This window comes from Anomaloglossus baeobatrachus, chromosome 10 (assembly GCF_048569485.1).
Source record: "Anomaloglossus baeobatrachus isolate aAnoBae1 chromosome 10, aAnoBae1.hap1, whole genome shotgun sequence".
Lineage (NCBI taxonomy): Eukaryota > Metazoa > Chordata > Amphibia > Anura > Aromobatidae > Anomaloglossus > Anomaloglossus baeobatrachus.
Genome location: NC_134362.1, coordinates 211,790,919 through 211,935,097, shown reverse-complemented (window position 1 = coordinate 211,935,097; position 144,179 = coordinate 211,790,919). Strand labels below are relative to the sequence as shown.

At 54.2% G+C, this 144,179-nt stretch overlaps 2 protein-coding genes across 5 annotated transcripts; one reads left to right on the top strand and one right to left on the bottom strand.

The window, feature by feature from the left end:
* The first annotated feature begins 37,197 nt into the window (after positions 1 to 37,197).
* Positions 37,198 to 99,523, top strand: LOC142254283 (hepatocyte nuclear factor 4-beta-like). Of its 2 annotated transcripts, none has more exons than XM_075325320.1 (10): positions 37,198 to 37,401; positions 73,442 to 73,595; positions 83,958 to 84,052; positions 84,456 to 84,562; positions 85,880 to 86,035; positions 86,212 to 86,299; positions 96,607 to 96,759; positions 96,860 to 97,096; positions 98,825 to 98,938; positions 99,062 to 99,523. In XM_075325320.1, exons 1-10 carry the CDS (start codon positions 37,287 to 37,289, stop codon positions 99,154 to 99,156), a joined length of 1,314 nt encoding a protein of 437 aa, XP_075181435.1. In that variant the 5' UTR covers positions 37,198 to 37,286; the 3' UTR covers positions 99,157 to 99,523. The 2 variants fall into 2 exon arrangements, with proteins under 2 accessions (XP_075181435.1, XP_075181434.1); XM_075325319.1 differs by having other exon boundaries at positions 73,442 to 73,607.
* Positions 99,524 to 110,834: 11,311 nt separating this feature from the next.
* On the bottom strand, positions 110,835 to 134,156 carry ZDHHC7 (zDHHC palmitoyltransferase 7). Of its 3 annotated transcripts, none has more exons than XM_075325316.1 (8): positions 134,045 to 134,156; positions 128,313 to 128,394; positions 126,284 to 126,607; positions 122,861 to 122,985; positions 121,824 to 121,920; positions 115,823 to 115,904; positions 111,791 to 111,921; positions 110,835 to 111,160 (listed from the first exon to the last, which is right to left on the bottom strand). In XM_075325316.1, the coding sequence occupies exons 3-8, from the start codon at positions 126,587 to 126,589 to the stop codon at positions 110,987 to 110,989; spliced, it is 915 nt and encodes a 304-aa protein (XP_075181431.1). In that variant the 5' UTR covers positions 126,590 to 126,607; positions 128,313 to 128,394; positions 134,045 to 134,156; the 3' UTR covers positions 110,835 to 110,986. The 3 variants fall into 3 exon arrangements, with proteins under 3 accessions (XP_075181431.1, XP_075181432.1, XP_075181433.1); XM_075325317.1 differs by lacking the exon at positions 134,045 to 134,156 and adding an exon at positions 133,905 to 133,990; XM_075325318.1 differs by lacking the exon at positions 134,045 to 134,156 and adding an exon at positions 130,850 to 131,103.
* Positions 134,157 to 144,179: the final 10,023 nt, after the last annotated feature.

Here is a 144,179-nt window from a genome sequence, read left to right as displayed (position 1 = left end):
CTGAGTTACCTCCTGTATTATACTCCAGAGCTGCACTCACTATTCTGCTGGTGCAGTCACTGTGTACATACATTACTGATCCTGAGTTACCTCCTGTATTATACTCCAGAGCTGCACTCACTATTCTGCTGGTGCAGTCACTGTGTACATACATTACTGATCCTGAGTTACCTCCTGTACATCTTTTATTATAAAAGTAAAAAAAAACATAACAATAACAGAAACATAACAAAATATCAATCAGAAAAGCTCCATGTAACTGAGCCCTGGTTCAGCCGCTCGCTCTCTCCACACACACATTATTACATACAACCCTCCTATATACACAATAATAATAAATAACATCACTGACTTCTGGTCCAGCTGCCAAAGAAAATAGCAAACATAAAACAGGAAAGAAAATAAATAGCCTGTCCGGCAAATTTTTTTTTTTTTTTTTTTTCTTTATATACACACGCGTAAACATAAATAAAATCAATACTGACTATATACAAAACTAAATCTATAAACGAACCCCCCACTCCAGACCACCATCCCCACCCCTGCGCCGACCTGAGAGCTGGTCCTGCGTCTCATGCCTCAGTCCATGTCCAACGTCACTGGACCAGATCAGGCAGCGCCAGTGTGTAACCCAAACCTCAATGTCCCAAAGTCCCAAAAGATGAACCCACCTCCCCCCTCCTGCCACCACCCAACCTAACACCTACACCCCTATCTATATACACAATATATACAAACCAACAACAAATCAACAAACAAAAACAACAATCAACAAAGCCCAGGTTCGGCGCCTGCAGCCCTACATCACTGTATACTGATCAAAACAAAAATCTAGGGTGTCAGCAGCAGCCCACCACCAGGAAAGGAGAGGAGTAGACTAAGGCACACTAAAAGAAAAGCCCCTCCAGAGGAGAGCCGCCCTCCGCGCGCCCAGTCTCTCATACTCCAGAGAGCGCACCTTCACCAGGTCACCGACTATGGTCCTAAACACATCATCCACTGGGAGGATTTTCCGTTGCGTCGATACTAAGCACCGTGCGTTCCACGTGTGATACCTAACCACTACGCTAACTAGAAATAAAGTGCAGCGGTCCCGACCACCCAGGTCTCTGAATGCTCCATAGGCCCATTCCGCATAGGAGAGACCGGCCAGCCGAGGCCAGCCAATGGAGGCGCCCACCCTGTTGTATACCTCTGTGTTAAAGGGACAACGAAGCAGGAAATGGTCCATGCTTTCCAGCACAGTACCACACTGCTCTCGAGGACAATTCCTATCCTCAGAGCTCCTACACTTCAGATTGTCCCTCACACACAGTTTCCCATGGAAGCAGCGCCAAGCCAAGTCCCAAAACTTCGAGGGGATTCTGATAGAATTTAAAAGATGCAAACCCACCCCAAAATCCCGACTTGGGCAGTCTCTGAGCGCCAGAGGCCTCTGGAAATGGGTCAACAGAACCCTTTTGTCAAGGAGCTTCCTTGGCAGAGTCCTAATCTCCCACATTCCCAGACCCCACCGGCGAATTACCTTCAGAACCAAGGTAGCATAAGCCGGAAGATGTCCATGCGGTGTGCGAAGATCCTTCACTTGCCCTCCTGTCTCCCATTCCTGGAAGAAAGGCTGAAACCATCCACTACAGGAGAATACCCACGGAGGAGCCCTATCTTTCCAGAGGTTTGCAATATTGATCTTAATGAAGGTATTCACAAGGAATACCACAGGGTTGACCATACACAACCCTCCTAGTCTCCTCGTACGGTAAGTAACCTCCCTCTTGATCAGGTTCAGTCTATTCCCCCATAACATCTGGAAGAACAAACTGTAGATCCGAGTCCAGAGAGGCTCCGGCAAGATGCACACGCTGCCCAGATAGATGAGTAAAGGGAGCAGGTAAGTTTTGATCAGGTTTACCCTTTCCCTTAGGGTCAAAGACCAACCCTTCCATTGGTTGACCTTCCGAGTGGCGATCTCTAGCCTGCTTTCCCAATTTTGTTTGGGGTAATCCCCCTGGCCAAATTCGATGCCAAGAACTTTTGCAGAGACTTTGGGTCCTGGAAGGGTGTCCGGGAGATCAAAACCAGGATCTCCTCCTCCCAGCCAGAGACTCTCACACTTATCCCGGTTGATCTTGGACCCAGATGCCTCAGAGTAGCGATTTACCTCTGACATCAGCCACTCCGTCTCCCCATCCGAGGAAACAAAAATGGTGACGTCATCAGCATACGCCACCACCCTTAGAGTGGATTCCGGTGCCGTCCGGTCCATCTCGACCCCCGCCAACGGTCCACTCTCCACCCTCCGAAGGAAAGGATCAATCGCAAACACGTACAGCAGGGGGCTTAAGGGACAACCCTGGCGAACACCAGAACCAACCTCAAAAGAGCTGCCAATCCAACCGTTCACAAGCGGGAAACTCTCTGCCCCAGCGTACAAGGTCTTAAGCCAATCAACAAACCTCCCCGGCAGGCCATACCTCAGAAGGACAGACCAAAGGTACTCATGATTAACCCGATCAAACGCTTTTGCCTGATCCAGGGACAGCATGTACCCCTTCCAGTGGTCAGCCCTACCCTGCTCCACTGCCTCTCGGACACAGAGCACAGCACTAAATGTACTGCGGCCCGGAACAGAGCAATGCTGGGCCCCTGAAAGGAGCTGGGGTGCAAACTTCACCAGCCGATTAAACAGCACCTTTGCCAAAACCTTCCTGTCTGCATTGAGAAGCGCTATGGGACGCCAATTCTCAATGCAAGACGGATCCTTACCCTTTGACAAGATGATCAGGGCAGACCTCCTCATTGACTTCGGCAGAGTGCCCAAGGAAAGACACTCATTGAATACCTCAGTCAAGAGGGGAACCAAGGCGTCCTTAAAGGTCTTGTAGAACTCAGATGTTAAGCCATCTGGACCTGGCGATTTCTTTAGGGCTAGCCCTTCAATCGCCAACCTAACTTCCTCTTCCGTGATCATCTCCGTCAAAACATCAAGAGAAGGGTCTACCCCTGGTTCGGGGACAGCTTCAGCCAGGAAAGCCGACATCTCATCCCAGTCTAGATCCCTCTTCCCCAAGAGGTGCGAGTAGAAGGATCTGACGACCTCCAGGATCCCTGATCTGGATCTCCTCAGGGACCCTGTACTGTCAATCAGTCCTGTGACAACTTTACTATTCACTGACATCTTGCAGTTCCTGTAAGGGTCGGGCGAGCGGTACTTCCCATAATCCCTCTCAAAAACCAAAGATGCGTGCCTATCATACTGACACCTCTTCAGCAAAGATTTCACTCTGGAGATCTCCTCACGGCTATCTCCAGCTGAGACAAGATGCTCGAGTTTCCTCCTCAGGCCCTGGTACAGGCGGTACCTGTCCAGACTCCTGAGGCTTGAGAGCTGGCGGAAGAATCTCGCCACCCTTTCCTTGAACATCTCCCACCACTCTGACTTACTACTACAAAGATCCAGTAAGGGTACCTGGCTCTGAAGAAAATCCTCAAAGGACTGTCTTATCTCCGCTTCTTCCAAGAGAGACGAATTCAGCCTCCAAAAGCCTCTTCCCATCCGGGGGGTCTCTGTAACATTCAGAGAAAACAAAATTAAACAGTGGTCGGAGAACTCCACCTCAACAACAGATACTGCTGAAGAGACGGCTTCCTCCTTTAAATAAAACCTGTCTATTCTGGACCTACAATTACCTCTATGATAGGTGAACCCCTCGTGGCCCGGGGTGTGCCGGATGTGGACATCCACCAGGCGAGCCTCACTAGCTATACTATTAAGAGCGACGCTATCATAAGTCAGCTTGCCTCTGGCACCTCCTCTATCTCGGGGTCTCGTGACAGTGTTGAAATCCCCTCCAAAGACAACCTGCCGACTCGTAAAAAGGTAGGGCTTGATCCTCATAAAGAGACACTTCCGGTCCCACTTAGATTGGGGACCATAGATATTAATGAGCCGGAGCTCCTGTCCCTTCAGGAGGACATCTAAGATCAGGCACCTCCCCATTTCTAACTCAATAACCCGTCGGCATTCTACCGGTGCGGTAAAGAGGACCGCCACTCCGCTATACGGCTCGGCTGCAAGAGACCAATAAGAGGGCCCGAGTCTCCACTCCCTTTTGGCTTTAAACACCTCCGCTGTGTTTGACAGCCTGGTCTCTTGCAAAAAGAAAATGTCAGCTTCAACCCGGCTGAAAAAATCAAAGGCCGCAAATCTAGCCGTATTTGACTTAATGCTGGCGACATTAATGGACGCCAGCGTCAACGGAGTGGGTACCGCCATCATTGGTGATTGAGTTAGACGGCTTTCTTTTTCCCGCTCCCCTTCCTATCTTCTGCCTCCGAGGAGGAATCCTTCCCCCTCTTGAGGGACACAGATACGTCCATTCCCACACTCTTGCTTCTATTATCGTCCTCGTCTCCGGACTCTGGGCCAGTCCCTCCCCCCGTGGACCTGGCATCCCCAGGAGAAGGAGACTCGGCGCCTCCTGTAAGCACCGCCGAGGCCGGAACCTCACCCTCGTCTTCCTCTTCAGAGGAAGAGGTGTCCTCAAGGGCTTGGAACTGGTTAGAGAGACCCACCAGAGGGGAGTCGGCTTTACCTTCCTTGGGTACCTTAGTCAGAGCAGGAGAAGATGTTACGTCTCCCTTGTTTTTCTTTTTCCTGGTGCTGCGCTTACGCTTTTCCTGTAGCCACTGCCTATTATCCTCATCCATACTTTCATAATGGGAGGATTCTGAGGAAGTGGCATTTTCCTCCCTGTGGATCCTCCTGGCCTCCTCATCCAACTCATTGTCCCTCGGGGCCTCAGCAGCAGGCCTGGCATCCAGGACAGGGGTCACCCTAGTTGGCCAGGGCTCGCCCACCTGCCTCTCCTGTCTGCGCTTATCTAGACGCCTCAGCTGGGCAGGCGTCTTTTGCCTGCTTTTCCTCCCTGGCCCCTCAGCTCCTTCACCTCTGCCAGTCCCTTCCCCAGCGGAATCTGCCTCTCGACTTTCTCCCACCGGGGTCCTGACTGTATTAGCAAAGGAGCGAGGACAACGGCTGAACGGATGACCTAACTCACCACACAGGTGGCACCTAATCTCCTTACAAGATGCGGCGAGATGGCCGACATCCCCACACAATGCACATTTCTGCACAGTGCAATTTGCACTAAAGTGCGTGGGGTCGCCACACTTGTGACAGAGCTTCGGTTGCCCCTGGTAGTGGACCAGGATACGATCCCTACCCAGGAAGGCAGATGATGGGATGTGGGCAACCGTACCACCTGAACGCTTAAGTTTTACCAAAAACGTCCAGGCCCCTGACCAGATACCAAACTCGTCTCGGTTTTTCTTCGGCATTTCCACCACCTCCCCGTACCGACTAAGCCACGTCATGATGTCAAAACAAGAGAGCGACTCGTTACAAGTCATCACGGTCACTCTCTTGACCTGGTTTTGGCGAGACACTGCCTGAACGTCAAAGTCTCGCCAGCCAGGCTCGTTCTTTACCAGCTCATAATTCGATCAGAAGAGCTCAAGCCCCTCCGGCCGAACAAAGCTGATATCAAACTCGGTCGTGCCATAGAAATGTAAGAAAGCGTAGATGTCATTCGCCTTGAAGCCCATCCCCAGCAGGAGCTCCACAACTTTTTTCCGTGGAAGACACGCATCACTGCCCCTCCACTGAAGATGGACCACATTCCTACGCACACGGGCCGGCCCGGCTGTCGGGAGGGACCACACAGTATCCCCCTCTCTTTGCTCTCGGAAGGCCCCGAGGCCATGCCTCTCTATCCAAAAGGATAGATCAACCTCTCGACCCTCTACATTTAGTGATCTCTCACCCCTCTTTAGAGCCTCCAGGAGGCGCCGTTGCAATATGCCGTCCACAGAGGCCGGAGACGAGGAGGACGCCCTGGTTCCCCCAGCGGTGACACTGGCATAACTCCTGACAGGTGCTGCCACCACCGGGGGGACAACTGGACCAGTAATTACCTCAACATCATTACCCACCTCCATCTCACCATCCATCATACCAGCACCCTCACCAATATTCACACCCTCAGGCTTTTCCTCACTTGCCCCCACCACCACATTCACACCTGCTGAACCAGTACCTTGAGTGGGTGACATGTTAACCTCAGCATCATCGGGCACAAGGGGCTCAGCCACCTCCATAGAACTGGAGGCGCCCTCACCCCTGGTCTTATGAGTGCCCTCCGCGTCATCAGTTAGTGACTTCTGAGCAGGGCGCCGCTGATCCTTAGCTGTTGTGAGGTGCCGCTGATCCTTAGCATCAGTATCCGGTTGACCAGCGGCACCAACACAGAACAGAGGCTTCGTGGGAGGACTGGGATTCTCAGCCCCAGCAGCCCCCTCACACTGCCGCCGCTTCTCAACTGAGTGATCAGCGGCAACAGTATTTAGAGGCGCCGAGGCTCCCGCAGCTGCCCCCGACACTGGGCTGCTCCCCCCTCCCACAGGGGAGCGCACCACAGTATCGTGGCCTGACCGAATGCCCGCCGCCGGGCCGCCCTCACTGTCCAGCCTCTCGGCTGATGCATCCCCTGCTACGTCCCCACTACTACAAGCAGAAACGCAGCTCTGTGCCTCGCTACCTCGCTTTGTGATCTCCCCGCGCCTTTGCACCGAATCCACAGCAGGACCCGGGCTGGGCTGGGCAACGGGGCTTATACAGCAAGCTGACCCTGCGGCCGGCTCTGGGGGTACAGGGAGGGGGGCATACACGTAGCTTACCGTTTCTTGCGGCTTTGGCTTGTTCTTTTTCGCCTTGCTCTTGCCCCCAGGTGCCTCCTCTGGTAGATCATCACCAAGGTAGAAGTTCTGGAGGCACACTGGGGACTCCAGCAGCTTGATCTCCGCCATTAGCGCCCCTCCCTGGCTGCTGTGGTCACTGTCCTCCCCAGAGCCAGCAGGACCGCGACTAGATGGCACAGCCGCCTGTCCCGCAGGAAGCTCGCTGCATGTGGCCTGCGGGTGGCTCTGCAGGCTGCCAGGTGGGGCTTTCTGCTGGTCATCATCATCATCATCATCTACCTGGCTCTCAGGCTGCAGACCCATCAGCCTCTGCTCTCTGTTATCAGCCATCTGCCGGAACCGGTCCTCACTCATTAGTTTTTCTTTAAACGGTCCACTTTTTTCTCTAATAAATGCTTTTCTCACCTCCAATTCATTAATTTCCTGCTTTAAGCTGTTAATTTCTGCCAGTAGTTTTGTCTTCCGGGCCCTGGAGGCTGTGGCAGCTTTGGCGCTTGTGCAGCGCAGCTCCTCCCGGAGTCTCCTGATGGTCTTGCTAGCCTCTTCATACTCATGGAGATGATTCATGACCCGGGAGCCAAAGGTGGACACAGACTCCCGGGGTCGCTGCGAACCCCATCCCTCCTCAGCGAGGTCGGCCTCACCTCCGTGAGTACTCGGCTCTCCTCCGGAAGGACGGCTATCATGCACACTTGCTGCCATTTCCTCCATGCTGGAAGCCTTGCGGCTTCTCGGGGTCTCCACAGACCCGGGGGGAGTAGGAGCCACATTACTGCGACTCCTGGTGAAGGGCCTCACCCCTGACTCCTCAGATGAGCAGGCCGGTTGCTGGCTTTTCTTGATCCCCGCCGGCCTGGTTCGGGGAACAGAAGCAGGGGTCTTGGCTCCATCGCCCATGCCCAGCAACCCGCTCCCTCCCTGGGGAGGAGAGAGCAGGTCCCTGGTGGAGAGGTCTTCCTTCTCAGGAGCTCAGGAGCACACACCAGGATCAGAAGCGACCACACCCTCAATCACCACAGTGACCAGCAGCTGAGCAGAGCTGCACTCACTATTCTGCTGTGCAGTCACTATGTACATACATTACATTACTGATCCTGAGTTACCTCCTGTATTATACTCCAGAGCTGCACTCACTATTCTGCTGGTGCAGTCACTGTGTACATACATTACTGATCCTGAGTTACCTCCTGTATTATACTCCAGAGCTGCACTCACTATTCTGCTGGTGCAGTCACTGTGTACATACAGTACATTACTGATCCTGAGTTACCTCCTGTATTATACTCCAGAGCTGCACTCACTATTCTGCTGGTGCAGTTGTGGCGCCCCTGACCTGGTCAGGCACCACTGAGTACTGCACCCATGCTGGGGACAGTACAATACAGGTAATCCAGAAGGCTGACCGAGGTGTGACTACACAGGCGCATAGTGATCAGGTCTCACACATGTACCCATGAGAGGACCCCTGGGGATCCCAGGAGGGGGAAAAGCCTTGACCTTCACTGGAATAGTGGAGGGGGCCAAAAGCCTCCATCTCCTCTCAAGGGGTGTGGTAAGAGAGTCTGGTTGCTAGGTGGCGTAGGCAGGCACAAAAAGGGAAAAGAGAAGGAGGAGTAAACAGTCTGCAGCAGAGTGTGGAGGAGTGAGGAGCAGGAAAGTGAAGCTCTGACAGGAGCAGCAGTGAAGGTCCCAGATGTGAGCCGGTTCAGAGCAGAGTCCAGGGAGCTCCGAGGAGAGCTGACCCCTTCCCCTGGGCTGCTGTAGTCTGACAGCGTCCGCGCAGTGGCTACCGACGGGGGAGAACGGTCACCTAGGAGGGCTACCCGAAACCCATCTCCAGCTAGAGAGAGAGCACAGAGTGGGAAGTAAGGAGACTGCTAGGGAGTACCAGGCCCAAACGGGCGGCAGATCCCGGAGCGGGGATAGATCCATCTTTCCTTGCTAAACCTGCCGGTGTGGGGCCCTCAAAGCCCACACCACAACACCACAAAAGCCGCAGCCACGTAGCCACAGTTAGGGCCCATAGCTCACAGGAGGCAAGCAGCTGGAGTGAGCTGGTCCAGGCCACAAGAAAACGGCAAACGAAGGGGAGTGAGGCTTCAGCAACTTCCCTGGGTGACCCTCATAGGGACTAAAAGTCGGGGTCACCCCAAACCACCAAGGGCTAAGGAAGGCGAGTTGGTAGTCACCATCAGAAGTCAGCCTGAGGGATACCTGGTTCCAGCCTGGTTCATCCCAGCTACGCCCGGGTTACTCACCCTGCCACCTGAAGTGAGTAAAAACCCTGAAAGACATTCTGCCTGTGTGGAGTTATTCTGCGCCTTGTGGTTCTACACATCTACACAGGGCCCTGGGGCTTGCCTCACTCTCAGGAGGCTATTCCAACTAACTGCACATACCATCAGCCCCAGGCGACCCTCAACCTGCAGTGGCGGTCCCTACTGGCCGCAATACTGAGAGTGGCGTCACGACAAGAAGAAGATCTCCTACCTGTGACAAGATCCAGCCGAGTGGAGTCCCTGAAGGTAATGCACCGACACTACACCTGTGGGGCTTCACATCTGGCGTCACGAACAGGATAAGGACTAGACCTGTTCAGACAGGTGACCATGTGCCTGGGCGGTCCGCTTGAAAAATTGGAAGCGCCGCCATATTGCCACCATGAAAAGCGCGCTGAAAAACAACAGCAGCCCGCGCTGGGAGAAGTTACCGCCCACGAAGAGGTGTGGCTACCCAGAGATCCCCTGCAGAGTTCTGACCTCGCTTGTGAAGAGAGCGGAAGCGTTCAGAGACGGCGGGACAGAAAGGGAGCCAGAAGCCTGCTGCTGGGAGAGGAGCTGCTGAAAGAGGCAGAGCGGAAACTGAACAGCTTGCTACTAGAGGCAACGACGAGTCCACAGCTGGGAAATCGTACAGAAGAGGGCGCAGAAGAAATGGCGTCTGACCGCAGAAACCCAGAACCGGGCTCCGCTGCCTGGTGGTATCGGGAGCTGGCCCAGTTCTGCGACCGACTGGAGACCCGGGTCGTGGAGCAGATCAGAGAAGAACGCATGGAGCTTCTGGAGATGGCTGCAGCGGTTCAGGCCTATGAAGGGAGAGCCGCGCGCCGAGCGCCAGACCGAGTGGCAACGACTCAGACCCCGATGCTGCCACCGATGGGTGAGTCCAGTATTACCCCTGCCGGCCCGGATGCCCCGACCCCTGCTGCCACGCCCGCGGTCCCTGAAGAGGCGCCCGGCGCGGCGACGCTGAGCCAGGCCGCAGCCACGCCAGGTGCGGCCCGCCAAGCCCAGGCCGCCGCAGCGATGCCCTGCTCGGCCCACCAAGACCCGGTCCCTGCAGCGATGCCCTGCCCGGCCCGCAAAGAACCGGCTGCCACCGCGACCCTCATCCACGCCGCAGGTGTGACGCTGACCCAGGCCGCCGCCTTGCTAGGCCCGGCCCGCCGAGACCCCACCGCAGCAGCAACGCTCGTCCGCGCCGCAAGTGAGGTGCTGAACCAGGCCGCAGCCCTGCCAGGTGCGGCCCGCCAAGCTCCGATCGAGGCAGCGACGCCCAGCCCAGCCTGCAAAGACCCCACCGCAGCTGCGACGTCGATCCAAGCTGCGCCAGAAACGCCCATCCAGGCCGCCGCCATGCCAGGCGCGGCCCGCCAAGACCAGGCCGCCGCCATGCCAGGCGCGGCCCGCCGAGACAAGATTGCATCACCATTTTCCCCGGCCTGCAAGGCCAGAGCAGACACCGCTCCCCAGTCCAAAGAGGTCCCTGCTGGAAAGCCCACGCTGGGGGAGGACCCCGCATACTGGCAGCTGAAGGCTGATATGGAGGCCAAGTTTCCACAATGGTTGGTGGACCAGTACATACTCCCTCCGCATACCCCCAAGACGACTCCTGCAGCAATCATGCCAAAAAGATCCCTGCCTGGGCCTGCTGAAGAAAGTCCATCCCCAGCACTGCCACCAAAGGAGTGCTCCGAAGAACTAAGGGGGAGGGGAGGCCAGGAAGCTGAGGAGCTGACCCAGGAGCCATCAGCAGTGGATCCATGCCCAGAGCCGGAGATGTTGCCATATTCTCGCTGGGATGAAGAGGAAGATTTATCCAGCAACCTCACCTGGGAGCCTGCCAGCAGTGAAGCAGCCACCCAGCAGAATCAAGCCCGCAAGATACGGCGCCGTAGCCGAAACCAGTTGTCACCTGCTCCGCCATCCCCAGAGCAAAGAGATGACATAACGGCCAGAGACCTAGAAGAAAAACGGTTCCTGAGAAGAGCCAAAGCACAGGTCAGAGGACCCCTTTGTAGAGGAATTGTGGAAGACTTTAGCCTGAAGTCAGGATACGGGTTCATCGTTGCACCTGGTATCAAAGAAGGTATCCTCGTCAATAGAAGAGACGTCAGAGCTAATTTGCCCAGAGGACATCCTGGAAGGAACCTGAGAATGGGAGACACAGTGCAGTTTACCATGCATCAAGGCGAAAGAGGCTGGTACGCGCTAGATGTAGCACCATGTCCTAAAGAAGAAGAAAGGAAAGACAGCGATAAAGAAAGAAAAGACAAAGGACCTACTGACGAGACTACCACAGATGAAGAAAAAGGTCAAGGAAGCAACAGGTGCCGCAGCCCTACAGGCCCAAGCCCTGGTGAGGAGGAGTCTGCATAAAGTTCATGTAAAGTAAAGCAAGTTACCAGTTTGAAAAGTTTGTTTTGCAACGTTTTACAAGTTTAAGAATGTGCCCACATAAACTGATGTGAGAAATGAACCTTAAGGCTATGAACTGGCTATAGCCACAAACTCTCGCAGTGTAAATAGTTACACCAGAGGGTACCACCACCAGAGTCAGCCTGTTTAGGGGCTTGGCTCGTCTGCAACCAGGGAGCCCGTCCGTATATAGGGCCTTGGCTTACCTGCAACCAGAGAGCATGCCTGTTTATGGGGCCTGGCTCTCCACCACAAAGAGGGTACCTGGTCAGCACCAACTGTGGAGGCCGCCTCTACACCCTGCCAGAAGAGGCTGAAGGCGCGGATCCACCAGGCCAGGTATACCCTGAAGACCACCAGACCATGAAAGCCGCCTCTACATCCTGCCAGAAGTGGCTGAAGGCGCGGCCAACGTGAGAGGGTTTTGGGTGGGTTAACGGACTTGTGGGTGGAGGGTGGTGATGTATGGTACCTGGTGGTTTTAAAAGTTTTACCAGGTTTTAATGTTTTATGCATTTTAAAATGTTGTCTTGCAGCCCGAGGACGTGCTGGTGATAACTAAGGGGGAATGTGGCGCCCCTGACCTGGTCAGGCACCACTGAGTACTGCACCCATGCTGGGGACAGTACAATACAGGTAATCCAGAAGGCTGACCGAGGTGTGACTACACAGGCGCATAGTGATCAGGTCTCACACATGTACCTATGAGAGGACCCCTGGGGATCCCAGGAGGGGGAAAAGCCTTGACCTTCACTGGAATAGTGGAGGGGGCCAAAAGCCTCCATCTCCTCTCAAGGGGTGTGGTAAGAGAATCTGGTTGCTAGGTGGCGTAGGCAGGCACAAAAGGGAAAAGAGAAGGAGGAGTAAACAGTCTAGAGTCTGCAGCAGAGGGTGGAGGAGTGAGGAGCAGGAAAGTGAAGCTCTGACAGGAGCAGCAGTGAAGGTCCCAGATGTGAGCCGGTTCAGAGCAGAGTCCAGGGAGCTCCGAGGAGAGCTGACCCCTTCCCCTGGGCTGCTGTAGTCTGACAGCGTCCGCGCAGTGGCTACCGACGGGGGAGAACGGTCACCTAGGAGTGCTACCCGAAACCCATCTCCAGCTAGAGAGAGAGCACAGAGTGGGAAGTAAGGAGACTGCTAGGGAGAACCAGGCCCAAACGGGCGGCAGATCCCGGAGTGGGGATAGATCCACCTTTCCCTGCTAAACCTGCCGGTGTGGGGCCCTCAAAGCCCACACCACAACACCACAAAAGCCGCAGCCACGTAGCCACAGTTAGGGCCCATAGCTCACAGGAGGCAAGCAGCTGGAGTGAGCTGGTCCAGGCCACAAGCAAACGGCAAACGAAGGGGAGAGAGGCTTCAGCAACTTCCCTGGGTGACCCCCATAGGGACTAAAAGTCGGGGTCACCCCAAACCACCAAGGGCTAAGGAAGGCGAGTTGGTAGTCACCATCAGAAGTCAGCCTGAAGGATACCTGGTTCCAGCCTGGTTCATCCCAGCTACGCCCGGGTTACTCACCCTGCCACCTGAAGTGAGTAAAAACCCTGAAAGACATTCTGCTTGTGTGGAGTTATTCTGCGCCTTGTGGTTCTACGCACCTACACAGGGCCCTGGGGCTTGCCTCACTCTCAGGAGGCTATTCCAACTAACTGCACTCACCATCAGCCCCAGGCGTCCCTCAACCTGCAGTGGCGGTCCCCACTGACCGCAATACTGAGAGTGGCGTCACGACAAGAAGATCTCCTACCTGTGACAGGATCCAGCCGAGTGGAGTCCCTGAAGGTAATGCACCAACACTACACCTGTGGGGCTTCACACAGTCACTGTGTACATACTTTACATTACTGATCCTGAGTTACCTCCTGTATTATACTCCAGAGCTGCACTCACTATTCTGCTGGTGCAGTCACTGTGTACATACATTACATTACTGATTCTGAGTTACCTCCTGTATTATACTCCAGAGCTGCACTCACTATTCTGCTGGTGCAGTCACTGTGTACATACTTTACATTACTGATCCTGAGTTACCTCCTGTATTATACTCCAGAGCTGCACTCACTATTCTGCTGGTGCAGTCACTGTGTACATACATTACATTACTGATCCTGAGTTACCTCCTGTATTATACTCCAGAGCTGCACTCACTATTCTGCTGGTGCAGTCATTGTGTACATACATTACTGATCCTGAGTTACCTCCTGTATTATACTCCAGAGCTGCGGTCACTATTCTGCTGGTGCAGTCACTGTATACATAAATTACATTACTGATCCTGGTGCTGTATTATGCTCCAGAGCTGCACTCACCAGTAGTGTTGCTATCCAGTGCTGCAGGGGAAGAGGAGAACTAATCAGCTCCTGCCCAGAAGGGAGATAACACCTGGCTGCTATTGGTACAGGACCTGCGGTGATGTCATGCACATGTGACCTGTGTGGGAGGAGGCAGCAGAGGTAATGGAGAAGCTGGAGGAAATGTGCACATGTGTGACAGGTAATGAGCGACCCGGGGGATATGAGGGGTGCGGCCTGTGACAGAGGGGTGTTTGATGGAGGGGTAAGGGGGTTCACGGTGCAAAGTATATGGGGGGCACGATGTGTGAGCAAGGGGGGTGCAGGGTCTGAGGGGATATTGGATTGTAAGGTGTTTGAGATATGGGGGTGCAGGCTGTGTGAGATATGGGGGTGCAGGCTGTGTGAGATATGGGGGTGCAGGCTGTGTGGGATATGGGGGTGCAGGCTGTGTGAGATATGGGGGTGCAGGCTGTGTGGGATATGGGGGTGCAGGCTGTGTGAGATATGGGGGTGTAGCGTGTGTGAGAGAGAGCACCACAAAGGAGGTGAAGATGAGGGATAAGGTAAGTGCTCCACCATGGAGGTGAAGATACGAGGAACGTTTACTGTAAAGTGTGGAAGGGGGAATAGGGGGGTTCACTCAGTATAGAGAGTGACAGCACATTATGGGCACAGTATAGGGGTTATTTAGCGCACAGTATAGGGGTTAGTTAGCGCACAGTATAGGGGTTAGTTAGCGCACAGTATAGGGGTTAGTTAGCGCACAGTATAGGGGTTATTTAGCGCACAGTATAGGGGTTATTTAGCGCACAGTATAGGGGTTATTTAGCGCACAGTATAGGGGTTAGTTAGCGCACAGTATAGGGGTTATTTAGCGCACAGTATAGGGGTTAGTTAGCGCACAGTATAGGGGTTATTTAGCGCACAGTATAGGGGTTATTTAGCGCACAGTATAGGGGTTATTTAGCGCACAGTATAGGGATTATTTAGCGCACAGTATAGGGGTTATTTAGCGCACAGTATAGGGGTTAGTTAGCGCACAGTATAGGGGTTATTTAGCGCACAGTATAGGGGTTAGTTAGCGCACAGTATAGGGGTTATTTAGCGCACAGTATAGGGGTTATTTAGCGCACAGTATAGGGGTTATTTAGCGCACAGTATAGGGGTTAGTTAGCGCACAGTATAGGGGTTAGTTAGCGCACAGTATAGGGGTTATTTAGCGCACAGTATAGGGGTTAGTTAGCGCACAGTATAGGGGTTATTTGGCGCACAGTATAGGGGTTATTTAGCGCACAGTATAGGGGTTATTTAGCGCACAGTATAGGGGTTATTTAGCGCACAGTATAGGGGTTAGTTAGGGCACAGTATAGGGGTTATTTAGCGCACAGTATAGGGGTTAGTTAGGGCACAGTATAGGGGTTATTTAGCGCACAGTATAGGGGTTATTTAGCGCACAGTATAGGGGTTAGTTAGGGCACAGTATAGGGGTTATTTAGCGCACAGTATAGGGGTTAGTTAGGGCACAGTATAGGGGTTATTTAGCGCACAGTATAGGGGTTATTTAGCGCACAGTATAGGGGTTAGTTAGCGCACAGTATAGGGGTTATTTAGCGCACAGTATAGGGGTTATTTAGCGCACAGTATAGGGGTTATTTAGCGCACAGTATAGGGGTTATTTAGCGCACAGTATAGGGGTTAGTTAGCGCACAGTATAGGGGTTATTTAGCGCACAGTATAGGGGTTATTTAGCGCACAGTATAGGGGTTATTTAGCGCACAGTATAGGGGTTAGTTATCGCACAGTATAGGGGTTAGTTAGCGCACAGTATAGGGGTTAGTTAGCGCACAGTATAGGGGTTATTTAGCGCACAGTATAGGGGTTAGTTAGCGCACAGTATAGGGGTTATTTGGCGCACAGTATAGGGGTTATTTAGCGCACAGTATAGGGGTTATTTAGCGCACAGTATAGGGGTTATTTAGCGCACAGTATAGGGGTTAGTTAGGGCACAGTATAGGGGTTATTTAGCGCACAGTATAGGGGTTAGTTAGGGCACAGTATAGGGGTTATTTAGCGCACAGTATAGGGGTTATTTAGCGCACAGTATAGGGGTTAGTTAGCGCACAGTATAGGGGTTATTTAGCGCACAGTATAGGGGTTAGTTAGCGCACAGTATAGGGGTTATTTAGCGCACAGTATAGGGGTTATTTAGCGCACAGTATAGGGGTTAGTTAGGGCACAGTATAGGGGTTAGTTAGGGCACAGTATAGGGGTTATTTAGCGCACAGTATAGGGGTTATTTAGGGCACAGTATAGGTGTTAGTTAGCGCACAGTATAGGGGTTATTTAGGGCACAGTATAGGTGTTAGTTAGCGCACAGTATAGGGGTTATTTAGGGCACAGTATAGGGGTTATTTAGGGCACAGTATAGGGGTTATTTAGCGCACAGTATAGGGGTTATTTAGCGCACAGTATAGGGGTTATTTAGCGTACAGTATAGGGGTTATTTAGGGCACAGTATAGGGGTTATTTAGGGCACAGTATAGGGGTTATTTAGCGCACAGTATAGGGGTTATTTAGCGCACAGTATAGGGGTTATTTAGCGCACAGTATAGGGGTTATTTAGCGCACAGTATAGGGGTTAGTTAGCGCACAGTATAGGGGTTAGTTAGCGCACAGTATAGGGGTTAGTTAGCGCACAGTATAGGGGTTAGTTAGCGCACAGTATAGGGGTTATTTAGCGCACAGTATAGGGGTTATTTAGCGCACAGTATAGGGGTTATTTAGCGCACAGTATAGGGGTTATTTAGCGCACAGTATAGGGGTTAGTTAGCGCACAGTATAGGGGTTAGTTAGCGCACAGTATAGGGGTTATTTAGCGCACAGTATAGGGGTTATTTAGCGCACAGTATAGGGGTTATTTAGCGCACAGTATAGGGGTTAGTTAGGGCACAGTATAGGGGTTATTTAGCGCACAGTATAGAGGTTAGTTAGCGCACAGTATAGGGGTTATTTAGCGCACAGTATAGGGGTTATTTAGCGCACAGTATAGGGGTTATTTAGGGCACAGTATAGGGGTTATTTAGGGCACAGTATAGGGGTTATTTAGCGCACAGTATAGGGGTTAGTTAGGGCACAGTATAGGGGTTATTTAGCGCACAGTATAGGGGTTATTTAGCGCACAGTATAGGGGTTATTTAGCGCACAGTATAGGGGTTAGTTAGCGCACAGTATAGGGGTTATTTAGCGCACAGTATAGGGGTTATTTAGCGCACAGTATAGGGGTTATTTAGCGCACAGTATAGGGGTTAGTTAGGGCACAGTATAGGGGTTATTTAGCGCACAGTATAGGGGTTATTTAGCGCACAGTATAGGGGTTATTTAGCGCACAGTATAGGGGTTAGTTAGGGCACAGTATAGGGGTTATTTAGCGCACAGTATACGGGGTTAGTTAGCGCACAGTATAGGGGTTATTTAGGGCACAGTATAGGGGTTAGTTAGCGCACAGTATAGGGGTTATTTAGGGCACAGTATAGGTGTTAGTTAGCGCACAGTATAGGGGTTATTTAGGGCACAGTATAGGGGTTATTTAGCGCACAGTATAGGGGTTATTTAGCGCACAGTATAGGGGTTATTTAGCGTACAGTATAGGGGTTATTTAGGGCACAGTATAGGGGTTATTTAGCGCACAGTATAGGGATTATTTAGGGCACAGTATAGGGGTTATTTAGGGCACAGTATAGGGATTATTTAGGGCACAGTATAGGGGTTATTTAGGGCACAGTATAGGGGTTATTTAGCGCACAGTATAGGGGTTATTTAGGGCACAGTATAGGGGTTATTTAGGGCACAGTATAGGGATTATTTAGGGCACAGTATAGGGGTTATTTAGGGCACAGTATAGGAGTTATTTAGCGCACAGTATAGGGGTTAGTTAGCGCACAGTATAGGGGTTAGTTAGCGCACAGTATAGGGGTTATTTAGGGCACAGTGTAGGGGTTAGTTAGCGCACAGTATAGGGGTTATTTAGCGCACAGTATAGGGGTTATTTAGGGCACAGTGTAGGGGTTAGTTAGCGCACAGTATAGGGGTTATTTAGCGCACAGTATAGGGGTTATTTAGCGCACAGTATAGGGGTTATTTAGCGCACAGTATAGAGGTTAGTTAGCGCACAGTATAGGGGTTATTTAGCGCACAGTATAGGGGTTAGTTAGCGCACAGTATAGGGGTTATTTAGCGCACAGTATAGGGGTTATTTAGGGCACAGTATAGGGGTTAGTTAGGGCACAGTATAGGGGTTATTTAGCGCACAGTATAGAGGTTAGTTAGCGCACAGTATAGGGGTTATTTAGCGCACAGTATAGGGGTTAGTTAGCGCACAGTATAGGGGTTATTTAGCGCACAGTATAGGGGTTATTTAGGGCACAGTGTAGGGGTTAGTTAGCGCACAGCATGTGCGGATATTTATTATGTAGGTGTAATTATAATGACGCTGCTATTTTTTAGGGCACCATGTCGGGATTTGCTGCAGAAGACCGGAGAAGATGGATGTCTGCGGAGACGAGCTGTGGATGTGAGAAGTCATCATGGCGTCTGGACAAGATGAAAAAGAAAGGGGTCAGACAAAACCGGAGAAGTTGTCACCAGTGCGGTCTCTGGATCTAAGGTGATTTATACTGGACAATCGCCGCCTGTAAACGACCGTCGCCCGGTTGGTTATATGAAGCCGATCGGCAGTTGGTTAATGGCTGGTGACTGCAGACGTGTGACTCCTCATAGCAGGCGCACCTCTCTACGGTCTCCGGTGCTGGCGGTGAGAGCGGCGTCATGTGATCACACGTCTGCGGTTTTCAGACTTCTGGCCACGTTCAGACTAGATGTGTGCAGCCTCGCTCCGGTCACTGGCATAACATGGTACCTGGACAATCCCTTTAATACCCCCTACTGTGCACGGTATAACGTATACCTGCCCCATAGACTGCGTGCTGTATCTGTGATAACCACTGAATATGAGGCACCGCCATCCGCATGAGGCTTTACTCTGACTGACCAGAAGGGGGCAGCATGATCTCCAGCTGCTGTATCAGTGCGCATTCATGGTGACGTGTGTTCTCTTTCTAGGACCCCCCCGGTCTTGGTCCGAGGACCCTGTTGGACCTGTGCCCGGCGTCAACGGATAACACCGGACCAAGCACCCTCCAATGTTCTGCCACACTCCCAACGAGAATACAGCCGCCTGCACAAGCCCTGAGGGTGCGACGCCGTAGCTGGAAACATGGATAGGGGCCACTCAGATGTTTCACCCCCTCCCCTGGCTGATCCTCGAGCTACGCCTCTGCCTCCGGAGCTGCACTCGCTGTCACTTTATACACATATGCCCTGTGCTGGTGTGCTCTGCGGGCAGAGGTGACGTTCTCCGCCGGTCACTGCTGATCTCCTTTTTCCGCCGCTCATCTCTGCAGACGGTTCCCATTTTTTTCTTTGTTTCGCACTTTTTCCGGGTCACAGTTTCCAGTCTGTGGTTCTGGTGGCCTTGGGCCTCCGCGGTGTCTCTCCGGAGCGGGCGGCCTTCGCCCCACGACGTCTCCGAAGCGGGCGGCCTTCGCCCCACGACGTCTCCGGAGCGGGCGGCCTTCGCCCCACGACGTCTCCGGAGCGGGCGGCCTTCGCCCCACGACGTCTCCGGAGCGGGCGGCCTTCGCCCCACGACGTCTCCGGAGCGGGCGGCCTTCGCCCCACGACGTCTCCGGAGCGGGCGGCCTTCGCCCCACGACGTCTCCGGAGCGGGCGGCCTTCGCCCCACGACGTCTCCGGAGCGGGCGGCCTTCGCCCCACGACGTCTCCGGAGCGGGCGGCCTTCGCCCCACGACGTCTCCGGAGCGGGCGGCCTTCGCCCTCCGCGGTGTCTCTCCGGAGCGGGCGGCCTTGGGCCCTCCGCGGTGTCTCTCCGGAGCGGGCGGCCTTGGGCCCTCCGCGGTGTCTCTCCGGAGCGGGCGGCCTTGGGCCCTCCGCGGTGTCTCTCCGGAGCGGGCGGCCTTGGGCCCTCCGCGGTGTCTCTCCGGAGCGGGCGGCCTTGGGCCCTCCGCGGTGTCTCTCCGGAGCGGGCGGCCTTGGGCCCTCCGCGGTGTCTCTCCGGAGCGGGCGGCCTTGGGCCCTCCGCGGTGTCTCTCCGGAGCGGGCGGCCTTGGGCCCTCCGCGGTGTCTCTCCGGAGCGGGCGGCCTTGGGCCCTCCGCGGTGTCTCTCCGGAGCGGGCGGCCTTGGGCCCTCCGCGGTGTCTCTCCGGAGCGGGCGGCCTTGGGCCCTCCGCGGTGTCTCTCCGGAGCGGGCGGCCTTGGGCCCTCCGCGGTGTCTCTCCGGAGCGGGCGGCCTTGGGCCCTCCGCGGTGTCTCTCCGGAGCGGGCGGCCTTGGGCCCTCCGCGGTGTCTCTCCGGAGCGGGCGGCCTTGGGCCCTCCGCGGTGTCTCTCCGGAGCGGGCGGCCTTGGGCCCTCCGCGGTGTCTCTCCGGAGCGGGCGGCCTTGGGCCCTCCGCGGTGTCTCTCCGGAGCGGGCGGCCTTGGGCCCTCCGCGGTGTCTCTCCGGAGCGGGCGGCCTTGGGCCCTCCGCGGTGTCTCTCCGGAGCGGGCGGCCTTGGGCCCTCCGCGGTGTCTCTCCGGAGCGGGCGGCCTTGGGCCCTCCGCGGTGTCTCTCCGGAGCGGGCGGCCTTGGGCCCTCCGCGGTGTCAATATCAGGATAGCAGATCAGGACTGGAGAGGACGAGGAGCTTTTCGGAGTCTTGGAAAGTTGGGTGTGGTACTTAAAGGCGCGGCGCTCACTACATAATATCTCCAGCCGAGAGGCGCACATTGCAGAGCTCGTGCGCACTACAACTCCCAGCATGTCCTGCCCACCTGCGGCTCTCCTCGGTCTCTGGATCTCACGTGCAGCGCACTCGTCCCCCGTCCTCGCACGTGTCTGGATCCAGGATTATTTGGCCGCTTCTCGTTGGCAGAAAACCTCCTCGTCTCCACTGAGAGGACAGAGGCGAGCGGGGAAAGAGGGGAAAACAGGCAGCACCACGGGCGACCACAGGGGGCGCTGTGCGCAGGACAACATACAGGGCACCTGAGGGACGGGAGCCACGCCGGCGTCTCCAGTCATCACTGGTCTCTGCACCATCAGCAGCACAGGTGTCATTCAGGAGCCTGGAAAAGCGGGTGACTGCTGAATGATGGGAGTTGTAGTTCATCATTCCTGCATTGTCCTGGAGCTTCCCTTTTTCAGGATAATGTTCCTAATCTCCTGACATATTGGGGGGGTGGGGGGGAGTTTCTTCTGCTGTTAACCCTTTAATTACTGATGACTACACGTAGAGGATAAAGAAGGGGAAGGGGGTGGCGGGCGGAGTCCAGAGGGCAGTGTAGTCCGGCGGGTGGAGTCTGGGAGGAAGACTCCGGAGGGTGGAGGAGCATAAAAGGCAGAGGAGTCTGGAGGGCAGAGCCTGGAAGGAGGAGTCCAGAGGGCAGTGTAGTCCAGCGGGCGGAGTCGGGAGGAAGACTCCGGAGGGTGGAGGAGCATAAAAGGCAGAGGAGTCTGGAAGGTGGAGGAGACTGAAAGGAGGAGCCTAGAAGGCAGAAGAGTCCGAAATCCGGAGGGAGGGATTGTAGAGGTATCCGGCTGGCGGCTTTTATGGTGTCCGGTTCTGCTCTTGTTTTGGTGCTGCGTCTGTTTATTTCGGCAGTCGCCTTCTGGTTGCATAGGAGGTTTTATCTGTAATAGTCTAATATGGGGGTGATGCGGGGGGGAAGATCTGGAGGTATTGAGTGCAGTCTGTGGGGTTCAGTTCCCTGCCCCATGTTGCCCCCCCGCCACATGTTGCCCCGTCTCCGCTTCATCTGAATCACCCCACAATCTGCTGCTGGATAGATTCCGCGGTTCTGTTTTTCTCGGTCACAGGCGGCCGTTGCCAATTATCAGCAGCGACGTCTTGCGCAACAAATCCGAGTGTCTGTTCACCAGTAAGGGAACGTGGCGTCCAGACAAAACGGGAGCAAAAAGAGTCAACAAGGCCCTTCTGCAGGGCGGGGGGACCCTGGAGCGACGTCCCCCAGCGACACACAGAGGCATGGGACACCGCGCGGCTCCTGACTGTCCGGGTCCACCAGCAGCACCACTCCTCATGGCTGTGTCTGGTATGGAAGCGGTGGCAGCACTGAAGTCTGGTTCTAGTGCACAATGTGGACCCCCACCCATGTGTGTCAGATGTCTGGGTCCTTGTAATGTTCTAACTCCTATATAGACAAAACGTACTGCTCCCCCTTCATTATGTAGTAATGTCCCCATCCTGGTATAATGTCCCCCCATCCAGGGCCCCATCCTCGTATATATGTCCCCCATCCTGGTATAATGTCCCCCCATCCTGGGCCCCATCCTGGTATAATGTCCCCCTGTCCTGGGTCCCCATCCTGGTATAATGTCCCCCCCCATCCTGGGTCCCCATCCTGGTATAATGGTCCCCCCGTCCTGGGTCCCCATCCTGGTATAATGTCCCCTGTCCTGGGTCCCCATCCTGGTATAATGTTCCCCTGTCCTGGGTCCCCATCCTGGTATAATGTTCCCCCGTCCTGGGTCCCCATCCTGGTATAATGTCCCCCCCCGTCCTGGGTCCCCATCCTGGTATAATGTCCCCCCCCCGTCCTGGGTCCCCATCCTGGTATAATGTCCCCCCCCCCCGTCCTGGGTCCCCATCCTGGTATAATGTCCCCCCCCCCCGTCCTGGGTCCCCATCCTGGTATAATGTCCCCCCCCCTGTCCTGGGTCCCCATCCTGGTATAATGTCCCCCCCCCCTGTCCTGGGTCCCCATCCTGGTATAATGTCCCCCCCCCCCGTCCTGGGTCCCCATCCTGGTATAATGTCCCCCCCCCCCCCCGTCCTGGGTCCCCATCCTGGTATAATGTCCCCCCCCCGTCCTGGGTCCCCATCCTGGTATAATGTCCCCCCCCGTCCTGGGTCCCCATCCTGGTATAATGTCCCCCCCCCGTCCTGGGTCCCCATCCTGGTATAATGTCCCCCCCCCGTCCTGGGTCCCCATCCTGGTATAATGTCCCCCCCCCCCGTCCTGGGTCCCCATCCTGGTATAATGTCCCCCCCCCTGTCCTGGGTCCCCATCCTGGTATAATGTCCCCCCCCCCCCCGTCCTGGGTCCCCATCCTGGTATAATGTCCCCCCCCCCCCCGTCCTGGGTCCCCATCCTGGTATAATGTCCCCCCCCCGTCCTGGGTCCCCATCCTGGTATAATGTCCCCCCCCCCCGTCCTGGGTCCCCATCCTGGTATAATGTCCCCCCCCCCGTCCTGGGTCCCCATCCTGGTATAATGTCCCCCCCCCCGTCCTGGGTCCCCATCCTGGTATAATGTCCCCCCCCCCCCCCGTCCTGGGTCCCCATCCTGGTATAATGTCCCCCCCCCCCCGTCCTGGGTCTCCATCCTGGTATAATGTCCCCCCCCCCCCCCGTCCTGGGTCCCCATCCTGGTATTATGCCCCCCCGTCCTGGGTCCCCATCCTGGTATTATGCCCCCCCGTCCTGGGTCCCCATCCTGGTATAATGTCCCCCGTTATGCCACTGTTCTCTAGTGCCTTACTCCGCTGCCATGCCGTGCGGTGTCCTCTTCTGTAGCGGCACAGATGCTGCTATGCATGACGTCACCACCATAAGATGCCTGGCACGCTGACGTCAGCTGCCTATCTCCCCATAATCTGGAGAGTGAATGGTTGCGCTCATCCTGAGCCTCCTGGTTCATGCCTAGACGAGCTCTGCCGTACAGCCTGTGGCAGCGGAGTGCCCCCCACGTGCCCCGTCATGGTGGCCGGCGCCATCTGCTTTGTGTAGGGTGGGATCACGTGACCGCGGATGGATTCCAGGTGGATCATAAAGATAATGTGGCGGCTCCGGGAATAAGAAGCCGCGGATCCTGAATGGCGGAGGCTGCGGTTTACGAGGATTTAATGGAGTCTGATCAGAGCCGAGAATGATTACACCCGACAGACGGACGATGTTATCGGAGGGATCAGACATTACCCCGACATGTCACCGCCGCGAGACCCCCATACAGCGAGCGGGGGGCCAACTGTACAGCGGAGTATCGTGTGATACTGTCTGCTGAGCCGTGTATCTAATCCTCTCCTGTGTGATACTGTCTGCTGAGCCTTGTATCTAATCCTCTCCTGTGTGATACTGTCTGCTGAGCCTTGTATCTAATCCTCTCCTGTGTGATACTGTCTGCTGAGCCGTGTATCTAATCCTCTCCTGTGTGATACTGTCTGCTGAGCTGTGTATCTAATCCTCTCCTGTGTGATACTGTCTGCTGAGCTGTGTATCTAATCCTGAACTGTGTATCTAATCCTATCCTGTGTGATACTGTCTGCTGAGCCGTGTATCTAATCCTCTCCTCTGTGATACTGTCTGCTGAGCTGTGTATCTAATCCTCTCCTGTGTGATACTGTCTGCTGAGCCGTGTATCTAATCCTCTCCTGTGTGATACTGTCTGCTGAGCTGTGTATCTAATCCTCTCCTGTGTGATACTGTCTGCTGAGCCGTGTATCTAATCCTCTCCTGTGTGATACTGTCTGCTGAGCCGTGTATCTAATCCTCTCCTGTGTGATACTGTCTGCTGAGCTGTGTATCTAATCCTCTCCTGTGTGATACCGTCTACTGAGCTGTGTATCTAATCCTATCCTGTGTGATATTGTCTGCTGAGCCGTGTATCTAATCCTCTCCTGTGTGATACTGTCTGCTGAGCCGTGTATCTAATCCTCTCCTGTGTGATACTGTCTGCTGAGCTGTGTATCTAATCCTCTCCTGTGTGATCCTGTCTGCTGAGCTGTGTATCTAATCCTCTCCTGTGTGATACTGTCTGCTGAGCTGTGTATCTAATCCTCTCCTGTGTGATACTGTCTGCTGTGCTGTGTATCTAATCCTCTCCTGTGTGATACTGTCTGCTGTGCTGTGTATCTAATCCTCTCCTGTGTGATACTGTCTACTGAGCTGTGTATCTAATTTTCTCCTGTGTGATACTCTCTGCTGAGCTGTGTATCTGATCCTCTCCTGTGTGATACTCTCTGCTGAGCTTTGTATCTAATCCTATCCTGTGTGATACTGTCTGCTGAGCTGTGTATCTAATCCTGAGCTGTGTGATAGTCTGCTGAGCCGTGTATCTAATCCTCTCCTGTGTGATACTGTCTGCTGTGTATCTAATCCTCTCCTGTGTGATACTGTCTGCTGAGCTGTGTATCTAATCCTGAACTGTGTATCTAATCCTCTCCTGTGTGATACTGTCTGCTGAGCTGTGTATCTAATTCTCCCCTGTGTGATACTGTCTGCTGAGCTGTGTATCTAATCCTCTCCTGTGTGATACTGTCTGCTGAGCTGTGTATCTAACCCTCTCCTGTGTGATACTGTCTGCTGAGCTGTGTATCTAATCCTCTCCTGTGTGATACTGTCTGCTGAGCTGTGTATCTAACCCTCTCCTGTGTGATACTGTCTACTGAGCTGTGTATCTAATCCTCTCCTGTGTGATACTGTCTGCTGAGCTGTGTATCTAATCCTATCCTGTGTGATACTGTCTGCTGAGCCGTGTATCTAATCCTCTCCTGTGTGATATTGTCTGCTGAGCTGTGTATCTAATCCTCTCCTGTGTGATACTGTCTGCTGAGCCGTGTATCTAATCCTATCCTGTGTGATACTGTCTGCGGAGCTGTGTATCTAATCCTATCCTGTGTGATACTGTCTGCGGAGCCGTGTATCTAATCCTATCCTGTGTGATACTGTCTGCTGAGCCGTGTATCTAATCCTATCCTGTGTGATACTGTCTGCTGAGCTGTGTATCTAATCCTGAGCTGTGTATCTAATCCTCTCCTGTGTGATACTGTCTGCTGAGCCGTGTATCTAATCCTATCCTGTGTGATACTGTCTGCTGAGCTGTGTATCTAATCCTCTCCTGTGTGATACTGTCTGCTGAGCTGTGTATCTAATCCTCTCCTGTATGATACTGTCTGCTGAGCCGTGTATCTAATCCTATCCTGTGTGATACTGTCTGCTGAGCCGTGTATCTAATCCTCTCCTGTGTGATACTGTCTGCTGAGCTGTGTATCTAATCCTCTCCTGTGTGATACTGTCTGCTGAGCTGTGTATCTAATCCTATCCTGTGTGATATCGATTGCTGAGGCTTGTGGCGCCCCCTGCGGCCTGCGCTGAGGCTTGTGGCGCCCCCCGCGGCCCGCGCTGAGGCTTGTGGCGCCCCCCGCGGCCCGCGCTGAGGCTTGTGGCGCCCCCTGCGGCCCGCGCTGAGGCTTGTGGCGCCCCCCCGCGGCCCGCGCTGAGGCTTGTGGCGCCCCCCGCGGCCCGCGCTGAGGCTTGTGGCGCCCCCCGCGGCCCGCGCTGAGGCTTGTGGCGCCCCCCGCGGCCCGCGCTGAGGCTTGTGGCGCCCCCCGCGGCCCGCGCTGAGGCTTGTGGCGCCCCCCGCGGCCCGCGCTGAGGCTTGTGGCGCCCCCCGCGGCCCGCGCTGAGGCTTGTGGCGCCCCCCGCGGCCCGCGCTGAGGCTTGTGGCGCCCCCCGCGGCCCGCGCTGAGGCTTGTGGCGCCCCCCGCGGCCCGCGCTGAGGCTTGTGGCGCCCCCCGCGGCCCGCGCTGAGGCTTGTGGCGCCCCCCGCGGCCCGCGCTGAGGCTTGTGGCGCCCCCCGCGGCCCGCGCTGAGGCTTGTGGCGCCCCCCGCGGCCCGCGCTGAGGCTTGTGGCGCCCCCCGCGGCCTGCGCTGAGGCTCGTGGCGCCCCCCGCGGCCCGCGCTGAGGCTCGTGGCGCCCCCCGTGGCCCGCGCTGAGGCTTGTGGCGCCCCCTGTGGCCCGCGCTGAGGCTTGTGGCGCCCTCCCGCGGCCCGCGCTGAGGCTTGTGGCGCCCCCTGCAGTCTGTGTACGGATCTGCGGCCGCGGTGTTGGGTTCAGCCGAGTTCTCGGTGGTGATTTACAAGGCAGCGGTGATGGCTGTGACAGGTCCAGTCTAATAAAAGTGCAGTAAGTGCTCCTCACAGACCGCAGATGACGCAGATCGCCTGCTCCCCCCGGCCGCTCCGTATACTCTGCCTGTTTACACCATCGGGGCCCCAGCTGTGATACCGCTGGTATCTGCTCCATCACACCCTTCGGCTATCAGGATCCCGGCTGCAGCCGCTCGGGGCCCGAGTCATAAAGTCCCATCATTATGGAATGCAAAGTCCTACACAATAATAGATCATTAGTCCATGGAAGAGATCCTGCAAAGAAAGGGTTAACTGCACGTAATATACAGAACATTGTATAATGATACGAACAGTCAACGGGATAAAAGAGGCAGAGACCAAAAGGGAACAATCTACAGCAGAAGGGGTACATTATACCAGGAAGGGGCCTGGGATGGGGGACCTTAGACCAGGAAGGGGCCTGGGATGGGGGACCTTAGACCAGGAAGGGGCCTGGGATGGGGGACATTATACCAGGAAGGGGCCTGGGATGGGGGACCTTAGACCAGGAAGGGGCCTGGGATGACCTTAGACCAGAAAGGGGCCTGGGAAGGGGGACATTATACCAGGAAGGGGACTGGGATGGGGGACCTTAGACCAGGAAGGGGCCTGGGATGGGGGACCTTAGACCAGGAAGGGGCCTGGGATGACCTTAGACCAGGAAGGGGCCTGGGATGGGGGACCTTAGACCAGGAAGGGGCCTGGGATGGGGGACCTTAGACCAGGAAGGGGCCTGGGATGGGGGACCTTAGACCAGGAAGGGGCCTGGGATGGGGGATCTTAGACCAGGAAGGGGCCTGGGATGGGGAACCTTATACTAGGAAGGGGCCTGGGATGGGGGACCTTAGACCAGGAAGGGGCCTGGGAAGGGGGACCTTAGACCAGGAAGGGGACTGGGATGGGGGACCTTAGACCAGGAAGGGGCCTGGGATGGGGGACCTTAGACCAGGAAGGGGCCTGGGATGGGGGACCTTAGACCAGGAAGGGGCCTGGGATGGGGGACCTTAGACCAGGAAGGGGCCTGGGATGGGGGACCTTAGACCAGGAAGGGGCCTGGGATGGGGGACCTTAGACCAGGAAGGGTCCTGGGATGGGGAACATTATACCAGCAAGGGGCCTGGGATGGGGAACATTATACCAAGAAGGAGCCTGGGATGGGGGACATTATACCAGGAAGGGGCCTGGGATGGGTGACCTTAGACCTGGAAGGGGCCTGGGATGGGGGACATTATACCAGGAAGGGGCCTGGGATGGGGGACCTTAGACCAGGAAGGGGCCTGGGATGACCTTAGACCAGAAAGGGGCCTGGGAAGGGGGGCATTATACCAGGAAGGGGACTGGGATGGGGGACCTTAGACCTGGAAGGGGCCTGGGATGGGGGACCTTAGACCAGGAAGGGGCCTGGGATGGGGGACCTTAGACCAGGAAGGGGCCTGGGATGACCTTAGACCAGGAAGGGGCCTGGGATGGGGGACCTTAGACCAGGAAGGGGCCTGGGATGGGGGACCTTAGACCAGGAAGGGGCCTGGGATGGGGGACCTTAGACCAGGAAGGGGCCTGGGATGGGGGATCTTAGACCAGGAAGGGGCCTGGGATGGGGGATCTTAGACCAGGAAGGGGCCTGGGATGGGGAACCTTATACTAGGAAGGGGCCTGGGATGGGGGACCTTAGACCAGGAAGGGGCCTGGGAAGGGGGACCTTAGACCAGGAAGGGGACTGGGATGGGGGACCTTAGACCAGGAAGGGGCCTGGGATGGGGGACCTTAGACCAGGAAGGGGCCTGGGATGGGGGACCTTAGACCAGGAAGGGTCCTGGGATGGGGAACATTATACCAGCAAGGGGCCTGGGATGGGGAACATTATACCAAGAAGGAGCCTGGGATGGGGGACATTATACCAGGAAGGGGCCTGGGATGGGGGACCTTAGACCTGGAAGGGGCCTGGGATGGGGGACATTATACCAGGAAGGGGCCTGGGATGGGGGACCTTAGACCAGGAAGGGGCCTGGGATGACCTTAGACCAGAAAGGGGCCTGGGAAGGGGGGCATTATACCAGGAAGGGGACTGGGATGGGGGACCTTAGACCTGGAAGGGGCCTGGGATGGGGGACCTTAGACCAGGAAGGGGCCTGGGATGGGGGACCTTAGACCAGGAAGGGGCCTGGGATGACCTTAGACCAGGAAGGGGCCTGGGATGGGGGACCTTAGACCAGGAAGGGGCCTGGGATGGGGGACCTTAGACCAGGAAGGGGCCTGGGATGGGGGATCTTAGACCAGGAAGGGGCCTGGGATGGGGGATCTTAGACCAGGAAGGGGCCTGGGATGGGGAACCTTATACTAGGAAGGGGCCTGGGATGGGGGACCTTAGACCAGGAAGGGGCCTGGGAAGGGGGACCTTAGACCAGGAAGGGGACTGGGATGGGGGACCTTAGACCAGGAAGGGGCCTGGGATGGGGGACCTTAGACCAGGAAGGGGCCTGGGATGGGGGACCTTAGACCAGGAAGGGGCCTGGGATGGGGGACCTTAGACCAGGAAGGGGCCTGGGATGGGGGACCTTAGACCAGGAAGGGGCCTGGGATGGGGGACCTTAGACCAGGAAGGGGCCTGGGATGGGGGACCTTAGACCAGGAAGGGTCCTGGGATGGGGAACATTATACCAGCAAGGGGCCTGGGATGGGGAACATTATACCAAGAAGGAGCCTGGGATGGGGAACATTATACCAGGAAGGGGCCTGGGAAGGGGGACATTATACCAGGAAGGGGCCTGGGATGGGGGACCTTAGACCAGGAAGGGGCCTGGGATGGGGGACCTTAGACCAGGAAGGGGCCTGGGATGGGGGACCTTAGACCAGGAAGGGGCCTGGGATGGGGGACCTTAGACCAGGAAGGGGCCTGGGATGGGGGACATTATACCAGGAAGGGGCCTGGGATGGGGGACCTTTTACCAGGAAGGGGCCTGGGATGAGGGACCTTATACCAGGAAGGGGCCTGGGATGGGGAACAATATACCAGGAAGGGGAACATTATACCAGGAAGGGGACTGGGATGGGGGACCTTAGACCAGGAAGGGGACTGGGATGGGGGACCTTAGACCAGGAAGGGGCCTGGGATGGGGGACCTTAGACAAGGAAGGGGCCTGGGATGGGGGACCTTAGACCAGGAAGGGGCCTGGGATGGGGGACCTTAGACCAGGAAGGGGCCTGGGATGGGGGACATTATACCAGGAAGGGGCCTGGGATGGGGGACATTATACCAGGAAGGGGCCTGGGATGGGGGACATTATACCAGGAAGGGGCCTGGGATGGGGAAAATTATACCAGGAAGGGGCCAGGGATGGGGGACATTATACCAGGAAGGGGCCAGGGATGGGGAACATTATACCAGGAAGGGGCCTGGGATGGGGAACATTATACCAGATAGGGGCCTGGGAAGGGGGACATTATACCAGGAAGGGGACTGGGATGGGGGACCTTAGACCAGGAAGGGGCCTGGGAAGGGGGACCTTAGACCAGGAATGGGACTGGGATGGGGGACCTTAGACGAGGAAGGGGACTGGGATGGGGGACCTTAGACCAGGAAGGGGCCTGGGATGGGGGACCTTAGACCAGGAAGGGGCCTGGGATGGGGACCTTAGACCAGGAAGGGGCCTGGGATGGGGGACCTTAGACCAGGAAGGGTCCTGGGATGGGGGACATTATACCAGGAAGGGGCCTGGGATGGGGGACATTATACCAGGAAGGGGCCTGGGATGGGGAACATTATACCAAGAAGGAGCCTGGGATGGGGAACAATATACCAGGAAGGGGCCAGGGAAGGGGAACATTATACCAGGAAGGGGACTGGGATGGGGGACCTTAGACCAGGAAGGGGACTGGGATGGGGGACCTTAGACCAGGAAGGGGACTGGGATGGGGGACCTTAGACCAGGAAGGGGACTGGGATGGGGGACCTTAGACCAGGAAGGGGCCTGGGATGGGGGACCTTAGACCAGGAAGGGGCCTGGGATGGGGAACATTATACCAGAAAGGGGCCTGGGAAGGGGGACATTATACCAGGAAGGGGACTGGGAAGGGGGACATTATACCAGGAAGGGGACTGGGATGGGGGACCTTAGACCTGGAAGGGGCCTGGGATGGGGGACCTTAGACCAGGAAGGGGCCTGGGATGGGGCACCTTAGACCAGGAAGGGGCCTGGGATGGGGGACCTTAGACCAGGAAGGGGCCTGGGATGGGGGACCTTGGACCAGGAAGGGGCCTGGGATGGGGGACCTTAGACCAGGAAGGGGCCTGGGATGGGGAACATTATACCAGGAAGGGGCCTGGGATGGGGAACATTATACCAGGAAGGGGCCTGGGATGGGGGACCTTAGACCAGGAAGGGGCCTGGGATGGGGGACCTTGGACCAGGAAGGGGCCTGGGATGGGGGACCTTAGACCAGGAAGGGGCCTGGGATGGGGAACATTATACCAGGAAGGGGCCTGGGATGGGGAACATTATACCAGGAAGGGGCCTGGGATGGGGGGACCTTAGACCAGGAAAGGGCCTGGGATGGGGGGACCTTAGACCAGGAAGGGGCCTGGGATGGGGGGACCTTAGACCAGGAAGGGGCCTGGGAAGGGGAACATTAGACCAGGAAGGGGCCTGGGATGGGGGACCTTAGACCAGGAAGGGGCCTGGGATGGGGGACCTTGGATCCGCTCATGATCCCTTAGTGCACAGTGGCCGGTTCTTACTGCCTCCAGACCTCTGCTTGCTGTCAGTTACATGCAGACAGTGACAGTTTCTATTCACAGCGCGGCTCATACAGCTGAGGGTTTGTTACCTGCACTGACACATTGTAACGAGCCCTCAGCGGGGCAGAGTCCGAGGCCGCGGTATCTCGTCCTTATCAGATGGAGCTTGTGAGGCGCAATCTTATTACACAATTTCTGGAGATTTTATTTCAGGTCTGATAATGAGCGGAGCTTTAACCCTTCAGTGAGTGGCTGTGGTGATGGGAGGCAGGGCCTGCAGGGGGTGCTCTGGCTGATAACAGAGAACAGTCACTTCTCGTACAGTCACTCAGCAGAAAGTGCTGCAGCTTTTATAGTGAGAAAACCCCACAGCGGAGGGTCTGTTACACTTGTATCCAGTCTGAACAGCGCTCTACTCCTCAACTCCAGACTGACACATTGTAACAGACCCTCAGCTGTGAGCCGCTGCTGTGTTCTCTACACTGACACATTGTAACAGACCCTCAGCTGTGAGCCGCTGCTCTGAGCTCCAGACTGACACCTTGTTACAGACCCTCAGAAGTGAGCCGCTGCTCTGTTCTCTACACTGACACATTGTTACAGACCCTCCGCTCTGAGCTCTAGACTGACACATTGTAACAGACCCTCCGCTGTGAGCCGCTGCTCTGACCTCTACACTGACACATTGTAACAGACCCTCTGCTGTGAGCCGCTGTTCTGTTCTCCAGACTGACACATTGTAACAGCCCCTCAGCTGTGAGCTCTACACTGACACATTGTAACAGCCCCTCCGCTCTGAGCTCTACACTGACACATTGTAACAGACCCTGCGCTGTGAGCTCTACACTGACACATTGTAACAGACCCTCCGCTGTGAGCCGCTGTTCTGTTATCCAGACTGACACATTATAACAGACCCTCCGCTCTGAGCTCCGGACTGACACAGTGTAACAGCCCCTCAGCTGTGAGCTCTACACTGACACATTGTAACAGACCCTCCGCTCTGAGCTCCAGACTGACACAGTGTAACAGCCCCTCCGCTCTGAGCTCCGGACTGACCCAGTGTAACAGCCCCTCCGCTCTGAGCTCCGGACTGACACAGTGTAACAGCCCCTCCGCTCTGAGCTCCGGACTGACACAGTGTAACAGCCCCTCCGCTCTGAGCTCTGGACTGACACAGTGTAACAGCCCCTCCGCTCTGAGCTCCGGACTGACACAGTGTAACAGACCCTCCGCTCTGAGCTCCTGACTGACACATTGTAACAGACCCTCCGCTCTGAGCTCCAGTCTGACACATTGTAACAGCCCCTCCGCTCTGAGCTCCAGTCTGACACAGTGTAACAGCCCCTCAGCTGTGAGCTCCTGACTGACACAGTGTAACAGCCCCTCCGCTCTGAGCTCCGGACTGACACATTGTAACAGCCCCTCCGCTCTGAGCTCTGGACTGACACAGTGTAACAGCCCCTCCGCTCTGAGCTCCGGACTGACACAGTGTAACAGCCCCTCCGCTCTGAGCTCTGGACTGACACAGTGTAACAGCCCCTCTGCTCTGAGCTCCGGACTGACACAGTGTAACAGACCCTCCGCTCTGAGCTCTGGACTGACACAGTGTAACAGCCCCTCTGCTCTGAGCTCTACACTCACACAGTGTAACAGACCCTCCGCTCTGAGCTCCTGACTGACACATTGTAACAGCCCCTCCGCTCTGAGCTCTGGACTGACACAGTGTAACAGCCCCTCTGCTCTGAGCTCTACACTCACACAGTGTAACAGACCCTCCGCTCTGAGCTCCAGTCTGACACAGTGTAACAGCCCCTCAGCTGTGAGCTCCTGACTGACACAGTGTAACAGCCCCTCCGCTCTGAGCTCCAGACTGACACATTGTAACAGCCCCTCCGCTCTGAGCTCCAGACTGACACAATGTAACAGCCCCTCCGCTCTGAGCTCCAGACTGACACAGTGTAAGAGCCCCTCCGCTCTGAGCTCCAGACTGACACAATGTAACAGCCCCTCCGCTCTGAGCTCCAGACTGACACATTGTAACAGCCCCTCCGCTCTGAGCTCCAGACTGACACAATGTAACAGCCCCTCCGCTCTGAGCTCCAGACTGACACATTGTAACAGCCCCTCCGCTCTGAGCTCCAGACTGACACATTGTAACAGCCCCTCCGCTCTGAGCTCCAGACTGACACAATGTAACAGCCCCTCCGCTCTGAGCTCCAGACTGACACATTGTAACAGCCCCTCCGCTCTGAGCTCCAGACTGACACAGTGTAACAGCCCCTCCGCTCTGAGCTCCAGTCTGACACAGTGTAACAGCCCCTCCGCTCTGAGCTCCAGACTGACACAGTGTAACAGCCCCTCCGCTCTGAGCTCCAGTCTGACACAGTGTAACAGCCCCTCCGCTCTGAGCTCCAGTCTGACACAGTGTAACAGACCCTCCGCTCTGAGCTCTGGACTGACACAGTGTAACAGCCCCTCCGCTCTGAGCTCCAGTCTGACACAGTGTAACAGCCCCTCCGCTCTGAGCTCCGGACTGACACAGTGTAACAGCCCCTCCGCTCTGAGCTCCGGACTGACACAATGTAACAGCCCCTCCGCTCTGAGCTCCAGTCTGACACAGTGTAACAGCCCCTCCGCTCTGAGCTCCAGACTGACACAGTGTAACAGCCCCTCCGCTCTGAGCTCCAGTCTGACACAGTGTAACAGCCCCTCCGCTCTGAGCTCCAGACTGACACAGTGTAACAGCCCCTCCGCTCTGAGCTCCAGTCTGACACAATGTAACAGCCCCTCCGCTCTGAGCTCCAGACTGACACAGTGTAACAGCCCCTCCGCTCTGAGCTCCAGACTGACACAGTGTAACAGCCCCTCCGCTCTGAGCTCCAGTCTGACACAGTGTAACAGCCCCTCCGCTCTGAGCTCTGGACTGACACAGTGTAACAGCCCCTCTGCTCTGAGCTCCAGTCTGACACAGTGTAACAGCCCCTCCGCTCTGAGCTCCAGTCTGACACAGTGTAACAGCCCCTCCGCTCTGAGCTCCAGACTGACACAGTGTAACAGCCCCTCCGCTCTGAGCTCTGGACTGACACAGTGTAACAGCCCCTCCGCTCTGAGCTCCAGTCTGACACAGTGTAACAGCCCCTCCGCTCTGAGCTCCAGACTGACACAGTGTAACAGCCCCTCCGCTCTGAGCTCCAGTCTGACACAGTGTAACAGCCCCTCAGCTGTGAGCTCCAGTCTGACACAGTGTAACAGCCCCTCCGCTCTGAGCTCCGGACTGACACAGTGTAACAGCCCCTCCGCTCTGAGCTCCGGACTGACACAGTGTAACAGCCCCTCCGCTCTGAGCTCCGGACTGACACAGTGTAACAGCCCCTCCGCTCTGAGCTCCAGACTGACACAGTGTAACAGCCCCTCTGCTCTGAGCTCCGGACTGACACAGTGTAACAGCCCCTCCGCTCTGAGCTCCAGACTGACACAGTGTAACAGCCCCTCCGCTCTGAGCTCCTGATTGACACAGTGTAACAGCCCCTCCGCTCTGAGCTCCAGTCTGACACAGTGTAACAGCCCCTCCGCTCTGAGCTCCGGACTGACACAGTGTAACAGCCCCTCCGCTCTGAGCTCCGGACTGACACAGTGTAACAGCCCCTCCGCTCTGAGCTCCGGACTGACACAGTGTAACAGCCCCTCCGCTCTGAGCTCCAGACTGACACAGTGTAACAGCCCCTCTGCTCTGAGCTCCGGACTGACACAGTGTAACAGCCCCTCCGCTCTGAGCTCCAGACTGACACAGTGTAACAGCCCCTCCGCTCTGAGCTCCTGATTGACACAGTGTAACAGCCCCTCCGCTCTGAGCTCCAGTCTGACACAGTGTAACAGACCCTCCGCTCTGAGCTCCAGACTGACACAGTGTAACAGCCCCTCCGCTCTGAGCTCCTGATTGACACAGTGTAACAGCCCCTCCGCTCTGAGCTCCGGACTGACCCAGTGTAACAGCCCCTCCGCTCTGAGCTCCAGTCTGACACAGTGTAACAGCCCCTCCGCTCTGAGCTCCGGACTGACACAGTGTAACAGCCCCTCCGCTGTGAGCTCCTGACTGACACAGTGTAACAGACCCTCCGCTCTGAGCTCTGGACTGACACATTGTAACAGCCCCTCCGCTCTGAGCTCCAGTCTGACACAGTGTAACAGCCCCTCCGCTCTGAGCTCCAGTCTGACACAGTGTAACAGCCCCTCCGCTCTGAGCTCCAGTCTGACACAGTGTAACAGCCCCTCCGCTCTGAGCTCTGGACTGACACAGTGTAACAGCCCCTCCGCTCTGAGCTCTGGACTGACACAGTGTAACAGCCCCTCCGCTCTGAGCTCCGGACTGACACAGTGTAACAGCCCCTCCGCTCTGAGCTCCGGACTGACACAGTGTAACAGCCCCTCCGCTCTGAGCTCCGGACTGACAGTGTAACAGCCCCTCCGCTCTGAGCTCTGGACTGACACAGTGTAACAGCCCCTCCGCTCTGAGCTCCGGACTGACACAGTGTAACAGCCCCTCCGCTCTGAGCTCCAGTCTGACACAGTGTAACAGACCCTCCGCTCTGAGCTCCAGTCTGACACAGTGTAACAGCCCCTCCGCTCTGAGCTCCAGTCTGACACAGTGTAACAGACCCTCCGCTCTGAGCTCTGGACTGACACAGTGTAACAGCCCCTCCGCTCTGAGCTCCAGTCTGACACAGTGTAACAGCCCCTCCGCTCTGAGCTCCGGACTGACACAGTGTAACAGCCCCTCCGCTCTGAGCTCCGGACTGACACAATGTAACAGCCCCTCCGCTCTGAGCTCCAGTCTGACACAGTGTAACAGCCCCTCCGCTCTGAGCTCCAGACTGACACAGTGTAACAGCCCCTCCGCTCTGAGCTCCAGTCTGACACAGTGTAACAGCCCCTCCGCTCTGAGCTCCAGACTGACACAGTGTAACAGCCCCTCCGCTCTGAGCTCTGGACTGACACATTGTAACAGCCCCTCCGCTCTGAGCTCCGGACTGACACAGTGTAACAGCCCCTCCGCTCTGAGCTCCGGACTGACACAATGTAACAGCCCCTCCGCTCTGAGCTCCAGTCTGACACAGTGTAACAGCCCCTCCGCTCTGAGCTCCAGACTGACACAGTGTAACAGCCCCTCCGCTCTGAGCTCCAGTCTGACACAGTGTAACAGCCCCTCCGCTCTGAGCTCTGGACTGACACAGTGTAACAGCCCCTCCGCTCTGAGCTCCAGACTGACACAGTGTAACAGCCCCTCCGCTCTGAGCTCTGGACTGACACATTGTAACAGCCCCTCCGCTCTGAGCTCCAGTCTGACACAGTGTAACAGCCCCTCCGCTCTGAGCTCCAGACTGACAGTGTAACAGCCCCTCCGCTCTGAGCTCCGGACTGACACAGTGTAACAGCCCCTCCGCTCTGAGCTCTGGACTGACACAGTGTAACAGCCCCTCCGCTCTGAGCTCCAGTCTGACACAGTGTAACAGCCCCTCCGCTGTGTAGAGCGGTGTGCCGGCGTTTCCAGCCTCCGGCGGAGCATTGTCACCTGAGCCGTCAGTAATTTGTGCGGTCAGTAAGTGTCAGTGAGTGACAGTGATTGGTGCGGGCTTATCTCCATGTGATTGACACATGTGACTGCAGCTGCTGCGCCGCCTCCTGTGAGTGATCATTGATTTTCTTGCTCGGTGAGGAGGGGGTCGGCGGGTGATTGGCAGCCGGGCGCTGGCGCCACTGACCCGCTCCGGTGCAGACCCCAATAATGAGGCTTTGTGAGGGGATTATGGATATGGAATTACCCGATTACTCCGGGACCCTGGACTCCGCGTACACCATGCTGGAATTCGACAGTCTCCGGGTGCTGCCGACCAACGCAGGTGAGAGCAAAGGTCCCTAATCCCAGGCCCGGCCACCAGCGGGGGTCACTATGAGCCGGAGCCGCACCGAGGCATGCTGGGAGCTGTAGTCCGCTGTGACAACCAACTGTAAGCCGCGGACTCCAACTATCCAGGATCGTTAATATTCTGTCCACTCGCCGATCATTAGTGGGGGGGACCCCTGATCCAGGTAGGGGGGCTCAGCAGACGGACTGACAGCAGAGGCGCCAGGTGCCTTCTCTCTGAGATTTATTTGTGGACAGAGGAGGATTGGAGACTGTTCACACATTGCAAGTGACTCTATATCCTCAGGGCAAAGACATCGCGATGATCAAAAATATATTACTCCATAAAACCAAACTCCACTCTGACGTGACACATTGCTGCGCACTAAAATCCAATGCTGTCTGCAGCCACCACTAGGGGGAGCTCTGTGTATACAGATACACATGATAAGATCCTGTCTGCAGCCTCCACTAGGGGGAGCTCTGTGTATACAGATACACATGATAAGATCCTGTCTGCAGCCACCACTAGGGGGAGCTCCCTGTATACAGCGATACATGATAAGATCCTGTCTGCAGACACCACTAGGGGGAGCTCCCTGTATACAGAGATACATGATAAGATCCTGTCTGCAGCCACCACTAGGGGGAGCTCCCTGTATACAGAGATACATGATAAGATCCTGTCTGCAGCCACCACTAGGGGGAGCTCCCTGTATACAGAGATACATGATAAGATCCTGTCTGCAGCCACCACTAGGGGGAGCTCCCTGTATACAGAGATACATAACATCCTGTCTGCAGCCACCACTAGGGGGAGCTCACTGTATACAGAGATACATGATAAGATCCTGTCTGCAGCCACCACTAGAGGGAGCTCCCTGTATACAGAGATACATGATAAGATCCTGTCTGCAGCCACCACTAGGGGGAGCTCCCTGTATACAGAGGTACATGATAAGATCCTGTCTGCAGCCACCACTAGGGGGAGCTCCCTGTATACAGAGATACATGATAAGATCCTGTCTGCAGCCACCACTAGAGGGAGCTCCCTGTATACAGAGGTACATGATAAGATCCTGTCTGCAGTCACCACTAGGGGGAGCTCCCTGTATACAGAGATACATAACATCCTGTCTGCAGCCACCACTAGGGGGAGCTCACTGTATACAGAGATACATGATAAGATCCTGTCTGCAGCCACCACTAGAGGGAGCTCCCTGTATACAGAGATACATGATAAGATCCTGTCTGCAGTCACCACTAGGGGGAGCTCCCTGTATACAGAGATACATGATAAGATCCTGTCTGCAGCCACCACTAGGGGGAGCTCCCTGTATACAGAGATACATGATAAGATCCTGTCTGCAGCCACCACTAGGGGGAGCTCCCTGTATACAGAGGTACATGATAAGATCCTGTCTGCAGCCACCACTAGGGGGAGCTTCCTGTATACAGAGATACATAACATCCTGTCTGCAGCCACCACTAGGGGGAGCTCACTGTATACAGAGATACATGATAAGATCCTGTCTGCAGCCACCACTAGAGGGAGCTCCCTGTATACAGAGATACATGATAAGATCCTGTCTGCAGCCACCACTAGGGGGAGCTCCCTGTATACAGAGATACATGATAAGATCCTGTCTGCAGCCACCACTAGGGGGAGCTCCCTGTATACAGAGATACATGATAAGATCCTGTCTGCAGTCACCACTAGAGGGAGCTCTGTGTATACAGAGATACATGATAAGATTCTGTCTGCAGCCACCACTAGGGGGAGCTCCCTGTATACAGAGACACATGATAAGATCCTGTCTGCAGCCACCACTAGAGGGAGCTCTGTGTATACAGAGATACATGATAAGATCCTGTCTGCAGTCACCACTAGGGGGAGCTCCCTGTATACAGAGATACATGATAAGATCCTGTCTGCAGCCACCACTAGGGGGAGCTCCCTGTATACAGAGACACATGATAAGATCCTGTCTGCAGCCTCCACTAGGGGGAGCTCCCTGTATACAGAGATACATGATAAGATCCTGTCTGCAGCCACCACTAGGGGGAGCTCCCTGTATACAGAGATACATGATAAGATCCTGTCTGCAGCCACCACTAGAGGGAGCTCTGTGTATACAGAGACACATGATAAGATCCTGTCTGCAGCCACCACTAGAGGGAGCTCTGTGTATACAGAGATACATGATAAGATCCTGTCTGCAGTCACCACTAGGGGGAGCTCCCTGTATACAGAGGTACATGATAAGATCCTGTCTGCAGCCACCACTAGGGGGAGCTCCCTGTATACAGAGACACATGATAAGATCCTGTCTGCAGCCACCACTAGAGGGAGCTCTGTGTATACAGAGATACATGATAAGATCCTGTCTGCAGTCACCACTAGGGGGAGCTCCCTGTATACAGAGATACATAAGATCCTGTCTGCAGCCACCACTAGGGGGAGCTCCCTGTATACAGAGATACATGATAAGATCCTGTCTGCAGCCACCACTAGGGGGAGCTCTGTGTATACAGATACACATGATAAGATCCTGTCTGCAGTCACCACTAGGGGGAGCTCCCTGTATACAGAGGTACATGATAAGATCCTGTCTGCAGCCACCACTAGGGGGAGCTCTGTGTATACAGATACACATGATAAGATCCTGTCTGCAGCCACCACTAGGGGGAGCTCCCTGTATACAGAGGTACATGATAAGATCCTGTCTGCAGCCACCACTAGGGGGAGCTCTGTGTATACAGATACACATGATAAGATCCTGTCTGCAGTCACCACTAGGGGGAGCTCCCTGTATACAGAGATACATGATAAGATCCTGTCTGCAGCCTCCACTAGGGGGAGCTCCCTGTATACAGAGATACATGATAAGAGCCTGTCTGCAGCCACCACTAGGGGGAGCTCCCTGTATACAGAGATACATGATAAGCTCCTGTCTGCAGCCACCACTAGGGGGAGCTCCCTGTATACAGAGATACATGATAAGATCCTGTCTGCAGCCTCCACTAGGGGGAGCTCCCTGTATACAGAGATACATGATAAGAGCCTGTCTGCAGCCACCACTAGGGGGAGCTCCCTGTATACAGAGATACATGATAAGATCCTGTCTGCAGCCACCACTAGAGGGAGCTCCCTGTATACAGAGATACATGATAAGATCCTGTCTGCAGCCACCACTAGAGGGAGCTCCCTGTATACAGAGATACATGATAAGATCCTGTCTGCAGCCACCACTAGGGGGAGCTCCCTGTATACAGAGATACATGATAAGATCCTGTCTGCAGCCACCACTAGGGGGAGCTCCCTGTATACAGAGATACATAAGATCCTGTCTGCAGCCACCACTAGGGGGAGCTCCCTGTATACAGAGATACATGATAAGATCCTGTCTGCAGCCACCACTAGGGGGAGCTCCCTGTATACAGAGATACATGATAAGATCCTGTCTGCAGCCACCACTAGGGGGAGCTCCCTGTATACAGAGATACATGATAAGATCCTGTCTGCAGCCACCACTAGGGGGAGCTCCCTGTATACAGAGATACATGATAAGATCCTGTCTGCAGCCACCACTAGGGGGAGCTCCCTGTATACAGAGATACATGATAAGATCCTGTCTGCAGCCACCACTAGGGGGAGCTCTGTGTATACAGATACACATGATAAGATCCTGTCTGCAGCCACCACTAGGGGGAGCTCCCTGTATACAGAGATACATGGTAAGATCCTGTCTGCAGCCACCACTAGAGGGAGCTCCCTGTATACAGAGATACATGATAAGATCCTGTCTGCAGCCACCACTAGGGAAGCTCCCTGTATACAGAGATACATAAGATCCTGTCTGCAGTCACCACTAGGGGGAGCTCCCTGTATACAGAGATACATGATAAGATCCTGTCTGCAGCCACCACTAGGGGGAGCTCCCTATATACAGAGATACATGATAAGCTCCTGTCTGCAGCCACCACTAGGGGGAGCTCTGTGTATACAGATACACATGATAAGATCCTGTCTGCAGTCACCACTAGGGGGAGCTCCCTGTATACAGAGATACATGATAAGATCCTGTCTGCAGCCTCCACTAGGGGGAGCTCCCTGTATACAGAGATACATGATAAGATCCTGTCTGCAGCCACCACTAGAGGGAGCTCCCTGTATACAGAGATACATGATAAGATCCTGTCTGCAGCCACCACTAGGGGGAGCTTCCTGTATACAGAGATACATAACATCCTGTCTGCAGCCACCACTAGGGGGAGCTCACTGTATACAGAGATACATGATAAGATCCTGTCTGCAGCCACCACTAGAGGGAGCTCCCTGTATACAGAGATACATGATAAGATCCTGTCTGCAGCCACCACTAGGGGGAGCTCCCTGTATACAGAGGTACATGATAAGATCCTGTCTGCAGCCACCACTAGGGGGAGCTCCCTGTATACAGAGATACATGATAAGATCCTGTCTGCAGCCACCACTAGGGGGAGCTCCCTGTATACAGAGATACATGATAAGATCCTGTCTGCAGCCACCACTAGGGGGAGCTCCCTGTATACAGAGATACATGATAAGATCCTGTCTGCAGCCACCACTAGGGGGAGCTCCCTGTATACAGAGGTACATGATAAGATCCTGTCTGCAGCCACCACTAGGGGGAGCTTCCTGTATACAGAGATACATACCATCCTGTCTGCAGCCACCACTAGGGGGAGCTCACTGTATACAGAGATACATGATAAGATCCTGTCTGCAGCCACCACTAGAGGGAGCTCCCTGTATACAGAGATACATGATAAGATCCTGTCTGCAGCCACCACTAGGGGGAGCTCCCTGTATACAGAGACACATGATAAGATCCTGTCTGCAGCCACCACTAGAGGGAGCTCTGTGTATACAGAGATACATGATAAGATCCTGTCTGCAGTCACCACTAGGGGGAGCTCCCTGTATACAGAGGTACATGATAAGATCCTGTCTGCAGCCACCACTAGGGGGAGCTCCCTGTATACAGAGACACATGATAAGATCCTGTCTGCAGCCACCACTAGAGGGAGCTCTGTGTATACAGAGATACATGATAAGATCCTGTGTGCAGTCACCACTAGGGGGAGCTCCCTGTATACAGAGATACATAAGATCCTGTCTGCAGCCACCACTAGGGGGAGCTCCCTGTATACAGAGATACATGATAAGAACCTGTCTGCAGCCACCACTAGGGGGAGCTCTGTGTATACAGATACACATGATAAGATCCTGTCTGCAGTCACCACTAGGGGGAGCTCCCTGTATACAGAGGTACATGATAAGATCCTGTCTGCAGCCACCACTAGGGGGAGCTCTGTGTATACAGATACACATGATAAGATCCTGTCTGCAGCCACCACTAGGGGGAGCTCCCTGTATACAGAGGTACATGATAAGATCCTGTCTGCAGCCACCACTAGGGGGAGCTCTGTGTATACAGATACACATGATAAGATCCTGTCTGCAGTCACCACTAGGGGGAGCTCCCTGTATACAGAGATACATGATAAGATCCTGTCTGCAGCCTCCACTAGGGGGAGCTCCCTGTATACAGAGATACATGATAAGAGCCTGTCTGCAGCCACCACTAGGGGGAGCTCCCTGTATACAGAGATACATGATAAGATCCTGTCTGCAGCCACCACTAGGGGGAGCTCCCTGTATACAGAGATACATGATAAGATCCTGTCTGCAGCCACCACTAGGGGGAGCTCCCTGTATACAGAGATACATAAGATCCTGTCTGCAGCCACCACTAGGGGGAGCTCCCTGTATACAGAGATACATGATAAGATCCTGTCTACAGTCACCACTAGGGAGAGCTCCCTGTATACAGAGATACATAATAAGCTCCTGTCTGCAGTCACCACTAGGGGGAGCTCCCTGTGTACAGAGATACATGATAAGATCCTGTCTGCAGCCACCACTAGGGGGAGCTCCCTGTATACAGAGATACATGATAAGATCCTGTCTGCAGCCACCACTAGGGGGAGCTCCCTGTATACAGAGATACATGATAAGATCCTGTCTGCAGCCACCACTAGGGGGAGCTCCCTGTATACAGAGATACATGATAAGATCCTGTCTGCAGCCACCACTAGGGGAAGCTCCCTGTATACAGAGATACATGATAAGATCCTGTCTGCAGCCACCACTAGGGGGAGCTCCCTGTATACAGAGATACATGATAAGATCCTGTCTGCAGCCACCACTAGGGGGAGCTCTGTGTATACAGATACACATGATAAGATCCTGTCTGCAGCCACCACTAGGGGGAGCTCCCTGTATACAGAGATACATGGTAAGATCCTGTCTGCAGCCACCACTAGAGGGAGCTCCCTGTATACAGAGATACATGATAAGATCCTGTCTGCAGCCACCACTAGGGAAGCTCCCTGTATACAGAGATACATAAGATCCTGTCTGCAGTCACCACTAGGGGGAGCTCCCTGTATACAGAGATACATGATAAGATCCTGTCTGCAGCCACCACTAGGGGGAGCTCCCTATATACAGAGATACATGATAAGCTCCTGTCTGCAGCCACCACTAGGGGGAGCTCTGTGTATACAGATACACATGATAAGATCCTGTCTGCAGTCACCACTAGGGGGAGCTCCCTGTATACAGAGATACATGATAAGATCCTGTCTGTAGCCACCACTAGGGGGAGCTCCCTGTATACAGAGATACATGATAATATCCTGTCTGCAGCCACCACTAGGGGGAGCTCCCTGTATACAGAGATACATGATAAGCTCCTGTCTGCAGCCACCACTAGGGGGAGCTCCCTGTATACAGATACACATGATAAGATCCTGTCTGCAGTCACCACTAGGGGGAGCTCCCTGTATACAGATACACATGATAAGATCTTGTCTGCAGTCACCACTAGGGGGAGCTCCCTGTATACAGATACACATGATAAGATCCTGTCTGCAGTCACCACTAGGGGGAGCTCCCTGTATACAGAGATACATAAGATCCTGTCTGAAGCCACCACTAGGGGGAGCTCCCTGTATACAGAGATACATGATAAGATCCTGTCTGCAGCCACCACTAGGGGGAGCTCCCTGTATACAGAGATACATGATAAGATCCTGTCTGCAGCCACCACTAGAGGGAGCTCCCTGTATACAGAGATACATGATAAGCTCCTGTCTGCAGCCACCACTAGGGGGAGCTCCCTGTATACAGAGATACATGATAAGATCCTGTCTGCAGCCACCACTAGGGGGAGCTCCCTGTATACAGAGATACATGATAAGATCCTGTCTGCAGCCACCACTAGAGGGAGCTCCCTGTATACAGAGATACATGATAAGCTCCTGTCTGCAGCCACCACTAGGGGGAGCTCCCTGTATACAGAGATATATGATAAGATCCTGTCTGCAGCCACCACTAGGGGGAGCTCCCTGTATACAGAGATACATGATAAGATCCTGTCTGCAGCCACCACTAGGGAGAGCTCCCTGTATACAGAGATACATAAGATCCTGTCTGCAGCCACCACTAGGGGGAGCTCCCTGTATACAGAGATACATGATAAGATCCTGTCTGCAGCCACCACTAGGGGGAGCTCCCTGTATACAGAGATACATGATAAGATCCTGTCTGCAGCCACCACTAGGGGGAGCTCCCTGTATACAGAGATACATGATAAGATCCTGTCTGCAGCCTCCACTAGGGGGAGCTCCCTGTATACAGAGATACATGATAAGATCCTGTCTGCAGCCACCACTAAGGGGAGCTCCCTGTATACAGAGATACATGATAAGATCCTGTCTGCAGTCACCACTAGGGGGAGCTCCCTGTATACAGAGATACATGATAAGATCCTGTCTGCAGCCTCCACTAGGGGGAGCTCCCTGTATACAGAGATACATGATAAGAGCCTGTCTGCAGCCACCACTAGGGGGAGCTCCCTGTATACAGAGATACATGATAAGATCCTGTCTGCAGCCACCACTAGGGGGAGCTCCCTGTATACAGAGATACATGATAAGATCCTGTCTGCAGCCACCACTAGGGGGAGCTCCCTGTATACAGAGATACATAAGATCCTGTCTGCAGCCACCACTAGGGGGAGCTCCCTGTATACAGAGATACATGATAAGATCCTGTCTACAGTCACCACTAGGGAGAGCTCCCTGTATACAGAGATACATAATAAGCTCCTGTCTGCAGTCACCACTAGGGGGAGCTCCCTGTGTACAGAGATACATGATAAGATCCTGTCTGCAGCCACCACTAAGTGGAGCTCCCTGTATACAGAGATACATGATAAGCTCCTGTCTGCAGTCACCACTAGGGGGAGCTCCCTGTATACAGAGATACATGATAACATCCTGTCTGCAGCCACCACTAGGGGGAGCTCCCTGTATACAGAGATACATGATAAGATCCTGTCTGCAGCCACCACTAGGGGGAGCTCCCTGTATACAGAGATACATGATAAGATCCTGTCTGCAGCCACCACTAGGGGGAGCTCCCTGTATACAGAGATACATGATAAGATCCTGTCTGCAGCCACCACTAGGGGAAGCTCCCTGTATACAGAGATACATGATAAGATCCTGTCTGCAGCCACCACTAGGGGGAGCTCCCTGTATACAGAGATACATGATAAGATCCTGTCTGCAGCCACCACTAGGGGGAGCTCTGTGTATACAGATACACATGATAAGATCCTGTCTGCAGCCACCACTAGGGGGAGCTCCCTGTATACAGAGATACATGGTAAGATCCTGTCTGCAGCCACCACTAGAGGGAGCTCCCTGTATACAGAGATACATGATAAGATCCTGTCTGCAGCCACCACTAGGGAAGCTCCCTGTATACAGAGATACATAAGATCCTGTCTGCAGTCACCACTAGGGGGAGCTCCCTGTATACAGAGATACATGATAAGATCCTGTCTGCAGCCACCACTAGGGGGAGCTCCCTATATACAGAGATACATGATAATCTCCTGTCTGCAGCCACCACTAGGGGGAGCTCTGTGTATACAGATACACATGATAAGATCCTGTCTGCAGTCACCACTAGGGGGAGCTCCCTGTATACAGAGATACATGATAAGATCCTGTCTGCAGCCACCACTAGGGGGAGCTCCCTGTATACAGAGATACATGATAATATCCTGTCTGCAGCCACCACTAGGGGGAGCTCCCTGTATACAGAGATACATGATAAGCTCCTGTCTGCAGCCACCACTAGGGGGAGCTCCCTGTATACAGATACACATGATAAGATCCTGTCTGCAGTCACCACTAGGGGGAGCTCCCTGTATACAGATACACATGATAAGATCTTGTCTGCAGTCACCACTAGGGGGAGCTCCCTGTATACAGATACACATGATAAGATCCTGTCTGCAGTCACCACTAGGGGGAGCTCCCTGTATACAGAGATACATAAGATCCTGTCTGAAGCCACCACTAGGGGGAGCTCCCTGTATACAGAGATACATGATAAGATCCTGTCTGCAGCCACCACTAGGGGGAGCTCCCTGTATACAGAGATACATGATAAGATCCTGTCTGCAGCCACCACTAGGGGGAGCTCCCTGTATACAGAGATACATGATAATATCCTGTCTGCAGCCACCACTAGGGGGAGCTCCCTGTATACAGAGATACATGATAAGCTCCTGTCTGCAGCCACCACTAGAGGGAGCTCCCTGTATACAGAGATACATGATAAGCTCCTGTCTGCAGCCACCACTAGGGGGAGCTCCCTGTATACAGAGATACATGATAAGATCCTGTCTGCAGCCACCACTAGGGGGAGCTCCCTGTATACAGAGATACATGATAAGATCCTGTCTGCAGCCACCACTAGAGGGAGCTCCCTGTATACAGAGATACATGATAAGCTCCTGTCTGCAGCCACCACTAGGGGGAGCTCCCTGTATACAGAGATATATGATAAGATCCTGTCTGCAGCCACCACTAGGGGGAGCTCCCTGTATACAGAGATACATGATAAGATCCTGTCTGCAGCCACCACTAGGGAGAGCTCCCTGTATACAGAGATACATGATAAGATCCTGTCTGCAGCCACCATTAGGGGGAGCTCCCTGTATACAGAGGTACATGATAAGATCCTGTCTGCAGCCACCACTAGGGGGAGCTCCCTGTATACAGAGATACATAAGATCCTGTCTGCAGCCACCACTAGGGGGAGCTCCCTGTATACAGAGATACATGATAAGATCCTGTCTGCAGCCACCACTAGGGGGAGCTCTGTGTATACAGATACACATGATAAGATCCTGTCTGCAGTCACCACTAGGGGGAGCTCCCTGTATACAGAGGTACATGATAAGATCCTGTCTGCAGCCACCACTAGGGGGAGCTCTGTGTATACAGATACACATGATAAGATCCTGTCTGCAGCCACCACTAGGGGGAGCTCCCTGTATACAGAGGTACATGATAAGATCCTGTCTGCAGCCACCACTAGGGGGAGCTCTGTGTATACAGATACACATGATAAGATCCTGTCTGCAGTCACCACTAGGGGGAGCTCCCTGTATACAGAGATACATGATAAGATCCTGTCTGCAGCCTCCACTAGGGGGAGCTCCCTGTATACAGAGATACATGATAAGAGCCTGTCTGCAGCCACCACTAGGGGGAGCTCCCTGTATACAGAGATACATGATAAGATCCTGTCTGCAGCCACCACTAGGGGGAGCTCCCTGTATACAGAGATACATGATAAGATCCTGTCTGCAGCCACCACTAGGGGGAGCTCCCTGTATACAGAGATACATAAGATCCTGTCTGCAGCCACCACTAGGGGGAGCTCCCTGTATACAGAGATACATGATAAGATCCTGTCTACAGTCACCACTAGGGAGAGCTCCCTGTATACAGAGATACATAATAAGCTCCTGTCTGCAGTCACCACTAGGGGGAGCTCCCTGTGTACAGAGATACATGATAAGATCCTGTCTGCAGCCACCACTAGGGGGAGCTCCCTGTATACAGAGATACATGATAAGATCCTGTCTGCAGCCACCACTAGGGGGAGCTCCCTGTATACAGAGATACATGATAAGATCCTGTCTGCAGCCACCACTAGGGGAAGCTCCCTGTATACAGAGATACATGATAAGATCCTGTCTGCAGCCACCACTAGGGGAAGCTCCCTGTATACAGAGATACATGATAAGATCCTGTCTGCAGCCACCACTAGGGGGAGCTCCCTGTATACAGAGATACATGATAAGATCCTGTCTGCAGCCACCACTAGGGGGAGCTCTGTGTATACAGATACACATGATAAGATCCTGTCTGCAGCCACCACTAGGGGGAGCTCCCTGTATACAGCGATACATGGTAAGATCCTGTCTGCAGCCACCACTAGAGGGAGCTCCCTGTATACAGAGATACATGATAAGATCCTGTCTGCAGCCACCACTAGGGAAGCTCCCTGTATACAGAGATACATAAGATCCTGTCTGCAGTCACCACTAGGGGGAGCTCCCTGTATACAGAGATACATGATAAGATCCTGTCTGCAGCCACCACTAGGGGGAGCTCCCTATATACAGAGATACATGATAAGCTCCTGTCTGCAGCCACCACTAGGGGGAGCTCTGTGTATACAGATACACATGATAAGATCCTGTCTGCAGTCACCACTAGGGGGAGCTCCCTGTATACAGAGATACATGATAAGATCCTGTCTGCAGCCACCACTAGGGGGAGCTCCCTGTATACAGAGATACATGATAATATCCTGTCTGCAGCCACCACTAGGGGGAGCTCCCTGTATACAGAGATACATGATAAGCTCCTGTCTGCAGCCACCACTAGGGGGAGCTCCCTGTATACAGATACACATGATAAGATCCTGTCTGCAGTCACCACTAGGGGGAGCTCCCTGTATACAGAGATACATGATAAGATCCTGTCTGCAGTCACCACTAGGGGGAGCTCCCTGTATACAGATACACATGATAAGATCCTGTCTGCAGTCACCACTAGGGGGAGCTCCCTGTATACAGAGATACATAAGATCCTGTCTGAAGCCACCACTAGGGGGAGCTCCCTGTATACAGAGATACATGATAAGATCCTGTCTGCAGCCACCACTAGGGGGAGCTCCCTGTATACAGAGATACATGATAAGATCCTGTCTGCAGCCACCACTAGGGGGAGCTCCCTGTATACAGAGATACATGATAAGATCCTGTCTGCAGCCACCACTAGAGGGAGCTCCCTGTATACAGAGATACATAAGATCCTGTCTGAAGCCACCACTAGGGGGAGCTCCCTGTATACAGAGATACATGATAAGATCCTGTCTGCAGCCACCACTAGGGGGAGCTCCCTGTATACAGAGATACATGATAAGATCCTGTCTGCAGCCACCACTAGGGGGAGCTCCCTGTATACAGAGATACATGATAAGACCTTGTCTGCAGCCACCACTAGGGGGAGCTCCCTGTATACAGAGATACATGATAAGATCCTGTCTGCAGCCACCACTAGGGGGAGCTCCCTGTATACAGAGATACATTATAAGATCCTGTCTGCAGCCACCACTAGGGGGTGCTCCCTGTATACAGAGATCCATGATAAGATCCTGTCTGAAGCCACCACTAGGGGGAGCTCCCTGTATACAGAGATACATGATAATATCCTGTCTGCAGCCACCACTAGGGGGAGCTCCCTGTATACAGAGATACATGATAAGCTCCTGTCTGCAGCCACCACTAGAGGGAGCTCCCTGTATACAGAGATACATGATAAGCTCCTGTCTGCAGCCACCACTAGGGGGAGCTCCCTGTATACAGAGATACATGATAAGATCCTGTCTGCAGCCACCACTAGGGGGAGCTCCCTGTATACAGAGATACATGATAATATCCTGTCTGCAGCCACCACTAGAGGGAGCTCCCTGTATACAGAGATACATGATAAGCTCCTGTCTGCAGCCACCACTAGGGGGAGCTCCCTGTATACAGAGATATATGATAAGATCCTGTCTGCAGCCACCACTAGGGGGAGCTCCCTGTATACAGAGATACATGATAAGATCCTGTCTGCAGCCACCACTAGGGAGAGCTCCCTGTATACAGAGATACATGATAAGATCCTGTCTGCAGCCACCATTAGGGGGAGCTCCCTGTATACAGAGGTACATGATAAGATCCTGTCTGCAGCCACCACTAGGGGGAGCTCCCTGTATACAGAGATACATGATAAGATCCTGTCTGCAGCCACCATTAGGGGGAGCTCCCTGTATACAGAGATACATGATAAGATCCTGTCTGCAGCCACCACTAGGAGGAGCTCCCTGTATACAGAGATACATGATAAGATCCTGTCTGCAGTCACCACTAGGGGGAGCTCCCTGTATACAGAGATACAGGATAAGATTCTGTCTGCAGCCACCACTAGAGGGAGCTCCCTGTATACAGAGATACATGATAAGATCCTGTCTGCAGCCACCACTAGGGGGAGCGCCCTGTATACAGAGATACATGATAAGATCCTGTCTGCAGCCACCACTAGGGGGAGCTCTCTGTATACAGAGATACATGATAAGATCCTGTCTGCAGCCACCACTAGGGGGAGCTCCCTGTATACAGAGATACATGATAAGATCCTGTCTGCAGCCACCACTAGGGGGAGCTCCCTGTATACAGAGATACATAAGATCCTGTCTGCAGCCACCACTAGGGGGAGCTCCCTGTATACAGAGATATATGATAAGCCCCTGTCTGCAGCCACCACTAGGGGGAGCTCCCTGTATACAGAGATACATGATAAGATCCTGTCTGCAGCCACCACTAGGGGGAGCCCCCTGTATACAGAGATACATGATAAGATCCTGTCTGTAGTCACCACTAGGGGGAGCTCCCTGTATACAGAGATACATGATAAGATCCTGTCTGTAGTCACCACTAGGGGGAGCGCCCTGTATACAGAGATACATGATAAGATCCTGTCTGCAGTCACCACTAGGGGGAGCTCCCTATATACAGAGATACATGATAAGATCCTCTCTGCAGCCACCACTAGGGGGAGCTCCCTGTATACAGATATACATGATAAGATCCTGTCTGCAGTCACCACTAGGGGGAGCTCCTGTTTACAGAGATACATGATAAGATCCTGTCTGCAGTCACCACTAGGGGGAGCTCCCTGTATACAGAGATACATAAGATCTTGTCTGCAGCCACCACTAGGGGGAGCTCCCTGTATACAGAGATACGTGATAAGATCCTGTCTGCAGTCACCACTAGAGGGAGCTCCCTGTATACAGAGATACATGATAAGATCCTGTCTGCAGCCACCACTAGGGGGAGCTCCCTGTATACAGAGATACATGATAAGATCCTGTATGCAGCCACCACTAGAGGGAGCTCCCTGTATACAGAGATACATGATAAGATCCTGTCTGCAGCCACCACTAGGGGGAGCTCCCTGTATACAGAGATACATGATAAGATCCTGTATGCAGACACCACTAGGGGGAGCTCCCTGTATACAGAGATACATGATAAGATCCTGTCTGCAGCCACCACTAGGGGGAGCCCCCTGTATACAGAGATACATGATAAGATCCTGTCTGCAGCCACCACTAGGGGGAGCTCCCTGGATACAGAGATACATGATAAGATCCTGTCTGCAGTCACCACTAGGGGGAGCTCCCTGTATACAGATACGTGATAAGATCCTGTCTGCAGCCACCACTTGGGGGAGCTCCCTGTATACAGAGATACATAAGATCCTGTCTGCAGTTACCACTAGGGGGAGCTCCCTGTATACAGAGATACATGATAAGATGCTGTCTGCAGCCACCACTAGGGGGAGCTCCCTGTATACACAGATACATGATAAGATCCTGTCTGCAGCCACCACTAGGGGGAGCTCTCTGTATACAGAGATACATGATAAGATCCTGTCTGCAGCCACCACTAGGGGGAGCTCCCTGTATACAGAGATACATGATAAGATCCTGTCTGCAGCCACCACTAGGGGGAGCTCCCTGTATACAGAGATACATGATAAGATCCTGTCTGCAGCCACCACTAGGGGGAGCTCCCTGTATACAGAGATACATGATAAGATCCTTTCTGCAGCCACCACTAGGGGGAGCTCCCTGTATACAGAGATACATGATAAGATCCTTTCTGCAGTCACCACTAGAGGGAGCTCCCTGTATACAGATACGTGATAAGATCCTGTCTGCAGCCACCACTAGGGGGAGCTCCCTGTATACAGAGATACATGATAAGAACCTGTCTGCAGCCTCCACTAGGGGGAGCTCCCTGTATACAGAGATACATGATAATATCCTGTCTGCAGTCACCACTAGGGGGAGCTCCCTGTATACAGAGATACATGATAATATCCTGTCTGCAGTCACCACTAGGGGGAGCTCCCTGTATACAGAGATACATGATAAGATCCTGTCTGCAGCCTCCACTAGGGGGAGCTCCTGTATACAGAGATACATGATAAGATCCTGTCTGCAGCCACCACTAGGGGGAGCTCCCTGTATACAGAGATACATGATAATATCCTGTCTGCAGTCACCACTAGGGGGAGCTCCCTGTATATAGAGATACATGATAAGATCCTGTCTGCAGTCACCACTAGGGGGAGCTCCCTGTATACAGAGATACATGATAAGCTCCTGTCTGCAGTCACCAGTAGGGGGAGCTCCCTGTATACAGAGATACATGATAAGATCCTGTCTGCAGTCACCACTAGGGGGAGCTCCCTGTATATAGAGATATATGATAAGATCCTGTCTGCAGTCACCACTAGGGGGAGCTCCCTGTATACAGAGATACATGATAAGATTCTGTCTGCAGTCACCAGTAGGGGGAGCTCCCTGTATACAGAGATACATGATAAGCTTCTGTCTGCAGCCACCACTAGGGGGAGCTCCCTGTATACAGAGACACATAAGATCCTGTCTGCAGCCACCACTAGGGGGAGCTCCTGTATACAGAGATACATGATAAGATCCTGTCTGCAGTCACCACTAGGGGGAGCTCCCTGTATACAGAGATACATGATAAGATCCTGTCTGCAGTCACCACTAGGGGGAGCTCCCTGTATACAGAGATACATGATAAGCTTCTGTCTGCAGCCACCACTAGGGGGAGCTCCCTGTATACAGAGATACATAAGATCCTGTCTGCAGTCACCACTAGGGGGAGCTCCCTGTATACAGAGATACATGATAAGATCCTGTCTGCAGCCACCACTAGGGGGAGTTCCCTGTATACAGAGATATATACATGCGCTGGTGTCCGGCAGGTCAGGGGTCAGTGCGCTGATGTCCGGCAGGTCAGGGGTCCGTGCGCTGGTGTCCGGCAGGTCAGGGGTCAGTGCGCTGATGTCTGGCAGGTCAGGGGTCCGTGTGCTGATGTCCCGCAGGTCAGGGGTCAGTGCGCTGATGTCTGGCAGGTCAGGGGTCTGTGCGCTGGTGTGCGGCAGGTCAGGGGTCAGTGCGCTGATGTCCGACAGGTCAGGGGTCAGTGTGCTGATGTGCGGCAGGTCAGGGGTCAGTGCGCTGATGTCCGGCAGGTCAGGGGTCCGTGCGCTGATGTCCGGCAGGTCAGGGGTCCGTGCGCTGATGTCCGGCAGGTCAGGGGTCCGTGCGCTGATGTCCGGCAGGTCAGGGGTCCGTGTGCTGATGTCCGGCAGGTCAGGGGTCCGTGTGCTGATGTCCGGCAGGTCAGGGGTCCGTGTGCTGATGTCTGGCAGGTCAGGGGTCCGTGTGCTGATGTCCCACAGGTCAGGGGTCCGTTCCGCCGTCCGGCTGTGTGGGGCTCATTCGCTGGGCCCGTTGGGGGGAGGGGTGGAGGGCGCTCGCCTGTGGTCGGTTCGGACGGATAGAGGCCTCGGGGTTTACACCCAGGATCCGGGAGGGGTTTTGGCGCCTGGTTCGGGGTCTGACATGGCGGTTGGGATCCGCTCCTCCCTCCAGTGGGCGCCGACGTCTCCTGTGATCTGTGACCTTTGGTGCCATTAGTTCCATTTATGGAGGTTGGATCTTAATGGCGCCATAAACCTGTGGAGGCGCAGATTTGTCCCGGAGATAGCGGAGAACAGAACGTTCCCCAGAATGCACTGTACCGCCATATAGTGCTGCTCATATCACCATTACTGACGCTTCTGGCTAAAGGGCCAGCGCAGTGAATACGGATAAGTCATATCTCTGCTTGCAGTCAGTGAATGATCTTATAAAGCCTCATAGACCCTGCGCGGACCACGAAAGATGTGACCGCCGCTTATCACCCGTCCTGTAGTGAATGTGACCGCTGCTTATCGCCTGTCCTGTAGTGGATGTTGTGACGACATGGACTCTCATGGGTTAAAGTTTCTTAAAATCCAGCCAGACAGCATGATAGATTGTCTATAGACGGGGGAGACGTCCCTCATTGTTTTTACAAGACTCTTGTTGACTCAATGTAATTGTGTTGGCCACTGAAAGCTAGAGGTATTGTTCTCCAGACTCTTCCAGTAACCATTGTATTGTAGTTGTGTATTGCTAATGTGATTACCTTAGTAGCCATTGTTGAGTCTGTGACTTGCAGACTTCATGTAGATATCTTCTGTCTTTCTGTAGACATCATTTGGATGAACATTGTCCATGCAGCTTGAGATTCATCGAACGCAGGGGTCCCCAAACTACGGCCCGCGGGCCGCATCCGGCCCCCGGAGGCCATTTACCCGGCCCGCCTCACAATTTCCTTGTGTTATTTCAATTGCAAGCGCACAGGCGCTTACAATTGAAATAACCCGCCGAGCGCTACACAGGAAGTCTCGTTCCTGTGTAGACGCTCGGCACTCGTTGTCCGGACCTAGAATGATTACGTCATGACGCACGACGTGCTCATCTAGGCCTTACAGCCGAAGACAGAGGAGCCGGGACCACAGCGCGGGAGTGGAAGGTAAAGCATAATTTCACTTTTTTTTTTACCGGGCATGGAGGAGAATCAGAGAGCTGGATGTATATGGGGGATTGATAGGACCTATATGGGGGAGAGAGCTGGACATATATGGGGGAGAGAGCTGGACTTATATGGGGGAGAGAGCTGGACCTATATGGGGGAGAGAGCTGGACCTATATGGGGAGAGAGCTGGACCTATATGGGGGCAGAGTGCTGGACCTATATGGGGGATTGATAGGACCTATATGGGGGAGAGAGCTGGACATATATGGGGGAGAGAGCTGGACTTATATGGGGGAGAGAGCTGGACCTATATGGGGGAGAGAGCTGGACCTATATGGGGAGAGAGCTGGACCTATATGGGGGCAGAGTGCTGGACCTATATGGGGGAGAGAGCTGGACCTATATGGGGGAGAGAGCTGGACCTATATTGGGGAGAGAGCTGGACATATATGGGGGAGAGAGCTGGACTTATATGGGGGAGAGAGCTGGACCTATATGGGGGCAGAGTGCTGGACCTATATGGGGGAGAGAGCTGGACTTATATGGGGAGGGAGCTGGACTTATATGGGGACAGAGTGCTGGACTTATATGGGGGAGAGAGAGCTGGACTTATATGGGGGCAGAGAGCTGGACCTATATGGGGGAGAGAGCTGGACTTATATGGGGACAGAGTGCTGGACTTATATGGGGGAGAGAGAGCTGGACTTATATGGGGACAGAGTGCTGGACATATATGGGGGAGAGAGCTGGACCTATATGGGGGAGAGAGCTGGACCTATATGGGGGAGAGAGCTGGACTTATATGGGGGCAGAGTGCTGGACCTATATGGGGGAGAGAGCTGGACTTATATGGGGGAGAGAGCTGGACCTATATGGGGGAGAGAGAGCTGGACTTATATGGGGGAGAGAGAGCTGGACTTATATGGGGGAGAGAGAGCTGGACTTATATGGGGACAGAGTGCTGGATGTATATGGGGGATTGATGGGACCTATATGGGGGAGAGCTGGATATATATGGGGGAGAGAGCTGGACTTATATGGGGACAGAGTGCTGGATGTATATGGGGGATTGATGGGACCTATATGGGGGAGAGCTGGATATATATGGGGGAGAGAGCTGGACTTATATGGGGGAGAGAGAGCTGGACCTATATGGGGGAGAGAGCTGGACTTATATGGGGGAGAGAGAGCTGGACTTATATGGGGACAGAGTGCTGGATGTATATGGGGGAGAGAGCTGGACCTATATGGGGGAGAGAGAGCTGGACTTATATGGGGGAGAGAGAGCTGGACTTATATGGGGGAGAGAGAGCTGGACTTATATGGGGGAGAGAGAGCTGGACCTATATGGGGGCAGAGTGCTGGACCTATATGGGGGAGAGAGCTGGACCTATATGGGGGAGAGAGCTGGACTTATATGGGGGAGAGAGAGCTGGACTTATATGGGGGAGAGAGAGCTGGACTTATATGGGGGAGAGAGAGCTGGACTTATATGGGGGAGAGAGAGCTGGACTTATATGGGGGAGAGAGAGCTGGACTTATATGGGGGAGAGAGAGCTGGACTTATATGGGGGAGAGAGAGCTGGACTTATATGGGGGAGAGAGAGCTGGACTTATATGGGGACAGAGTGCTGGATGTATATGGGGGATTGATGGGACCTATATGGGGGAGAGCTGGATATATATGGGGGAGAGAGCTGGACTTATATGGGGACAGAGTGCTGGACCTATATGGGGACAGAGTGCTGGACCTATATGGGGACAGAGTGCTGGACCTATATGGGGGAGAGAGCTGGACCTATATGGGGACAGAGTGCTGGACCTATATGGGGACAGAGTGCTGGACTTATATGGGGACAGAGTGCTGGACCTATATGGGGGAGAGAGCTGGACCTATATGGGGACAGAGTGCTGGACCTATATGGGGGAGAAAGCTGGACTTATATGGGGACAGAGTGCTGGACTTATATGGGGACAGAGTGCTGGACTTATATGGGGACAGAGTGCTGGACCTATATGGGGACAGAGTGCTGGACCTATATGGGGACAGAGTGCTGGACTTATATGGGGACAGAGTGCTGGACCTATATGGGGACAGAGTGCTGGACCTATATGGGGACAGAGTGCTGGACCTATATGGGGACAGAGTGCTGGACCTATATGGGGACAGAGTGCTGGACCTATATGGGGACAGAGTGCTGGACCTATATGGGGACAGAGTGATGGCCCTATATGGGGACAGAGTGCTGGACCTATATGGGGACAGAGTGCTGGACCTATATGGGGACAGAGTGCTGGACCTATATGGGGACAGAGTGCTGGACCTATATGGGGACAGAGTGCTGGACCTATATGGGGACAGAGTGCTGGACCTATATGGGGACAGAGTGCTGGACCTATATGGGGACAGAGTGCTGGACCTATATGGGGACAGAGTGATGGCCCTATATGGGGACAGAGTGCTGGACCTATATGGGGACAGAGTGCTGGACCTATATGGGGACAGAGTGCTGGACCTATATGGGGACAGAGTGCTGGACCTATATGGGGACAGAGTGCTGGACCTATATGGGGACAGAGTGCTGGACCTATATGGGGACAGAGTGCTGGACCTATATGGGGACAGAGTGCTGGACCTATATGGGGGAGAGAGCTGGACCTATATGGGGACAGAGTGCTGGACCTATATGGGGGAGAGAGCTGGACTTATATGGGGACAGAGTGCTGGACCTATATGGGGGAGAGAGCTGGACCTATATGGGGGAGAGAGCTGGACCTATATGGGGGAGAGAGCTGGACCTATATGGGGGAGAGAGCTGGACCTATATGGGGGAGAGAGCTGGACCTATATGGGGGAGAGAGCTGGACCTATATGGGGGAGAGAGCTGGACTTATATGGGGGAGAGAGCTGGACTTATATGGGGGAGAGAGCTGGACCTATATGGGGGAGAGAGCTGGACCTATATGGGGGAGAGAGCTGGACCTATATGGGGGAGAGAGCTGGACCTATATGGGGGAGAGAGCTGGACCTATATGGGGAGAGAGCTGGACCTATATGGGGAGAGAGCTGGACCTATGTGGGGAGAGAGCTGGACCTATATGGGGGAGAGAGCTGGACCTATATGGGGGAGAGAGCTGGACCTATATGGGGAGAGAGCTGGACCTATATGGGGGAGAGAGCTGGACCTATATGGGGGAGAGAGCTGGACCTATATGGGGGAGAGAGCTGGACCTATATGGGGGAGAGAGCTGGACCTATATGGGGGAGAGAGCTGGACCTATATGGGGAGAGAGCTGGACCTATATGGGGAGAGAGCTGGACCTATGTGGGGAGAGAGCTGGACCTATATGGGGGAGAGAGCTGGACCTATATGGGGGAGAGAGCTGGACCTATATGGGGAGAGAGCTGGACCTATATGGGGGAGAGAGCTGGACCTATATGGGGGAGAGAGCTGGACCTATATGGGGGAGAGAGCTGGACCTATATGGGGGAGAGAGCTGGACCTATATGGGGGAGAGAGCTGGACCTATATGGGGAGAGAGCTGGACCTATATGGGGAGAGAGCTGGACCTATGTGGGGAGAGAGCTGGACCTATGTGGGGAGAGAGCTGGACTTATATGGGGGAGAGAGCTGGACCTATATGGGGGAGAGAGCTGGACCTATATGGGGGAGAGCTGGACCTATATGGGGAGAGAGCTGGACCTATATGGGGAGAGAGCTGGACCTATGTGGGGAGAGAGCTGGACTTATATGGGGGAGAGAGCTGGACCTATATGGGGAGAGAGCTGGACCTATATGGGGGAGAGAGCTGGACCTATATGGGGGAGAGAGCTGGACCTATATGGGGGAGAGAGCTGGACCTATATGGGGGAGAGAGCTAGACCTATATGGGGGAGAGCTGGACCTATATGGGGAGAGAGCTGGACCTATATGGGGAGAGAGCTGGACCTATGTGGGGAGAGAGCTGGACCTATGTGGGGAGAGAGCTGGACATATATGGGGACAGAGTGCTGGACCTATATGGGGACAGAGTGCTGGACCTATATGGGGGAGAGAGCTGGACCTATATGGGGGAGAGAGCTAGACCTATGTGGGGAGAGAGCTGGACCTATATGGGGAGAGAGCTGGACCTATATGGGGAGAGAGCTGGACCTATGTGGGGAGAGAGCTGGACTTATATGGGGGAGAGAGCTGGACCTATATGGGGGAAAGAGAAGCACATTTCAGAGGTGCACTGTGCTGTATTTGGGGGTACAGTGTATGTAAGTGTTATATTTACTACTTCTTTATTTTGAATGTTGTATTTGTTCCCTTTTTGTGTTACTTTAAAATGAGATACGTGTAGTGTGCATAGGGGTTTTCATAGTTTTTCTTATAGTCCGGCCCTCCAACGGTCTGAGCGACAGTGAACTGGCCCCCTGTGTAAAAAGTTTGGGGACCCCTGATCCAATGGGAGAAGCAATCTTGTCCAACCAATCGATGAGGACGCAGTGTATCCATGTGGAAGGCTGTGGCTATAAAAGGGACTTCTTTAAGCCACCAGGTTGTTGATGGATGCTGATGGATCCAGTCTAAGCTCTTAGGAGCTGACTAGAGGATCAGGATATCTTATGGCTTCAATCTAGGGACTCCGGTTCCGGTTGGAGACCATATCCACAGCCTAGGGATTTCGACTCCGGCTGCCAGGATTGTAACAGTATACCAGGACTACCTAAGGAGGACACTCAGGTTGGGACAGTTCAGTCACCTGTTACAGACTTTACGGACCTCACACAGCTTCTTAAATCTGGCGTTATTCCAGTCTCGGTGGGTGCCCGCCAAAAGCGGGGTGCTGCTGGATTGGAGTAAATAGCCCTGGAAGCTCTGAGGCATGGACATTCTAATCCCTGGTGAGCAGCGGAAGGGTGAGACTCTGTTGCCGGTTACATGTGTGTGTTTTGCTGGTTATGTGTTATGTGCCGTTAATTGTTTGGGGATCCAATAAAGTCTAATTATTGTGGTTCCCTCACCCTGTGTTGTCTGAGTAGTGTTACGCCCACGGGTAAGGAGGCCGGCGTTCAGTTGGGATGAGCCCTGAGCCATGCTGTCTTTCTAAAGGCGGCGGGTTTTAGTGGACGAGAGTGCCCACTGACCCCCGTGTCTCCACAATTGGTGGCAGCAGTGGGATACTACTGAGCCTGGTTTACCCAGGGGAGCTGCAGCGGACTGGTGTTTTCGGACACCGTCCAGGGCTCAACAACCAGGGAGGCACATAAGCATACCCAGCAGGCCATAGGGGAGGCATTCAGGTTTCGGACGCTGCCATGTCCAACCCCACCAGCTCAGCCATGGGACAAGGACCAGAGAGGAGTTACGACCGCAGCAGTAAATGGATGCTACAGGATCTGTGCCGGAGGCGAGAGATTATCTGCTGGAACGCTGAGACTCGGTCAGCCTTGATCCAGAAATTAGTCCGTTGGGATGCCCAGAATGATGCAGAGGACGATGAGGATCCCGCCGATATTGACCCAGAGGATGTAAACTATGTGCCACATCATGGATCTAGTGACAATCGGGAATCAACTTTGTCCAAAATGGCCCAAGCCACAGCGTTGTTGGATGCATTGGGGCCTAGATCCTCAAGAGAAGAGAGGGCTTATGTTCTGGAATATGTTTATGGGATTCCAGCTGCAGTACTGCGAACACCAGCCGGTCGAGAAGGATGGTCCCGCTACCCAGCAGAAGCTGCACCAAAACAAAGGACTACAAACAGGGCCTGTGACTCGCCCAATCTATGGCGCTGTTATACATGTGGGCGCAATGGACATATAGATAAAGATTGTCTCCAAAACCGAGGCCGCATGCTTGGAGCCCATCTGCCAGCTCAGCCGGTCAAGAGCCAGGGACTACGAGACACTGGTTCCTCCATTACCCTGGTAAGCCCAGTTATTGTTTCCCCAGAAGACCCTGTACCAGATTCCCAATTATCCATCTCCCTGGCTGAGGGCCAGCGCTCGGACATCCCTGTGGCATGTGTGCAGCTGGACCTAAGGACCGACCAGGGAGAGGTCGAGGTGGAGCTAGTGGACAGCCTCCCCACACCTGGTATTTTGGGGACCAACCAGGAAGTGATCGATGTGGGGATTGTGAACAGCCTCCCCACACCTGTCATTGTGGAGACTGACCAGAGCAAAGCTGATGTGGAGCTTATGGACACCGTCCCCACACCAGTTACTTTGGGGTCTGACCAGGAAGAGGTCCATATGGAGTTTATGGACAGCCTCCCCACACCTGTTGTTTCGGGGACTAGCCAGGAGGAAGTTGAAGTGGGGTTCATAGATGGCCCCACCAAGCCTGATGTTACGGACACCACTCAGAGGGAAGTGAAAGTGGGGCTTGGGGATTACCTGCTCACACCAGTCATTTTGGAGAATGACCTAGGACAAGGACTATCCAGTCAGTTTGAAGCAGCCATCACCCACCTCCAAGCCAAGCAGGACCCTGATGTGGATCTTTCTAACATCTTTTCCAGGGATGGTTTGCATTCCCGGTCTCCATCATCCACTTCTGAGCCAAGAACCGTGAGTAAGCCTAACCACACTGTGGCTATTGACTGGGGGAAGATTGATAGTGGCAGATTTGTGCAGGCCCATCTCATGGACCCCACCTTAGTGCTTTTCCGCAATATGGCTGCTCAACTTGGGGGAAGTAATCAGGGGGAGGTGTATAGATGCAAGCCTCTGTTGCTGACCTCACCATTAAAAAGGACAGTGCCGTCAAGAGGAGAAGGATGATCGGAAGCCTATCATGTCTGGCTAATATTAAGAAGGGGGAGGAATGTGATGACATGGACTCTCATGGGTTAAAGTTTCTTAACATTCAGCCAGACAGCATGATAGATTGTCTATAGACGGGGGAGAAGTCCCTCATTGTTTTTACAAGACTCTTGTTGACTCAATGTAATTGTGTTGGCCACTGAAAGCCAGACGTATTGTTCTCCAGACATTTCCAGTAACCATTGTATTGTAGTTGTGTATTGCTAATGTGATTACCTTAGTAGCCATTGTTGAGTCTGTGACTTGCAGACTTAATGTAGATATCTTCTGTCTTTCTGTAGACATCATTTGGATGAACATTGTCCATGCAGCTTGAGATTCATCCAATGGGAGAGCCCTCTTGTCCAACCAATCAATGAGGATGCAGTATATCTAAGTGGAAGGCTGTGGCTATGAAAGGGACTTCTTTAAGTCACCAGGTGGTTGATGGATGCTGATGGATCCAGTCTAAGCTCTTTGGAGCTGACTAGAGGATCAGGATATCTTATGGCTTCAATCTAGGGACTCCGGTTCCAGTTGGAGACCATATCCACAGCCTAGGGATTTCGACTCCGGCTGCCAGGATTGTATCATCAAACCAGGACTACCTAAGGAGGACACTCAGGTTGGGACAGTTCAGTCACCTGTTACAGACTTTGCAGACCTCACACAGCTTCCTAAATCTGTCGTTATTCCAGTCTCGGTGGGTGCCCGCCAAAAGCGGGGTGCTGCTGGATTGGAGTAAGTAGCCCTGGAACTTGTGAGGCATGGACATTCTAAATCCCTGGTGAGCAGCGGAAGGGGGAGACTCTGTTGCCGGTTACATTTGTGTGTTTTGCTGGTTACGTGTTATGTGCCGTTAATTGTTTGGGGATCCAATAAAGTCTAATTATTGTGGTTCCCTCACCCTGTGTTGTCTGAGTAGTGTTACGCCCACGGTTAAGGAGGCCGGCGTTCAGTTGGGATGAGCCCTGAGCCACGCTGTCTTTCTAAAGGAGGCCGAGCCAGAGGACGAGAGCACCCACTGACCCCATGTCTCCACAGGAGAGCACCCACTGAGCCCCGTGTCTCCACAGGAGAGCACCCACTGAGCCCCGTGTCTCCACAGGAGAGCGCCCACTGACCCCGTGTCTCCACAGGAGAGCACCCACTGAGCCCCGTGTCTCCACAGATGTGACCACTGCTTATCGCCCGTCCTGTAGTGGATGTGACCGCTGCTTATCGCCCGTCCTGTAGTGGATGTGACCGCTGCTTATCACCCGTCCTGTAGTGCATGTGACCGCTGCTTATCACCCGTCCTGTAGTGGATGTGACTGCTGCTTATCACCCGTCCTGTAGTGGATGTGACCGCTGCTTATCACCCGTCCTGTAGTGGATGTGACCGCTGCTTATCACCCGTCCTGTAGTGGATGTGACTGCTGCTTATCACCCGTCCTGTAGTGGATGTGACCGCTGCTTATCGCCCGTCCTGTAGTGGATGTGACTGCTGCTTATCACCCGTCCTGTAGTGGATGTGACCGCTGCTTATCGCCCGTCCTGTAGTGGATGTGACCGCCGCTTATCACCCGTCCTGTAGTGGATGTGACCGCTGCTTATCACCCGTCCTGTAGTGGATGTGACCGCTGCTTATCACCCGTCCTGTAGTGGATGTGACTGCTGCTTATCGCCCGTCCTGTAGTGGATGTGACCGCTGCTTATCACCCGTCCTGTAGTGGATGTGACCGCTGCTTATCACCCGTCCTGTAGTGGATGTGACTGCTGCTTATCGCCCGTCCTGTAGTGGATGTGACCGCTGCTTATCGCCCGTCCTGTAGTGGATGTGACTGCTGCTTATCGCCCGTCCTGTAGTGGATGTGACCGCTGCTTATCGCCCGTCCTGTAGTGGATGTGACCGCCTCTTATCGCCCGTCCTGTAGTGGATGTGACCGCTGCTTATCACCCGTCCTGTAGTTGATGTGACCGCTGCTTATCACCCGTCCTGTAGTGGATGTGACCGCTGCTTATCACCCGTCCTGTAGTGGATGTGACCGCTGCTTATCACCCGTCCTGTAGTGGATGTGACCGCTGCTTATCGCCCGTCCTGTAGTGGATGTGACCGCTGCTTATCGCCTGTCCTGTAGTGGATGTGACCGCTGCTTATCGCCCGTCCTGTAGTGGATGTGACTGCTGCTTATCGCCCGTCCTGTAGTGGATGTGACCGCTGCTTATCGCCCGTCCTGTAGTGGATGTGACCGCTGCTTATCACCCGTCCTGTAATGGATGTGACCGCTGCTTATCGCCCGTCCTGTAGTGGATGTGACCGCCTCTTATCGCCCGTCCTGTAGTGGATGTGACTGCTGCTTATCACCCGTCCTGTAGTGGATGTGACCGCTGCTTATCGCCCGTCCTGTAGTGGATGTGACTGCTGCTTATCGCCCGTCCTGTAGTGGATGTGACCGCTGCTTATCGCCCGTCCTGTAGTGGATGTGACCTCTGCTTATCGCCTGTCCTGTAGTGGATGTGACCGCTGCTTATCGCCCGTCCTGTAGTGGATGTGACCGCTGCTTATCGCCCGTCCTGTAGTGGATGTGACCGCTGCTTATCGCCCGTCCTGTAGTGGATGTGACCGCTGCTTATCGCCCGTCCTGTAGTGGATGTGACCGCTGCTTATCGCCCGTCCTGTAGTGGATGTGACCGCTGCTTATCGCCCGTCCTGTAGTGGATGTGACCGCTGCTTATCGCCCGTCCTGTAGTGGATGTGACCGCTGCTTATCGCCCGTCCTGTAGTGGATGTGACCGCCGCTTATTGCCCGTCCTGTAGTGGATGTGACCGCAGCTTATCACCCGTCCTGTAGTGGATGTGACCGCTGCTTATTGCCCGTCCTGTAGTGGATGTGACCGCTGCTTATCGCCCGTCCTGTAGTGGATGTGACTGCTGCTTATCGCCCGTCCTGTAGTGGATGTGACCGCCGCTTATCGCCCGTCCTGTAGTGGATGTGACCGCTGCTTATCGCCCGTCCTGTAGTGGATGTGACTGCTGCTTATCACCCGTCCTGTAGTGGATGTGACTGCTGCTTATCGCCCGTCCTGTAGTGGATGTGACCGCTGCTTATCACCCGTCCTGTACTGGATGTGACCGCTGCTTATCACCCGTCCTGTAGTGGATGTGACTGCTGCTTATCACCCGTCCTGTAGTGGATGTGACTGCCGCTTATCGCCCGTCCTGTAGTGGATGTGACTGCTGCTTATCGCCCGTCCTGTAGTGGATGTGACTGCTGCTTATCACCCGTCCTGTAGTGGATGTGACCGCTGCTTATCACCCGTCCTGTAGTGGATGTGACTGCCGCTTATCGCCCGTCCTGTAGTGGATGTGACTGCTGCTTATCGCCCGTCCTGTAGTGGATGTGACCGCCGGTTATTGCCCGTCCTGTAGTGGATGTGACCGCCGGTTATCGCCCGTCCTGTAGTGGATGTGACTGCTGCTTATCACCCGTCCTGTAGTGGATGTGACTGCTGCTTATCACCCGTCCTGTAGTGGATGTGACCGCTGCTTATCGCCCGTCCTGTAGTGGATGTGACCGCTGCTTATCACCCGTCCTGTAGTGGATGTGACCGCTGCTTATCACCCGTCCTGTAGTGGATGTGACTGCTGCTTATCACCCGTCCTGTAGTGGATGTGACTGCTGCTTATCACCCGTCCTGTAGTGGATGTGACCGCTGCTTATCGCCCGTCCTGTAGTGGATGTGACCGCTGCTTATCACCCGTCCTGTAGTGGATGTGACTGCTGCTTATCGCCCGTCCTGTAGTGGATGTGACTGCTGCTTATCGCCCGTCCTGTAGTGGATGTGACCGCTGCTTATCACCCGTCCTGTAGTGGATGTGACTGCTGCTTATCACCCGTCCTGTAGTGGATGTGATCGCTGCTTATCACCCGTCCTGTAGTGGATGTGACTGCTGCTTATCGCCCGTCCTGTAGTGGATGTGACCGCTGCTTATCACCCGTCCTGTAGTGGATGTGATCGCTGCTTATCGCCCGTCCTGTAGTGGATGTGACCGCTGCTTATCACCCGTCCTGTAGTGGATGTGACCGCTGCTTATCGCCCGTCCTGTAGTGGATGTGACTGCTGCTTATCACCCGTCCTGTAGTGGATGTAACCGCTGCTTATCGCCCGTCCTGTAGTGGATGTGACCGCTGCTTATCACCCGTCCTGTAGTGGATGTGACCGCTGCTTATCGCCCGTCCTGTAGTGGATGTGACTGCCGCTTATCGCCCGTCCTGTAGTGGATGTGACTGCTGCTTATCGCCCGTCCTGTAGTGGATGTGACCGCCGCTTATTGCCCGTCCTGTAGTGGATGTGACCGCTGCTTATCACCCGTCCTGTAGTGGATGTGACTGCTGCTTATCACCCGTCCTGTAGTGGATGTGACCGCTGCTTATCACCCGTCCTGTAGTGGATGTGACCGCTGCTTATCGCCCGTCCTGTAGTGGATGTGACCGCTGCTTATCGCCCGTCCTGTAGTGGATGTGACCGCTGCTTATCGCCCGTCCTGTAGTGGATGTGACTGCTGCTTATCACCCGTCCTGTAGTGGATGTGACCGCTGCTTATCACCCGTCCTGTAGTGGATGTGACCGCTGCTTATCGCCCGTCCTGTAGTGGATGTGACCGCTGCTTATCACCCGTCCTGTAGTGGATGTGACTGCCGCTTATCGCCTGTCCTGTAGTGGATGTGACCGCTGCTTATCGCCCGTCCTGTAGTGGATGTGACTGCCGCTTATCGCCCGTCCTGTAGTGGATGTGACTGCCGCTTATCACCCGTCCTGTAGTGGATGTGACCGCAGCTTATCACCCGTCCTGTAGTGGATGTGACTGCTGCTTATCACCCGTCCTGTAGTGGATGTGACCGCTGCTTATCGCCCGTCCTGTAGTGGATGTGACCGCTGCTTATCGCCCGTCCTGTAGTGGATGTGACCGCTGCTTATCGCCCGTCCTGTAGTGGATGTGACTGCCGCTTATCGCCCGTCCTGTAGTGGATGTGACCGCTGCTTATCACCCGTCCTGTAGTGGATGTGACTGCTGCTTATCGCCTGTCCTGTAGTGGATGTGACCGCTGCTTATCGCCCGTCCTGTAGTGGATGTGACTGCCGCTTATCGCCCGTCCTGTAGTGGATGTGACCGCTGCTTATCGCCCGTCCAGTAGTGGATGTGACCGCTGCTTATCGCCCGTCCTGTAGTGGATGTGACTGCCGCTTATCGCCCGTCCTGTAGTGGATGTGACTGCCGCTTATCGCCCGTCCTGTAGTGGATGTGACTGCCGCTTATCGCCCGTCCTGTAGTGGATGTGACTGCCGCTTATCGCCCGTCCTGTAGTGGATGTGACTGCTGCTTATCACCCGTCCTGTAGTGGATGTGACCGCTGCTTATCACCCGTCCTGTAGTGGATGTGACTGCCGCTTATCGCCTGTCCTGTAGTGGATGTGACCGCTGCTTATCGCCCGTCCTGTAGTGGATGTGACCGCTGCTTATCACCCGTCCTGTAGTGGATGTGACTGCCGCTTATCGCCCGTCCTGTAGTGGATGTGACTGCTGCTTATCGCCCGTCCTGTAGTGGATGTGACTGCTGCTTATCGCCAGTCCTGTAGTGGATGTGACTGCTGCTTATCGCCCGTCCTGTAGTGGATGTGACCGCTGCTTATCACCCGTCCTGTAGTGGATGTGACTGCTGCTTATCGCCCGTCCTGTAGTGGATGTGACTGCCGCTTATCGCCCGTCCTGTAGTGGAGGTGACCGCTGCTTATCGCCCGTCCTGTAGTGGATGTGACTGCTGCTTATCGCCCGTCCTGTAGTGGATGTGACTGCTGCTTATCACCCGTCCTGTAGTGGATGTGACTGCTGCTTATCGCCTGTCCTGTAGTGGATGTGACCGCTGCTTATCGCCCGTCCTGTAGTGGATGTGACTGCCGCTTATCGCCCGTCCTGTAGTGGATGTGACCGCTGCTTATCGCCCGTCCTGTAGTGGATGTGACCGCTGCTTATCGCCCGTCCTGTAGTGGATGTGACTGCCGCTTATCGCCCGTCCTGTAGTGGATGTGACTGCCGCTTATCGCCCGTCCTGTAGTGGATGTGACTGCCGCTTATCGCCCGTCCTGTAGTGGATGTGACTGCCGCTTATCGCCCGTCCTGTAGTGGATGTGACTGCTGCTTATCACCCGTCCTGTAGTGGATGTGACCGCTGCTTATCACCCGTCCTGTTGTGGATGTGACCGCTGCTTATCACCCGTCCTGTAGTGGATGTGATCGCTGCTTATCGCCCGTCCTGTAGTGGATGTGACCGCTGCTTATCACCCGTCCTGTAGTGGATGTGACCGCTGCTTATCGCCCGTCCTGTAGTGGATGTGACTGCTGCTTATCACCCGTCCTGTAGTGGATGTAACCGCTGCTTATCGCCCGTCCTGTAGTGGATGTGACTGCCGCTTATCGCCCGTCCTGTAGTGGATGTGACCGCTGCTTATCGCCCGTCCTGTAGTGGATGTGACTGCTGCTTATCGCCCGTCCTGTAGTGGATGTGACTGCTGCTTATCACCCGTCCTGTAGTGGATGTGACTGCTGCTTATCGCCTGTCCTGTAGTGGATGTGACTGCTGCTTATCGCCTGTCCTGTAGTGGATGTGACTGCTGCTTATCGCCTGTCCTGTAGTGGATGTGACTGCTGCTTATCGCCCGTCCTGTAGTGGATGTGACCGCTGCTTATCACCCGTCCTGTAGTGGATGTGACCGCTGCTTATCGCCCGTCCTGTAGTGGATGTGACTGCTGCTTATCACCCGTCCTGTAGTGGATGTGACCGCTGCTTATCGCCCGTCCTGTAGTGGATGTGACCGCCGCTTATTGCCCGTCCTGTAGTGGATGTGACCGCTGCTTATCGCCCGTCCTGTAGTGGATGTGACCGCTGCTTATCGCCAGTCCTGTAGTGGATGTGACTGCTGCTTATCGCCCGTCCTGTAGTGGATGTGACCACTGCTTATCGCCCGTCCTGTAGTGGATGTGACCGCTGCTTATCGCCCGTCCTGTAGTGGATGTGACCGCTGCTTATCACCCGTCCTGTACTGGATGTGACCGCTGCTTATCACCCGTCCTGTAGTGGATGTGACTGCCGCTTATCGCCCGTCCTGTAGTGGATGTGACCGCTGCTTATCGCCCGACCTGTAGTGGATGTGACTGCTGCTTATCGCCCGTCCTGTAGTGGATGTGACTGCTGCTTATCACCCGTCCTGTAGTGGATGTGACCGCTGCTTATCGCCCGTCCTGTAGTGGATGTGACCGCTGCTTATCGCCCGTCCTGTAGTGGATGTGACCGCTGCTTATCGCCCGACCTGTAGTGGATGTGACTGCTGCTTATCGCCCGTCCTGTAGTGGATGTGACTGCTGCTTATCACCCGTCCTGTAGTGGATGTGACCGCTGCTTATCGCCCGTCCTGTAGTGCATGTGACCGCTGCTTATCGCCCGTCCTGTAGTGGATGTGACTGCCGCTTATCGCCCGTCCTGTAGTGGATGTGACCGCTGCTTATCGCCCGACCTGTAGTGGATGTGACTGCTGCTTATCGCCCGTCCTGTAGTGGATGTGACTGCTGCTTATCACCCGTCCTGTAGTGGATGTGACCGCTGCTTATCGCCCGTCCTGTAGTGGATGTGACCGCTGCTTATCGCCCGTCCTGTAGTGGATGTGACCGCTGCTTATCGCCCGTCCTGTAGTGGATGTGACCGCTGCTTATCGCCCGTCCTGTAGTGGATGTGACCGCTGCTTATCGCCCGTCCTGTAGTGGATGTGACCGCTGCTTATCGCCCGTCCTGTAGTGGATGTGACCGCTGCTTATCGCCCGTCCTGTAGTGGATGTGACCGCTGCTTATCACCTGTCCTGTAGTGGATGTGACTGCTGCTTATTGCCCGTCCTGTAGTGGATGTGACCGCTGCTTATCACCCGTCCTGTAGTGGATGTGACTGCTGCTTATCACCCGTCCTGTAGTGGATGTGACTGCTGCTTATCACCCGTCCTGTAGTGGATGTGACTGCTGCTTATCGCCCGTCCTGTAGTGGATGTGACCGCTGCTTATCACCCGTCCTGTAGTGGATGTGACCGCCTCTTATCGCCCGTCCTGTAGTGGATGTGACTGCTGCTTATCGCCCGTCCTGTAGTGGATGTGACCGCTGCTTATCACCCGTCCTGTAGTGGATGTGACTGCTGCTTATCACCCGTCCTGTAGTGGATGTGACTGCTGCTTATCACCCGTCCTGTAGTGGATGTGACTGCTGCTTATCGCCCGTCCTGTAGTGGATGTGACCGCTGCTTATCGCCCGTCCTGTAGTGGATGTGACCGCTGCTTATCACCCGTCCTGTAGTGGATGTGACTGCTGCTTATCACCCGTCCTGTAGTGGATGTGACCGCTGCTTATCGCCCGTCCTGTAGTGGATGTGACTGCCGCTTATCGCCCGTCCTGTAGTGGATGTGACCGCTGCTTATCGCCCGTCCTGTAGTGGATGTGACTGCTGCTTATCGCCCGTCCTGTAGTGGATGTGACTGCCGCTTATCGCCCGTCCTGTAGTGGATGTGACCGCTGCTTATCGCCCGTCCTGTAGTGGATGTGACTGCCGCTTATCGCCCGTCCTGTAGTGGATGTAACCGCTGCTTATCACCCGTCCTGTAGTGGATGTGACTGCCGCTTATCACCCGTCCTGTAGTGGATGTGACTGCTGCTTATCGCCCGTCCTGTAGTGGATGTGACTGCCGCTTATCACCCGTCCTGTAGTGGATGTGACTGCTGCTTATCACCCGTCCTGTAGTGGATGTGACTGCCGCTTATCGCCCGTCCTGTAGTGGATGTGACCGCTGCTTATCACCCGTCCTGTAGTGGATGTGACCGCTGCTTATCGCCCGTCCTGTAGTGGATGTGACCGCTGCTTATCACCCGTCCTGTAGTGGATGTGACTGCTGCTTATCGCCCGTCCTGTAGTGGATGTGACTGCTGCTTATCGCCCGTCCTGTAGTGGATGTGACTGCCGCTTATCGCCCGTCCTGTAGTGGATGTGACCGCTGCTTATCGCCCGTCCTGTAGTTGATGTGACTGCTGCTTATCGCCCGTCCTGTAGTGGATGTGACTGCCGCTTATCACCCGTCCTGTAGTGGATGTAACCGCTGCTTATCACCCGTCCTGTAGTGGATGTGACTGCCGCTTATCACCCGTCCTGTAGTGGATGTGACTGCTGCTTATCACCCGTCCTGTAGTGGATGTGACCGCTGCTTATCACCCGTCCTGTAGTGGATGTGACTGCCGCTTATCGCCCGTCCTGTAGTGGATGTGACCGCTGCTTATCACCCGTCCTGTAGTGGATGTGACCGCTGCTTATCACCCGTCCTGTAGTGGATGTGACCGCTGCTTATCACCCGTCCTGTAGTGGATGTGACTGCCGCTTATCGCCCGTCCTGTAGTGGATGTGACTGCTGCTTATCACCCGTCCTGTAGTGGATGTGACTGCTGCTTATCGCCCGTCCTGTAGTGGATGTGACCGCTGCTTATCACCCGTCCTGTAGTGGATGTGACCGCTGCTTATCACCCGTCCTGTAGTGGATGTGACCGCTGCTTATCACCCGTCCTGTAGTGGATGTGACCGCTGCTTATCGCCCGTCCTGTAGTGGATGTGACCGCTGCTTATCACCCGTCCTGTAGTGGATGTGACTGCTGCTTATCGCCCGTCCTGTAGTGGATGTGACTGCTGCTTATCGCCCGTCCTGTAGTGGATGTGACTGCCGCTTATCGCCCGTCCTGTAGTGGATGTGACCGCTGCTTATCGCCCGTCCTGTAGTTGATGTGACTGCTGCTTATCGCCCGTCCTGTAGTGGATGTGACTGCCGCTTATCACCCGTCCTGTAGTGGATGTAACCGCTGCTTATCACCCGTCCTGTAGTGGATGTGACTGCCGCTTATCACCCGTCCTGTAGTGGATGTGACTGCTGCTTATCACCCGTCCTGTAGTGGATGTGACCGCTGCTTATCACCCGTCCTGTAGTGGATGTGACTGCCGCTTATCGCCCGTCCTGTAGTGGATGTGACCGCTGCTTATCACCCGTCCTGTAGTGGATGTGACCGCTGCTTATCACCCGTCCTGTAGTGGATGTGACCGCTGCTTATCACCCGTCCTGTAGTGGATGTGACTGCCGCTTATCGCCCGTCCTGTAGTGGATGTGACTGCTGCTTATCACCCGTCCTGTAGTGGATGTGACTGCTGCTTATCGCCCGTCCTGTAGTGGATGTGACCGCTGCTTATCACCCGTCCTGTAGTGGATGTGACCGCTGCTTATCACCCGTCCTGTAGTGGATGTGACCGCTGCTTATCACCCGTCCTGTAGTGGATGTGACCGCTGCTTATAACTTGTCCTGTGGTCACAGCTTCAGCAGCAGGATTATGAGGAGTCTGGAGTGGAGGATTTGGGGAACAGTTTCCTGTTCTATGTTACATGAAGTTTCTCTTTCCCTGCTATTACCTTCTGTTATCAGCCACTGCTTAGTTTTTCCCAGTGCTCTGTCCTCCGGGTGGCGCTGTATTACTGGAAGAACAGACCTGATATATACTGTTCAGTCTCCAGCTGCTGCTCAACTACAACCCCCATCGTGCACGGACGACCTGAGAACGGCTGTGGTGGGCGATAGAGTGCGGGGGCAGCGGGGTCCGGGGGCAGCTCCGCGCGGGGTGTACACATTGGCTTGGCTGGAGTCACAGGCAGCTTTCCGCATCCCGAACACTGTACATCCCCGTCATGATGCGCCCCCTCTTACTGCGCCTCTGATCCCTGCCACCGCTGATCCCTGCCACCGCTGATCCCTGCCACCGCTGATCCCTGCCACCGCTGATCCCTGCCACCGCTGATTCCTGCCACCGCTGATTCCTGCCACCGCTGATCCCTGCCACCGCTGATCCCTGCCACCGCTGATCCCTGCCACCGCTGATCCCTGCCACCGCTGATTCCTGCCACCGCTGATCCCTGCCACCGCTGATTCCTGCCACCGCTGATCCCTGCCACCGCTGATTCCTGCCACCGCTGATCCCTGCCACCGCTGATTCCTGCCACCGCTGATTCCTGCCACCGCTGATTCCTGCCACCGCTGATCCCTGCCACCGCTGATTCCTGCCACCGCTGATTCCTGCCACCGCTGATTCCTGCCACCGCTGATCCCTGCCACCGCTGATCCTGTACACATGTAAACTTGCTTCTTCTTCCCTGCAGAGATCATCGCGGTGGAGTCGGGGAGCCCGGGGCCCCTCAGCATCAGCTCCTTGTGCGCAATCTGTGGAGACCGAGCTACAGGGAAGCATTATGGAGCGTCCAGCTGTGACGGCTGCAAAGGGTTTTTCCGAAGAAGTGTCCGCAAGAATCACATGTACGCCTGCAGGTAATATACTCACTGACCGCTGCTGAAATACTCTGTCCTGCTGGGACCTGCTCCTTCCTCTATGTATCTCTGTGTCCTCCTATAAGATTAGTGCTCTCCTCTCCTGAAATACTCTGTGCTGCTGGGACCTGCTCCTTCCTCTATGTATCTCTGTGTCCTCCTATAAGATTAGTGCTCTCCTCTCCTGAAATACTCTGTGCTGCTGGGACCTGCTCCTTCCTCTATGTATCTCTGTGTCCTCCTATAAGATTAGTGCTCTCCTCTCCTGAAATACTCTGTGCTGCTGGGTCCTGCTCCTTCCTCTATGTATCTCTGTGTCCTCCTATAAGATTAGTGCTCTCCTCTCCTGAAATACTCTGTGCTGCTGGGACCTGCTCCTTCCTCTATGCATCTCTGTGTCCTCCTATAAGATCAGCGCTCTCCTCTCCTGAAATACTCTGTGCTGCTGGGACCTGCTTCTTCCTCTGTATATCTGTGTTCTTCTATAAGATCAGCGCTCTCCTCTCCTGAAATACTCTGTGCTGCTGGGACCTGCTCCTTCCTCTATGTATCTCTGTGTCCTCCTATAAGATCAGTGCTCTCCTCTCCTGAAATACTCTGTGCTGCTGGGATCTGCTCCTTCCTCTATGTATCTCTGTGTTCTCCTATAAGATCAGTGCTCTCCTCTGCTGAAATACTCTGTGCTGCTGGGACCTGCTCCTTCCTCTTTATCTGTGTCCTCCAATAAGATCAGCGCTCTCCTCTCCTGAAATACTCTGTGCTGCTGGGAGCTGCTCCTTCCTCTGTATCTCTGTGTCCTCCTATAAGATCAGCGCTCTCCTCTCCTGAAATACTCTGTGCTGCTGGGATCTGCTCCTTCCTCTATGCATCTCTGTGTCCTCCTATAAGATCAGTGCTCTCCTCTCCTGAAATACTCTGTGCTGCTGGGACCTGCTTCTTCCTCTGTATATCTGTGTCCTCCTATAAGATCAGCGCTCTCCTCTCCTGAAATACTCTGTGCTGCTGAGACCTGCTCCTTCCTCTGTATCTCTGTGTCCTCCTATAAGATCAGCGCTCTCCTCTCCTGAAATACTCTGTGCTGCTGGGATCTGCTCCTTCCTCTATGCATCTCTGTGTCCTCCTATAAGATCAGTGCTCTCCTCTCCTGAAATACTCTGTGCTGCTGGGACCTGCTTCTTCCTCTGTATATCTGTGTTCTTCTATAAGATCAGCGCTCTCCTCTCCTGAAATACTCTGTGCTGCTGGGACCTGCTCCTTCCTCTATGTATCTCTGTGTCCTCCTATAAGATCAGTGCTCTCCTCTCCTGAAATACTCTGTGCTGCTGGGATCTGCTCCTTCCTCTATGTATCTCTGTGTTCTCCTATAAGATCAGTGCTCTCCTCTCCTGAAATACTCTGTGCTGCTGGGACCTGCTCCTTCCTCTTTATCTGTGTCCTCCAATAAGATCAGTGCTCTCCTCTCCTGAAATACTCTGTGCTGCTGGGACCTGCTCCTTCCTCTGTATCATCCTATAAGATCAGCGCTCTTCTCTCCTGAAATACTCTGTGCTGCTGGGACCTGCTCCTTCCTCTGTATCTCTGTGTCCTCCTATAAGATCAGCGCTCTCCTCTCCTGAAATACTCTGTGCTGCTGGGTCCTGCTCCTTCCTCTATGTATCTCTGTGTCCTCCAATAAGATCAGCGCTCTCCTCTCCTGAAATACTCTGTGCTGCTGGGTCCTGCTCCTTCCTCTGTATCTCTGTGTCCTCCTATAAGATCAGTGCTCTCCTCTCCTGAAATACTCTGTGCTGCTGGGTCCTGCTCCTTCCTCTGTATCTCTGTGTCCTCCTATAAGATCAGCACTCTCCTCTCCTGAAATACTCTGTGCTGCTGGGACCTGCTCCTTCCTCTGTATCATCCTATAAGATCAGCGCTCTTCTCTCCTGAAATACTCTGTGCTGCTGGGACCTGCTCCTTCCTCTGTATCATCCTATAAGATCAGTGCTCTTCTCTCCTGAAATACTCTGTGCTGCTGGGACCTGCTCCTTCCTCTGTATCTCTGTGTCCTCCTATAAGATCAGCGCTCTCCTCTCCTGAAATACTCTGTGCTGCTGGGACCTGCTCCTTCCTCTATGTATCTCTGTGTCCTCCTATAAGATCAGTGCTCTCCTCTCCTGAAATCCTCTGTGCTGCTGGGACCTGCTCCTTCCTCTGTATCTCTGTGTCCTCCTATAAGATCAGCGCTCTCCTCTCCTGAAATACTCTGTGCTGCTGGGTCCTGCTCCTTCCTCTGTATCTCTGTGTCCTCCTATAAGATCAGTGCTCTCCTCTCCTGAAATACTCTGTGCTGCTGGGACCTGCTCCTTGTAACAAACCCTCAGCTGTGAGAAATATTAGATCTGAACACCACAGTATCCACCAGGACCCCCCTCCCCCTGCAGTATCCACCAGGACCCCCCTCCCCCTGCAGTATTCACCAGGACCCCCCTCCCCCCCGCAGTATCCACCAGTACCCCTCCTCCCCCCGCAGTATCCTCCAGGATCCCCCCTTCCCCCCACAGTATCCTCCTGGATCCCCCCCCTCCTCTGCGGTATCCACCAGAACCCCCCCCCTTATCCCGCAGTATCCACCAGGATCCCCCCCTCCTCCCGCAGTATCCACCAGAAACCCCCCCCCCCCTCCCCCCGCAGTATCCTCCAGGATCCCCCCTCTTCCGTAGTATCCTCCAGGATCCCCCCCCTCCTCCGCCGTATCCTCCAGGATCCCCCCCTCCTCCGCCGTAGCCTCCAGGATCCCCCCCTCCTCCGCCGTAGCCTCCAGGATCCCCCCCTCCTCCGCCGTATCCTCCAGGATCCCCCCCCTCCTCCGCCGTAGCCTCCAGGATCCCCCCCTCCTCCGCCGTAGCCTCCAGGATCCCCCCCCTCCTTTGTTGTATCCACCATAGCCTTCCCCAGTATCCGCAGCACAAAGCTGCCATCATTTCATTATTATGTTTCCCGTGATTATTTCCATTTCCCCGATTTTTCCAGAATTTGTGGCGGCCACAACCCGGGAATATCATCGTCTGCGCCCTGTGGTCATCAGCAGCAGGAGAGTGTATCTAATCCTCTCCTGTGTGATACTGTCTGCTGAGCCGTGTATTTAATCCTCTCCTGTGTGATATTGTCTGCTGAGCCGTGTATCTAATCCTCTCCTGTGTGATACTGTCTGCTGAGCTGTGTATCTAATCCTCTCCTGTGTGATACTGTCTGCTGAGCCGTGTATCTAATCCTCTCCTGTGTGATACTGTCTGCTGAGCTGTGTATCTAATCCTCTCCTGTGTGATACTATCTGCTGAGCTGTGTATCTAATCCTCTCCTGTGTGATACTGTCTGCTGAGCCGTGTATCTAATCCTCTCCTGTGTGATACTGTCTGCGGAGCTGTGTATCTAATCCTCTCCTGTGTGATACTGTCTGCGGAGCTGTGTATCTAATCCTCTCCTGTGTGATACTATCTGCTGAGCTGTGTATCTAATCCTCTCCTGTGTGATACTGTCTGCGGAGCTGTGTATCTAATCCTCTCCTGTGTGATACTGTCTGCTGAGCTGTGTATCTAATCCTCTCCTGTGTGATACTGTCTGCTGAGCTGTGTATCTAATCCTATCCTGTGTGATAGTCTGCTGAGCCGTGTATCTAATCCTCTCCTGTGTGATACTGTCTGCTGCGCCGTGTATCTAATCCTCTCCTGTGTGATACTGTCTGCTGAGCCGTGTATCTAATCCTCTCCTGTGTGATATTGTCTGCTGAGCCGTGTATCTAATCCTATCCTGTGTGATACTGACTGCTGAGCCGTGTATCTAATCCTCTCCTGTGTGATACTGTCTGCTGAGCCGTGTATCTAATCCTCTCCTGTGTGATACTGTCTGCTGAGCCGTGTATCTAATCCTCTCCTGTGTGATACTGTCTGCTGAGCCGTGTATCTAATCTTATCCTGTGTGATACTCTGCTGATCTGTGTATCTAATCCTATCCTGTGTGATACTGTCTGCTGAGCTGTGTATCTAATATTATCCTGTGTGATATTGTCTGCTGAGCCGTGTATCTAATCCTCTCCTGTGTGATACTGTCTGCTGAGCCGTGTATCTAATCTTATCCTGTGTGATACTCTGCTGATCTGTGTATCTAATCCTATCCTGTGTGATACTGTCTGCTGAGCTGTGTATCTAATATTATCCTGTGTGATACTGTCTGCTGAGCTGTGTATCTAATATTATCCTGTGTGCTACTGTCTGCTGAGCCGTGTATCTAATCCTCTCCTGTATGATACTGTCTGCTGAGCCGTGTAACTAATCCTCTCCTGTGTGATACTGTCTGCTGAGCCGTGTATCTAATCCTCTCCTGTGTGATACTATCTGCTGAGCCGTGTATCTAATCCTCTCCTGTGTGATACTGTCTGCGGAGCCGTGTATCTAATCCTCTCCTGTGTGATACTGTCTGCTGAGCCGTGTATCTAATCCTCTCCTGTGTGATAGTCTGCTGACCTGTGTATCTAATCCTCTCCTGTGTGATACTGTCTGCTGCGCCGTGTATCTAATCCTCTCCTGTGTGATACTGTCTGCTGAGCCGTGTATCTAATCCTCTCCTGTGTGATATTGTCTGCTGAGCCGTGTATCTAATCCTCTCCTGTGTGATACTGTCTGCTGAGCCGTGTATCTAATCCTCTCCTGTGTGATATTGTCTGCTGAGCCGTGTATCTAATCCTCTCCTGTGTGATACTGTCTGCGGAGCTGTGTATCTAATCCTCTCCTGTGTGATACTGTCTGCTGAGCTGTGTATCTAATCCTCTCCTGTGTGATACTGTCTGCTGAGCTGTGTATCTAATCCTATCCTGTGTGATACAGTCTGCTGAGCCATGTATCTAATCATCTCCTGTGTGATACGGTCTGCTGCGCCGTGTATCTAATCCTCTCCTGTGTGATACTGTCTGCTGAGCCGTGTATCTAATCCTCTCCTGTGTGATATTGTCTGCTGAGCCGTGTATCTAATCCTATCCTGTGTGATACTGACTGCTGAGCCGTGTATCTAATCCTCTCCTGTGTGATACTGTCTGCTGAGCCGTGTATCTAATCCTCTCCTGTGTGATACTGTCTGCTGAGCCGTGTATCTAATCTTATCCTGTGTGATACTCTCTGCTGATCTGTGTATCTAATCCTATCCTGTGTGATACTGTCTGCTGAGCTGTGTATCTAATCTTATCCTGTGTGATACTCTCTGCTGATCTGTGTATCTAATCCTCTCCTGTGTGATACTGTCTGCTGAGCTGTGTATCTAATCCTCTCCTGTGTGATACTGTCTGCTGAGCCGTGTATCTAATCTTATCCTGTGTGATACTCTCTGCTGATCTGTGTATCTAATCCTATCCTGTGTGATACTCTCTGCTGAGCTGTGTATCTAATATCCTGTGTGATACTCTCTGCTGAGCTGTGTATCTAATCCTATCCTGTGTGATACTGTTTGCTGAGCTGTGTATCTAATATTATCCTGTGTGATACTCTCTGCTGAGCTGTGTATCTAATCCTATCCTGTGTGATACTGTCTGCTGAGCTGTGTATCTAATATTATCCTGTGTGATACTGTCTGCTGAGCCGTGTATCTAATCCTCTCCTGTGTGATACTGTCTGCTGAGCCGTGTATCTAATCCTCTCCTGTGTGATACTGTCTGCTGAGCTGTGTATCTAATCTTATCCTGTGTGATACTCTCTGCTGATCTGTGTATCTAATATTATCCTGTGTGATACTGTCTGCTGAGCCGGGTATCTAATCCTCTCCTGTGTGATACTGTCTTCTGAGCCGGGTATCTAATCCTCTCCTGTGTGATACTGTCTGCTGAGCCGGGTATCTAATCCTCTCCTGTGTGATACTGTCTTCTGAGCCGTGTATCTAATCCTCTTCTGTGTGATACTGTCTGCTGAGCCGTGTATCTAATCCTCTCCTGTGTGATACTGTCTGCTGAGCCGTGTATCTAATCCTCTTCTGTGTGATACTGTCTGCTGTGCTGTGTATCTAATCCTCTCCTGTGTGATACTGTCTGCTGAGCTGTGTATCTAATCCTCTCCTGTGTGATACTGTCTGCTGAGCTGTGTATCTAATCCTATCCTGTGTGATAGTCTGCTGAGCCGTGTATCTAATCCTCTCCTGTGTGATATTGTCTGCTGAGCCGTGTATCTAATCCTATCCTGTGTGATACTGACTGCTGAGCCGTGTATCTAATCCTCTCCTGTGTGATACTGTCTGCTGAGCCGTGTATCTAATCCTCTCCTGTGTGATACTGTCTGCTGAGCCGTGTATCTAATCCTCTCCTGTGTGATACTGTCTGCTGAGCCGTGTATCTAATCTTATCCTGTGTGATACTCTGCTGATCTGTGTATCTAATCCTATCCTGTGTGATACTGTCTGCTGAGCTGTGTATCTAATATTATCCTGTGTGATATTGTCTGCTGAGCCGTGTATCTAATCCTCTCCTGTGTGATACTGTCTGCTGAGCCGTGTATCTAATCTTATCCTGTGTGATACTCTGCTGATCTGTGTATCTAATCCTATCCTGTGTGATACTGTCTGCTGAGCTGTGTATCTAATATTATCCTGTGTGCTACTGTCTGCTGAGCCGTGTATCTAATCCTCTCCTGTATGATACTGTCTGCTGAGCCGTGTAACTAATCCTCTCCTGTGTGATACTGTCTGCTGAGCCGTGTATCTAATCCTCTCCTGTGTGATACTATCTGCTGAGCCGTGTATCTAATCCTCTCCTGTGTGATACTGTCTGCGGAGCCGTGTATCTAATCCTCTCCTGTGTGATACTGTCTGCTGAGCCGTGTATCTAATCCTCTCCTGTGTGATAGTCTGCTGACCTGTGTATCTAATCCTCTCCTGTGTGATACTGTCTGCTGCGCCGTGTATCTAATCCTCTCCTGTGTGATACTGTCTGCTGAGCCGTGTATCTAATCCTCTCCTGTGTGATATTGTCTGCTGAGCCGTGTATCTAATCCTCTCCTGTGTGATACTGTCTGCTGAGCCGTGTATCTAATCCTCTCCTGTGTGATATTGTCTGCTGAGCCGTGTATCTAATCCTCTCCTGTGTGATACTGTCTGCGGAGCTGTGTATCTAATCCTCTCCTGTGTGATACTGTCTGCTGAGCTGTGTATCTAATCCTCTCCTGTGTGATACTGTCTGCTGAGCTGTGTATCTAATCCTATCCTGTGTGATACAGTCTGCTGAGCCATGTATCTAATCATCTCCTGTGTGATACGGTCTGCTGCGCCGTGTATCTAATCCTCTCCTGTGTGATACTGTCTGCTGAGCCGTGTATCTAATCCTCTCCTGTGTGATATTGTCTGCTGAGCCGTGTATCTAATCCTATCCTGTGTGATACTGACTGCTGAGCCGTGTATCTAATCCTCTCCTGTGTGATACTGTCTGCTGAGCCGTGTATCTAATCCTCTCCTGTGTGATACTGTCTGCTGAGCCGTGTATCTAATCTTATCCTGTGTGATACTCTCTGCTGATCTGTGTATCTAATCCTATCCTGTGTGATACTGTCTGCTGAGCTGTGTATCTAATCTTATCCTGTGTGATACTCTCTGCTGATCTGTGTATCTAATCCTCTCCTGTGTGATACTGTCTGCTGAGCTGTGTATCTAATCCTCTCCTGTGTGATACTGTCTGCTGAGCCGTGTATCTAATCTTATCCTGTGTGATACTCTCTGCTGATCTGTGTATCTAATCCTATCCTGTGTGATACTCTCTGCTGAGCTGTGTATCTAATATCCTGTGTGATACTCTCTGCTGAGCTGTGTATCTAATCCTATCCTGTGTGATACTGTTTGCTGAGCTGTGTATCTAATATTATCCTGTGTGATACTCTCTGCTGAGCTGTGTATCTAATCCTATCCTGTGTGATACTGTCTGCTGAGCTGTGTATCTAATATTATCCTGTGTGATACTGTCTGCTGAGCCGTGTATCTAATCCTCTCCTGTGTGATACTGTCTGCTGAGCCGTGTATCTAATCCTCTCCTGTGTGATACTGTCTGCTGAGCTGTGTATCTAATCTTATCCTGTGTGATACTCTCTGCTGATCTGTGTATCTAATATTATCCTGTGTGATACTGTCTGCTGAGCCGGGTATCTAATCCTCTCCTGTGTGATACTGTCTTCTGAGCCGGGTATCTAATCCTCTCCTGTGTGATACTGTCTGCTGAGCCGGGTATCTAATCCTCTCCTGTGTGATACTGTCTTCTGAGCCGTGTATCTAATCCTCTTCTGTGTGATACTGTCTGCTGAGCCGTGTATCTAATCCTCTCCTGTGTGATACTGTCTGCTGAGCCGTGTATCTAATCCTCTTCTGTGTGATACTGTCTGCTGTGCTGTGTATCTAATCCTCTCCTGTGTGATACTGTCTGCTGAGCTGTGTATCTAATCTTATCCTGTGTGATACTCTCTGCTGATCTGTGTATCTAATCTTCTCCTGTGTGATACTGTCTGCTGAGCCGGGTATCTAATCTTATCCTGTGTGATACTCTCTGCTGATCTGTGTATCTAATCCTATCCTGTGTGATACTGTCTGCTGAGCTGTGTATCTAATATTATCCTGTGTGATACTGTCTGCTGAGCCGTGTATCTAATCCTCTCCTGTGTGATACTGTCTGCGGAGCCGTGTATCTAATCCTCTCCTGTGTGATACTGTCTGCAGAGCCGTGTATCTAATCCTCTCCTGTGTGATACTGTCTGCTGAGCTGTGTATCTAATCCTCTCCTGTGTGATACAGTCTGCTGAGCTGTGTATCTAATCCTCTCCTGTGTGATACTGTCTGCTGCGCCGTGTATCTAATCCTCTCCTGTGTGATACTGTCTGCTGAGCCGTGTATCTAATCCTCTCCTGTGTGATATTGTCTGCTGAGCCGTGTATCTAATCCTCTCCTGTGTGATACTGTCTGCTGAGCTGTGTATCTAATCCTCTCCTGTGTGATACTGTCTGCTGAGCCGGGTATCTAATCCTCTCCTGTGTGATACTGTCTGCTGAGCCATGTATCTAATCCTCTCCTGCGTGATACTGTCTGCTGAGCTGTGTATTTAATCCTCTCCTGTTTGATACTGACTGCTGAGCGTCTGTTGTGCGATGCTGTATCTGAGCTGCGGTACGGTGGGTGCGATGCTGTATCTGAGCTGTGGTACGGTGGGTGCGATGCTGTATCTGAGCTGCGGTACGGTGTGTGCAATGCTGTATGTGAGCTGCGGTACGGTGGGTGTGATGCTGTATCTGAGTTGCGGTACGGTGGGTGCGATGCTGTATCTGAGCTGCGGTACGGTGGGTGCGATGCTGTATCTGAGCTGCGGTACGGAGGGTGCGATGCTGTATCTAAGCTGTGGTACAGTGGGAGTGATGCTGTATCTAAGCTGCTGTACAGAGGGTGTGATGCTGTATCTAAGCTGTGGTACGGAGCGTGTGATGCTGTATCTGAGCTGCGGTATGGAGGGTGCGATGCTGTATCTAAGCTGCGGTACGGTGGGTGCGATGCTGTATCTAAGCTGTGGTACGGTGGGTGCGATGCTGTATCTAAGCTGTGGTACGGTGGGTGCGATGCTGTATCTAAGCTGTGGTACGGTGGGTGCGATGCTGTATCTAAGCTGTGGTACGGTGGGTGCGATGCTGTATCTAAGCTGTGGTACGGTGGGTGCGATGCTGTATCTAAGCTGTGGTACGGTGGGTGCGATGCTGTATCTAAGCTGTGGTACGGTGGGTGCGATGCTGTATCTAAGCTGTGGTACGGTGGGTGCGATGCTGTATCTAAGCTGTGGTATGGTGGGTGTGATGGTGTATCTAAGCTGTGGTACGGTGGGTGCGATGCTGTATCTAAGCTGTGGTACGGTGGGTGCGATGCTGTATCTAAGCTGTGGTATGGTGGGTGCGATGGTGTATCTAAGCTGTGGTATGGTGGGTGTGATGGTGTATCTAAGCTGTGGTACGGTGGGTTCGATGCTGTATCTAAGCTGTGGTATGGTGGGTGCGATGGTGTATCTAAGCTGTGGTATGGTGGGTGTGATGGTGTATCTAAGCTGTGGTACGGTGGGTTCGATGCTGTATCTAAGCTGTGGTATGGTGGGTGCGATGGTGTATCTAAGCTGTGGTATGGTGGGTGTGATGGTGTATCTAAGCTGTGGTACGGTGGGTTCGATGCTGTATCTAAGCTGTGGTATGGTGGGTGTGATGGTGTATCTAAGCTGTGGTACGGTGGGTTCGATGCTGTATCTAAGCTGTGGTATGGTGGGTGTGATGGTGTATCTAAGCTGTGGTACGGTGGGTGCGATGCTGTATCTAAGCTGTGGTTTCTCCGCAGGTTCAGCAGACAGTGCGTTGTAGATAAGGATAAGAGGAATCAGTGCCGGTATTGTCGTCTGCGGAAATGTTTCCGAGCCGGAATGAAGAAGGAAGGTTTGTAGGACGCGTGCGGGTCACATGGGCCGGAGCGTGGCCCCCGGGCGGCTGCAGGGGCCCCTCCGTGTCTGCACGCTGCTCCAGTCACATGGGCCGGAGTGTGGCCCCTGGGCGGCTGCAGGGGCTCCTCCATATCTGCACGCTGCTCCAGTCACATGGGCCGGAGCGTGGCCCCTGGGCGGCTGCAGGGGCCCCTCTGTGTCTGCACGCTGCTCCAGTCACATGGGTCCCCAGAGTGTGGCCCCTGGGCGGCTGCAGGGGCCCCTCCGTGTCTGCACGCAGATATTGATGACCCCCATCGCTGATGTTCCGGCTCTCTATGCTGCAGTCTGTGCCCCGTGTCCCCCGTCTCCGGATCGCGGGGGGCTCCGAACGTCACCTACGTTTCCTGTCGTTTCAGCGGTGCAGAACGAGCGGGATCGGATCAGCACGAGGAGGAGCAGCTTCGAGGACAACGGCTCCTTGTCCATCAGCGTCCTGAGCCAGGCGGAGGCCGTGACGCAGCAGGTGCGAGGAGGGAACGGCGCAGAACGGCCGCCTTTAAAGGGAGTCTGACACCAGGTTTCTCCACCTAATCTGAGAGCAGCATAATGTAGGGGCAGAGACCCTGATTCCCCCAGGGATCGACGCAGGTCTCTGCGTCCCCCAGTGATCGATGCTGGTCTCTCCGTCCCCCAGGGATCGGCGCCGGTCTCGCTCCGTCCCCCAGCGATCGGCGCTGGTCTCGCTCCGTCCCCCAGGGATCGGCGCCGGTCTCGCTCCGTCCCCCAGGGATCGGCGCCGGTCTCGCTCCGTCCCCAAGTGATTGATGATGGTCTCTGCGTCCCCCAGTGATCGATGCTGGTCTCTGCGTCCCCCAGCGATCGGCGCCGGTCTCGCTCCGTCCCCCAGGGATCGGCGCCGGTCTCGCTCCGTCCCCCAGGGATCGGCGCCGGTCTCGCTCCGTCCCCCAAGAATCAGTGCCGGTCTCGCTCCGTCCCCCAGGGATCGGCGCCGGTCTCGCTCCATCCCCAAGTGATTGATGATGGTCTCTGCGTCCCCCAGCGATCGGCGCCGGTCTCGCTCCATCCCCCAGGGATCGGCGCCGGTCTCGCTCCGTCCCCCAGGGATCGGTGCCGGTCTCGCTCCGTCCCCCAGGGATCGGCGCCGGTCTCGCTCCGTCCCCAAGTGATCGATGTCGGTCTCTGCGTCACCCAGCGATCGGCGCCGGTCTCGCTCCATCCCCCAGGGATCAGCGCCGGTCTCGCTCCGTCCCCCAGGGATCGGCGCCGGTCTCTGCGTCCCCCAGCGATCGGCGCCGGTCTCGCTCCATCCCCCAGGGATCGGCGCCGGTCTCGCTCCGTCCCCCAGGGATCGGTGCCGGTCTCGCTCCGTCCCCAAGTGATCGATGTCGGTCTCTGCGTCACCCAGCGATTGGCGCCGGTCTCGCTCCGTCCCCCAGGGATCGGCGCCGGTCTCGCTCCGTCCCCCAGGGATCGGCGCCGGTCTCGCTCCGTCCCCCAGCGATCGGCGCCGGTCTCGCTCCGTCCCCCAGCGATCGGCGCCGGTCTCGCTCCGTCCCCCAGCGATCGGCGCCGGTCTCGCTCCGTCCCCCAGCGATCGGCGCCGGTCTCGCTCCGTCCCCCAGGGATCGGCGCCGGTCTCGCTCCGTCCCCCAGCGATCGGCGCCGGTCTCGCTCCGTCCCCAAGTGATCGATGTCGGTCTCTGTGTCCCCCAGCGATCGGTGCCGGTCACGCTCCGTCCATGTTTTGCAGTTTCGCCATTGTTGGGGGCTGATTTGATGCAGTGGATTTTGTCCTTTGCTCCCCTCGGGCCGCCCTCAGCTCTCCTGCCTCAGTCCGGATTCCATGGGTGACATTTCCATGAAGAAGATTGCCACCATCAGCGACGTGTGCGAGTCCATGAAGCAGCAGCTCCTCCTACTGGTCGAGTGGGCGAAGTGCATCCCTGCGTTCTGCGAGCTTCCACTGGACGACCAGGTAACGTGGACCCCACTGTGGATGTGGATGCGTGTCCTGTGTGGGGGCATTGAATCCTGGGGAATTGACGGGTTTTAGTGCTCCAGGCAGTAACCTGCATCTGAAGTGGTGACTGTCAGCACCGGGACACAGCGACCTCTGCAGCCGCCCTCACCCCTTCTGCTGTCTTTCCCCAGGTGGCGCTGCTGCGGGCACACGCTGGCGCTCATCTCCTGCTGGGTGTAGCCAAGCGCTCGCTCCCTTACAAAGATTTCCTGCTTCTGGGTGAGTTGTACTCTGGCTCCTCTGGACAGATCTGCAGCGGCGCAGCCACTGTCCGCTGCCCCCTCCACTGTCCGCTACGCCTGCGTCGCCCTCTTCTGTCCGCTACGCCTGCGTCACCCTCTTCTGTCCGCTACGCCTGCGTCGCCCTCTTCTGTCCGCTACGCCTGCGTCGCCCTCTTCTGTTCTTCCGCCTGCGTCGCCCTCTTCTGTCCGCTACGCCTGCGTCGCCCTCTTCTGTCCGCTACGCCTGCGTCACCCTCTTCTGTCCGCTACGCCTGCGTCGCCCTCTTCTGTCCGCTACGCCTGCGTCAACCTCTTCTGTTCTTCCGCCTGCGTCGCCCTCTTCTGTCCGCTACGCCTGCGTCGCCCTCTTCTGTCCGCTACGCCTGCGTCGCCCTCTTCTGTCCGCTACGCCTGCGTCGCCCTCTTCTGTTCTTCCTCCTGCGTCGCCCTCTTCTGTCCGCTACGCCTGCGTCGCCCTCTTCTGTCCGCTACGCCTGCGTCGCCCTCTTCTGTCCGCTACACCTGCGTCGCCCTCTTCTGTCCGCTACACCTGCGTCGCCCTCTTCTGTTCTTCCGCCTGCGTCGCCCTCTTCTGTTCTTCCTCCTGCGTCGCCCTCTTCTGTCCGCTACGCCTGCGTCGCCCTCTTCTGTCCGCTACACCTGCGTCGCCCTCTTCTGTCCGCTACACCTGCGTCGCCCTCTTCTGTCCGCTACACCTGCGTCGCCCTCTTCTGTCCGCTACACCTGCGTCGCCCTCTTCTGTCCGCTACACCTGCGACGCCCTCTTCTGTCCGCTACACCTGCGTCGCCCTCTTCTGTCCGCTACACCTGCGTCGCCCTCTTCTGTTCTTCCGCCTGCGTTGCCCTCTTCTGTTCTTCCTCCTGCGTCGCCCTCTCCCCCTTCCTCCTGCGTCGCCCTCTTCTGTTCTTCCTCCTGCGTCGCCCTCTTCTGTTCTTCCTCCTGCGTCTCTGGTCTTTTTCATGCAGTTTTTCCTGTTTCTTTATTGCTGCGCTTTGTGCCATGCTTTGTCCTCTTTTTCCTCTTTATCGCTGATCTTTGTGCCATGCTCTGTCCTCTTTTTCGCTGATCTTTGTGCCATGCTGTATCCTCTTTTTCCTTTATCGCTGATCTTTGTGCCATGCTGTGTGTTCTTTTTCGCTGATCTCTGTGCCATGCTCTGTCCTCTTTCGCTGATCTTTGTGTCATGCTCTGTCCTCTTTTTCGCTGATCTCTGTGCCATGCTGTCCTCTTTTTCGCTGATCTCTGTGCCATGCTTTGTCCTCTTTTTCGCTGATCTTTGTGCCATGCTCTGTCCTCTTTTTCGCTGATCTTTGTGCCATGCTCTGTCCTCTTTTTCACTGATCTTTGTGCCATGCTCTGTCCTCTTTTTCGCTGATCTGTGCCATGCTCTGTCCTCTTTGTGCCATGCTTTGTCCCCTTTTTTGCTGATCTTTGTGCCACGCTCTGTCCTCTTTTTCGCTGATCTCTGTGCCATGCTCTGTCCTCTTTTTCACTGATCTCTGTGCCATGCTCTGTCCTCTTTTTCGCTGATCTCTGTGCCATGCTCTGTCCTCTTTTTCGCTGATCTCTGTGCCATGCTCTGTCCTCTTTTTCGCTGATCTCTGTGCCATGCTCTGTCCTCTTTTTCGCTGATCTTTGTGCCATGCTTTGTCCTCTTTTTCGCTGATCTCTGTGCCATGCTCTGTCCTCTTTTTCGCTGTTCTCTGTGCCATGCTTTGTCCTCTTTTTCGCTGATCTCTGTGCCATGCTCGGTCCTCTTTCGCTGATCTCTGTGCCATGCTTTGTCCTCTTTTTCGCTGATCTCTGTGCCATGCTCTGTCCTCTTTTTCGCTGATCTCTGTGCCATGCTCTGTCCTCTTTGTGCCATGCTCTGTCCTCTTTTTCGCTGATCTTTGTGCCATGCTTTGTCCTCTTTTTCGCTGATCTCTGTGTCATGCTCTGTCCTCTTTTTCGCTGATCTCTGTGCCATGCTCTGTCCTCTTTTTCGCTGATCTCTGTGCCATGCTCTGTCCTCTTTTTCGCTGATCTTTGTGCCATGCTCTGTCCTCTTTTTCGCTGATCTCTGTGCCATGCTTTGTCCTCTTTTTCGCTGATCTTTGTGCCATTCTCTGTCCTCTTTTTCGCTGATCTCTGTGCCATGCTCTGTCCTCTTTGTGCCATGCTTTGTCCCCTTTTTTGCTGATCTTTGTGTCATGCTTGGTCCTCTTTTTCGCTGATCTCTGTGCCATGCTGTGTCCTCTTTTTCACTGCTCTTTATGCCATGCTCTGTCCTCTTTTTCGCTGATCTCTGTGCCATGCTGTGTCCTCTTTTTCGCTGATCTTTGTGCCATGCTCTGTCCTCTTTCGCTGATTTTTGCCATGCTTTGTCCTCTTTTTTTGCTGATCTCTGTGTCATGCTCTGTCCTCTTTGTGCCATGCTCTGTCCTCTTTTTCGTTGACCTTTGTGCCATGCTCTGTCCTCTTTTTCGCTGATCTCTGTGCCATGCTCTGTCCTCTTTTTCGCTGATCTTTGTGTCATGCTCTGTCCTCTTTTTCGCTGATCTTTGTGTCATGCTCTGTCCTCTTTTTCGCTGATCTCTGTGTCATGCTCTGTCCTTTTTTTCGCTGATCTTTGTGTCATGCTCTGTCCTTTTTTTCGCTGATCTTTGTGCCATGCTTTGTCCTCTTTTTCGCTGATCTTTGTGTCATGCTCTGTCCTCTTTTTCGCTGATCTCTGTGCCATGCTCTGTCCTTTTTTTCGCTGATCTCTGTGCCATGCTCTGTCCTCTTTTTCACTGATCTCTGTGCCATGCTCTGTCCTCTTTTTCGCTGATCTTTGTGTCATGCTCTGTCCTCTTTTTCGCTGATCTTTGTGTCATGCTCTGTCCTCTTTTTCGCTGATCTTTGTGCCATGCTCTGTCCTCTTTTTCGCTGATCTCTGTGCCATGCTCTGTCCTCTTTTTCGCTGATCTTTGTGCCATGCTCTGTCCTCTTTTTCACTGATCTCTGTGCCATGCTCTGTCCTCTTTTTCGCTGATCTTTGTGTCATGCTCTGTCCTTTTTTTCGCTGATCTCTGTGCCATGCTCTGTCCTCTTTGTGCCATGCTCTGTCCTCTTTTTCACTGATCTCTGTGCCATGCTCTGTCCTCTTTTTCGCTGATCTTTGTGTCATGCTCTGTCCTCTTTTTCGCTGATCTTTGTGTCATGCTCTGTCCTCTTTTTCACTGATCTCTGTGCCATGCTCTGTCCTCTTTTTCACTGATCTCTGTGCCATGCTCTGTCCTCTTTTTCACTGATCTCTGTGCCATGCTCTGTCCTCTTTTTCACTGATCTCTGTGCCATGCTCTGTCCTCTTTTTCGCTGATCTTTGTGTCATGCTCTGTCCTTTTTTCTTCAGCGCTCTATTGGGAGACCCAGACGATTGGGGTATAGCTACTGCCCTCCGGAGGCCACACAAAGCACTACACTAAAAAGTGCAAGGCCCCTCCCTCTCTGGCTATACCCCCCCCGTGGTATCACGGGTTCTCCAGTTTTCAAGCTTTGTGCGAAGGAGGTCAGACATTCCATGCATAGCTCCACAGATTTTAGTCAGCAGTAGCTGCTGACTGTTTCGGATGGAAGAAAAGAGGACACATATAGTGTCCCCAGCATGCTCCCTTCTCACCCCTGGATGGTGTTGTAAGGTTGAGGTACCTATTGCTGGTACAGGGCTGGAGCCTGACATGCTGTTTTCCTTCCACATCCCCTGGTAGGGCTCTGTGGAAGTGGGATCCTGCCGGCCTCTCAGCTCTGACGCCGGGCTCCATCCACAGACCCATAGCACCTGGTGGATGCCGAGCAGGAGTACGATCAGGGACAGGCCCTGCATCATACAGGTACTCTGTGTCCCCGGCAGGCACAGACACTCCGGGCTGGCTGGGTGTTGTAGTGCGCCGGGGACCGTAACGATTGAGTTGGTGTCCCTACAGTTTACTGGGGGACTTTTGTGTTGTGGGAACGCAGCGCCGACCCCCACTGGACCGGCGGCGCTGCTGTGACTTGTGGTGCGCCGGGGACACGCCGACCGCGCTTTTACGGCGGCGGCGTTTATAAATCCAGTCCCCGGCTTTTGCGGCCTAGCTCCGCTTCGTTCCCGCCCCCACCCTGTCAATCAGGGTAGGGGAGAGACGCTGTTTCGCAGCAGCGACGAGGGCTGGAGCCTGATTTACATGCTCCAGCCCTCACACTATGCACAGAGGGAAGCAGGCTTCCCGCTCTTAGCCAGGAACGCCCAGGGCCCGCCCCCCTTCTTCTCTCAGGACGCCGGCAGCCATTACATGCATGTCTGGCTGGAGGAAGGACGCAAGGCTCTGGGAGACCTGGACTAGGGGGCTTTGGAGACCACACACCCGCTCTTAAGCGGGCGGTAAGCGGCTTTTCAGCTGGCCCCTCTAGTGCCTCAGTGTGTATTAGTGTACTGTGTCACCAGATATATATATTTAGTGATTTCTTGCACTGTGAGGTCGCTTCCTGGCTGCATATCCCAGATCGCTCTGAGGAGGCAGCAACATGTCATCCACAAAACGCAAGGCTGCCAAGGCTAGGGCTGTGTACACTGCGTGTGCTGCATGTGGGGCTAATCTACCAGCAGGCTCCGATGACCCCCATTGTGTGCAATGCTCCGACCCGGTGCTGCTTCGCCAGCCGGAGTCAGGAGAGATAGTGACCCAGGCTGAGACGCTTGTAAGTTCTGCCCCGGTGACAGGGACAGACTTTGCAGTTTTTGCTGATGGAATGTCTGTGACTATGGCAAAAATACTTGAAACTTTGCAATCCATGTCTGGGGCTCAGTCTATGGACACGGCGAGGTCTCTGTCCTCTAATCCCCCTCAGTTGGAATTAATCCAGACTGCAAGGGGGTCCCCGGCTTCCCAGGCTGAGTATTATGACTCAGATGATAGCCCCAGCCACCCTAAGCGAGCTCGCTGGGAAAGACCCTCAACGTCATCACACTGCTCAGGGTCTCAGCGCAATCAGTCGCCCTGTGATGTGTCTGATGAGAGTGATCAGGAGTCTTATCCTGGAACCCCTCTCAATCTGGATACCCCGGATGGGGACGCCATGGTAAACGATCTTATCTCAGCCATCAATAGACTGTTAGATATTTCTCCCCCAGCTCCTTCAGCAGAAGAGGCAGCTGCAGAGCAGGAGAAGTTTCGTTTCCTCTATCCCAAGCGTAAATTGAGTGCTTTCTTGGATCACTCTGACTTCAGAGAGTCAATCCAGAAACACGACGCTCATCCAGAAAAGCGTTTCTCTAAACGTTCTAAGGATACACGTTATCCTTTCCCCCCTGATGTGGTCAAGCGCTGGACCCAGTGTCCAAAGGTGGACCCCCCGATTTCCAAACTTGCAGCTAGATCCATAGTTGCAGTGGAGGATGGCGCTTCACTTAAGGATGCCAATGACAGACAGATGGACCTTTGGTTAAAATCTGTCTATGAAGCTATAGGCGCGTCGTTTGCTCCGGCATTCGCAGCCGTATGGGCACTCCAGGCTATTTCAGCAGGGTTAGCAAAAGTGGATGCTATCATACATCCAGCAGTGCCGCAAGTGGCGCACCTTACCACGCAGATGTCTGCGTTTGCGTCTTACGCTATCAATGCGGTCCTAGAATCTACCAGCCGCACCTCTATGGCGTCCGCCAATTCGGTAGTTTTGCGCAGAGCCTTGTGGTTAAAGGACTGGAAAGCAGATGCTGCTTCCAAAAAATGTTTAACCAGCTTGCCATTATCTAGAGACAGACTGTTTGGCGAGCCATTGGCTGACATCATTAAACAGTCCAAGGGTAAAGACTCTTCCTTACCCCAGCCCAGATCAAGCAAACCTCAGCAGAAAAAATGGCAGCAGAGGTTTCAGTCCTTTCGAGGTTCGGGCAAGACACAATTCTCCTCGTCCAAAGGGACTCAGAGGACGCAAAGAGTCTCAGATTCCTGGCGGGCTCACGCACGCCCCAAGAAAGCAAATGGAGGAACCGCTTCCAAAGCGGCTACCTCATGACTTCCAGCCCCCCCCCTCCGCATCTCCGGTCGGGGGCAGGCTCTCCCGCTTTTCCGACATTTGGATGTCACAGGTCAAAGACCGGTGGGTGACAAACATTTTGTCTCGCGGGTACAGAATCGAGTTCAGTTCTCGTCCTCCAGCTCGGTTCTTCAGAACCTCCCCACATCCAGACCGAGCAGATGCCCTGCTGCAGGCGGTGGACTCCCTAAGAGCGGAAGGAGTAGTGGTTCCTGTACCGCCTCAGGAACAAGGGCGAGGGTTTTTACTCCAATCTCTTTGTGGTTCCAAAAAAGGACGGCTCGTTCCGTCCTGTTCTGGATCTAAAGCTGCTCAACAAACATGTGCACGCCAGACGGTTCCGGATGGAAACCCTCCGCTCTGTCGTTGCCTCAATGTCTCAAGGAGACTTCCTTGCCTCAATAGACATCAAAGATGCTTATCTCCACGTGCCAATTGCTACAGAACATCAACGTTTTCTACGTTTTGTGATAGGAAACGACCATCTTCAGTTCGTAGCTCTGCCATTCGGTCTGGCGACAGCCCCCCGGGTCTTCACCAAGGTCATGGCGGCGGTGGTAGCAGTCTTGCACTCTCAGGGACACTCGGTGATCCCTTACCTAGACGATCTACTTGTCAAGGCACCCTCTCAAGAGGCATGCCAACTCAGTCTACATGCTACGCTGGAGACTCTACAGACGTTCGGATGGATCATCAACTTTCCAAAGTCGAATCTGTCACCGTCACAGTCGCTAACGTATCTTGGCATGGAGTTTCATACTCGAGCAGCGAGAGTGAAGCTTCCGCTGAACAAGCAGCGGTCCCTACAGACAGGGGTGCAATCCCTCCTTCAAGGCCAGTCGCACCCCTTACGGCGCCTCATGCACTTCCTCGGGAAGATGGTGGCAGCCATGGAAGCAGTTCCCTTTGCGCAGTTTCATCTGCGCCCACTTCAATGGGACATTCTCCGCCAATGGGACGGGAAGTCAACGTCCCTGGACAGGAAAGTCTCTCTTTCCCAGACGGCCAAGGACTCTCTACAATGGTGGCTCCTTCCCACCTCATTGTCTCAGGGAAGATCCTTCCTGCCCCCATCCTGGGCAGTGGTCACGACAGATGCGAGTCTGTCAGGGTGGGGAGCAGTGTTTCTCCACCACAGGGCCCAGGGGACGTGGACTCCGCAGGAGTCCACCCTTCAGATCAATGTTCTGGAAATCAGGGCAGTGTATCTTGCCCTACTGGCCTTCCAACAGTGGCTGGAAGGAAAGCAGATCCGAATCCAGTCGGACAACTCCACAGCGGTGGCATACATCAACCACCAAGGAGGGACGCGCAGTCGGCAAGCATTCCAAGAAGTCCGGCGCATTCTAATGTGGGTGGAGGACACAGCATCCACCATATCCGCGGTTCACATCCCAGGCGTAGAAAATTGGGAAGCAGACTTCCTCAGTCGCCAGGGCATGGACGCAGGGGAGTGGTCCCTTCACCCGGACGTGTTTCAGGAAATCTGTCGCCGATGGGGAGTGCCGGACGTCGACCTAATGGCGTCCCGGCACAACAACAAGGTCCCGGCATTCATGGCGAGGTCGCGCGATCAAAGAGCTCTGGCGGCAGACGCATTAGTTCAAGATTGGTCGCAGTTCCGGCTCCCATACGTCTTCCCACCTCTGGCACTCTTGCCCAGAGTGTTACGCAAGATCAGATCCGATTGCAGCCGCGTCATACTCGTCGCCCCAGACTGGCCGAGGAGATCGTGGTATCCGGATCTGTGGCATCTCACGGTCGGTCGACCGTGGTCACTGCCAGACCGACCAGACTTACTGTCCCAAGGGCCGTTTTTCCATCAGAATTCTGCGGCCCTGAACCTGACTGTGTGGCCATTGAGTCCTGGATCCTAGCGTCCGCAGGATTATCTCAAGGAGTCATAGCCACAATGAGACAAGCTAGAAAGTCAACGTCTGCTAAGATCTACCACAGAACGTGGAAGATTTTCTTATCCTGGTGCTCTGCACAGAGAGTATCCCCTTGGCCATTTGCATTGCCCACCTTTCTTTCCTTCCTGCAATCGGGGTTGGAAAAGGGCTTGTCGCTCAGCTCCCTTAAAGGGCAAGTCTCGGCACTATCTGTGTTTTTTCAGAAGCGTCTAGCACGTCTTCCTAAGGTGCGCACGTTCCTACAGGGGGTCTGTCATATTGTGCCCCCGTACAAGCGGCCGTTAGATCCATGGGATCTGAACAGAGTACTAGTTGCTCTGCAAAAGCCGCCCTTCGAGCCTCTAAAGGACGTTTCCTTTTCTCGCCTGTCACAGAAAGTGGCGTTTCTTGTTGCGATCACATCGCTTCGGCGAGTGTCTGAGCTGGCAGCTCTGTCATCCAAGGCTCCCTTCCTGGTGTTCCACCAGGACAAGGTAGTGCTGCGCCCCATTCCGGAGTTTCTCCCTAAGGTCGTATCCTCGTTTCATCTTAATCAGGATATCTCCTTGCCTTCCTTTTGTCCTCAGCCGGTTCACCGGTATGAAAAGGACTTACGTTTGCTAGATCTGGTGAGAGCACTCAGAATCTATATTTCTCGCACGGCGCCTATCCGCCGTTCAGATGCACTTTTTGTCCTTGTCGCTGGTCCGCGCAAGGGGTCGCAGGCTTCTAAAGCCACCCTGGCTCGATGGATCAAAGAACCAATTCTGGAAGCCTACCGTTCTGCTGGGCTTCCGGTTCCTTCAGGGCTGAAAGCCCACTCAACCAGAGCTGTGGGTGCGTCCTGGGCTTTGCGACACCAGGCTTCGGCTCAACAGGTGTGCCAGGCAGCTACCTGGTCGAGTCTGCACACTTTCACCAAACATTATCAGGTGCATACCTATGCTTCGGCGGATGCCAGCCTAGGTAGAAGAGTCCTGCAGGCGGCAGTGACATCCCCGTAGGGGAGGGCTGTTTTGCAGCTCTAACATGAGGTATTTCTTTACCCACCCAGGGACAGCTTTTGGACGTCCCAATCGTCTGGGTCTCCCAATAGAGCGCTGAAGAAGAAGGGAATTTTGTTACTTACCGTAAATTCCTTTTCTTCTAGCTCTTATTGGGAGACCCAGCACCCGCCCCTGTTGTCCTTCGGGATTTTTTTGTTGTTTGCGGGTACACATGTTGTTCATGTTGAACGGTTTCAGTTCTCCGACGTTATTCGGAGTTAATTTGTTTAAACCAGTTATTGGCTTCCTCCTTCTTGCTTTGGCACTAAAACTGGAGAACCCGTGATACCACGGGGGGGGGGGGTATAGCCAGAAGGGGAGGGGCCTTGCACTTTTTAGTGTAGAGCTTTGTGTGGCCTCCGGAGGGCAGTAGCTATACCCCAATCGTCTGGGTCTCCCAATAAGAGCTAGAAGAAAAGGAATTTACGGTAAGTAACAAAATTCCCTTCTTTCGCTGATCTTTGTGTCATGCTCTGTCCTTTTTTTCGCTGATCTTTGTGCCATGCTTTGTCCTCTTTTTCGCTGATCTCTGTGCCATGCTCTGTCCTCTTTTTCGCTGATCTCTGTGCCATGCTCTGTCCTCTTTTTCGCTGATCTCTGTGCCATGCTTTGTCCTCTTTTTCGCTGATCTTTGTGCCATTCTCTGTCCTCTTTTTCGCTGATCTCTGTGCCATGCTCTGTCCTCTTTGTGCCATGCTTTGTCCTCTTTTTCGCTGATCTTTGTGTCATGCTCTGTCCTTTTTTTCGCTGATCTCTGTGCCATGCTCTGTCCTCTTTTTCACTGACCTTTGTGCCATGCTCTGTCCTCTTTTTCGCTGACCTTTGTGCCATGCTTTGTCCTCTTTTTCGCTGATCTTTGTGTCATGCTCTGTCCTCTTTTTCGCTGATCTCTGTGCCATGCTCTGTCCTCTTTTTCACTGACCTTTGTGCCATGCTCTGTCCTCTTTTTCGCTGACCTTTGTGCCATGCTTTGTCCTCTTTTTCGCTGATCTTTGTGCCATGCTCTGTCCTTTTTTTCGCTGATCTTTGTGCCATGCTTTGTCCTCTTTTTCGCTGATCTTTGTGCCATGCTCTGTCCTCTTTTTCGCTGATCTTTGTGCCATGCTCTGTCCTCTTTTTCGCTGATCTTTGTGTCATGCTCTGTCCTCTTTTTCGCTGATCTTTGTACCATGCTCTGTCCTCTTTTTCCTGTTACTTTATCGCGGCTTTTCCAGTTCCACACCGCCTACGTGTATGATGGGGGGGATAATGGTGTACCGTCACCCGCTCCTCCATGATTCTTCACCTTTCTCTTGCTCCCTGCAGGTAATGACTTCATTATCCCCATGCAGTGTCCGGAGCTGGAGATCGCCCGGGTGGCGGTCAGGATCCTGGACGAGCTGGTGAAGCCTTTACGGGAGATCCAGATCGATGATAACGAGTACGCTTGCCTCAAAGCCATTATATTTTTTGATCCCGGTAAGTGGCCGGTAAGGAGGAGGAGACCTGACCTGCAGGGGCGGGGCCTGAGGACATGGCGGCTGCTCGGGTCTCTGACCGGCGTTTTGTCTCTCCATAGACTGTAAGGGGCTCAGCGACTCCAGTAAAGTGAAGAACATGCGGTTCCAGGTGCAGGTGAACCTAGAGGATTACATCAATGACCGGCAGTACGACTCCAGGGGGCGCTTCAGCGACCTCCTCCTGCTCCTGCCCCCGCTGCAAAGCATCACCTGGCAGATGATCGAGCAGGTGCAATTCGCCAAGTTGTTTGGGATGGCGCGGATCGACAGCCTGCTGCAGGAAATGTTACTGGGAGGTAAAGACTCACCGGGGCCCCTGACAGCTCAATACTGGGGCGATACATTGTAACGACTGAGGGAGGCGTCCAGACACTTGATAGTAACCTGTATCTGGTACACATTCTATAATCAGTGAGTAGTCATGAACAGATCATTGTTATGGTGCTGTAGTTGTGTACTGACGGTGATAGTGGGGCTGTAGTTGTGTGTTTCTGGTACTGTAGTCATTAGTGATGAGTGAGCTTGCGCGCCACAACTCCTTTCTCATTCCAGCCTCGGAATCAAGTATCGGCGTTAAAAAATGTTTGTGTTTCCTATTGACTTCAATAATATTCGAGTCTCATCTGAGATTCCTGATGTCTGATCGAGTAACATGCATTGGGGAGCACGTTTACTCATCACTAGTAGTCGTGTATTGACAGTGCCGCTAGTACTCTAGTCAGGTACAGATTATTGTTCTGGTGATGTAGTTGTGTACTGACTGTGATTCTGCTGCTGTACTGTAGTAATGTATTGATGGTGATTCTGGTTCTGTAGTCATGTTCTGTCAATGGTTCTGCTGCTATAGTCGTGTACTGAAGCTTAAACCCTATATACGGTCCTGTACACAGCTTCTTATAAAGCGCCTCCACCCACTTTCACCGTCAGTACACAACTACAGAACCATAACAATCATCTGTTCATGACTACAACACCGGCAGCACTATTAATACATGACTACAGCACCAGAATCACCATCAGTGCACGACTACAGCACCAGAATTACCGTCAGTGCACGATTACAGCACTAGAACCACCATGAGTACACAACTTCAGCACTATAACAATGATCTGTTCACCACCGGCAGCACTGTCAATACATGACTACAACACCAGAATCACCATCAGTGCACGACTACAGCACTAGAACCACCGTCAGTACACAATTACAGCACCATAACAATGATCAAATGAAATAGACGATGCGACCAGCACAAGATCATTCTTGAAATTCGTAAAATCATTATTTAATCTGTTAAACTTCAAAGAATAAGTCCAGAGGTACAGAGCAAAGTTTGAAAGCCTCTTAACCACTTATGAGCTGTACCTTTGTGGTGGACATATTGTTTGAATTTTAACGTATGAAATAAATTTCGATTTTACTAATTTCAAGGATGATCTTGAGCCGGTCGCATAGTCTCTTTTTCCCTGGATCTATTGTTTTGTCCGTGCACTTCAGACAGGTGAGCTGACCCTTTTCTCCACTTGTACCATAACAATGATCAGTACATGACTTCACCATCATTGGCATGGTCAATGCATGACTACAGCACCAGAACCATCATCAGTACCCAATTACAGCACCAAGCTTAGTACAGTGAACAATTACAATGACAGGTCGGCTCCTGCCATGCGTGTTTGTAGTGCATGAAATTGAACTCCCAGTGAATGCTTAATGTAAGGGGACGATGAGAGTTGTTTCTCCCGGTCATTAGAGTATAGACCGCTCAGGTCACAGCAGTGATGAGATAGTCAGGAGCATGATTACACATGTCACGGGTAACGTATAGACTCTCCGTCAGCACAGAATGACTGTTCACACCACGTCCTCATCATTACCCACTCCTGATTTTGGCTACAATACCGCGTGCACGTGGCTGTATTGGTGGCCGCTCCATGGTGTTGGGTGCAGGCGGCTCCTGTGTTCATATGGTCGCGCCTGCACCACCTGCTGGTCTCTCGTTCATCCTGAATCTCTGTTGCAGGGTCGGCGGTGGCGGATGGCGGCCATCATTACCTGCACGCAGCCCCCTCCAGTCTGAGCCTGGAGCTCCTGCCCGCTCACACCCTGCAGGCTGCCCCCCAGGATCTGCCCTCAGGTGAGCCCGTGGACGGCAGGGTCACGTGCAGCAGCCGCACCGCCGGCTCGTCCCCCACTGACCGCGCACACGGATTTATCTCCGGATTTCAACCCTCAACCATGGTCTTTTCTTCTTCTGCAGAATCTTCTGACCAGTCGCTCCCATCTCCATCCACCACTGGGGGCGCCGTTCCCATCCTGCACCGCACCGTCATCGCCAAGACAGAGATCTTATAGGACTGGAGCAGTCGGGTCGCCCTGCCGCGTATGGAAAGGAAAAGGGACCGGTGCGTCATAAAGTAGGACGATGGAGCCACATCTGATAGAGACGAGAAAAATCAGCCACATCCCGGACCGGAGGCAGAACGGACGAGGCACGGAGCAAAGCGGCATAAAATACTCCCCCTCTGCAAGAAGGACCCCACAATCTGCAAAGAGCCGACACCAGGAACTCAAGAAAAACAGCAAAACCCCCCAAATTATTGTCAAATACGGCGCAATGTAAAACGCACAAATGCACTAAATACCAACACCACGAGCGTGAAAAACGGATATCCCCTGCAATAAATATTCCCAGAAAAAGCCGAATCCTCATCTCTGTAACTATAATACTGCTCCCTATATACAGGAATGTAACTGCTATAATACTGCTCCTCTGTACAAGAATATATCTACTATAATACTGCCCCCTATATACAAGAATATATCTACTATAATACTGCCCCTATGTACAAGAATATAACTACTATAATACTGCCCCCTATATACAAGAATATAACTACTATAATACTGCTCCTATGTACAAGAATATAACTACTATAATACTGCTCCTATATACAAGAATATATCTACTATAATACTGCCCCTATGTACAAGAATATATCTACTATAATACTGCCCCCTATATACAAGAATATATCTACTATAATACTGCCCCTATGTACAAGAATATAACTACTATAATACTGCCCCTATATACAAGAATATAACTACTATAATACTGCCCCTATGTACAAGAATATAACTACTATAATACTGCTCCTATGTACAAGAATATAACTACTATAATACTGCCCCCTATGTACAAGAATATAACTACTATAATACTGCCCCTATGTACAAGAATATAACTACTATAATACTGCCCCCTATGTACAAGAATATAACTACTATAATACTGCTCCTCTATACAAGAATATAACTACTATAATACTGCCCCCTATGTACAAGAATATAACTACTATAATACTGTTCCTCTGTACAAGAATATAACTACTATAATACTGCCCCTATGTACAAGAATATAACTACTATAATACTGCCCCTATGTACAAGAATATATCTACTATAATACTGCTCCTATATACAAGAATATAACTACTATAATACTGCCCCTATGTACAGGAATATAACTACTATAATACTGCCCCCTATGTACAAGAATATAACTACTATAATACTGCTCCTCTGTACAAGAATATATCTACTATAATACTGCCCCTATGTACAAGAATATAACTACTATAATACTGCCCCCTATGTACAAGAATATAACTACTATAATACTGCCCCCTATGTACAAGAATATAACTGCTATAATACTGCCCCCTATGTACAAGAATATAACTACTATAATACTGCCCCTATGTACAAGAATATAACTACTATAATACTGCCCCTATATACAAGAATATATCTACTATAATACTGCTCCTATGTACAAGAATATAACTACTATAATACTGCTCCTCTGTACAAGAATATAACTACTATAATACTGCCCCTATGTACAAGAATATAACTACTATAATACTGCTCCTCTGTACAAGAATATAACTACTATAATACTGCTCCTCTGTACAAGAATATAACTACTATAATACTGCCCCTATATACAAGAATATAGCTACTATAATACTGCCCCCTATGTACAAGAATATAACTACTATAATACTGCCCCTATATACAGGAATATAACTACTATAATACTGCCCCCTATGTACAAGAATATAACTACTATAATACTGTCCCCTATGTACAAGAATATAACTACTATAATACTGCTCATATGTACAAGAATAAACTACTATAATACTGCCCCTATGTACAAGAATATAACCACTATAATACTGCCCTTATGTACAAGAATATAACTACTATAATACTGCTCATATGTACAAGAATATAACTACTATAATACTGCCCCTATGTACAAGAATATAACTACTACAATACTGCTCCTATGTACAAGAATATAACCACTATAATACTGCCCCTATATACAAGAATAACAAGAATATAACTACTATAATACTGCCCCTATATACAATAATATAACTACTATAATACTGCCCCTATGTACAAGAATATAACTACTATAATACTGCCCCTATGTATAAGAATATAACTACTATAATACTGCCCTATGTACAAGAATATAACTACTATAATACTGCCTCCTATGTACAAGAATATAACTACTATAATACTGCCCTATGTACAAGAATATAACTACTATAATACTGCCTCCTATGTACAAGAATATAACTACTATAATACTGCCCTATGTACAAGAATATAACTATTATAATACTGCCCCTATGTACAAGAATATAACTACTATAATACTGCCCCTATATACAATAATATAACTACTATAATACTGCCCCTATGTACAAGAATATAACTACTATAATACTGCCCCTATGTATAAGAATATAACTACTATAATACTGCCCTATGTACAAGAATATAACTACTATAATACTGCCTCCTATGTACAAGAATATAACTACTATAATACTGCCCTATGTACAAGAATATAACTACTATAATACTGCCCCTATGTACAAGAATATAACTACTATAATACTGCCCCTATATACAATAATATAACTACTATAATACTGCCCCTATGTACAAGAATATAACTACTATAATACTGCCTCCTATGTACAAGAATATAACTACTATAATACTGCCCCTATGTATAAGAATATAACTACTATAATACTGCCCTATGTACAAGAATATAACTACTATAATACTGCCTCCTATGTACAAGAATATAACTACTATAATACTGCCCCTATGTATAAGAATATAACTACTATAATACTGCCCTATGTACAAGAATATAACTACTATAATACTGCCCCTATGTATAAGAATATAACTACTATAATACTGCCCTATGTACAAGAATATAACTATTATAATACTGCCCCTATATACAATAATATAACTACTATAATACTGCCCCTATGTACAAGAATATAACTACTATAATACTGCCTCCTATGTACAAGAATATAACTACTATAATACTGCCCCTATGTATAAGAATATAACTACTATAATACTGCCCTATGTACAAGAATATACCTACTATAATACTGCCTCCTATGTACAAGAATATAACTACTATAATACTGCCCTATGTACAAGAATATAACTACTATAATACTGCTCCTATGTACAAGAATATAACTACTATAATACTGCCCCTATGTACAAGAATATAACTACTATAATACTGCCCCTATGTACAAGAATATAACTACTATAATACTGCCCCTATATACAGGAATATAACTACTATAATACTGCCCCCTATGTACAAGAATATAACTACTATAATACTGCCCCTATGTAGTAGATGATAGTGATGTGACGCTCGGTGGTGGACGTCTCATTGTTGCTGGTTGTACAGATCTGGCAGATGACAGACACAATGGTTATGTACATTTGAAGAGGGGAGCCCGGTGATTGCCAGCAGCGCTCTCCTTGACTTCAAACGTGTGTGGTGCATGTGTCCCACTGCTGGAGGGTGCGACACTTACTTGCACCCTCGATGGCTCGTCCTTCACCCCATTGCCGGTCACGGTCATAGACATCGCACTTGGGCAGCTCATCACCGAGAACAGGTTTTTTTTTTTTAACTAAAACTGTAGCTTCCTTTCTTCAGCTTTCGTTCTTCATAGGAGACATCTTCTATCTTCACAGAAAACTCTCAGTCTTCACAATAACCTTCCTAGGACAGACATGCACCTTTCCCCGTGTTACTGTTCTGCTGCCGCTGCTCAATGGAGTCACCCATCTGGCCGGCCCTCGCCCCATCTGGCCGGCCCTCGCCCCATCTGGCCGGCCCTCGCCCCATCTGGCCGGCCCTCGCCCCATCTGGCCGGCCCTCGCCCCATCTGGCCGGCCCTCGCCCCATCTGGCCGGCCCTCGCACTATTCCTCCAGCAGCAGAGTCTGACTTCTATGGTCCCTGTCTCTTGCAGCCGTGCCCATAGAAGGTCTGGGAAAACCCTGATCCAGAGCTGGTGATCCCAGGACCTCCTGCGCAGCACACTACTGCATCGTCACTACACTAAAACTGACCTGACTCCCCTGCCCTGTCTGCCCAACTCACTCTTTACTCCGCCCACTGATCCCTGTCTCCTAGGAAACCACTGTATCAATATCTGATCTGCTGACACCTACAGCTCCTCTTGGAACACATTGTATCTACCCTTCCCCTCCTGCACACTTGTCTCTAGGTTGCACTAAATCTTACCTTAAACATTCTATATTATTATTCCTATACCTTACACATCATAATATCTCCTGTAATAAAAGACCTTATATAAAACAAACATATTACATACATTAAACATTTATGTTACAGCAGTGTATAGGAGGAGAGGGAGCGAATCCACCACCTCTTACATTCCTCCCTACTAAATACTGGCAGTCCCTTACCAGAGCTTCACTAAGGAGTACAAGTTTATTAAAACGCATTTGTCATATACTTTTGAGTCCATTTAATCATCTAGGCAGCAGATGATAAAAGAAAGTCCTTCAATCAATTGCCTGTCGGCGACAGTCAGTTTTATTCTGCTGGACAGAACATACGCCGACCTGTTCAGACACAGCGCGACACAGTCCGAGGGTCCTCTTTTGCTCTGGGACCACAAGTCCTTTCCTCCTCCCCTCTCTGCAGATGCCAGAACTGCACAAACAGAACTGACGCGAAGCACCAGGGATGAACACAGGTCCACGGATAAAAGTTCTTGGGGAAAGGTGGGCAACGTCTTTGGGACAAAAAGGCAATGTTCAAAGGGCGACAGGCAGGTAATAAGCTGACTCATCTCCGCCCGAGCCATCGGCATTCCACCATAAGGGAGCGCAAGAGGAGCAAATAAACTAGGGAGGGGAGAAACAAATAAACAGTACCTTTGTTGGTTATTGATGCTGTGGGGTCTCCAGACCACCGCCTTCAGCAGCACGTGCAATCTCTGCCTCTGCACCAGGCACAATAGACAGGGAACGCCTCACCACAGATGGGGCCGCTCACATCAAGGGGTCCATCAATATCGTCCCGCTAGGACACGGAAAAGTCCTTTCAAGTAGGTGCAACTGGCACAACAAAAAGGGACCTCCGTTGGGGTTATCCTCATTTGAGGCATAGTCATCACTTGTCTACTGTTTTTTGGAAGTGGAAAAATCTTCCCACAAATATGAGCTCCCTCTCCTCACGTGGCCAGCATCGGGGCCTCGTGGAGTTTCCACTTTCAAAAACCCCACTCAGCGTCCCGATGCAAAAAGACTATCGCAGCAGATCGGATGACCCCTCTCCACTGCAGCCGCCTCAACGAGAACCGAATCTCCGGTGCCATCTTTCCAGATGAATCCACGGCCGCGCCAGGGGTCATAGACGGCCACTTCTCCCTCTGATGCCAACTGCTAGTACCTGGCGATAGGCGACTGCCGGGGCTCCGAATTCCATCCTCGTAAAGTCCGTTGTCAGCCTCTGCCAGAGTCCGTCCGGCAAAACCCTGGAGCAGCCGCTGTATCTCAACACTCCGGTCCCGTTTGGCTGGCTCACCTCCAGGTATGCCCTCCATAGGTGGCGCCTCTGCCATCGTCTAACTGAAGCGCCTTCATAACTGCAATGGCGCCAGTCAACCACATTTGGGGAGTCTCCCCTCTCCGGACCTAGTCTTCCAGGGTGGGGCCTCTTCTGGCTCTTCCTCCCGTCTCTTTTGGGCCGCCGCCCATTATCCCTCAACTTCTTGGGAAGGGTGGTCCTTTACTTCCTTGTACACCTGCCGGAGGTGGACACCAACTTTCGTGGGATTTCACTTCTTTCCCGCCTTTACAACAGTCGGGGCCAATTTCGCCCCCTTTTCTTCACCCCTGGACTTCCCAATGGTGGCATCTCCTTAGCAGATGAAGCCGTCTCACCAACTGCCCTTGTTTCACACTCAAGGGCGCGGGTCACCTCCTTCTCTTCACCCAAGTCAACATAACATGGTGGATCTCAGGGCATACGTTCCTCCCGAATCTTCGAGCCTTCTGAACAGCGTTACGTGCTCTTTTTCTTTGGGGGCGCCCATGATGGGTGTTTCCCCGGCTCGGGCTTCAGCCAGGTCTTGGTCTTGGTTTCCTTTAGGCGTCGTCCCCTTGGTCCGTCTTGACAGTGTTTGCAGGGATTGACCCGGCTTGCAGGGCCTCTTGAAGAGGGGAGCCCAGTGATGACCGGCAACGCTCCCCTCAACTTCATCAAACAGGTGTGGTGCATGTGTCCTGCCCGGGATGGGGGTGCGACACTTACCTGCGCCTTCGATGGCTCGTTCTTCACTGGTCACTGTCATGGACATGGCACTTGGGCAGCTCATCACCGAGAACAGTTTGTTGTGAACTCAAAATTTAAAGGGAACCTGTCCCTGATGTGTAGGACAGGCGGTGCGGTCGAATGGGCGTCACTGTTCTCTGGCCCTGCGCCTCCTCTTTCGGCCATCTTTGTCCACCTTCTGAAGCTAGTGAGGATAACGCGTTGTATGCCATCTCCACTAGCCGGCAGCGAGGTCCTGCGCAGGCGCACTTTGATCTGCCCTGAGCAGCGGGCGTGAGAGCGAATCCACCACCTCCTACGGGATGTATCTAAGCTGCAGAGATGAGATACCCTGCGTCTCCTCCGGTGGTGTGGTCAGTTGGGCTCTCCTTCCTGTACACCGCCCCGGCACACGCAGTGCCGCAGAAGCTTGCTTTGTGTGTTCTGCAGCAGCTGCGGTCTGCACAGGGCGGGTCGCCTCCGGCAGCGGGAGGGTTAACCCCAGATGAACTCCTGGAGGTCGGAGACAATTAGAACCTTCCAGGTGTCAAATCTCTTAATCCCATCAGCTGTAACCATGGAGACGGATGACAGCACCGATAATCCTGCGCCAACGCCGATACCCGGCAGCCAGCGTCCCGGCACGCAGTGCTCCCAGGGCAGGAGGGGGACGGGAGTAGTGATCTCCGGGGAGGACAGGTCCATTAGAGCGCAAGCTCCTGTGTCCGAGTCTGAAACCTCACAACAATAAATCATACAATGTCTGCGACTGCTCCTGGAGTTCAGCTCTGAGGTCTGTGTGCACCGCGCCACCGCCGCAGATTATCACACAACCGGGATTATACTCAGATGATCCGTCACATTCCTCCATCATCCGCGTCACCGGCAACATCGGAGCCGCCCGTCACATTCCCCCATCATCCGCGTCACCAGCAACATCGGAGCCGCCCGTCACCGTCACATTCCTCCATCACCCGCATCACCGGCAACATCGGAGCGCCCGTCACATTCCCCCATCATCCGCGTCACCGGGAACATTGGAGCCGTCCGTCACCGTCACATTCCCCCATCATCCGCATCACCAGCAACTTCGGAGCCGCCGGTCACATTCCCCCATCATCCGCGTCACCGGCAACATCGGAGCCGCCCGTCACATTCCTCCATCATCCGCGTCACCGGCAACATCGGAGCCGCCCGTCACATTCCCCCATCATCCGCATCACCGGCAACATCGGAGCCGCCCGTCACATTCCTCCATCACCCGCATCACCGGCAACATCGGAGCGCCCGTCACATTCCCCCATCATCCGCGTCACCGGGAACATCGGAGCCGTCCGTCACTGTCACATTCCCCCATCATCCGCATCACCAGCAACTTCGGAGCCGCCGGTCACATTCCCCCATCATCCGCGTCACCGGCAACATCGGAGCCGTCTGTCACATTCCCCCATCATCCGCATCACCGGCAACATCGGAGCCGCCCGTCACCGTCACATTCCCCCATCATCCGCATCACCAGCAACATCGGAGCCGCCCGTCACATTCCCCCATCATCCTCATCACCGGCAACATCGGAGCCGTCCGTCACATTCCTCCATCATCCGCATCACCGGCAACATCGGAGCCGCCCGTCACATTCCCCCATCATCCGCGTCACCGGCAACATCGGAGCCGCCGGTCACATTCCTCCATCATCCGCATCACCGGCAACATCGGAGCCGCCCGTCACATTCCTCAATCATCCGCATCACCGGCAACATCGGAGCCGCCCGTCACATTCCCCCATCATCCGCGTCACCGGCAACATCGGAGCCGCCCGTCACATTCCCCCATCATCCGCATCACCGGCAACATCGGAGCCGTCCGTCACATTCCCCCATCATCCGCATCACCGGCAACATCGGAGCCGCCCGTCACATTCCTCCATCATCCGCATCACCGGCAACATCGGAGCCGCCCGTCACATTCCCCCATCATCCGCATCACCGGCAACATCGGAGCCGCCGGTCACATTCCTCCATCATCCGCATCACCGGCAACATCGGAGCGCCCGTCACATTCCCCCATCATCCGCATCACCGGCAACATCGGAGCCGCCCGTCACATTCCTCCATCATCCGGATCACCGGCAACATCGGAGCGCCCGTCACATTCCCCCATCATCCGCATCACCGGCAACATCGGAGCCGCCCGTCACATTCCCCCATCATCCGCATCACCGGCAACATCGGAGCCGCCCGTCACATTCCTCCATCATCCGCGTCACCGGCAACATCGGATCCGCCCGTCACATTCCCCCATCATCCGCGTCACCGGCAACATCGGAGCGCCCGTCACATTCCCCCATCATCCGCGTCACCGGCAACATCGGAGCCGCCCGTCACATTCCCCCATCATCCGCGTCACCGGCAACATCGGAGCCGCCCGTCACATTCCCCCATCATCCGCGTCACCGGCAACATCGGAGCCGCCCGTCACATTCCCCCATCATCCGCGTCACCGGCAACATCGGAGCCGCCCGTCACATTCCCCCATCATCCGCATCACCGGCAACATCGGAGCCGTCCGTCACATTCCTCCATCATCCGCATCACCGGCAACATCGGAGCCGCCCGTCACATTCCCCCATCATCCGCATCACCGGCAACATCGGAGCTGTCCGTCACATTCCTCCATCATCCGCATCACCGGCAACATCGGAGCCGCCCGTCACATTCCTCCATCATCCGCATCACCGTCAACATCGGAGCCGCCCGTCACATTCCTCCATCATCCGCATCACCGGCAACATCGGAGCCGCCCGTCACATTCCTCCATCATCCGCATCACCGGCAACATCGGAGCCGTCCGTCACATTCCTCCATCATCCGCATCACCGGCAACATCGGAGCCGCCCGTAACATTCCCCCATCATCCGCATCACCGGCAACATCGGAGCCGTCCGTCACATTCCTCCATCATCCGCATCACCGGCAACATCGGAGCCGTCCGTCACATTCCCCCATCATCCGCATCACCGGCAACATCGGAGCCGCCCGTAACATTCCCCCATCATCCGCATCACCGGCAACATCGGAGCCGCCCGTCACAGTCACTTTCCTCCATGCAGAGCTGCAGTTGGTATAAGACCACCCGGACCGTCCACCACTCCATCCAGCCGGACCGTCCACCACTCCATCCAGCCGGACCGTCCACCACTTCCTCCAGCCGGACCCTCCACCACTTCCTCCAGCCGGACCCTCCACCACTTCCTCCAGCCGGACCCTCCACCACTCCATCCAGCCGGACCCTCCACCACTCCATCCAGCCGGACCCTCCACCACTCCATCCAGCCGGACCCTCCACCACTCCATCCAGCCGGACCCTCCACCACTCCATCCAGCCGGACCCTCCACCACTCCATCCAGCCGGACCCTCCACCACTCCATCCAGCCGGACCGTCCACCACTCCATCCAGCCGGACCATCCACCACTCCATCCAGCCGGGGAGCGGAAGATGTAGCCACACCCCCTGCACTGACTGACAGCAGGTTGTATCAACCTCCCCGGACCCGTCTGCAGCCACACCCCCTGGACTGACTGTCAACAGGTTGTATCACCGTCCCCGGACCCGTCTGCAGCCACGCCTCCCGCACTGACTGTCAACAGGTTGTATCACCCTCCCCTGACCCGTCTGCAGAAGGTGCTGACACCACGGAGCGATCCCCATTTACAGAGAGAAACGAGTTCAATACTTTATTTCACAAATCAGTGCATAAGAGAACTCCCATCATCCGCAGCGTCTGCCGACATCAGAGAGCGGCCGTCCCGGGATGACGCATCACAATGAGGAGGAAGCGGCAGCAGCCGGCATCAGCTCCACCGCCAGCTCCACCGCCGAGTGCTCATGCTGGGACATTAGTGTCTTATACAAGGGACATCCATGAAAGCAGAAGCAGCCACTGCTGTACAGCAGGACGACGCCCGGTCACCGAGTAACCGAGCAACAGCGCGGAGCTCCGCCAACAGACGGTGCGACACACAGCCAGCCCCCCCCCCCCAGTGCCGCACAGCCAGCCCCCCCCCCCGTGCCGCACAGCCAGCCCCCCCCCCGTGCCGCACAGCCAGCCCCCCCCCCGTGCCGCACAGCCAGCCCCCCCCAGTGCCGCACAGCCAGCCCCCCCCCCCCCCCGTGCCGCACAGCCAGCCCCCCCCAGTGCCGCACAGCCAGCCCCCCCCAGTGCCGCACAGCCAGCCCCCCCCAGTGCCGCACAGCCAGCCCCCCCCAGTGCCGCACAGCCAGCCCCCCCCAGTGCCGCACAGCCAGCCCCCCCCAGTGCCGCACAGCCAGCCCCCCCCAGTGCCGCACAGCCAGCCCCCCCCAGTGCCGCACAGCCAGCCCCCCCCAGTGCCGCACAGCCAGCCCCCCCAGTGCCGCACAGCCAGCCCCCCCAGTGCCGCACAGCCAGCCCACTATTACACATCATCTAACACTCTGCATTATACTCCAGTCACCTCCAAAGCTGCATTCATGGTTCTGCTGGTTTCTTGTAAGCCCTCTGTCTAATACAGATGAACACTACAGAGGGGCTTTCTGCCCGGGGGGCGCTATCTACAAGGACCTTCTCCCCCTGGTACTACATCTCCCCCACAAGCCTGGCCAGCACTGCAGATAATAATGCAATGTATAAGGTGTCTGCATCTAAGCTGTGACGATTCTATGGGAGCGTCGGCTAGCTGTATTGTGACCGCAGCTCCGGATGTGACCACAAAATAAAAAGTGATAAAGCAAAATTATGAATGCAGCTCCAGATGTGACTGGAGAAGACGTGATAAAGCAGAATGGTAAATGCAGCTCTGGAGGTGACTGGTGCTTCCAAACGCAATAAATATTAGCTGCAGCATTAAGCGTTCTATGACGTGTGGGGTGGAGCTGAGCGAGGCCTGCCCGGCCCACGCGCGTTTCACTGCGAGATGCCAAAATCAGACGATGACAGAAACCGCAGCGGGGGGAGGACGGAGAGGAGATGGAGACGACAGCAGCGAGGATCGAGTGAAGCGCAGCGGCGGAAGCGACAGCCGCCATGCAGGCGGAGAGCGGGACCTGCATGCTGAAACCTTCCCCCGGGGACCCCCGGCCCCCAGTATCCAGCGATAAAACCTTGTACACAAATCTCATCCATAAAAAATCTTTAGACAAGAACTAAAAAATAAACCCACAAGAATCCGGACCCTGTAGCAGAATAAAAGACGCCTCGGCCCCTGCAGCGCCGCCCCCCGCAGCGTCGCCCCCCCGCAGCGTCGCCCCCCCCGCAGCGTCGCCCCCCCCGCAGCGTCGCCCCCGCGCCGCCCCCCGCAGGTGCCATTTATAGCAGTGGAATCTGCCGGAGCCGCCGCCGGATTTGTCTTTTTGGTCATTGGTTGGATTTTGTGCAGACGATTCCTGCGCCGTCCCATAAATACGGATTCACATGATCCCGGGGAAACCTCAGACCGAGAACTCCATGCCTCCTCGCCGCGCTCGCAGGAAACGTCTGGTCTGGAGACCGGCAAAGGGGTTAATCCACAGGAAAGATGGCTGCCCCCCGAACACGGACCGCATGCCGTCCCACCGCAGCCGCCGCTCCCAGGTCGGCTTCTCACTCTTCAGCCGCTCAATCTCCTGCCGGCAAGAAAAGAAACACATACTGAGCAGTGCGCCGTGCAGGACTCCGGGAAAGCTGAGTGACAACCAGCGCAGAGAGCTGGGACCACCAGTGGCTGTCAGAGAACCCCCCCAGGCTCCTAATTATACGACATTTCCCCCACAGCCACCGCTATATATGTAGACATGCAGGAGCCTGGGAAAGCCGGGTGACACACACGTACCGTCTCATCGGGGGAAGGGGGACACACACGTACCGTCTCATCGGGGGAAGGGGGACACGTACCATCTCATCGGGGGGGACACATACGTACCGTCGCATCGGGGGGAGGGGGGGGGACACACACGTACCGTTGCATCAGGGGGAGGGGGGGACACACGTACCGTCGCATCGGGGGGGACACACGTACCGTTGCATCGGGGGGGGGAGGGGGGGACACACGTACCGTTGCATCAGGGGGAGGGGGGGGGGGACACACGTACCGTCGCATCGGGGGGACACACGTACCGTTGCATCGGGGGGGAGGGGGGGACACACACGTACCGTTGCATCAGGGGGAGGGGGGGGGACACACGTACCGTCGCATCGGGGGGAGGGGGGACACACACGTACCGTCTCATCGGGAGGAGGGGGGGACACACACGTACCGTCTCATCGTTGCATATTGAGTGGATCTGGGTCCCGAACATGACAGCGGTGAAAGTGAGGAAGAGGAGGCCCTCGAGGCACAGGAAGATCATGAGGATGACCGTGACCGGGGGCGAGAAGGAGCTGCAGTCTGCGGGCGAGAAACAGCGCGGGGTTACACAGGCGAGAAGCGGGGAGACTGCGGCCTGACTGGGGACCCCCAATATACACAGGGGACCCCGATATACACAGGGGTCCAGGGAACAACCAGAGACACACAAGGGGACCCCGATATATACACAGGGGTCCGGGGAGTAAACAGACACACAAGGGGACCCCGATATATACACAGGGGTCCGGGGAGCAACCAGAGACACAAGGGACCCCGATATATACACAGGGGTCCGGGGAGTAAACAGACACACAAGGGGACCCCGATATATACACAGGGGTCCGGGGAGCAACCAGACACACAAGGGGACCCTGATATATACACAGGGGTCCGGGGAGCAACCAGACACACAAGGGGACCCCGATATATACACAGGGGTCCGGGGAGCAACCAGACAGACAAGGGGACCCCGATATATACACAGGGGTCCGGGGAGCAACCAGACACACAAGGGGACCCCGATATATACACAGGGGTCCAGGGAGCAACCAGAGAGACACCAGGGGCCCAGGGAGCAACCAGAGACAAGGGGGCCCCCGATATACAGTGGCATATAAAAGTCTGGGCGCCCCTGGTCAAAATTACTGTTAACATGAACCGTTAAGCAAGTTGAAGATGAAATAATCTGTAAGAGGCAGAAAGTTACAGAGGACACATCGCTTTTGAATTTTAGGCAAAAATAGAAAGTATTTTCAAGTTTTACATTTTAAAAAGTTACAAAAAAGAAAATTGGAATGCAAAAGTTTTGGCACCCTTGGAGATTTGCGTGCGCAGATCACTTTGACCGAGGATTCGGACCTTAATTACGCTGTCAGGGTTATGGTTTGTTCTCTATCATCAGGTGATGGAAATTTCACAGCTTATAAATACCCGGCCTCCTGTAACCTGGTGCCAAAAAGCAGCAGCCATGGGTTCTTCTAAGCAGCTGCCTAGCACTCTGAAAATGATGGACGCCCAAAGAGCAGGAGAAGGCTAGAAGAAGATATAAAGTGTTTAAGTTGCCCTTTTCTCAATTCACAATGTAAATTAAGAAATAGCCGTTACCAGGAACAAGCAACATTTCTGTGACAGCTGCTCATATTATTGCTAGAGAGGTAAACCAGAGCCCCTGCGTGACTGCAAAAGACCTTCAGGAAGATGTAGCAGACTCTGGAGTTGTGGTGCATTGTTCTACTGTTCAGAGACACCTGCACAAATATGGCCTTCATGGAAAAGTCACCAGAAGAAACGTCTCCTGCGTCCGCACCAGAAAATTCAGCATCAGACGTCTGCAAAAGATCATCTAAACAAGCCTGGAGCATTCTAGGAACAAGTCCTGTGGACCGATGCGGATAAAATAGAACGGGCCACAATGATCAAAGGAATGTGTGGAGAAAAAAGGGCACAGAGTATCAGGAAAAGAACATCTCGCCAACCATGAAGCATGGGGGAGGATCAATCATGCTCTGGGGATGTGTTCCAGCCAATGGCACGGGGAACATTTCACGGGGAGAGGGAAGAATGGATTCAATGAAACTTCAACAAACTCCTGATGAAAAAAATAACATTTTCTGGAAAACAAAAGCTGAAGGAGAAAAGAAAAGGGAGTTAAAAAAAAAAAAAAAAAAAAAAAAAAAAAGGGGAAAAAAAGAAGAAAAAGAAAAAGAAAAAAAAGAAGAAGAAGAAGAAGAAGAAGAAGAAGAAGAAGAAGAAGAAGAAGAAGAAGAAGAAGAAGAAGAAGAAGAAGAAGAAGAAGAAGAAGAAGAAGAAGAAGAAGAAGAAGAAGAAGAGGGGGAGGGAAACAAGAGGGGGAGGGAAACAAGAGGGGGAGGGAAACAAGAGGGGGAGGGAAACAAGAGGGGGAGGGAAACAAGAGGGGGAGGGAAACAAGAGGGGGAGGGAAACAAGAGGGGGAGGGAAACAAGAGGGGGAGGGAAACAAGAGGGGGAGGGAAACAAGAGGGGGAGGGAAACAAGAGGGGGAGGGAAACAAGAGGGGGAGGGGAAACAAGAGGGGGAGGGAAACAAGAGGGGGAGGGAAACAAGAGGGGGAGGGAAACAAGAGGGGGAGGGAAACAAGAGGGGGAGGGAAACAAGAGGGGGAGGGAAACAAAAGGGGGAGGGAAACAAAAGGGGGAGGGAAACAAAAGGGGGAGGGAAACAAAAGGGGGAGGGAAACAAAAGGGGGAGGGAAACAAAAGGGGGAGGGAAACAAAAGGGGGAGGGAAACAAAAGGGGGAGGGAAACAAAAGGGGGAGGGAAACAAAAGGGGGAGGAAAACAAAAGGGGGAGGAAAACAAAAGGGGGAGGAAAACAAAAGGGGGAGGAAAACAAAAGGGGGAGGAAAACAAAAGGGGGAGGAAAACAAAAGGGGGAGGAAAACAAAAGGGGGAGGAAAACAAAAGGGGGAGGAAAACAAAAGGGGGAGGAAAACAAAAGGGGGAGGAAAACAAAAGGGGAGGAAAACAAAGGGGGAGGAAAACAAAGGGGGAGGAAAACAAAGGGGGAGGAAAACAAAGGGGGAGGAAAACAAAGGGGGAGGAAAACAAAGGGGGAGGAAAACAAAGGGGGAGGAAAACAAAGGGGGAGGAAAACAAAGGGGGAGGAAAAACAAAGGGGGAGGAAAACAAAGGGGGAGGAAAACAAAGGGGGAGGAAAACAAAGGGGGAGGAAAACAAAGGGGGAGGAAAACAAAGGGGGAGGAAAACAAAGGGGGAGGAAAACAAAGGGGGAGGAAAACAAAGGGGGAGGAAAACAAAGGGGGAGGAAAACAATAGGCGGAAAAAAGAAAGAGGAGAAAAGATGAAGGCTTTTACAAATGTATAATAGTCCTAAACACACGTCAAAATCCACAATAGATAACCTCAAAAGGCGCAAAATGAAGGTGTTACAATGGCCCTCACAGTCCCCTGATCTGAACATCATTGACAATCTGTGGCGTGAGCTCAAAAGAGCAGTGCATGCAAGACGAGCCAGGAATCTCACAGAACTGGAAGACGTCTCCAAGGAAGAGCAGTGCATGCAAGACGAGCCAGGAATCTCACAGAACTGGAAGACGTCTCCAAGGAAGAGCAGAGCATGCAAGACGAGCCAGGAATCTCACAGAACTAGATGACTTCTCCAAGGAAGAGCAGAGCATGCAAGACAAGCCAGGAATCTCACAGAACTGGAAGACGTCTCCAAGGAAGAGCAGAGCATGCAAGACGAGCCAGGAATCTCACAGAACTGGAAGACGTCTCCAAGGAAGAGCAGAGCATGCAAGACGAGCCAGGAATCTCACAGAACTGGAAGACGTCTCCAAGGAAGAGCAGTGCATGCAAGACGAGCCAGGAATCTCACAGAACTGGAAGACGTCTCCAAGGAAGAGCAGTGCATGCAAGACGAGCCAGGAATCTCACAGAACTGGAAGACGTCTCCAAGGAAGAGCAGTGCATGCAAGACGAGCCAGGAATCTCACAAAACTGGAAGATGTCTCCAAGGAAGAGTGGAGGAAAATCCCTCAAACAAGAACTTAAAATCTCCTAGCTGCTATAAAACGCGTTCACAAGCCGCGATACTCGCCAGTGGGGCTATTATTAGGTAACATTTTCCTTTTTCTTTATTTTAAAGTGTAAAGAATTAACTTTTTTGCCTAAAAATACAAAGAATGCGTCCTCTGTAACGTTCTGCCTTTAGAGATCATTTCATCTTCATCTCGCTTAACAGTTCACAATAACAGGAACTCTGACTAGGGGCGCCCAAACTTTTGCATGGCACTGTACACATGGCTCCGGAGACACATGAGGATGAGACTGGTTACATGAGCGGACACCGGCCCTTTAACTCTGCACAATGGGTACGATAGTGAAGGGCACGGATGACCCCAAGAATACCATCAGCTGCAGGAGCGGTGGGGGTCTCACCTGTCCACTGCCCCCGCACACACGTGAAGAGCTGGAAGCCGCAGAGGACCAGAGCGTGGAGGGAGATGAGAGCGATGTACATCTGCGGAGAGAAGAGCAACCGTCAGCCGAGACCACCGCCACCGCGTACCACCGAGACCACCGCCAACACGTACCACCGAGACCACCCCTGCCGCATACCACCGAGACCACCCCTGCCGCATACCACCGAGACCACCGCCAACACGTACCACCGAGACCACCCCTGCCGCATACCACCGAGACCACCCCCAACACGTACCACCGAGACCACCGCCAACACATACCACCGAGACCACCCCCAACACATACCACCGAGACCACCCCCAACACATACCACCGAGACCACCCCCAACACATACTACCGAGACCACCGCCAACACGTACTACTGAGACCACCCCCAACACGTACCACCGAGACCACCCCCAACACGTACCACCGAGACCACCGCCAACACGTACCACCGAGACCACCCCCAACACATACCACCGAGACCACCCCTGCCGCATACTACAGAGACCACCGCCAACACGTACAACTGAGACCACCGCCAGCACGTACCACCGAGACCACCCCTGCCGCATACTACCGAGACCACCGCCAACACGTACAACCGAGACCACCGCCAGCACGTACCACCGAGACCATCCCCAACACGTACCACCGAGACCACCCCCAACACGTACCACCGAGACCACCGCCAACACGTACCACCGAGACCACCGCCAAACACGTACCACCGAGACCACCGCCAACACGTACCACCGAGACCACCGCCAACACGTACCACCGAGACCACCGCCAACACGTACCACCGAGACCACCCCCAACACGTACCACCGAGACCACCCCCAACACGTACCACCGAGACCACCCCCAACACGTACCACCGAGACCATCCCCAACACGTACCACCGAGACCATCCCCAACACGTACCACCGAGACCATCCCCGCCACGTACCACCGAGACCACCGCCCCCACGTACCACCGAGACCACCGCCAACACGTACCACCGAGACCACCGCCAACACGTACCACCGAGACCACCGCCAACACGTACCACCGAGACCACCGCCAACACGTACCACCGAGACCACCGCCAACACGTACCACCGAGACCACCGCCAACACGTACCACCGAGACCACCGCCAACACGTACCACCGAGACCACCCCCCAACACGTACCACCGAGACCACCCCAAACACGTACCACCGAGACCACCCCCAACACGTACCACCGAGACCACCCCCAACACGTACCACTGAGACCACCGCCCCCACGTACCACCGAGACCACCGCCCCCACGTACCACCGAGACCATCGCCCCCACGTACTACCAACACCACCACCGCCACGTAGCACCGAGACCACCCCTGCCGCATACCACCGAGACCACCCCCAACACGTACCACCGAGACCACCGCCAACACGTACCACCGAGACCACCCCCAACACGTACCACCGAGACCACCCCAAACACGTACCACCGAGACCACCCCCAACACGTACCACCGAGACCACCCCCAACACGTACCACTGAGACCACCGCCCCCACGTACCACCGAGACCATCGCCCCCACGTACTACCAACACCACCACCGCCACGTAGCACCGAGACCACCCCTGCCGCATACCACCGAGACCACCCCCAACACGTACCACCGAGACCACCGCCAACATGTACCACCGAGACCACTGCCAACACGTACCACCGAGACCATCGCCCCCACGTACTACCAACACCACCACCGCCACGTAGCACCGAGACCACCCCTGCCGCATACCACCGAGACCACCCCCAACACGTACCACCGAGAGCACCCCCAACACGTACCACCGAGACCACCGCCCCCACGTACCACCGAGACCACCGCCCCCACGTACCACCGAGACCACCGCCAACACGTACCACCGAGACCACCCCTGCCGCGTACCACCGAGACCACCCCCTTCCGCGTACCACCGAGACCACCGCCAACACGTACCACCGAGACCACCGCCAACACGTACCACCGAGACCACCGCCAACACGTACCACCGCCAACACGTACCACCGAGACCACCGCCAACACGTACCACCGAGACCACCGCCAACACGTACCACCGAGACCACCGCCAACACGTACCACCGAGACCACCGCCAACACGTACCACCGAGACCACCGCCAACACGTACCACCGAGACCACCGCCAACACGTACCACCGAGACCACCGCCAACACGTACCACCGAGACCACCGCCAACACGTACCACCGAGACCACCGCCAACACGTACCACCGAGACCACCCCCAACACGTACCACCGAGACCACCCCCAACACGTACCACCGAGACCACCCCCAACACGTACCACCGAGACCACCCCCAACACGTACCACCGAGACCATCCCCAACACGTACCACCGAGACCATCCCCAACACGTACCACCGAGACCATCCCCGCCACGTACCACCGAGACCACCGCCCCCACGTACCACCGAGACCACCGCCAACACGTACCACCGAGACCACCGCCAACACGTACCACCGAGACCACCGCCAACACGTACCACCGAGACCACCGCCAACACGTACCACCGAGACCACCGCCAACACGTACCACCGAGACCACCGCCAACAACGTACCACCGAGACCACCCCCAACACGTACCACCGAGACCACCCCAAACACGTACCACCGAGACCACCCCCAACACGTACCACCGAGACCACCCCCAACACGTACCACTGAGACCACCGCCCCCACGTACCACCGAGAACATCGCCCCCACGTACTACCAACACCACCACCGCCACGTAGCACCGAGACCACCCCCTGCCGCATACCACCGAGACCACCCCCAACACGTACCACCGAGACCACCGCCAACACGTACCACCGAGACCACCCCCAACACGTACCACCGAGACCACCCCCAACACGTACCACCGAGACACCCCAAACACGTACCACCGAGACCACCCCCAACACGTACCACCGAGACCACCCCCAACACGTACCACTGAGACCACCGCCCCCACGTACCACCGAGACCATCGCCCCCACGTACTACCAACACCACCACCGCCACGTAGCACCGAGACCACCCCTGCCGCATACCACCGAGACCACCCCCCAACACGTACCACCGAGACCACCGCCAACATGTACCACCGAGACCACTGCCAACACGTACCACCGAGACCATCGCCCCCACGTACTACCAACACCACCACCGCCACGTAGCACCGAGACCACCCCTGCCGCATACCACCGAGACCACCCCCCAAACACGTACCACCGAGAGCACCCCCAACACGTACCACCGAGACCACCGCCCCCACGGTACCACCGAGACCACCGCCAACATGTACCACCGAGACCACCGCCAACACGTACCACCGAGACCACCCCTGCCGCGTACCACCGAGACCACCCCTGCCGCGTACCACCGAGACCACCGCCAACACGTACCACCGAGACCACCGCCAACACGTACCACCGCCAACACGTACCACCGAGACCACCGCCAACACGTACCACCGAGACCACCGCCAACACGTACCACCGAGACCACCGCCAACACGTACCACCGAGACCACCGCCAACACGTACCACCGAGACCACCGCCAACACGTACCACCGAGACCACCGCCAACACGTACCACCGAGACCACCGCCAACACGTACCACCGAGACCACCGCCAACACGTACCACCGAGACCACCGCCAACACGTACCACCGAGACCACCGCCAACACGTACCACCGAGACCACCCGCCAACACGTACCACCGAGACCACCGCCAACACGTACCACCGAGACCACCGACAACAACGTACCAGCGAGACCACCCCTGCCGCATACCACCGAAACCACCGCCCTACGTACCACCGAGACCATCCCTGCCACGTACCACCGAGACCACCGCCCCACGTACCACCGAGACCATCCCTGCCACGTACCACCGAGACCACCCCTGCCACGTACAACCGCGTCGACCCCTGCCACGTACCACTGAGACCACCGCCGCTGAGTACCACCAAGTACCACTCAAGACAACCGCCACCACGTACCACCAAGACCACCGCTGCCGCATTCCACCGAGACCACCGCCGCTGCGTACCAATGTCTGAGCATGTGTGGGACCATGACCCTGGAGTATCACTACTCCCATCATCCCCGACCCCGGAGCTCACAATCTAATCTCCTATCACACAATGTATCACTGCTCCCATCATCCCGGACCCCGGAGCTCACAATCTAATCTCCTATCACACAATGTATCACTACTCCCATCATCCCCGACCCCGGAGCTCACAATCTAATCTCCTATCACACAATGTATCACTACTCCCATCATCCCCGACCCCGGAGCTCACAATCTAATCCCCTATCACACAATGTATCACTGCTCCCATCATCCCCGACCCCGGAGCTCACAATCTAATCCCTATCACACAATGTATCACTGCTCCCATCATCCCCGACCCCGGAGCTCACAATCTAATCTCCTATCACACAATGTATCACTGCTCCCATCATCCCCGACCCCGGAGCTCACAATCTAATCTCCTTTCCCACAATGTATTACTGCTCCCATCATCCCCGACCCCGGAGCTCACAATCTAATCTATCACACAATGTATCACTGCTCCCATCATCCCCGACCCCGGAGCTCACAATCTAATCTCCTATCACACAATGTATCACTGCTCCCATCATCCCCGACCCCGGAGCTCACAATCTAATCTCCTATCACACAATGTATCACTGCTCCCATCATCCCCGACCCCGGAGCTCACAATCTAATCTCCTATCACACAATGTATCACTACTCCCATCATCCCCGACCCCGGAGCTCACAATCTAATCTCCTATCACACAATGTATCACTGCTCCCATCATCCCCGACCCCGGAGCTCACAATCTAATCTCCTATCACACAATGTATCACTGCTCCCATCATCCCTGACCCCGGAGCTCACAATCTAATCTCCTATCACACAATGTATCACTACTCCCATCATCCCCGACCCCGGAGCTCACAATCTAATCTCCTATCACACAATGTATCACTGCTCCCATCATCCCCGACCCCGGAGCTCACAATCTAATCTATCACACAATGTATCACTGCTTCCATCTTCCCCGACCCCGGAGCTCACAATCTAATCTCCTATCACACAATGTATCACTGCTCCCATCATCCCCGACCCCGGAGCTCACAATCTAATCTCCTATCAGACAATGTATCACTACTCCCATCATCCCTGACCCCGGAGCTCACAATCTAATCTCCTATCACACAATGTATCACTGCTCCCATCATCCCCGGCCCCGGAGCTCACAATCTAATCTCCTATCACACAATGTATCACTACTCCCATCATCCCAGACCCCGGAGCTCACAATCTAATCTCCTATCACACAATGTATCACTGCTCCCATCATCCCCGACCCCGGAGCTCACAATCTAATCCCCTATCACACAATGTATCACTGCTCCCATCATCCCCGACCCCGGAGCTCACAATCTAATCTCCTATCACACAATGTATCACTACTCCCATCATCCCCGACCCCGGAGCTCACAATCTAATCTCCTATCACACAATGTATCACTACTCCCATCATCCCCGGCCCCGGAGCTCACAATCTAATCTATCACACAATGTATCACTACTCCCATCATCCCCGACCCCGGAGCTCACAATCTAATCTCCTATCACACAATGTATCACTGCTCTCATCATCCCCGACCCCGGAGCTCACAATCTAATCTCCTATCACACAATGTATCACTGCTCCCATCATCCCCGACCCCGGAGCTCACAATCTAATCTCCTATCACACAATGTATCACTGCTCTCATCATCCCCGACCCCGGAGCTCACAATCTAATCTCCTATCACACAATGTATCACTGCTCCCATCATCCCCGACCCCGGAGCTCACAATCTAATCTCCTATCACACAATGTATCTTGGACTCACTGTGAACAGCACAAAGAATCTCTGGTTCTTCTCCCCGACGCAGTTATTGACCCACGGGCAGTGATGGTCCATCTTCCGGATACATCGCTTACAGATACTGTCAGGAGAGACACAAGAGATGGTGAGGGTCCGGACTGGTCACCTCCAGAGCTGCACTCACTATTCTGCTGTTACATCGTGTCTTATCCTCCAGTCACCTCCAGAGCTGCAGTCACTATTCTGCTGTTACATGGTGTCTTATCCCCCAGTCACCTCCAGAGCTGCTCTCACTATTCTGCTGTTACATCATGTCTTATCCTCCAGTCACCTCCAGAGCTGCAGTCACTATTCTGCTGTTACATTGTGTATTATCCTCCAGTCACCTCCAGAGCTGCAGTCACTATTCTGCTGTTACATCATGTCTTATCCCCCAGTCACCTCCAGAGCTGCAGTCACTATTCTGCTGTTACATTGTGTATTATCCTCCAGTCACCTCCAGAGCTGCGGTCACTATTTTGCTGTTACATCGTGTCTTATCCTCCAGTCACCTCCAGAGCTGCAGTCACTATTCTGCTGTTACATCGTGTCTTATCCTCCAGTCACCTCCAGAGCTGCGGTCACTATTCTGCTGTTACATCCTGTCTTATCCTCCAGAGCTGCGGTCACTATTCTGCCATTACATCGTGTCTTATCCTCCAGTCACCTCCAGAGCTGCGGTCCACTATTCTGCTGTTACATCCTGTCTTATCCTCCAGAGCTGCGGTCACTATTCTGCCATTACATCGTGTCTTATCCTCCAGTCACCTTCAGAGCTGCAGTCACTATTCTGCTGTTACATCGTGTCTTATCCTCCAGTCACCTCCAGAGCTGCAGTCACTATTCTGCTGTTACATCATGTCTTATCCTCCAGTCACCTCCAGAGCTGCGGTCACTATTCTGCATATCCTGCAGTGGGTTGGGGTGGATCATGTCCAGGTTCAGTGCTGACTGATTTCTCGTAGTAAGTCAGGATCTGTGAGTGCAGCTCTGGCTGTGAGTGGAGGACGGTCCCCCGGTACCTGCAGTGATGGGCGCGCTCGGGTTTGATGCTGCAGCACTTCGGACACTTGTATATCACCTCCCCGGGCTTCAGCTGTAAACTCTCCATATATTCCTTTGTGGCGTTTCCTTTGGGCACCGCACCCTGAAGACAACCAGAAAATAACAGTGATGAGCGGACAGTGCGCGAGACCACCGGACAAAGGGGGAAGGGGGAAGAGCCCGCCGGACAGAAAGGGGGGGGAAGAGCCCGCCGGACAGAAAGGGGGGGGGACGACGAGCCCCCCGAACAGAAAGGGGGGGGGGACGACGAGCCCCATGGACAGAAAGGGGGGGGGGGGGGTACGACGAGCCCCCCGGACAGAAAGGGGGGGGGGGGGGGCGACGAGCCCCCCGGACAGAAAGGGGGGGGGACGACGAGCCCCCCGGACAGAAAGGGGGGGGGTGGGGGACGACGAGCCCCCCCGGACAGAAAGGGGGGGGGGGGACGACGAGCCCCCCGGACAGAAAGGGGGGGGGGGGACGACCGACGAGCCCCCCGGACAGAAAGGGGGGGGGGGACGACGACGAGCCCCCCCGACAGAAAGGGGGGGGGGGGGGGGGGACGACGAGCCCCCCGGACAGAAAGGGGGGGGGGACGACGAGCCCCCCCGACAGAAAGGGGGGGGGGGGGACGACGAGCCCCCCGGACAGAAGGGGGGGGGGGGGGGACGACGAGCCCCCCCCGACAGAAAGGGGGGGGGGGGGACGACGAGCCCCCCGGACAGAAAGGGGGGGGGGGACGACGAGCCCCCCGACAGAAAGGGGGGGGGGGGGACGACGAGCCCCCCGGACAGAAAGGGGGGGGGGGACGACGAGCCCCCCGGACAGAGGGGGAGGGGGACGACGAGCCCCCCGGACAGAGGGGGAGGGGACGACGAGCCCCCGGACAGAGGGGGAGGGGACGACGAGCCCCCCGGACAGAGGGGGGAGGGGACGACGAGCCCCCCCGGACAGAGGGGGAGGGGACGACGAGCCCCCCGGACAGAGGGGGAGGGGACGACGAGCCCCCCGGACAGAGGGGGAGGGGACGACGAGCCCCCCGGACAGAGGGGGAGGGGACGACGAGCCCCCCGGACAGAGGGGGAGGGGACGACGAGCCCCCCGGACAGAGGGGGAGGGACGACGAGCCCCCCGGACAGAGGGGGAGGGGACGACGAGCCCCCCGGACAGAGGGGGAGGGGACGACGAGCCCCCCGGACAGAGGGGGAGGGGACGACGAGCCCCCCGGACAGAGGGGGAGGGGACGACGAGCCCCCCGGACAGAGGGGGAGGGGACGACGAGCCCCCCGGACAGAGAGGGACGGGACGAGACCGCCGGACAGAGGGGAGGGACGAGACCGCCGGACAGAGGGGAGGGACGAGACCGCCGGACAGAGGGGAGGGACGAGACCGCCGGACAGAGAGGGGGGGGGGGGGGGGACAAGCCCGCCGCACACAGAGTTGTGAAATATAAATGTCTGTTCTGTTCCTGATCTGAGGATGAATCTGCTGCACCTCATCTCCAGGATAGGAGAGGTCACCACTTACTGCAGGGATGTATCACATCAGCCATGTACAGTGCAACCAGAAGACTCCAGCCGCTCTCTATACAGACACATCTGCAGGTTTTCCCCTCTGCTCTCTATACAGACACATCTGCAGTTTTCCCCTCCTCTTTCTATATAGACACATCTGCAGGTTTTTCCCTCCTCTCTCTATACAGACACATCTGCAGGTTTTTCCCTCTGCTCTCTATACAGACACATCTGCAGTTTTCCCCTCCTCTTTCTATATAGACACATCTGCAGGTTTTTCCCTCCTCTCTCTATACAGACACATCTGCAGGTTTTTCCCTCTGCTCTCTATACAGACACATCTGCAGGTTTTTCTCTCGTTTTCGGACAATTAGGAAGCAATATTATTTCTATTTGCCAAATGCCAGAATAATGAGAGAGAGAATGTTTTCAGGCATTTTTATTACTTTCTGTACAGTGAGAAGTTTCCATACATAAGAGCACTGTGTCTTTATACACTATGGGACCGCCCATATGATGATGTCGTGTCTTTGGAAGCTTCTGATAGGCTTATTGGAAACATCTGAGTTAATTACAGTCACACCTGTGGATATATTGTAATGCACCTGAAACACACGGCTTCTCTGTGCAGCATCAGGGGAAAGTCACAAGAAATCAGCCTGAGTCTTTATAGAGAGTGACGGGAAACTAAGTTTACACTGTACGAGGGATATAGTAAAATACCGTATATGAGCCGGAGCTTAATGAATACACAGCACTGCGGGCAAGTCACAAAAAACCTCCGCAAACCACAGACAGAAAAAAGGCGCAACTACCCAACACTCACCGAATAAATATAACCGCTACACTGTAACCAGGTGAACAAATACATCTCATATACAGGAGGCCAAACTCATATTACTACACATAGGGGCGGTATTATAGCGGTAATATATCCTGTACATAGAGGGCAGTATTATAGTAGTTATATTCTTGTACATAGGGGACAGTATTATAGTAGTTATATTCTTGTACATAGGGGACAGTATTATAGTAGTTATATTCTTGTACATAGGGGCAGTATTATAGTAGTTATATTCTTGTACATAGGGTGCAGTATTATAGTAGTTATATTCTTGTACATAGGGTGCAGTATTATAGTAGTTATATTCTTGTACATAGGGTGCAGTATTATAGTAGTTATATTCTTGTACATAGGGTGCAGTATTATAGTAGTTATATTCTTGTACATAGGGGGCAGTATTATAGTAGTTATATTCTTGTACATAGGGGGCAGTATTATAGTAGTTATATTCCTGTACATAGGGGCAGTATTATAGTAGTTATATTCTTGTACATAGGGGGCAGTATTATAGTAGTTATATTCTTGTACATAGGGGCAGTATTATAGTAGTTATATTCCTGTACATAGGGGCAGTATTATAGTAGTTATATTCTTGTACATAGGGTGCAGTATTATAGTAGTTATATTCTTGTACATAGGGTGCAGTATTATAGTAGTTATATTCTTGTATATAGGAGCAGTATTATAGTAGTTATATTCTTGTACATAGGTGCAGTATTATAGTAGTTATATTCTTGTACATAGGAGCAGTATTATAGTAGTTATATTCCTGTATATAGGGGGTAGTATTATAGTAGTTATATTCTTCCACATAGGGGCAGTAGTTTATTATGTACCTTCTTTGTGTGACTCAGGGATGATTGTGTGTTATACATGTTAATATTGGGTGTAGCCCTGTTCGTACATAATTTCTTCGCACATTATGCAGTGACGCAGCGGGAGGTGACGCAGCGGGAGGTGACGCAGCGGGAGGTGACGCAGCGGGAGGTGACGCAGCGGGAGGTGACGCAGCGGGAGGTGACGCAGCGGGAGGTGGCACTTACCGGGTCGGTCAGCATTGTTCTCAGGTGGGAGGTCAGCGCCAGCACCGCGAAGCAGTTGAACATGGTCCCATTAATGACTGAATACCAGAAGTCTCTGGAGGGCAGCAGCATCACAAAAGTCACAACAAAGTCCGCGTAGAAGACCAGCATCCAGGTGATGACGGCGCAGACCATGCCGCAGCCGTCCCGTATGAACCACAGCCGGTCCGCCAGCTCCGCCTCCGAGGGCGCGGGGTTGTAGCCATCGCTGTCGCTCAGCAGAGGATGGTGCTCCACGTCTCGGAAGCGGTGCGCCGACGCCTGCATGTCTGACGGAAGCGTGTCCTGAGGAAGAGCAGACGACAGGGGGTTACAGGGGGTTACAGAGACTTCCGCCGCACGCAGCGTCGCACCGCGGTGCACACACTTTACAGACTCCAAGGTCCGCGTGTGCGGAGAAATGAGAGGGGCAATGACCCTAAAGTCAGCGACCGGGAACCAAGAAGGGCGAGATACAGAGTGATGAGAAAGACAGGGGGCAAACGGGCTGATAACAGAGAGCAATAGATTTCAGGGAAAGTAAGAAAACTCACTGCTCCATGTTACCAGCCGCTGGGCAGAGGAGGACGGGTTTCCTCCGGATCTCACATATTCAGCTCCGGGCTTGGGGAGGACCCCGATTCTAGGAGAAGTCATCGCCCCTCGTACCCGGCACATTACCGCTATACTGTGAATCACGCGGTCAGGTCTGAGGCTGTCAGGAAAGCGCTGACACTTCCTCATAGAGGTGATGTTTTGTCTATTCTACCTCTCGAGAGCAGCTTGCATCCAGCCGAGGGTCTGTTACACTGTATCCAGAGCGGCTCGCATCCGGCCGAGGGTCTGTTACACTGTATCCAGAGCGGCTCGCATCCGACCCAGGGTCTGTTACACTGTATCCAGAGCGGCTCGCATCCGACCCAGGGTCTGTTACACTGTATCCAGAGCGGCTCGCATCCGACCCAGGGTCTGTTACACTGTATCCAGAGCGGCTCGCATCCGACCCAGGGTCTGTTACACTGTATCCAGAGCGGCTCACGTCCGGCCGAGGGTCTGTTACACTGTATCCAGAGCGGCTCGCATCCGACCCAGGGTCTGTTACACTGTATCCAGAGCGGCTCACGTCCGGCCGAGGGTCTGTTACACTGTATCCAGAGCGGCTCGCATCTGACCCAGGGTCTGTTACACTGTATCCAGAGCGGCTCGCATCCGACCCAGGGTCTGTTACACTGTATCCAGAGCGGCTCGCATCCGACCCAGGGTCTGTTACACTGTATCCAGAGCGGCTCGCATCCGGCCGAGGGTCTGTTACACTGTATCCAGAGCGGCTCGCATCCGACCCAGGGTCTGTTACACTGTATCCAGAGCGGCTCGCATCCGACCCAGGGTCTGTTACACTGTATCCAGAGCGGCTCGCATCCGGCCCGAGGGTCTGTTACACTGTATCCAGAGCGGCTCGCATCCGGCCGAGGGTCTGTTACACTGTATCCAGAGCGGCTCGCATCCGACCCAGGGTCTGTTACACTGTATCCAGAGCGGCTCGCATCCGGCCGAGGGTCTGTTACACTGTATCCAGAGCGGCTCGCATCCGACCCAGGGTCTGTTACACTGTATCCAGAACGGCTTGCATCCGGCCGAGGTCTGTTACACTGTATCCAGAGCGGCTCGCATCCGGCCGAGGGTCTGTTACACTGTATCCAGAGCGGCTCGCATCCGACCCAGGGTCTGTTACACTGTATCCAGAGCGGCTCGCATCCGGCCGAGGGTCTGTTACACTGTATCCAGAGCGGCTCGCATCCGGCCGAGGGTCTGTTACACTGTATCCAGAACGGCTTGCATCCGGCCGAGGTCTGTTACACTGTATCCACTGCAATCAATCCTGATAAATGTAATAGACCATCAGGACAGCAGAGCGGACACTGGACACATTGTAACAAACCTTCAGCTGTGGATAGATTCTGGATCATAGGAAGCCTTCATGCCCACGGCGGTGCCGGATCCCAGGACTCACCTCTCAGCCCAGACAATGGCTACGCAGACATCGCAGGCGGCTCCTGACCCCGGGATCCACGCGACATCACGTCCGGAGAGATCTGCAAAGAGAGAAGTCAGGGCAGTGAGGCCGGAGGGCGAGGACGGAGGTGCAGCCGGTAACCCCAGAGCGATCACTCCGCAGCACTGACCTGCACGGACGCGTCCCCCGACGTCACACGTATAAAACCGCGCAGCTAATCAGAGCGGCCGCTGGGAGCCGCGCAGATTATAATCCCAAATTTATAGCGCTCAGTATAATTAATTATAGACAGCTAAGTAAATCTCTGAGTCACCGGCCGTCAGACGGGTTCTGGAGAATGTGACCGGGCCGGTTCACCCAGGACGAGCAGAACCGGGAGCACAGAGCCGGACAACCCGAGGCCCGGGAATTCTCAGCACCCGGCATCATCAGGCAGGTCTGCAGGGGTTAATAATACAGAAACGTGCGGGGTCCGGACCCGACCTGAGCCCCTAAAAATATTATATATATATATATATATATATATATATATATATATATATATATATATATATATATATATATATATATATATATATATATATATATATATATATATATAGAGAGAGAGAGAGAGAGATATAGATATAGATATATATATATATATATATATCTATCTATATCTCTCTCTCTATATATATATATTATTTATATATATATATATATATATATATATATATATATATATATATATATATATATATATATATATATATATATATATATATATATATATATATATACAGAGAGAGAGAGAGAGATATAGATATAGATATATAGATATATATATAACACACACATACACATATATATATATATATATACAGTGCAGACCAAAAGTTTGGACACACCTTGTGAAAGAGTTTTATTTCGATGACTCTGAAAATTGTAGATTCACATTGAAGGCATCAAAACTATGAATTATCACATGTGGAATGAAATAATTAACAAACAAGTGTGACACAACTGACTATATGTCTAATATTCTAGGTTCTTCACAGTCGCCGCCTTTTGCTGTGATTACTGCTTTGCACACTCTTGGCATTCTCTTGATGATCTTCAGTCACCGGAAATGGTCTCCAACAGTCTTGAAGGAGTTCCCAGAGATGCTGAGCACTTGTTGGCCCTTTTGCCTTCACTCTGGGTCCAGCTCACCCCAAACCATCTCGATTGGGTTCAGGTCTGGTCTCGATTGGGTTCAGGTCTGGTGACTGTGGAGGCCAGGTCATCTGGCGTAGCCCCCATCACTCTCCTTCTTAGTCACATAGCCCTTACACAGCCTGGAGATGTGTTTGGGGTATTGTCCTGTTGAAGAATAAATTATGGTCCAACTAAACAGAAACCGGATGGAATAGCACGCCGCTGCAAGATGCTGTGGTAGCCATGCTGGTTCTGTATGCCTTCAATTCTGAATAAATCCCCAACAGTGTCACCAGCAAAGCCCCCCCCCCCCTCCCCCATCACACCTCCTCCTCCTCCATGCTTCATAGTGGGAACCAGCCATGTAGAGTCCATCCGTTCACCTTTTCTACAAAGACACGGTGGTCGGATCCAAAGATCTCACATTTGGAGTCATCAGAGCAAAGCACAGATTTCCACCGGTCTAATGTCCATTCCTTGTGGTCTCTTCTGCTTGTTGCCGGTCCTTAGCAGGGGTTTCCTAGCAGCTATTTTACCATGAAGGCTGCTGCACAAAGCCTCCTCTTAACAGGTGTTCTAGAGATGTGTCTGCTGCTAGATCTGTGCGGCATTGACCTGGTCTCTAATCTGAGCTGCTGTTAACCTGCGATTTCTGAGGCTGGTGACTCGGATAAACTTATCCTCCGCAGCAGAGGTGACTCTTGGTCTTCCTTTCCTGGGGTGGTCCTCATGTGAGCCAGTTTCTTTGTAGCGTTTCATGGTTTTTGCCACTGAACTTGGGGACACTTTCAAAGTTTTCCCAATTTTTCGGACTGACTGACCTTCATTTCTTAATGTAATGATGGCCGCTCGTTTTTCTTTACTCAGAATTTGTATTATGGCAAGAAAAAAGCAGCTAACAGTGTATTCAGTAGGACAATCAGCTGTATCCACCAGACTCTGCACAACACAACTGATGGGCCCAACCCCATTTATAAGGCAAGAAATCCCAATTATTAACCCTGACAGGGCGCACCTGTGAAGTGAAAACAGTTTCCGGTGACAAGACAATGCCAAGAGTGTGCAAAGCAGGAATCAAAGCAAAAGGCGGCGACTGTGAAGAACCTAGAATATAAGACATATTGTCACTTGTGTCACACTTGTTTGTTAAGTCTTTCATTCCACATGTGGTAATTCATAGTTTTGATGCCTTCAAAGTGAATCTACAATTTTCAGACTCATGGAAATAAAGAAAACTCTTTGAATGAGAAGGTGTGTCCAAACTTTTGGTCTGTACTGTACATATATACATACACATACACACGTAAAAGGGTAACAATGTTTTGCAATTTTGACTTTCCAGCTCCAAATCTCACCATCCACTGCAGCAGATGTCTCAAACACACGGTGGTCCGTGGCCCCTCCGGCTGCTTCTTTAGGCCCACAAGCACGTGCCCCCTTTGACGATTGTGGCCGAAGCAGGGGCCGCAGCTGTCAGTGCTTAATTTCAGATGAAGGTTCTACCGGCTCTGCGCAGTCAAGTTCTCTCTGCACTAGTCCAATGGCAGCAGCTGGCCAATCAGAGGCAAGCAACTGATGTGTATGACAGAGAAGAGACCTGACCAGTATACACCAACACTGGGAATACAGCTCAGGAGCGGCAGCAGGCAGCACACAGCCGGCTCAGGAGCGGCAGCAGGCAGGCGGCAGCACACAGCCGGCTCAGGAGCGGCAGCAGGCAGGCGGCAGCACACAGCCGGCTCAGGAGCGGCAGCAGGCAGGCGGCAGCACACAGCCGGCTCAGGAGCGGCAGCAGGCAGGCGGCAGCACACAGCCGGCTCAGGAGCGGCAGCAGGCAGGCGGCAGCACACAGCCGGCTCAGGAGCGGCAGCAGGCAGGCGGCAGCACACAGCCGGCTCAGGAGCGGCAGCAGGCAGGCGGCAGCACGCAGCCGGCTCAGGAGCGGCAGCAGGCAGGCGGCAGCACGCAGCCGGCTCAGGAGCGGCAGCAGGCAGGCGGCAGCACGCAGCCGGCTCAGGAGCGGCAGCAGGCAGGCGGCAGCACGCAGCCGGCTCAGGAGCGGCAGCAGGCAGGCGGCAGCACACAGCCGGCTCAGGAGCGGCAGCAGGCAGGCGGAAGCACACAGCCGGCTCAGGAGCGGCAGCAGGCAGGCGGCAGCACACAGCCGGCTCAGGAGCGGCAGCAGGCAGCACACAGCCGGCTCAGGAGCGGCAGCAGGCAGCACACAGCCGGCTCAGGAGCGGCAGCAGGCAGCACACAGCCGGCTCAGGAGCGGCAGCAGGCAGGCGGCAGCACACAGCCGGCTCAGGAGCGGCAGCAGGCAGGCGGCAGCACACAGCCGGCTCAGGAGCGGCAGCAGGCAGGCGGCAGAACACAGCCGGCTCAGGAGCGGCAGCAGGCAGGCGGCAGCACACAGCCGGCTCAGGAGCGGCAGCAGGCAGGCGGCAGCACACAGCCGGCTCAGGAGCGGCAGCAGGCAGGCGGCAGCACACAGCCGGCTCAGGAGCGGCAGCAGGCAGGCGGCAGCACACAGCCGGCTCAGGAGCGGCAGCAGGCAGGCGGCAGCACACAGCCGGCTCAGGAGCGGCAGCAGGCAGGCGGCAGCACACAGCCGGCTCAGGAGCGGCAGCAGGCAGGCGGCAGCACACAGCCGGCTCAGGAGTGGCAGCAGGCAGGCGGCAGCACACAGCCGGCTCAGGAGCGGCAGCAGGCAGGCGGCAGCACACAGCCGGCTCAGGAGCGGCAGCAGGCAGGCGGCAGCACACAGCCGGCTCAGGAACAGCAGCAGGCAGGCGGCAGCACACAGCCGGCTCAGGAGTGGCAGCAGGCAGGCGGCAGCACACAGCCGGCTCAGGAGCAGCAGCAGGCAGGCGGCAGCACACAGCCGGCTCAGGAGTGGCAGCAGGCAGGCGGCAGCACACAGCCGGCTCAGGAGTGGCAGCAGGCAGGCGGCAGCACACAGCCGGCTCAGGAGCGGCAGCAGGCAGGCGGCAGCACACAGCCGGCTCAGGAGCGGCAGCAGGCAGCACACAGCCGGCTCAGGAGCGGCAGCAGGCAGGCGGCAGCACACAGCCGGCTCAGGAGCGGCAGCAGGCAGGCGGCAGCACACAGCCGGCTCAGGAGTGGCAGCAGGCAGGCGGCAGCACACAGCCGGCTCAGGAGCAGCAGCAGGCAGGCGGCAGCACACAGCCGGCTCAGGAGTGGCAGCAGGCAGGCGGCAGCACACAGCCGGCTCAGGAGCGGCAGCAGGCAGGCGGCAGCACACAGCCGGCTCAGGAGTGGCAGCGGGTATTCGTCCTTTACAGAAATTTCATGGATTTGTCAATATAATTTAACAAATTATGTTTGTAATTATCAATCAGTAACCATAGAAACGGCCGAATAAAAGAGCGAAAAACACAAACCACAAAACGTGAAAAACAAAATGTGTCAGTCTGTAGATATGTGACAGCGCCGGCCTCCAGATCAGCCTCCATCCGGACCCGTCTCAGGCACCACTTCAGACAGAGGCTAATCTGCAGGCCGGCGCAGCTCCATATGGAGGCTGATCCGGACGGAGGCTGATCTGGAGGCCGGCGCCGCGCCGGACAGAGGCTGTAGTATACGCAGGTCGTCACCGCTCTGGACAGAGGCTGTAGTATACGGAGGCCGGCGTCGCTCCGGATGGAGGCTGTAGTATACGGAGGCCGGCGTCGCTCCGGATGGAGGCTGTAGTATACGGAGGCCGGCGTCGCTCCGGATGGAGGCTGTAGTATACGGAGGCCGGCGTCGCTCCGGATGGAGGCTGTAGTATACGGAGGCCGGCGTCGCTCCGGATGGAGGCTGTAGTATACGGAGGCCGGCGTCGCTCCGGATGGAGGCTGTAGTATACGGAGGCCGGCGTCGCTCCGGATGGAGGCTGTAGTATACGGAGGCCGGCGTCGCTCCGGATGGAGGCTGTATACGGAGGCCGTCGCCGGTCCGGATGGAGGCTGTATAGGGAGGCCGTCGCCGGTCCGGATGGAGGCTGTATACGGAGGCCGGCGTCGGTCCGGATGGAGGCTGTATACGGAGGCCGTCGCCGGTCCGGATGGAGGCTGTATACGGAGGCCGTCGCCAGTCCGGATGGAGGCTGCATACGGAGACCGGCGTCAGTCCGGATGGAGGCTGTATACGGAGGCCGGCGTCAGTCCGGATGGAGGCTGTATACGGAGGCCGGCGTCAGTCCGGATGGAGGCTGTATACGGAGGCCGGCGTCGCTCCGGATGGAGGCTGTATACGGAGGCCGCTCTGCGCTGTATACGGAGGGGATGCTCCTATATCCGCTGTTCACACTCAGGCTCCGCAGCTGCGGCTCCCGTACATACATGCAGTCCCCGTCACATTGCCGCACTGTCTGCACTCAGCCCTCGCACATGCGCGGATATTCACCTGTCCTGGTTATTCCTGAGGTGACACCTGTCACACGCGGCTGCTGCAGCGCCTCTTGGCCCTTGCCCCGGGGATGTCCTCCCGGCCGCTGCCCCTCCCTCCCGCCCCCCGGCCGCTGTCACCTGGCGCCGCCTCCTCACCTGCCCCCGCCGCCGCGCTCCTCCATTGTCCCTCGGATGCCGCCACAGCCCCTCCGTCTCCGCCTGGACCCAGCTGCCACTTCCGGGGTCGGGGATCGGCTCTTTCCGGAGCCGCTGAAGAGGATTTCGGTGAATTTCGGGGAGTCTGTAACACGCATGCGTCAGGTCATGGAACGTACAGAATACGGCGGAGTATTGACGCCATATTGCTTGAGGGCAAAAAAAAAAAAAAAGGCATGTGTCCGCCATCTTGGTTGTGGCAGATTGTTTTACCTCTCCTTCATAACTAGATATATCTGCGCAGTGTATGAGGCAGGAGTGTATGGGGCAGAAGTGTATGGGGCAGGAGTGTATGGGGCAGAAGTGTATGGGGCAGAAGTGTATGGGGCAGAAGTGTATGGGGCGGGGGTGTATGGGGCAGGAGTGTATGGGGCAGGAGTGTATGGGGCGGGGGGTGTATGGGGCAGGAGTGTATGGGGCAGAAGTGTATGGGGCAGGAGTGTATGGGGCGGGGGTGTATGGGGCAGGAGTGTATGGGGCAGGAGTGTATGGGGCAGGAGTGTATGGGGCAGGAGTGTATGGGGCAGGAGTGTATGGGGCGGAAGTGTATGGGGCGGGGGTGTATGGGGCAGGAGTGTATGGGGCGGGGGGTGTATGGGGCAGGAGTGTATGGGGCAGGAGTGTATGGGGCGGAAGTGTATGGGGCGGGGGTGTATGGGGCAGAAGTGTATGGGGCAGGAGTGTATGGGGCAGGAGTGTATGGGGCAGGAGTGTATGGGGCGGAAGTGTATGGGGCGGGGGTGTATGGGGCAGGAGTGTATGGGGGCAACAGTGTATGGGGCGGGGGTGTATGGGGCAGGAGTGTATGGGGCGGGGGTGTATGGGGCAGGAGTGTATGGGGCAGAAGTGTATGGGGCAACAGTGTATGGGGCGGGGGTGTATGGGGCGGGGGTGTATGGGGCAGGAGTGTATGGGGCGGGGGGTGTATGGGGCGGGGGTGTATGGGGCAGAAGTGTATGGGGCGGGGGTGTATGGGGCGGGGGTGTATGGGGCAGAAGTGTATGGGGCAGGAGTGTATGGGGCGGAAGTGTATGGGGCGGAAGTGTATGGGGCAGAAGTGTATGGGGCAGAAGTGTATGGGGCAGAAGTGTATGGGGCAGAAGTGTATGGGGCAGAAGTGTATGGGGCAGAAGTGTATGGGGCAGAAGTGTATGGGGCAGAAGTGTATGGGGCGGGGGTGTATGGGGCAGGAGTGTATGGGGCAGGAGTGTATGGGGCAGGAGTGTATGGGGCGGAAGTGTATGGGGCGGAAGTGTATGGGGCGGGGGTGTATGGGGCGGGGGTGTATGGGGCGGGGGTGTATGGGGCAGAAGTGTATGGGGCGGGGGTGTATGGGGCGGGGGTGTATGGGGCGGGGGTGTATGGGGCAGGAGTGTATGGGGCAGAAGTGTATGGGGCAGAAGTGTATGGGGCGGGGGTGTATGGGGCGGGGGTGTATGGGGCAGAAGTGTATGGGGCAGAAGTGTATGGGGCAACAGTGTATGGGGCGGGGGTGTATGGGGCAACAGTGTATGGGGCGGGGGTGTATGGGGCAGGAGTGTATGGGGCAGAAGTGTATGGGGCAGAAGTGTATGGGGCAGAAGTGTATGGGGCGGGGGTGTATGGGGCAGGAGTGTATGGGGCAGGAGTGTATGGGGCAGGAGTGTATGGGGCAGGAGTGTATGGGGCGGGGGTGTATGGGGCGGGGGTGTATGGGGCATTAGTGTATGGGGCGGGGGTGTATGGGGCAGAAGTGTATGGGGCGGGGGGTGTATGGGACAGAAGTGTATGGGGCAGGAGTGTATGGGGCAGAAGTGTATGGGGCAGGAGTGTATGGGGCAGAAGTGTATGGGGCAGGAGTGTATGGGGCAGGAGTGTATGGGGCAGAAGTGTATGGGGCAGAAGTGTATGGGGCAGAAGTGTATGGGGCAGAAGTGTATGGGGCAGAAGTGTATGGGGCAGAAGTGTATGGGGCAGAAGTGTATGGGGCAGAAGTGTATGGGGCAGAAATGTATGGGGCAGAAGTGTATGGGGCAGAAGTGTATGGGGCGGGGGTGTATGGGGCAGAAGTGTATGGGGCGGGGGTGTATGGGGCAGAAGTGTATGGGGCGGGGGTGTATGGGGCAGGAGTGTATGGGGCGGGGGTGTATGGGGCGGGAGTGTATGGGGCGGGGGTGTATGGGGCAGGAGTGTATGGGGCAGGAGTGTATGGGGCAGGAGTGTATGGGGCAGGAGTGTATGGGGCAGGAGTGTATGGGGCAGGAGTGTATGGGGCAGGAAAGTATGGGGCGGGAGTGTGTGGGGCGGGGGTGTGTGGGGCGGGGGTGTGTGGGGCGGGGGTGTATGGGGCGGGGGGTGTATGGGGCGGGGGTGTATGGGGCAGGAGTGTATGGGGCGGGGGTGTACGGGGCGGGGATGTACGGGGCGGGGGTGTACGGGGCGGGGGTGTACGGGGCGGGAGTGTACGGGGCGGGAGTGTACGGGGCAGAAGTGTATGGGGCGGGGGTGTACGGGGCAGAAGTGTATGGGGCGGGGGTGTACGGGGCAGAAGTGTATGGGGCGGGGGTGTACGGGGCAGAAGTGTATGGGGCGGGGGTGTACGGGGACGGGGGTGTACGGGGCGGGAGAGTGTACGGGGCGGGAGAGTGTACGGGGCGGGAGAGTGTACGGGGCGGGAGAGTGTACGGGGCGAGAGAGTGTACGGGGCGAGAGAGTGTACGGGGCGAGAGAGTGTACGGGGCGAGAGAGTGTACGGGGCGAGAGAGTGTACGGGGCGAGAGAGTGTACGGGGCGAGAGAGTGTACGGGGCGAGAGAGTGTACGGGGCGAGAGAGTGTACGGGGCGAGAGAGTGTACGGGGCGAGAGAGTGTACGGGGCGAGAGAGTGTACGGGGCGAGAGAGTGTACGGGGCGAGAGAGTGTACGGGGCGAGAGAGTGTACGGGGCGAGAGAGTGTACGGGGCGAGAGAGTGTACGGGCGAGAGAGTGTACGGGGCGAGAGAGTGTACGGGAAAGCCCCAAACCTCAGAAGAAGAAGTGAGTGACCTGCCCCATGTCTCCTCATCAGTCACCATTGTCACACAACAATCCCTCAGATAATCTTCTACAGGACCGCCGCATTCTCCGGCCACAGCTGCCCCCGGACGGCCATCACATACCAGTCTGATCCTCGTGTCTGCCCACCCAAGAAACATCCACACAAATCACTCCGACACCAGACTCTGCTGGAGCCGTGACCAGTGCAGACAGAAAGGTAAAAGCGGTAGGAGGGCGGCTAAAGCAAAGCAGTCATCTTATCAGACAGGGCTTTATAACATCTGGAGGTCCGTGCAGCACTGTGGAGAGGACGGGCAGGTGATAGAGAGGAGGAGATGTAGGGGGGTGCAGCACTGTGGAGAGGACGGGTAGGTGATAGAGATGAGGAGGAGATGTAGGGAGGTGCAGCACTGTGGAGAGGACGGGTAGGTGATAGAGATGAGGAGGAGATGTGGGGCGGTGCAGCACTGTGGAGAGGACGGGTAGGTGATAGAGATGAGGAGGAGATTATGGGGTAGGTGCAGCACTGTGGAGAGGACGGGCAGGTGATAGAGAGGAGGAGATGTAGGGGGGTGCAGCACTGTGGAGAGGACGGGTAGGTGATAGAGATGAGGAGGAGATGTAGGGAGGTGCAGCACTGTGGAGAGGACGGGTAGGTGATAGAGATGAGGAGGAGATGTAGGGGGTGCAGCACTGTGGAGAGGACGGGTAGGTGATAGAGATGAGGAGAAGATGTAGGGGGTGCAGCACTGTGGAGAGGACGGGTAGGTGATAGAGATGAGGAGGAGATGTAGGGAGGTGCAGCACTGTGGAGAGGACGGGTAGGTGATAGAGATTAGGAGGAGATGTAGGGCGGTGCAGCACTGTGGAGAGGACGGGTAGGTGATAGAGATGAGGAGGAGATGTAGGGGGTGCAGCACTGTGGAGAGGACGGGTAGGTGATAGAGATGAGGAGGAGATGTAGGGGGTGCAGCACTGTGGAGAGGACGGGTAGGTGATAGAGATGAGGAGGAGATGTAGGGGGTGCAGCACTGTGGAGAGGACAGGTAGGTGATAGAGATGAGGAGGAGATGTAGGGCGGTGCAGCACTGTGGAGAGGACGGGTAGGTGATAGAGATGAGGAGGAGATGTAGGGGGTGCAGCACTGTGGAGAGGACGGGTAGGTGATAGAGATGAGGAGGAGATGTAGGGGGGTGCAGCACTGTGGAGAGGACGGGTAGGTGATAGACAGATGAGGAGGAGATTTAGGGGGGTGCAGCACTGTGGAGAGGACGGGTAGGTGATTGACAGATGAGGAGGAGATGTAGGGGGTGCAGCACTGTGGAGAGGACGGGTAGGTGATAGAGATGAGGAGATGTAGGGGGGTTCAGCACTGGAGAGGACGGGTAGGTGATAGACAGAGATGAGGAGGAGATGTAGGGGGGTGCAGCACTGTGGATAGGACAAGTAGGTGATAGACAGAGATGAGGAGGAGATGTAGGGGGGTGCAGCACTGTGGAGAGGACGTGTAGGTGATAGAGATGAGGAGGAGATGTAGGGGGTGCAGCACTGTGGAGAGGATGGGTAGGTGATAGAGATGAGGAGGAGATGTAGGGCGGTGCAGCACTGTGGAGAGGATGGGTAGGTGATAGAGATGAGGAGGAGATGTAGGGGGGTGCAGCACTGTGGAGAGGACGGGTAGGTGATAGAGATGAGGAGGAGATGTAGGGAGGTGCAGCACTGTGGAGAGGATGGGTAGGTGATAGAGATGAGGAGGAGATGTAGGGGGTGCAGCACTGTGGATATAACGGGTAGGTGATAGAGATGAGGAGGAGATGTAGGCGGTGCAGCACTGTGGAGAGGACGGGTAGGTGATAGAGATGAGGAGGAGATTATGGGGTAGGTGCAGCACTGTTGAGAGGACGGGTAGGTGATAGAGATGAGGAGGAGATGTAGGGGGTGCAGCACTGTGGAGAGGACGGGTAGGTGATAGAGATGAGGAGGAGATGTAGGGGGTGCAGCACTGTGGAGAGGACGGGTAGGTGATAGAGATGAGGAGGAGATGTAGGGGGTGCAGCACTGTGGAGAGGATGGGTAGGTGATAGAGATGAGGAGGAGATGTAGGGGGTGCAGCACTGTGGAGAGGACGGGTAGGTGATAGAGATGAGGAGGAGATGTAGGCAGTGCAGCACTGTGGAGAGGACGGGTAGGTGATAGAGATGAGGAGGAGATTATGGGGTAGGTGCAGCACTGTGGAGAGGACGGGTAGGTGATATAGATGAGGAGGAGATGTAGGGGGTGCAGCACTGTGGAGAGGACGGGTAGGTGATAGAGATGAGGAGGAGATTATGGGGTAGGTGCAGCACTGTGGAGAGGACGGGTAGGTGATAGAGATGAGGAGATGTAGGGGGTGCAGCACTGTGGAGAGGACGGGTAGGTGATAGAGATGAGGAGGAGATGTAGGGCGGTGCAGCACTGTGGAGAGGACGGGTAGGTGATAGAGATGAGGAGGAGATGTAGGGCGGTGCAGCACTGTGGAGAGGATGGGTAGGTGATAGAGATGAGGAGGAGATGTAGGGGGTGCAGCACTGTGGAGAGGACGGGTAGGTGATAGAGATTAGGAGGAGATGTGGGGCGGTGCAGCACTGTGGAGAGGACGGGTAGGTGATAGAGATGAGGAGGAGATTATGGGGTAGGTGCAGCACTGTGGAGAGGACGGGTAGGTGATAGAGATGAGGAGGAGATGTAGGGGGTGCAGCACTGTGGAGAGGACGGGTAGGTGATAGAGATGAGGAGGAGATGTAGGGGGTGCAGCACTGTGGAGAGGATGGGTAGGTGATAGAGATGAGGAGGAGATGTAGGCAGTGCAGCACTGTGGAGAGGACGGGTAGGTGATAGAGATGAGGAGGAGATGTAGGGGGGTGCAGCACTGTGGAGAGGACGGGTAGGTGATAGAGATGAGGAGGAGATGTAGGGCGGTGCAGCACTGTGGAGAGGACGGGTAGGTGATAGAGATGAGGAGGAGATGTAGGGGGTGCAGCACTGTGGATAGGACGGGTAGGTGATAGAGATGAGGAGGAGATGTAGGGCGGTGCAGCACTGTGGAGAGGACGGGTAGGTGATAGAGATGAGGAGGAGATGTAGGGCGGTGCAGCACTGTGGAGAGGACGGGTAGGTGATAGAGATGAGGAGGAGATGTAGGGGGTGCAGCACTGTGGAGAGGACGGGTAGGTGATAGAGATGAGGAGGAGATGTAGGCAGTGCAGCACTGTGGATAGGACGGGTAGGTGATAGAGATGAGGAGGAGATGTAGGGCGGTGCAGCACTGTGGAGAGGATGGGTAGGTGATAGAGAAGAGGAGGAGATGTAGGGGGTGCAGCACTGTGGAGAGGATGGGTAGGTGATAAAGATGAGGAGGAGATTATGGGGTAGGTGCAGCACTGTGGAGAGGACGGGTAGGTGATAGAGATGAGGAGGAGATGTAGGGGGTGCAGCACTGTGGAGAGGACGGGTAGGTGATAGAGATGAGGAGGAGATGTAGGGCGGTGCAGCACTGTGGAGAGGACGGGTAGGTGATAGAGATGAGGAGGAGATTATGGGGTAGGTGCAGCACTGTGGAGAGGACGGGTAGGTGATAGAGATGAGGAGGAGATTATGGGGTAGGTGCAGCACTGTGGAGAGGACGGGTAGGTGATAGAGATGAGGAGGAGATGTAGGGGGGTGCAGCACTGTGGATAGGACAAGTAGGTGATAGACAGAGATGAGGAGGAGATGTAGGGGGGTGCAGCACTGTGGAGAGGACGGGTAGGTGATAGAGATGAGGAGGAGATTTTGGGGTAGGTGCAGCACTGTGGAGAGGACGGGTAGGTGATAGAGATGAGGAGGAGATGTAGGGGGTGCAGCACTGTGGAGAGGACGGGTAGGTGATAGAGATGAGGAGGAGATGTAGGGGATGCAGCACTGTGGAGAGGATGGGTAGATGATAGAGATGAGGAGGAGATGTAGGCAGTGCAGCACTGTGGAGAGGACGGGTAGGTGATAGAGATGAGGAGGAGATGTAGGGGGGTGCAGCACTGTGGAGAGGACGGGTAGGTGATAGAGATGAGGAGGAGATGTAGGGCGGTGCAGCACTGTGGAGAGGACGGGTAGGTTATAGAGATGAGGAGGAGATGTAGGGGGTGCAGCACTGTGGATAGGACGGGTAGGTGATAGAGATGAGGAGGAGATGTAGGGCGGTGCAGCACTGTGGAGAGGACGGGTAGGTGATAGAGATGAGGAGGAGATGTAGGGCGGTGCAGCACTGTGGAGAGGACGGGTAGGTGATAGAGATGAGGAGGAGATGTAGGGGGTGCAGCACTGTGGAGAGGACGGGTAGGTGATAGAGATGAGGAGGAGATGTAGGCAGTGCAGCACTGTGGAGAGGATGGGTAGGTGATAGAGAAGAGGAGGAGATGTAGGGGGTGCAGCACTGTGGAGAGGATGGGTAGGTGATAAAGATGAGGAGGAGATGTAGGGGGTGCAGCACTGTGGAGAGGACGGGTATGTGATAGAGATGAGGAGATGTAGGGGGGTTCAGCACTGGAGAGGACGGGTAGGTGATAGAGATGAGGAGGAGATGTAGGGGGTGCAGCACTGTGGAGAGGACTGGTAGGTGATACAGATGAGGAGGAGATGTAGGGCGGTGCAGCACTGTGGAGAGGACGGGTAGGTGATAGAGATGAGGAGGAGATTATGGGGTAGGTGCAGCACTGTGGAGAGGACGGGTAGGTGATAGAGATGAGGAGGAGATGTAGGGGGGTGCAGCACTGTGGATAGGACAAGTAGGTGATAGACAGAGATGAGGAGGAGATGTAGGGGGGTGCAGCACTGTGGAGAGGACGGGTAGGTGATAGAGATGAGGAGGAGATGTAGGGGGGGCAGCACTGTGGAGAGGACGGGTAGGTGATAGAGATGAGGAGGAGATTATGGGGTAGGTGCAGCACTGTGGAGAGGACGGGTAGGTGATAGAGATGAGGAGGAGATGTAGGGGGTGCAGCACTGTGGAGAGGACGGGTAGGTGATAGAGATGAGGAGGAGATGTAGGGGGTGCAGCACTGTGGAGAGGATGGGTAGGTGATAGAGATGAGGAGGAGATGTAGGCGGTGCAGCACTGTGGATAGGACGGGTAGGTGATAGAGATGAGGAGGAGATGTAGGGGGGTGCAGCACTGTGGAGAGGACGGGTAGGTGATAGAGATGAGGAGGAGATGTAGGGCGGTGCAGCACTGTGGAGAGGACGGGTAGGTGATAGAGATGAGGAGGAGATTATGGGGTAGGTGCAGCACTGTGGAGAGGACGGGTAGGTGATAGAGATGAGGAGGAGATGTAGGCAGTGCAGCACTGTGGAGAGGACGGGTAGGTGATAGAGATGAGGAGGAGATGTAGGGGGTGCAGCACTGTGGAGAGGACGGGTAGGTGATAGAGATGAGGAGGAGATGTAGGCAGTGCAGCACTGTGGATAGGACGGGTAGGTGATAGAGATGAGGAGGAGATGTAGGGGGTGCAGCACTGTGGAGAGGATGGGTTGGTGATAGAGATGAGGAGGAGATGTAGGGGGTGCAGCACTGTGGAGAGGATGGGTAGGTGATAGAGATGAGGAGGAGATGTAGGGGGTGCAGCACTGTGGAGAGGATGGGTAGGTGATAAAGATGAGGAGGAGATGTAGGGGGTGCAGCACTGTGGAGAGGACGGGTAGGTGATAGAGATGAGGAGGAGCTGTAGGGGGTGCAGCACTGTGGAGAGGACGGGTAGGTGATAGAGATGAGGAGGAGATTATGGGGTAGGTGCAGCACTGTGGAGAGGACGGGTAGGTGATAGAGATGAGGAGGAGATGTAGGGGGGTGCAGCACTGTGGATAGGACAAGTAGGTGATAGACAGAGATGAGGAGGAGATGTAGGGGGGGTGCAGCACTGTGGAGAGGACGGGTAGGTGATAGAGATGAGGAGGAGCTGTAGGGGGTGCAGCACTGTGGAGAGGACGGGTAGGTGATAGACAGAGATGAGGAGGAGATGTAGGGCGGTGCAGCACTGTGGAGAGGACGGGTAGGTGATAGAGATGAGGAGGAGATGTAGGGGGGGTGCAGCACTGTGGAGAGGACGGGTAGGTGATAGAGATGAGGAGGAGATGTAGGGCGGTGCAGCACTGTGGAGAGGACGGGTAGGTGATAGAGATGAGGAGGAGATGTAGGGCGGTGCAGCACTGTGGAGAGGATGGGTAGGTGATAGAGATGAGGAGGAGATGTAGGGGGTGCAGCACTGTGGAGAGGACGGGTAGGTGATAGAGATTAGGAGGAGATGTGGGGCGGTGCAGCACTGTGGAGAGGACGGGTAGGTGATAGAGATGAGGAGGAGATTATGGGGTAGGTGCAGCACTGTGGAGAGGACGGGTAGGTGATAGAGATGAGGAGGAGATTATGGGGTAGGTGCAGCACTGTGGAGAGGACGGGTAGGTGATAGAGATGAGGAGATGTAGGGGGTGCAGCACTGTGGAGAGGACGGGTAGGTGATAGAGATGAGGAGGAGATGTAGGGGGTGCAGCACTGTGGAGAGGATGGGTAGGTGATAGAGATGAGGAGGAGATGTAGGCAGTGCAGCACTGTGGAGAGGACGGGTAGGTGATAGAGATGAGGAGGAGATGTAGGGGGGTGCAGCACTGTGGAGAGGACGGGTAGGTGATAGAGATGAGGAGGAGATGTAGGGCGGTGCAGCACTGTGGAGAGGACGGGTAGGTGATAGAGATGAGGAGGAGATGTAGGGGGTGCAGCACTGTGGATAGGACGGGTAGGTGATAGAGATGAGGAGGAGATGTAGGGCGGTGCAGCACTGTGGAGAGGACGGGTAGGTGATAGAGATGAGGAGGAGATGTAGGGCGGTGCAGCACTGTGGAGAGGACGGGTAGGTGATAGAGATGAGGAGGAGATGTAGGGGGTGCAGCACTGTGGAGAGGACGGGTAGGTGATAGAGATGAGGAGGAGATGTAGGCAGTGCAGCACTGTGGATAGGACGGGTAGGTGATAGAGATGAGGAGGAGATGTAGGGCGGTGC

What these genes read in the sequence shown, in the direction of transcription:
- ZDHHC7 (XM_075325316.1), bottom strand. Translation starts at nt 126,589, where the DNA reads ATGCAGGCGTCGGCGCACCGCTTCCGAGACGTGGAGCACCATCCTCTG. An exon ending in GAACAATGCTGACCGACCCG is followed by an intron (nt 122,986 to 126,283) that starts GTAAGTGCCACC and finishes GGTTGTCTTCAG; the next exon opens with GGTGCGGTGCCCAAAGGAAA. An exon ending in TGTGCGGGGGCAGTGGACAG is followed by an intron (nt 111,922 to 115,822) that starts GTGAGACCCCCA and finishes TCTCGCCCGCAG; the next exon opens with ACTGCAGCTCCTTCTCGCCC.
- LOC142254283 (XM_075325319.1), top strand. Translation starts at nt 37,287, where the DNA reads ATGAGGCTTTGTGAGGGGATTATGGATATGGAATTACCCGATTACTCC. An exon ending in CGGAGGCCGTGACGCAGCAG is followed by an intron (nt 84,563 to 85,879) that starts GTGCGAGGAGGG and finishes GGCCGCCCTCAG; the next exon opens with CTCTCCTGCCTCAGTCCGGA. An exon ending in CAAAGATTTCCTGCTTCTGG is followed by an intron (nt 86,300 to 96,606) that starts GTGAGTTGTACT and finishes TGCTCCCTGCAG; the next exon opens with GTAATGACTTCATTATCCCC.